General features: G+C 44.4%; 8 protein-coding genes across 11 annotated transcripts; 6 read left to right on the top strand and 2 right to left on the bottom strand.

Moving 5' to 3' along the window:
• Positions 1-20296: 20296 nt before the first annotated feature.
• On the top strand, positions 20297-72955 carry OTUD7B (OTU deubiquitinase 7B). 4 transcript variants are annotated; one of them, XM_054575184.1, is made up of 13 exons: positions 26822-27404; positions 49246-49301; positions 50941-51090; positions 54791-54979; positions 57150-57377; positions 59274-59375; positions 60124-60251; positions 64505-64617; positions 66263-66390; positions 66691-66840; positions 67437-67551; positions 68533-68617; positions 69495-72955. In XM_054575184.1, the coding sequence occupies exons 3-13, from the start codon at positions 51006-51008 to the stop codon at positions 70701-70703; spliced, it is 2532 nt and encodes an 843-aa protein (XP_054431159.1). In that variant the 5' UTR covers positions 26822-27404; positions 49246-49301; positions 50941-51005; the 3' UTR covers positions 70704-72955. The 4 variants fall into 4 exon arrangements, with proteins under 4 accessions (XP_054431143.1, XP_054431169.1, XP_054431149.1 ...); XM_054575168.1 differs by lacking the exons at positions 26822-27404; positions 49246-49301 and adding an exon at positions 20297-20593; XM_054575194.1 differs by lacking the exons at positions 26822-27404; positions 49246-49301 and adding an exon at positions 20297-21033 and having other exon boundaries at positions 57284-57377.
• Positions 72956-76935: 3980 nt separating this feature from the next.
• On the top strand, positions 76936-84481 carry MTMR11 (myotubularin related protein 11). The gene is made up of 18 exons (XM_054574952.1): positions 76936-77001; positions 77377-77452; positions 77881-78002; positions 78230-78290; positions 78457-78599; positions 79050-79128; positions 79248-79383; positions 79632-79719; positions 79879-79967; positions 80052-80176; positions 80603-80669; positions 80908-80978; positions 81515-81681; positions 81983-82156; positions 82654-82836; positions 83263-83556; positions 83894-84073; positions 84322-84481. Exons 1-17 carry the CDS (start codon positions 76936-76938, stop codon positions 84029-84031), a joined length of 2079 nt encoding a protein of 692 aa, XP_054430927.1. The 3' UTR covers positions 84032-84073; positions 84322-84481.
• A 900-nt stretch (positions 84482-85381) lies between these two features.
• Positions 85382-89682, top strand: SF3B4 (splicing factor 3b subunit 4). The gene is made up of 6 exons (XM_054574943.1): positions 85382-85451; positions 85891-86019; positions 86329-86871; positions 87193-87399; positions 88956-89129; positions 89308-89682. The coding sequence occupies exons 1-6, from the start codon at positions 85418-85420 to the stop codon at positions 89493-89495; spliced, it is 1275 nt and encodes a 424-aa protein (XP_054430918.1). The 5' UTR covers positions 85382-85417; the 3' UTR covers positions 89496-89682.
• An 8167-nt stretch (positions 89683-97849) lies between these two features.
• Positions 97850-111535, top strand: SV2A (synaptic vesicle glycoprotein 2A). The gene is made up of 13 exons (XM_054575118.1): positions 97850-97957; positions 101479-102430; positions 103666-103846; positions 104655-104806; positions 104920-105053; positions 105681-105770; positions 106006-106116; positions 106301-106389; positions 107026-107190; positions 107397-107530; positions 108335-108541; positions 109153-109312; positions 109723-111535. Exons 2-13 carry the CDS (start codon positions 101809-101811, stop codon positions 109904-109906), a joined length of 2229 nt encoding a protein of 742 aa, XP_054431093.1. The 5' UTR covers positions 97850-97957; positions 101479-101808; the 3' UTR covers positions 109907-111535.
• Positions 111536-113986: 2451 nt separating this feature from the next.
• BOLA1 (bolA family member 1) lies at positions 113987-115368 on the bottom strand. The gene is made up of 2 exons (XM_054575131.1): positions 115259-115368; positions 113987-114909 (listed from the first exon to the last, which is right to left on the bottom strand). Exon 2 carries the CDS (start codon positions 114904-114906, stop codon positions 114493-114495), a length of 414 nt encoding a protein of 137 aa, XP_054431106.1. The 5' UTR covers positions 114907-114909; positions 115259-115368; the 3' UTR covers positions 113987-114492.
• A 4900-nt stretch (positions 115369-120268) lies between these two features.
• Positions 120269-120880, top strand: LOC129071799 (histone H2A type 2-B). Its single transcript, XM_054575142.1, has one exon. The coding sequence runs from the start codon at positions 120350-120352 to the stop codon at positions 120740-120742; it is 393 nt and encodes a 130-aa protein (XP_054431117.1). The 5' UTR covers positions 120269-120349; the 3' UTR covers positions 120743-120880.
• On the bottom strand, positions 120818-121347 carry LOC129071805 (histone H2A type 2-C). The gene has a single exon (XM_054575156.1). The coding sequence runs from the start codon at positions 121295-121297 to the stop codon at positions 120908-120910; it is 390 nt and encodes a 129-aa protein (XP_054431131.1). The 5' UTR covers positions 121298-121347; the 3' UTR covers positions 120818-120907.
• A 247-nt stretch (positions 121348-121594) lies between these two features.
• LOC129071783 (histone H2B type 2-E) lies at positions 121595-124113 on the top strand. The gene has a single exon (XM_054575103.1). The coding sequence runs from the start codon at positions 121627-121629 to the stop codon at positions 122005-122007; it is 381 nt and encodes a 126-aa protein (XP_054431078.1). The 5' UTR covers positions 121595-121626; the 3' UTR covers positions 122008-124113.
• Positions 124114-127484: the final 3371 nt, after the last annotated feature.

Raw genomic sequence — 127484 nt, 5'->3', positions numbered from 1 at the left:
CCACCTGAAGGCATTAAAATTCAAATTATAAAACAACACTGTACTGCTGACAAAAGGCAAAGTATAAAGTTTGCCCAGATTCACCAGCTTGAAACACTTGCTGTTAAAGAATATGAAAATGTGGAAAAATATTCATGGTATATTTCTAAGTGTAAGAAAATTATAGGTAAAGGATGATTCCAATAATTTTTTAAAGATATGTGTTTATAGATGTATCCCTTTCCTGTCAGTTGGTCTGACTTATTTTGCCAAAACAATAATAGCAAACACATGGACCTTAGTATGTGCCAGTGATTGTTTTAAATATCGTACAAATGTTAACTCATTTAGTCCTCAATAACAGATACTAACAATATCCCTATTTTACAGATGATAAAGCCAAAGCACAGAGAGGTTAGGCAGTTTGCCCAAGGTCACACAATTAGAAAGAAGTAGAGGTGGGATTCAAGTTTAACAGTAGTGTCTGGGCTCTTAACTGCCATGCTCTGTTAAAACCAAAAAATTGTGACTTGTTTGCGATTTTGTGTGTGTGTGTGTGTGTGTGTGTGTGTGTGTGTTTTATTTTCTTTATTTTTTGTGGTTAATTTTTTTCTATAATACAACTGTATTTTATAACCAGAAAAAGCACAATGTTTCATTAACAGTGCACATTTATTATTACCTGGGCATGTGCTCCTTTTGGCTCTTCAATTACTGTTCTCTATTAATGAAAATGAGTTTGTCTGATTTGCTGGCTGAAACTTAGGCCCCAAGGAAATAAAAAAATAGGACAGGTACATTTTAGGGAGGAGGAAGGGAGAGCAGATCAGTAGCAGCCTCTGAGGGACGGCAGCGGGGCGTTGGGCCAGAAACAGCAGACCAGGTTAATGAGGGTGTCAGGCAGGCGGCTGTCGCTGGAGAGGAGTTTTGTTTGGGACCGGCCTCATGTCTCATCTAAAATATGGCGCTACACTGCTCTTTCATAACACTTAAATTTTTCTTTCACTTATTTCACAAATATTCATTAGGTTCCTCCTTGCTAGGCACAATTAAACATACAATGAAAAATCATATAAGGAGACTGTAACTTAGTGAGGGGGATAGGGAGTATTAGAATATGATCTTTGCCGGTAAAAAGATATGCTACGTACCTTGTGAGGTCAAAGTAGGAGAGCTTTGTTACTTTTTTCCAGCCGTAGTGAGATATAATTGACATACAAGGTTGTGTAAGTTTAAGGTTTTTAAGGTGATGATTTGATACGTGTGTATGTTACAAAATGTTTACCATGATAAGGTTAATTAACACCTCATCACCTCACATAATTTCCTGTGTGTGAGTGTGCGTGTGTGTGTGCGTGGTGAGAACATTTAAGGTCTACTCTTTTAGCAACCTTCAAGTACATAATACAGCTTTGTTAACTATAGCCACCATGCTGTACATTAGATCCCCAGGGAGAGCTTCATTTATCCAAAATGTTTGACCCTTGGCAGGTGTTCAGTACTTGTTCCAGGTATTAGACAGCAGCAAACGATGAGACACAGTTCCTGCTCTTTGTAAGCTTACCTTCCAACACTGAAAATGGAGAAATAATTATAACAAAGCCTGGCATAAAGGCAGAGAAAAGAAAGAAAATGTTCCAGTTTAGTTTATAAACTGGCAAAGCCAGGATACCAAAATGACGCAAATTAACACTAGAAAGAATATTACAGGGCATTCTTACTTATGAACATAAGTGCAAAATCTTACATATCAGCAAATAAAATCAGCAGTGTAATAAAAGAATAACCCATCGTGATAAAGTAAGATTTATTCCAGGGTTACAGAATGATTTAATATTAGAAAGTCTATGACTATAATTCACTGGATTAATATACTAAAGGGAGAAAGATTATGCCAATAGATGGATAAAAAGGATTTAATAAAATTCAGCATTCATTCCTGAATGAATAATAAAATACTTTGCAAACAAGGGATAGAGAGAAAATTTCTTAATTTGACAGAGTTCTTAAAGTATAAATGGAAATTGTAGCTAATGATGCAACTTGAAAAGAATTTCCCAGAAAGAGAATTCATTACTACTATTCAACATATATTGCAAGTCAATCGAATGCATTAATGTGAGAATAGCCCTGGCTGGTGTGGTTCAGTGGACTGAGTGCCGACCTGCAAACCAAAGGATCGCTGGTTCGATTCCCAGTATAGGGCACATGCTTGGGTTGCAAGCCAGGTCCCCAGTGAGGGGGTGCGCGAGATGCAACCACACATTAACATTTCTCTCCCTTTCTTTCTCTCTTCCTTCTCCTCTCTTAAAATAAATAAGTAAAATCTTTAAAATAACCTGAGAACAATGTGAAGTGTATGGGCTGGAAGAAGAAAACTGTCTGTATTTAGAGATGACATGCTGATCTACATAGAAAAGAAAATAAATGGGCAAACTATTGAAATCAATCAGAACAGGCTGGAAAGATCAAATACAAAACTAACAGGTGTTTCTCTAGACCAGTAGCAATCACTTTGAAAATGAAATAGGAAAAAAAGTTTCTTTTACACCAGAAATAAAAATATGATATAATATGATATTATTTGTTTATTTATTTAGCAGGGAGGGGAGAGAGAGAGGGAGAGAAACATCGATGTGAGGGAGAAACATCGACTGAACCTGCACCCTAGGCATGTGCCCTGACCAGCAATCAAACCAGCAACCTCTTGTTTTGTGGGACAATGCCCAACCAACTGAACCACACCGGTCAGGGCTATTTACATAAAATCAAAATATAAAAGTATATTTATATAAAAATTTAAATACATACATATAATTTTGATGACAAATTATAGAAGCCTAAATGGAATGAACTGAAGCAAGAGTATAGAAAGGGCAGGGGTACAATTGGTCTCACAGGCAACCGGCTCCAAGAGCTTGGATATTATCCAGAATCTCCTCACTTCCTCCCTTCACTTCTCACCTCTGCTTCTCTCTGTGTGTTGGCTTTAATCTTTTAAGTTGCCATCACCATATTTCAGTGATGGCCTAAGTAGCCCTGAGCTTATATCCTTATGACTCATAACCTGTAAAGAATCCAGTTAAAAAATCCCAGTGAGGGGCTCTGATAGGTCAAATTTGGGTTTTGTGCCATTTTTGCTCTCATCACTGAGGTCAAGGTGGATGGGGATGTTATGTTTGAAACAACCTGTATCAGGAGCTCACCTCTGTGACCAGGGCAGTGGAATACTGTTATTGGCAAGTCCCTTCAAAATCACATGGTTGCAGTAGGAGAGAAATATTTCTCCCAAAAAGATAAGTACAGTTACAGTCAGACAAAAATAACACATATTCATTGTATGGCTTATGACACATATTACTAGTTTTCTCTAATATTCCTCTGACCTTCCTCCTTAGTAATCTCTCATTTTAACTTGGTAAGTGGCCACCCAGAAGAGATAACACACTTATGAGCTTTCTTTGCAGCTAGATGTGGTTATGTAACAAAGTTCTGGCCGTTGATTTAAGCAGAGATGTTGTGTGCAACTTTTAGGAAATGTTCTAAAAGAGAGAACATGTCCTTCTTCCTTCCTTCCTCCCCCCTTTGGAGAACACTGGAAGGTCCTCGCTCAAGGCCACTCTTGCTCCGCAGTTCTCCACAGCCCTTCGCAGCCTACAACCAGACTCTCCCAGATCTGCTTCCCTACACTCTTTTGTTCCAAGTAGGAGCATAGCCTTGATGCTTCTCTTCTTCATGTAGTTCTTATGGAGGCTTTCATGTTCTTATAAGACTTTACTTCCTGGCCACAATCATTGGTATAAGGCTGAACACTTGACCCAAATACAGTATTTCCTCATCCATACTAGACAAAATTCATTAGTCTGATGTTAGGCACCTGACCCAATATGGTCCAATCAGAGCTCTCCCTGAAGATGTTTTAATTTGGGCAGAGAAAGCTGCTGTGGGTCATCTCTGGTGGTGAGCACTATGAGATGTGAGGCTCTGGAGTTGTTATTTCATCTTGTGTGAAAGGAGCCAGTCTGTATTGGGGGAGAATAAAGCTCAGATGTAGAAAGAAGCCATGATGAAGACTGTAGAGAATCCTGGAAACATCTGAGTCCTTGGTTTCAGGCAGTCCTTCGTAAGGTCAATCATAAGTTCTACCTTTTGTAACTCAGCTCAGATCAGGTTACGGTGTTTTAGTTTTACATAACATCATAACCTGACCTGAGCTGAGTTATTGAGAGGATTATATGATAACACCATCACCAATCCTATAGCTTTATGTACCTGGCAAATAGTATACTCTAAATGGGTAGTTGCAATTATTGCTGTTTACAGAGATATTTGTTCTCAAATGTCTATATTTATGTCTTTACAATTCTTGTCATATAATGTCATTCAAGCTAAATTCCTAAAAGCTCAAGAATAATTTTTCTAACTTTTGTGAAGAATGTGGAAAACAGCATACAGATCACTGACTTTAACGTTCTTTGGTGTCCTCAAGCCATCTGTTCTTAGGCTTTATAACCTTGAACTCAAATCCCTTATCCTCTTTATTGTTGCCTTCCTATGTAAGCTCATATCCCCTCATAAGCCTGTGGGGTCCGTCATTCCCCAGAGTGCAGAAGCCATAATCAGGGACAGGCACCTGCCAGAAAAACAGTTACCCTCAGCCGTTATCTCAGCCCTGGTCTCATCCTTAACAACAAAGATGAAAATGGCTCTATTAAGGGGATTTATAGTTTGGAATCTAAAATAGATCACAGGCACTTAAAAAAGCTAAACAAGGACTAGATTTAACTTGTGGAAAGAAATATTATTCCATTGTCTCGTGCAGCTAAATGTTTGAAAAGAACTTTTGTTAATATGCTAAGCAATGGTGCTCTGTTGAGAAATAGTTGCCTTACATGTCCCTGTGCGCTGACCACGAAGTGATGTATCAGAGCGAGGAAGGAAATAGTATGCTTTCGGCTAAAGCAGTTAAATTCTGTCATTAACCACTAACACGTGTAGAAGGAAGCAGGAAGTGTTGATGTCACCTAGTCAGGTTACTATACCTTTTTGTGTTTAAAGTCAGTACTTCCTGATTCTACTTTCAGAACATTTACCAGGTGAGAGGAGTTTCCTTGTCTTTTCTAGCACCTGGTTCCCCACTGCCAGCTACCATTTAATTGTGATAAATACCTAGCCGTAACGATGGCGAACGATAAAACCTTACGGGGTGCTAATGTTCTTAGCTGTGGCCATTGCTTCCGCTGCCGACGCTACTGATGATAATGTTCTGGTCTTTCAGTGAAAAGACTCTTCATACCCTTTAGTAATAAGGCACTTTGACATTTTTTCCCTCTTTCTTGGGTTCTTAAAAATATATACCATTGCACATAACAATGATTTCAGTGAGACATTAGAGACTTGAATAAAACTGAAGGTAAGTGGAGTGTGACTCCTGACTTGCCCAGATAAAAGACTCCCATCTGTTGTTAGTGGTTTGCAGAGCCTGTTTTAGAGATATGGTGATAAGGTGTTATTATATGGCCTGTGGTGTCTCTTTACCCCCACAGGTCTGCTGTCTGCACTTCCAGTGAGCTCCCAGGTGATGTCCTGCTGCTGGTCTGAGAACCACGTGAAGTGCGCGCTCTGCTCACGGGAGCCTGTGTAGATGTGGCTCTTCCAGACCACCCCAGTTGCAAAGGGCTGGAGTTGCTCCCTCAGCCAGATCAGCTGCTCCAGGCCCAGGCATATGATTCCACAGTGTTCGTCACTGGTGAAAACTGTGGGACTAACTCTGACTCATCAGTACATCGCTTTCATTCTGAATTCCAGACTCTGGGGCTGGAGAGCAGAATAATGAGAGAGGAGGGGAAGGGGAGAGGTTAGGGAAGGAGGGGGCTGGATATCTTCATTTTAGAATAAGAAACTGTTATTTCTAAATGACTGGGCAAGATGGTGTATTTGGTAGCAAGAGAAACTCTAGAGTAACCACTACGTCTGAAATATTAGTAATTTTAAATGTCCACATTCACACCTTCTTCTCCCTTCTGCCTCTCTTCAGGAAAGCTGCTGAATTTGCTGGCAATATGCATATTGTAATAAATCTTATATATTGTTATATATTGTAATAAATATTTTGCCTAATTAATAAATTGATTCCACCGTCTGAAAGGTATTCATTGAGCACTGGCGTCTGGCTTCCACTGAGCTTGCGCTGCCATGTCTTCTGTCACTAAACCTGACTTGGGCTTAGCCCCTGTTTGCGTGTCCCATAACAGGGAGCTCTGGGACTCAGCCCGCTTCCTTCTGTGGCACCATACACTTTCACTCTGTACCTTCCTTAATCGTTGTACTTGAGTTTACTGAGTTTCTGATCTCTGACTTCATCTCCTATTTTTTGGCTCTGAATTTGCCACGTAGACTTGATGACAAGATTTTGCTTTTCTAGATTAATAGTTAACCCCTGCCACGCCTCCCCAAGTATAGTTTTACACTCACCCTCTGGCTTCATTCTCTCCCAGCTGCCGTGAGTAGATACCTTACTTAAGTCCTCCCAGCCTTGAGAACCTTGCCCAAGCCTGGCCTGTCTTCCTCCTCGCCCCCACTGGAAAAAAGTCAGACACCAAAAGCCTTAACAATACACTATGGTTTTTTTTTTTTTTTTTTTTAAATCCTCACCTGAGGATGTGTTTAGTGAATTAAGAGAGAGAGAAGAGTAGGTGGGGAGGGAAACATTGATGTGAGAAAGAAACATCTATCAGTTACCTCCTATATGCACCCCAATTGGGAATTGAGCCCACAACCTATGTATGTATTCTGACTGGGAATCGGACCTGCAATCTTTTGGTGCATGTGATGACGATGCGCCAACTAACAGCCACTGGGCCAGGGCAACAATACACTATTTAATATAGCAAAATGGAATCTGTTTCCTACTAAAGTACATGACCCAAAGGGGGAAAAAATCTGGGTCAGTTAAAAAATGTGTTAGTTTTTCTTTTCCTTTTGAGGGGAAGGAATATGAGTCAATTTGTTTGCTATTGAATAAACTATCTGTAAAATCATGTACTGAAAAATTATATTACTTTTATTTTATTAGAAGAATAGCTAATGGAAATGGGAGGGAGACTGAAGCCAATCCAAGAAGAGGTAGAAGGGGCAGCCCTAGCAGGGACCAGCACAGTAAGGCAGCCCAGAGGCTCGGGTCGCACGCTCGTTTGGAACTAAGAATTCAACAAGTGCCAATAATTATTTTGTTATGAAAGTGTTATTTTTAGACACATATAATTATTTGATGGAGTCTATTTGGCTTTAGAGAAAAACTTCCAAGTATGTTACCAGCTGCAAATAAAAATCTAGGTTTGTAGTTAAGGCTTTTAATCAATAGCAGAGAAGCATATTTTCCCTTAAATACACAGTTCTCTAGTCCCAAGCACTTTTTATTTTAAATAGACCCAAGCCTAACATTTATTAGGCTTAGAGCAAGAGTACAAATAAAGACCCATATACCATCTGTCTAAATAAGTAAAAGTTATACGTAAAGCTAACACGTTGTTAGATAAAGTATATTTTATCCATCTACCTTGACAAGTATATTTTTAAAACAACTTGGAAGGCCAGGTTCAAATTTAGAATTACTGGACTCCTGGGTTGTGGCCTGGAATGTGGCTGTGTGAGGCGAGCTGGCTCATGGGCCGCCGTGTTTGTCCTTAGGAATCTGGAACCTGTGAAGACGCCCTCATGGGCCCTGAAAGTGGGCTCAGAACATTGGGCTGAGAATTCCCGATTCCCAGGAACCCAGAGGGTGCTCTAGAAGGGGGTGGGGGTGGCGGTTCCAGGCTCCAGAGGGGTGACCTCCTGCTCCTATAGTCTCCTCATCCCTTGGGGAGAGATATGGCTAGAGGAACGTCAGACTGGTGCCTCTGCAAGAAGAGAGGTCCCTTGCTGGGCCTGAAAGTGGTATAATTTGTCACTCTCTACAATCCCTACTCTACTATTAATCCTCTGTTCTCTTTTGCCTCTTGCCTATGTCTTCCCTCAGAGCACACAGAGGCTACCTTTTGTTCTGCTCAGTTTTACTAAATAGGACACAAGGATGGTGTCTTCCATTATTTCTCTCTTTGATTCCTATTTCCTCTACTAATTATCTGGGACCTTTTTCATTAGCAAAGGCTGCCCCTGGGCGGCCGGTCAGCAAAGAAAGAGCATGGGTGGCACCAAGTCTGGGGAAGAAACATGATGTTTCATTTTCCCTGAGGAGAAGGCCTTTGGAAGGCTCTCCGGTTGTGGTCCATTCTGCCCCTCGCGGAAGAGGGAAGGGCCACGGTGCCCGCAGCTGGGATGGAGGGACTCAGCTTGTCGGCCACAGCCGGGGGAGAGAAAACACAAGATGGACCAGACCGCTGAGCAGATCATTTTAAAAGAAAGGAGAATGAAAAATGAAGGTCAACACTCTCATCACATAAGTATTTATTTAGTGCTGAGCACCACACGGGCCCCTGTAGGACTCACAGGGAAAGGGAATAAAAAGGGGAATACCTACCTCTCACCAAACTGTAACCCACGTTTCTGTGAGGGTACCAGCGAGGGTCAAACAAAACCGCTTGAAGGCCACTCTCCTGTGCAGTAAGAGCCCCGCAGCCACTCCAGGGATTATGGGGGTGGGGGTGGGCCTCGCGCTTCTCCTTGTTGTTGGCTGGTTCAGCGGATGGGTCATTTCACCAACTCCGGCGTGCTGTTGCTGTTTTGTACCACATCGCCCCACGACCTGAAACGACCGCTTTCATTTTCCCCAGGAAACACTTCTCACACAGGATATTTGTGTGTGTGTGAGGCTTGCTGAAGGTCCAGAGGCAATGGAGAGGTTTTATAGTGCCGCGTTGCTTGGGCCTTTCTCTTCCTTTAACGATACCTCATTTTCCTGACCCCGCTTCTGTAAGGCTCTCCTTTTATTATTTTATTTTTTTCTTATTGTATTATAGCCAAGGACTCATTAATATGTCCTGCTAAAATATGGATCATCCGTTTCAGTTCCCCTCCGGAGCCTCAGAAGAACCAACAGAGGCTTCTGAGGGCCACCATTCCCTTCTTCCCATTCTGTGAGAGGGAGGCGGCCCTGTGAAGAATCTTTTTTCTTTGTTGTACGAATTACATTAACTCCTTTAAAAGGCAGCAGTTAAGGCCATTTGGTTTAAAATATATATATATATATATATATATATTTATTTATTTAGAGAGAGGGGAAGGAAGAGAGAAAGAGAGGGAGAGAAACATTGATGTGTGAAAGATACATCGATTGGTTGCCTCTCTCACGCCCCCAACCGGGAACCTGGCATGTAACCCAGGCATGTGCCCTGATGGGGAATTGAACCAGTGACCTTTCAGTTTGTGGCATGATGCCCATCCCACTGAATCACACCAGTCTGGGCTAGTCAGTTTGGGTTTTAAATGACAATATTTTCCTTCTCAGTTTACGCAATGATCCCAATGCAATCTGTGAGATTTCTGAATTCTTTCAGTTCCTCAGAGATGTATAGTGCCACTCGCATTGAAAATAATAATACTTATTATTATAAGTATATTATAATATAATAATATAGCATAGCATATTATATATTATAAATAACATAACACTTATATTTGATTTAATGTTATATTATTTATAATAATATTATTATGTTCGCAGTAGATAGATTTCTCTTCAAGGACAGTTGAAGGCTTTTGAGCAGGGGATGGTGGGACCAGACCTTAGTTTCAGGCAGGGCATGACATGTTGCAGGAGAAGAGAGAGGTTCCAGGAGAGAGACCAGTTGCACAGTTATTGTATTTTACAGTTGTTCAGGTCAGAGCTAATGAGCTAGGATTGTGGCAGTGAGAATTAGAAAGAAATAGATATAATGATTCAGCATAGAGGTATTGACAATGCATTCAGACATGAAAAACAATCACTCAGGTGTAAGCAGGCACACTAGTGACAACCTGAGTCTATGGCGTAATCTGACTGGATGTGTTTGGCAGGTGGTGAATGTGCCCCACAGGAACAGGCCAGAGCAACACTGACTCAACACCTACTGTCCTGTGCTTCAGGGTTGAAGAGTAACCACTATGCTCCCTTTCTGAGTGTTAGATGCTGTTCGCTACATAATGGCCTATAAGCACTATTTATCTAGAGGAGGGGAGGGGGAAACTAAAGATCAAAAGGAGTGTTGTAGGAAGCAGGAAATCGATGACAGAAGGTACTGTATGGGCAGTAAGAACCAGCCCTTTCAGTTTCTTCCAGGAATAAATGTTGGTAGTCAAAGACCACATTGTGCTTTTATAGTCTGCTCCATCTTCCATCTTTTTTCCTGGGTAAGGTGAAGGACATGTGTCAAGCCCAGAAGTATTTGGACTTCTAATGCCTAAGTGTTGTTCATGAGAGCTTCTCAAGGGCAATGACTGGATCTTTGCATGCCTTGCACAGGGTGGGTGCTTAAAAATATCAACAGAATTCATTGAATTGTATCAATTCCCATTTTGTTGAGCTTTTGTTGCTCCTGTTGAGGATACAGACAGGAAGCAGGCTGTCTGGTGCTATATCCAGTATCATTTACTGCCATGTAAGAGCCCAGCTGCCACTTATGCGTGATTTCTGGTCCAGGTGAGGAGAAGAAGGGCACCCACCCCCAGGGGTGGGGCAGGGGCTAGCCCACTTACAAACTGTTGCAGGGCAGCGTCCCTGATTAGCGTTTGTGACATTCTTCCACCACTTCCCATTATTCAGGACCCCAGTTTTCCTTCCTCTCTCTTCCCATAGTCAAGGCTTTCTTTTTAAATGTCCCCCAGGTCTTACAGTTTTCCCCTGGGGGCTCCCAGAACTCTACTCATCCATGGAGGCCTCCCCAGTTCTCGGTCTTCTACCGACTTCTTCTGACCTCAGGATTCCATCTCTTCTTGAACTAGAAAGGTTACCTAACACATTAGGGTAAATGTAGCCTAAGATAACTAAGTAGTAGTAACACTTTTCAATTCTAGCTTTTTTCCCAGCTGAAAAAAAAAACCCCAAAACCCCTGCCATCCATTTACCTCTCTCTGAGGAGTTGATACGATCTGCAGGCTTGTCCACAGACCATAAGCCACAGGGGAACAACCCCAAGCTGCTTAGATCACTAACTTGGAAAGCAATAGTCAGAGGGCACATAACTGAGAGAGATTCTACTATATAGTCACTCAACTCCAGAGCTCTCTAATGCAGGAAAAGAACTCTGGGGTTGGCCAAAAAGTTCATTTAGCTTTTTCCATGCCGTGGCTCTGGTGGTGCTTAATTGTCTTCAACTTCATTCAAAACAATTTTGTCAGATTGTATCGTGACAACTTTCATATCAGCATGCATTTAAAAAAAATCAGAATTGATGAATCTCTGTGCGGCCATTTAAATATGGAAGATGGAAGAAAATACGCAACATTTTCGGTGTATTATGCTTGATTATTTCAAGAAAGGTAAAAACGCAACTGAAATGCAAAAAAGATTTGTGCAGTATATGGAGAAGGTGCTGTGACTGATAGAATGTGTCAAAAGTGGTTTGCGAGATTTCTTGGTACTGTTATTGAGAACTATTAAAGAATTATTGGCCAAATAATTCTGTGCTATCGGGCTGTCTTATGCATTGGAAGGTGTTTAGCAGCACCCCAGCCTCTACCTACTCGAAGCCAATAGCGGGAGATAGCTGACACACTAAAAATATCTAAGTCAATAAAGCTACTGGTGAAAATGAAAAAAAAAAGGGTCTTTTATTTTATGGAAAGAAGTAAACAGACTTTTTGGCCAACCCAATACAATTTAGTGTGCAGTACCTATAGAGCTCAACATGGGCCATTAGTCACATAAGAAGGCGGAGTTTGGGGCAGTCTCACATCTTCTATCGCCTGAATGCTGTGTTGGTTTCCAGTAGCCTGAATTTGGCCCGCTTCCCAGTGCTGACCTAGTCAGAGGACAGAGTGACTCAGTCACTCCATTGCCCTGGCCTCTCCTCATTGTCATTGTCATAGGCAGTGTGTTGGCAGTCTAATTATTTACTTGTCCTCCGAACCTGAGGTTGTGTCACCTGTAAGGTGGAGATGAAGCTGACCTACCTGGCTGGCATTCCAATCAGGTAAGGTAGCGCTTGCTCTCTTCAAAGCCTCAGGACCCAGCTTTTCTTTGCTTCCTACCTGTTGCTAGGCCTCTGCTGGCCTTAGAAATCCATTCTTACATCCTCAGGGGATTTGTCAGAACCGGAGTAGGAACACACCCAATCTTGCCAAGAGTCCTTTAGTTAATGTCCTAACACAGCTCTCCTGGGGACCAGCCCTCGCCATAATTGAGAGCTGTTAAGTTCTTATAATAAAGTACCTCCAGTGATCTTTTGCGCTTATAGGCCCAGAGGCAGGGATTTTCTGTTTAGGAGCTCCCCTAGTGCCTCATCCTGGGAACCCTTTTCCAGGCACAGGAACATAAATGGTGTCCCTGAACCCTTCTTTCTTGCTGTCCTATTACTCCTAGATTTTTTCATTAATTGATTAAATAGTTGACTTAAGAGCAAATCCTTGAGAAAACTAACAATTTCAAGGTAATTGTTAGGTTCCAATTGATTGAAAAAGACATTTATAGTTTAGGATTTTATAAGAAGCCTTTAAAAGGTGATAATATGGGCTGGACCTTGAGCTCTAGGGAGTAAACTTACAGACAGAGGAGAGGGAGAGTTGGATGGGCAGGTGGTATGCTCTTACTGGCTTTCTAGTGCTGGTTGGACATCTCTTCTCAATTCGGTGTTCAGTGACATTATGTTAATAGCATGAAATTGTCAGGGGGTAAGAATATTTACACCATGGAAATTGGTAAATGCTAGAAATCCAGGCTTTTTCCTCCTGGAGAGCTGGTTGTTAATATTTACCAGCACATCACCGGTGGTAAAGGAAGTAGAACACAAGTGTAGAGATAGAAATTAGCAAGCCATATTCTGGAGTTAGGACTAGACTGGGGTCAGGCCGTATAGGATTTTATCAGGTAGACTAAGGCATTTTGACTTTATCCTACAGGTATTGAGAAGTTCTTGATGGCTTTATTTTAGTTGAGATGCTTTTGAGTATAAGTAATAGAAAAACTAAAGTCAAAATGGCTTAAATGATAAGAAAGATGTTTTGTTGCATATAACAAGAATTTCAACCAACTATACAGAGATATATGCATTTTAATGTTTGGTGCATTTTCTACCAGTCTTTTTTAAAATAAATATTACAACTATTTCATAGCTGAGGTCATATTGCATATATGGTACTATATTTTGCTCTTTCATTTTAACATGAGTATTTCCCCCACGGCATTAAAACTCTTTGAAAAATTGAAAACATTTTGGGTTGTCAGCATAACTAAACATGTTTTCTTGGTGTGACAAATGTAAATGTATCTTTGTAATTGATTTGATTTAGTGTGCTTTGCTTCAATAAAAGTTCAGTATTACAATGAAAAAGAAAGAAGAACTTCCAGGAGGACCGCTCAAGTTTGGCTAATACAGCAGTTCACTCAAAATGCAGGCTCTTTTTATCTTTTTGCTCTGCCATTCTTACTATGTCAGCTTGTCCTCCAACAGAAGAGAACGATTTCTTACTTCTCTTTGTCTTTTTGTAAGAGCAAGGAAGTCCAGATTTCCTCCAGTCTCACATTGGTCAGTACTTGATCACATGCCTAAACCAAGCACTGGCAAGGGGAATGGAGCCCTGCAATTGGGTTACATTCATCAGCGTTTCACATATCCCTACCACTCACCCCAACTCCTCTACTGAGTCCATCTCCTCTGAAGCCCAAGGTCAAGTACAGAATGATGACTACTTGAATATGATTAGGGATCTGTAAGCAAGAAGGAAGAAGGGGGATGGGCATTGCTTAAGTGACCAATATGCTGCTACAAGGTTTTGAAAAAAAACTATCAAAGAAATATTTTAGGGAGCATAATCCAGCAGTGATGTGCAAGCAGATAGAAGGCCTGGTAACAGAGACCCAGTTTTACTGTTATAAGAGTCTAGATGTGACTCTGTTATAAGACAGATACGTGCTATCAAAGCATAGTTCTCAACTGCCAAGTCATTCATTCATGCATTTGCTCAGTATTTATTTAATGAATGACTGCCATGGGTCAGGTACTGTGCTAGGTACTATAGATAAAATGGTGAACTTATTTCATAGAGATTCACAATCAAACAGATGGAGCAAAAATCAATAAAATAGTCCTCAAGTAAATGTAAATTTAGTTAACTGTTATGAAGAAACCCAAGATATTTGTTTTCTTTTTTTTTAAATCCTCACCCAAAGACATTTTTTCATTGCTTTTTAGAGAGAGCAGAAGGGAGACAGAAAGGGAGAGAAAGAAACATCGACATGAAAGAGAGGATTTGATTGGCTGCCTCCTGTACTCACCTGGACCCGGGATCGAACGCACCCCGGACGGGGTTGGGAGAGGCCAAACCCATAACCTAGCTATGTGCCCTCACTGGGAATCGAACCTGCAACCTTTCAGTTATGGGATGATGCTTCAACTAGCTGAGTCACACCAGCCTGGGCTGTTTTCTGTTTTTTAAATTGAGGTAAAATAAAATTCACACAATGAAATGTACAGATCTTAAGTATACAACTTGAAGTACACATGTAATAGCTATCCTACCAAGATACAGAACATTTCAATCACCCTGGAAAGTTTCCTTGTGCTCCCTTTGTATTCAATCCTCACCTGCCCCCAATAGGCAACCATAGTTTGAGTTCTATCATTAAGATGGTTTTTGTCTATTCTCGGATTTTATATTAATGGCTTCTTTTTCTCAACAAGATGATTTTGAGACGTATCTATGTTGTGTTTAAAGGGAGTTCATTTTTAAAATTTGTATTCCATTGTTTGATTAATGTATTTTTCTATATTTCTGTTGATAGACATTTGAGATTTTCCAGTTTTGGCCTATTATGAATACAGCTGTTATGAAAATTCATATATATGCTTTTTGTGGATGTATCTTTTCATTTCTATTGGGTAAATACCTAGGAGAGAAATTGCTGAGTTATAGATTAGGAATATGTTTAGCTTTGTAATAATCACAGATGTTAGAACTAATAAATAAATTCAGTAAAGTTGTGAGATAAAAACATCAATATGCAAAGATCTGTTGAATTGTTTCTATACACTAACAAAAAACTATTAGAAAGATAAATTAAGAAAATAATCCCACTAACGATTGCATCATAAAGAATAAAATACTTAGGCATAAACTTAACCAAGGAGGTGAAAGGCCTGTACACTGAAAACTATGACATTAATAAATGAAATTGAAGAAGACACAAATAAATGAAAAAAATTACATACTTATGGATTAGAAGAATTAATATTGTTAAAATGTATACACTAGCCAAAGCAATCTATAGATTTAATACAATCCCTATCAAAATCCTGATGATATTTTTTTATAGAAATAGAATAAACAACCATAAAATTTGTATGGAATCACAAAAGATGCCAAATAGCCAAAGAAATCTCAAGAAATAGGAACAAAACTGGAGGCATCATGCTCCTTGATTCAAACTATATTGCAAAGCTATAGTAATCAAAACAGCATGGAATTGGCACACAGACACATAGATCAATGGAACAGAACAGAGAGACCAGAAATAAGTCCATGATTAAATTGTCAATTAACCTATGACTAAGAAAGGAAGAATATACAATGGTGAAGGGACATTTCTTCAATAAATTGTATTGGGAAAACTGGATGGCCACATGAAGAAAAGTAAAACTATGCTACTATCTTACACCATGAACAAAAATTAACTCAAAATGGATTGAAGACTTTAGTGTAAGACCTGCAAAATAAAACTCCAAGAAGAAAATGGAGGCGGTAAACTCCTTGATATCAGTCTCGGCAATGATTTTTTGGATCTTATTCCAAAAGCAAAGGCAACAAAAGGAAAAAAAAAAAGCGAGTGAGACTGCATCAAACTAAAAGGCTCCTGCACAGCAGAGGGAATTGTCAACAAAATGAAAAGGCAACCTGCTGAGTAGGAGAAAATATTTCCAAATCGTATGTCTGATAAAGGGTCAATATCCAAAGTATATAAATAATTCACTTAACTCAATAGCCAAAAACCCCAAACAATCTGATTTAAAAATGGGTAGAGGACCTGAATAAATATTTTTCCAAAGGAGACATAGATGGCCAACAGGCACATGAAAGGATGCTCAACATCACTAATCACCAGGGAAATGCAAATCAAAACCACAATGAGATATCACCTCACATCTGTTAGAATGGCTATCACTAAAAAGACAAGAAATACATGTGTTGGTGAGGATTTGGAGAAAAGGGAACCTTCGTGCACTGCTGGTAGAGAGGTAAATCGGTGCAGCTACAATGGAAAACAGTATGGAGGTTCCTAAAAAAATTAAAAATAGAACTACTATATGATCCAGAAATTCCACTTCTGAGTATTTATCTGATAGAAATGAAAATACTAATTTAAAAAGGTATGTACCCCATGTTCATTGCAGCATGATTTACAATAGCCAAGATATGGAAATAACCCAAGCAATGGACGATTAGATAAAGAAGATATATATGTAAAATAAAATATTTCTCAGCTATTAAAAAGAATGGAATTTTGCCATTTGTGACAACATAAATAGACCTAGAGGGTATTATGCTAAGTGAAACAAATTAGAGTAAGACAAATACTGTACCTCACTTATACAAAAGGGGACCCCCAAAAAACCAGAATTATCTTCTGGAGGGCAGGCCTATTGTACAGGCTTCCCCAGCTAGGTGAGTGTTCTACGAACCCATCTGTATCAGTGTACCAGCTGATGGTGTCGTCAGAAGCAGCATTCAGCTTCAGTGAATTTTTTTTGAAGACTCAACACATTTGCCCATTGCATGATGGACAATTTAGTAGCACACCTCCCCACACTGCATTGAGTGTTCAGCAGTTTTTGACCAAAAATGGCAAGACCCCTGTGCTCCTCCCTCCCTATTCCTGAGATCTTCCCCTGAGTGACTTTTATTTTTTTTTGTTAGCCTACATGAAAAAAGTCCTCAAAGGGGAATGTTTTGCCGATGTGGAAGAGGTGAAACAAAAAACAGCAGAAGCACTAAAAGGCATCAAAATCGGAGTTCAAAAACTGTTTTGAGCAGTGGAAAAAAAAATGTCTCAGTAGGTGCATTGCATCAAATGGAGGGTACTTTGAAGGTGACTGAGGTTTAAACAAGAATAAATACACAATTTTTTTTATAAATAAATTCTGGGTTTTTTGGGGGGTCTCTCCTTGTATGTGGAATCTAAAAAGCAAAACAAACAAATAAAAGCAAAACAAACAAAAAAGGTCATTCATATGGAGAACAGATTAGTGGTTTCCAGAGGAGGGGGTGAAGTGGGGGTGCGAAGTGGGTGAAGGGTGTCAAAAGGTACAAATTTACAGTTACAAGTAAGTCATGGGGATACAATGTACAATATTACTATAGTTAATAATACTGTATTAAATATTTGCAAGTTGCTAAAAGAGTAAATCTTAAAAGTTCCCATCAGAGGAATAAACATTTTTGTAACTATGGTGATAGATGGTAACTAGACTTATGATCATTTCACAGTGTATACAAATATTGAATCACTATGTTGTACACCTGAAACAAATACAATGTTAATGTGTCAATTATACCTCAATAAAAAAAGAGTCATAGATATTTTAAAAAAAAATAGAGATTGATGGTCCTCAGTCCCAAGAATTTTGAGTTAGTGAGTCTGAGGTTCCTAGGCACATACAGCATGTAGTTTCTGAAACCACTGGTCTAAATTATAGTGGTGCTAGCGGAAAGGAAGTTATTTTGGTTTGGTTTTCTTTTCCACCACAAAAACATATAAATGCAAACAATTGCTGGGCTTTTTTTTTTTTTTTCCTGGTTAGGTGCAAAAATAGCTGTCTCTGAACATTTCCCCCATTCTGTCCATTAGCCTCCGTGTTGAAATAATCTCTCCTTTTAGTTTCTCTCGTGAAATGAAAAGCTGTTTTTTCTGTTCTTGCTTGAAGTGAAAGCTCAGGAAGCCCCTTGCTGCAGCTCTTAGAATTGCTAAAGTGAGTAAACAAAAGCAGGCCTTCTGGGTGGAAAGGAACTTTGTACTGAATGGCAGCTATGGCCCTGAGTACACTGATAGAATTTTCTCTTTAGCTTTTACTTTCTTTCTTCACTGTTCTTCTACCTGGCAGGGGGGAAAAAAATCATCTGTGTTCTGGCTGCCAAGGATGACATCACAGCTCTTCTGAGCATTTAGCATAGTAACAACCTGAATGGCTGCATGTCGCTGCAGAAGTCCCCAGTTTCTCGGCAGAAAAATGGACACAGGAATAGGAAGGGAGTCACTTAATGGATTAAGGACTGGCTGAGCTGGGACCAAAACCCAGGTGGCCTGGCTCCCAGCCTGGCTGACCACACTGCTACCCACACAGCCTGGGCTGACCCCAAACAAGCAGTCCATTGAGCAATTTGCACAAACAACAATGAGTGATGGATGGTCAGAGCAAGAAATAGGCACAAAGCAACTGCAACCCCATCACTTCCTGGCCCCTAAATTTCCAGGCAAGCCTGTAAAGTGTGGTTACTTAAATGAGTTTGACCAGCAAGTTGGCCCAGCTTTCATATTGGGAAACTTTTTGTGGTCACTGCCAAAAGTAAAAGTCTGCCTTGTACCTGAAGGTGGAGAATGCCTTTGAACTCCATACATGGCCCTAATAAGTCTGCGGTAGTTAAGACTAGAAATATACAGTTAACAGATAGGCATAAACTGGTTCCTGGGAGGGCCTTGCTGAAACAAGGCAGCTTTAGCTTTTTGAGGCTCCTCATCTCTGGATCTGTCCTCCTACCTCGGACTTATCTAGCAAGGGGTGGATGTGATCAATCGAGTTCAATTAGAATAAACTTAAATGACCAGGTCTCATCATACTCCCCTCCTCAAATTTACCACTGAACTGTAGCCAAAATTTGTAGTCCCCACATGCTGCAGCCCAGGCTTTGGTATGGCCCTAGGCCCGGGCCTAAATCTTCCACTGTAAACCCAGGGTATCCCCAAGAGATACAGCTATCTAGGAAGTTTCCTGTTTCAGGTGTCGATTTTCTAGCCTTGAGCTGGATAATTCTAAGATGTCAATGCTCCACATGTTTACAAACTGAGGACTTCAGAAAGTATTGAAGGGGCAGAAAAGCTGACTGTAATATTTGTTTTTAAATAGAAAAGGCACAAATTAGACAATAAGCATTTTGAATATGCAGACCAGGTGCCACAATGTTAGGAATCTGAATGAAAGATTTCCTTGGTCAGATGATAGTGGGGACTGGCCCCATTTTGTGTTTGTCATTAACAGGTATTTATTAAATGGCACTTTTTACTTGAAATAGTCCACATTCTTCTAATATTTATTTATTTATTCATTCAACAAATATGGAAGGTCTGCTATGTGCCACGCAAGCTTATGTTCTCATAGCCATAGTTCATTGTAACTCACATAGTACATATGTGAATTCTGCCTTATATAATATAGTTTTAAGTATTTTACTTAAGTGTAAGATCCTTGATGGCTGAAATTATGTCTTGTTCATTTTTGTGTCCCCAATATCAGTGAGCAGAATGCCTTGCACAGAGGAGGGACTCAATAAGTATTTGTTGAATTGAATTATGTGCTAATGCTGTTAAAAGACATTACCAAAGAAAGTTCCATGTAACTTTGATTGAGCTAACAGTCTAAGGCAGACCTGTCAATAACGTATCATCATTATGCAAGTTAAGAAGTATTGGGTGCTTATAGAGAAGGGCATGTTTACTTGATGAGTGAAGAAAGGAGACTGCATAGCTGAGTGGAGACTGTTCTGTAAGAAGCGTTGTTAATTTTCCTCTGGTCAGTCTAGAATGATAGAGTCTTCTCATTCTAGACTCTAACTAGAATTTCAGTCTTCGCATTCTAGAGTATTTTCATTCCTCTCAACTTTCTATAACTACTACCCTGCTTCTTTCGGTTTCTCCCCAAAGTGCTATAGCCAACTGAGTGTACCTCAAAGTCTCAAAAGTTTATCCTGACCCCGTCCAGCTCGGATTCAAGAACTCTCCAAGCGAGGGGCTTTAAGAACCGGGGCCAAGAAAACACCAGGTCACGCGGAGGGCAAGCGCCAAACCGGCCACGGCCAGGGGGAGCGGCGCTAAAGGCGGGGCTGCTACGGGGCGGGGCGGGGCGGGGCGGCAGGAGGCCCGGGGGCGGCTTGGGTGTCACCACCAACCCACTCCGGCCGGAAACTGGCGCTTGTTTCCGGCCGGACGGCCGAAAACCACCGATCCTGAACCAGCCGCCGGAGTCGGAGCTGCGACCGGGTGTGGAGTAGGCAAAAAGCCACTGGGGGAGACCAGTCCGGAACAGTCCCGTCTGGCTCCAGTTCCTGATCCTGTGCGGAGCAACAGTCGCGGTCGCAGGCTTCGCCACCGCCTCCGCCTCCATCGTCGTCGGGGGAGGGGCCGGCCGGACCCCGGGGTCACAGCAGAGGAATGAGGAGAGGCGGCCGGGCCCCGCGCTCCGCCCCGGCCTAGGGCCTTGCCCCGGGAGCCGCGAGGGTAAAGGAGCCCCCAGTCCTGTCACCCTCCCCCGTCTGCTCCCGCTCCTTCAGACTCCCAAACTCTGACCCTCTGATCTCCACTGTCCTCCTCCTATTTTCTGATTATATTTCACCTGGTGCCATCGTTTCTCGGCACCCTCTCCTCGCCCTGACTGTTCCTCTTTTCGTCCCAACCTTTTCCCTGTTACTCCTCCTTCACCTGCGTCCCGCGTTGCCTGCCTCCCTCCGTCGTTCCTGGCCTCCGAAGTGTGCTGGGCAGTTTGGACGGTCCCCCCGCCTTGTCAGCTAGACTTTCGGGGAGGGATGGTGGAGTTTTAAGGGTTTTGGGAGTGTAGGGTACTACCCCCCACGGGAGCATAAAGTTCATTGTAAAGTCTCAATATAAGAACGAAGTGAGAAGATAACAAGCTTGTTCTCTCTGTCGATAGCCAAACTGAGGTGCGTCCAGTAATGGAGGAAGGGAGCGGAAAAAGTGTGTGTTTGAGTGTGTGCAGGAGAGAAGGAGCGTCTAGGGCGGGCGTATGAACTTTAGAAAAAAGCAAAGTTGCCATGAGCCGATGGAAACTTTAGAAGCTGATGATGAGTAAGCCGGGGGCTGCGTGATCTCACTCCTCTTCTCATAATTACTAGGTTAACGGTGTGGCTCCGGTCGGGATGGAATTGGATTTGTTTACTGGGCCGGCGTATTTTTAGCTTGTCGGCTCACTAGGACCAGCGAGCGCTGTGCGTCTCTCCCTCCCTCCCTCCCTCCCTCCCTCCCTCCCTCCCTCCCTCTCCCTCCCTCCTCTCTCTCCCTCTCTCTCCTCTCTCTCTCTCTCTCTCTCTCTCTCTCTCTCTCTCTCTCGCCCTCTCTTGTCCCTCTCTGTCTAGGTAGTTTGTCTAACGTAGGTGGCTCCTCTGGGCACAATACAGATATATTAAGTTGAAAGCCGACTGGTGAAATTTTATGTAAGAAATTCTCTCCAGATTCTTAGGCAGTTTTCATGAATGCAAAAGGAAGAATTAGCGGGACTTTGACTCTTAGTTTACTTATCTTTTTATAAGTACGTATTTAAAACGCCTTTTAGAAAATCAGAAGCCGGTAATTTTTCAAATCTTTGTCTTCTCATCTTGTATGTTTAGATTTTGAGGAGGCTGGATCCCTTTGACTTTCAGAACCTATTTCTGATGTAGGAAAGGATAGAGTGGACCAAAGAAGTGGTGGTAAGGCTAGTCCAGAAGGGTCGATAATCCTGAATATTCTTCTATATTCTATAACTTTAAAAATTTCCTCCCTAGTATATACGATTGCATTCCTGATGGGGTGGGGAAGACTGCAGGGACTTAAGGCAGGTGGCTAGAGACAATCAGACTTGTAATTAAACATTTGCTCTGCATAATTTACAAATGAATACATTATAGGCAAACAATTACACTCTTTGTCCTCATTGTTTTTTGAGCAGTTCTTTTAAAGTTTAGTAATCATCCTGCTGGGCTAGTCTATATTTTGAAGGCTGAACCGAACTGTAAAATAAATGAAGTTGATGTTGCTCATCTGGAGTCTGAATACGGTCTGTTACAATTTTATGTTACAATTTCCACTAACTACCTTGTGTGCCCCAGAGCACCTCCCTGAGTAAGTGGCCAGTTACTATGTACTTAGGGATTGTAAGTGAATACAAATATTAGCTCATGCTAGGAATAATTGAGAAGGTAAATATGCTGGAAAGGTATTCCAAAACCGAAATATGTTATTTAAAAATGTTTTCCATTTTGGGTCATCAGCATCTTTCTGCTGATAATTATCCGTTAATATGAATAATTTAGAGTTGAACAGATATCCACCTTGGACATTCTGTGTTCAAGCAGGAAGGAAAGATAGAAAGAAGTTAGTTCTGAAACTACTGCTAATTTTTTTGGTGTTGCCTGATTTGACTTATCCCTTTCATTTAATGCCAAATGCTCCTTTGTGAGGGGGTGGGGGGAAGTAAACCTTTGCCAAAGGAAGAGTTGTCTGCTGACTTGTATAAGGCAGGCTGGCCAGTAATAGATACTAATAGTTAGTTGGACTTGGTAGAGTTTTGTCACCAATGACTTGGAAATTTTCCTGAACCTTTATTTCCTTAATCTCTTTCTTTTGGGACACCTATTGAAAAAAAATTTTTTTTAATTTGGAGGGTAAAATCTGATTTTTAGAAATCACATGCACCCTCTCAGAGTTTGCTGATGAGCAATCATTCTTTCAGTTTCTGAGTTGGTTAGTGTCAATATTAGTGATACCTGGTAAATACAATTTATATCTGTATTTAGCAATTTTCCCTAGTTGAACTACATATATTCCATGGGGATGAGGTGTGATTGGAGGGGGTGAGTATACCGGGACCTGGGATTAAGTATAGAGCAACCCAAAATCCCACTGCTATTCCCACTTCTCAGAAGGCTTTGTGTGAGATTCAGTATATATAACCTACTAAGTTCAGATGGAATAACTCAGTATTAAAAATAAGTTTTCACATTGTTACTGGGGCACTGAATAACACTTGCTAAAAGTTTTAGAGCGCCTAAACGTCTCAAGCATGCTAAGGATGCTGGCAGGGGACGTTGTAAGGGAGCACCCCTTCTTACTGTAAACATTCGTCCCATCAAGGGAAGAATCCCAGAATCATGCTCTGAAATGTGACTTCAGCAGTATCTTTCCTGTGGGAACGTGGGAGCAGTGGAATCTCAACACACCCTGATAAATTTAGATAATCAAAATCTGTGTGACTGAAATATGACGTAGATGCAGGGCAGTTTTATTGTGAATGCCTGAGCTCAGGTGAGTTTTTAATATGATAGAAGAAGGGAGTCGCTGCTTTTTTTTTTTTTTTTTTTTTAAAGTAAGAAGTCCTTGCTAAATAACAGTTGAATACTCCTGTGGATAAAGCAGTCTCCAAGCCCCAGTGACAGGCTGTGAGACGATATAAAAGGTATAAAGACAGGTGTTTTTGCCCTTGGGATGGGGTGGAGTTGGGGAAGGTGGTATATAGTAAATGGGAGGGCAGACTATTATGAGCTTTAACATACAGGAAACAACATAGAAACAAAACCAAATTTAATGTGCTACAAATACAGTATGTAAAGTCTAGTAAACTTGAAGGAACAAAGAATAAGATGAGTTAGGGAATATTTCTGAATCAGTAAAATTTGAAATGGACTTGGGAGGCAACGGATTAGAGTCTTAAAGAGGCATGGGCTATAGAGTTCGATGAAACTTGGTTGAGGTCTTGATTAAGGTTTATACTGTGTGACCTTGGGCAATTCTCCATCCTTATTTCTAAAATATATGTAATCATTCAAGTAAGTGTCAGAAATAAAAGAAAAGATATTCCAGGCAGAAAGTATAGAATGTACACTGTGCCCTGATGATATGAATGACTAAGCTGTGTTGGGAGAATAAGTGAGAGTGATTGAGAAAATGTGGGCTGGTCAGGTCATGGGTAGAGCAAGCAAGAGGGTGGAGGGGACTCAGTAGCCCGACTCTGTTGTGTGTTGATGGAAGGGTCAATAGAGTCATTGTAGGTCCTTGAACAAAGGATGGATTTAATAAGAAGTATTGAGCCTTCTGGTCCAGGAACTCAGGGACAAGGAGTCAGGCAGGCACCAGTACATTGTGACTTTTCTGCTTCTCTTCTGGACCATCCTGGTTTAAAGGGATCAGCCAGAAGACATAAGAACCCTTGTACAAGTTTTTGTATTCACACACCTTACCCACTATGCTGAGTTCTGCTTGTGCCTGTTTAACATTGTACTGACCTGTGGGGAAGTCTCAAGACTATGGTTGGATTCTTCTCAATAGCTTATAGTATGGGCTATATCATGTTTTAAGTACCTTTAACTTTCTCTGCTATTGTAGGGAGTACTAGTATAAGTATTTCAGAACTTCATAAAGAAATTTCTTGGCTTGATTGCATTATTATTACTACTTTTTAATCCTCACCCAAGGGCATGCTTACTGATTTGAGAGAAAGGGGAAGGGGGGGAGAGAAAGGGAGAGAAACATTGATGCAAGAGAAACATCGAAAGGTTGCATCTTGCACATACCCGGACTAGGAATCAGACTCCTGTGACCTTTTGGTTTTGGTTTACAGGATGACGCTCCAACCAACTGAGCCATACTGGCCAGGGTGAAATGCATTATTTTTAACATCAGATTAATTTTTGTGTTTTAGGGATCATACTGATGTTGAAGTGAATTTGCATTTCTAAGCCTATATTACCTGACAGTGAAGAGAGTAAACTGATGGCTAAGAACAGTCAATATTGGATAAAAGATTTTGTCTCAGAAATCCATAAAATGATAAATCCATTTGTGGATAATCAAGACTAGACTGTGTATGTTAATGAAGAACAATTGCCTTTCAAAATCTGTGTGGGTCCAATGTGGCTGCTCAGGTTGTCTTCCTTTTGCTCCAGAGCAATTAGTAGGTGATGATACCTGTGTCACAGACAGAATGAGTTTCCATTCACAGTGTTTGGAGGAATCTTACTGTGGTCTGCTGCATTGTTGAAGGGTATGTTTTGTTTTGTTTTTTTATTTTTTTGTTTTTTTTGTTTTGCATTATTGAAGATTAAGGTGGCTTTTTCAGAAGACTTGGGTTTTGTAGAGCCTCTTCCAGATGTCAGCTCCACTGAAAATCTGTCAGATTTTTTCTTCTGGAGTAAACATGTTTGAAAATATGGCCAATTAAAAAAAAAAAAAAGGAAAGGAAGAAAGAATGGCCCTGACTGGCAGGGCTCAGTTGGTGGGTGTCGTCCCACAGGGCAAAGGGTCACCAGTTTGATTCCCTGCTGGTCACATGCCTGGGTTTTGGGTTTGGTTGGGGGCATGTAGGGGAGGCAGTCAATAGATGTTTCTCTTGTTGATGTTTCTCTCCCTCTCTTTTTCCCTCCCTTTTCTTCTCTCTTAAAAAAATAAGTAAATTTTTTTTAAAGGAATGAGAAGTATTTGCATTTAAGAATAAACAAACAAAAAAATCACACAGCTGTTCTTTCTTTCAGTGGACTTGCTTTCCTCCATTCTTGCCTACCCCTCCCCCCACCCCACCTTCTCATCATCATTACCAAACTATGTGCTTGTGATGTCACAAGCACAGGATTATCATTCACCTCTTGAGTCAGGAGGTTGTAGTATCTCTCAGCTGGAAATCAGAGGTGGAAGTTCAGGAATCTTAATTTATACAGTGTAGTTCAGGATTATTTTTAACTGTTTATTTCCTCGAAGAAATAGTTTTGGATAGGATAAATTACTAAACTCTTATTTTTAGTGACCTCTGAGTTTAATTCTATGCTAAGTGCTGTGGAGGATTAGGTAAAATGACAATTTTGTGCCCTTGAAGAGCTTACAGTCCACTTGAGAGTAAGGAGAATAGGAAGGAGTGAATACCTATTGAGCCTTTATTTTGCCACACAAATTTGAAAATGTGGAAGTGTATTATCGATTGCATAGTATAAACTTCATACCTTAGGTATTTTGGAATACGAGTGCTCAGTTGTGAATGACATCACAGACGAATTATAACTGATTCCAGACCTTAAAAAAATAAATAAAATTATATTAGGTACAAGAGATGAAGGAAATAACACACCCCCCAAAAATTATTTCATTTTGGAGCTGAGAGGGATCAAGTAGAAACCTGGAATAGGAATGTGCTTGGGATCCTCTCGGGGCCGTGCGGAGGCGGAGTAGCAACGAATTGCAGTGAAACAAAGGTGGGTAGGTTGGTTTGGAGCTATGTTTATAAGGGGCCTTAAAAGCCAGGCTTCTGAGTTTAGACTTTAAATGATAGAAAATTGTGAGCCACTGTGGCTTTTTGATTGGGGTGGTAATACGGTGATAGTAGGGAACAAGGTTGACTTGGAGGGAAGGGAGATTGGCACCTGAGGTGTGTGAGGTGATGCCCTGGAGTTGTGTGGAGAGTGGAGTAATGAAAGAGTGAAGGAGATATTGTGAGGGAAAATTGAAATCATGAGGACTGAATGTGGAAGATGAAGGAGAGTGATCAGTCAAGTATGACAGACATTTTCAGCCTGGGTTTCTGAGACATTGACTGAAATGAAGTTAGGAAGGTTTCGTCACTTTTTTAGAGGAATCTGATAAGTTCAGTTGGAGGCGTGTTGGATTTTAAGTGGTACTGAAACGTCCAAGTGAAAGCTGTTCCAGCCCTTACAGATGTGCTGAGAGCTGGCTTGGGGGTGGGGTTGCTGTGTTGCAGGTGTGGCTCTGCAGTTCTTCTGCGCGGGTGTGGTAGCTGAAGCCAAGGGAATGAATAAGCTCTCTGAAGACTGGAGTTTAGGGAAAGGACAGGAGGCCACAGATGGTGGTGCTGATAAACACTAACTGTTCTCTCTCCAGGCCATCCAAATGGATTCCTCCTCTTTCTTTCCTGTTTTCTGTTTCTCTACTCCCTGTTCCCTCAACTCTCTTTTGAATGAGTGTCATCTTGTAAGCACTGTCTTAGGCACCTAGGAAACATGCGTCAGACAAGGTCTTTACCTACAAGGAGCTCATGGGTCTAGTGGAAGGAGACAAATGTGTAAATATCTGGATGGAATGAAGGGTCATAGATGCTGCACTAAAAGTATGTAGGGGGGAAGACGGGCCTAAAGGTCAGTTCTCCTTTGGGTGTGCAGAAGTTGAAAAGTGCCTCCCAGAGGAGACGACATTTGAGCTGAGTCTCGCAAGACGAGTTAAGGATATATTACATTCGACGGGGAGAAGTGCGCTACAGGCTGAGAAAACAGCATGAGCAAAGCTTAAGGGAACCAACCGAACAGCCAGGCTTCTTCAGGTAACTTTTAAATAATTCTCACGGCTGGAGGACAGGGTTGGAGGGCAGAGATGAGGCTGGGCAAGTGGGGACGGCTGATCATAGACAGCGTTATGTTGTGCTTAAGAAAATGATGAGCCACATTGGGTGACAAAGGAAATTTCACGTACTGGAAAGATTATTTTGTTAGTGGTGTCCAGGGTGGATTGGAGACGAACAAAATGAAGGCTTTTTAAATAACTTTATTATGCTTAACAGTAACACATTGTGTTCATGTTTATAGAATCATGGAATCAGAGCTAGAGGCCTGTGCTGCTTTCTTAGTCTCCCTTGTTCACTTCCAAGTGGAATGCCTGAAATTTACTCAGGATCGCAGAAGTAGTTTAGTAATAGCTTGGTCTGGAATTCAGTCTTCACTGCCTGAAAGGTGGTAGGTGACTAATAAATGTTAGGTCACTTCTCTAATTCCCTCACGAGTCCCATTCTAGTGTTTGTTACATTCTGCCACACTGCATTGTGCCAGAAGATAGAGGGATTTCTGTCATTCCATTCCGTTGTCCGTTTTACCAGTCCAGAGTGAACAGTGGTATTTTCCCAGGTCTGACTGAGGAAGAGCTGCCCTGAGAGCACCTGGAAAATAGGGGCTTTTGACCTTGGGCAGTGGGCGCCCTGGAGTGAGGAGGATGTTAGGGTTATTCAGCTGGTGCAGATGTAGAAGAATGTCAAGGTACTTGTTTCACTGAGTGTGCATATGTATTTACATCTCTCCTGCTAAGTTCCCTTCAAATTGTTTTCTTTTAAACTTAGTTTTCAGTTGTGCCAATGAAACTTGGGTACAAGAAATAAATTGGGCAGTGACAAAAAATATACTTACCTAAAAAGACAAGATATGTTATTATATTTGGATTTTAAAGCTTTCCTCTATTTTTAATTTCATTGGATTTTTGCGAAGGAAATTGTTGGGTTTAAAGTGCTAAACAAGTTTGGGTTTTGTGTTTTAGTCATTTTTGCTGGAGAAGAGCCTAAGAACAGGATAGAGGACACGTTAAAGGTCCTTAGATTCCCCTGGGGAAGATTGGATCACAAGGGGATGTGGAAGGATGGGTACCTTCCATTGATATGTTTTTCTCAAAACTTAACTGAGTTGTGATTTCTTCACTCTTTTCTCTGGGCTCTGTTCACATCTTCAGAGAAGGGCCTTGATTTGGAAACTGTCCACTTTGGTAGAGCTGCCAATTCTTAATTCTTTCTCAAGTGGGCAAGGGTACATTTTGTTTTTGTTTGTGAGTGTTGGGGGGAGGGGAGGAGAGATAGGCACAGAATGGCTGCTCACAGTGAGTCTTTGTCTGAGTTCCTGTGTAACTGGAAGTTTCCTTGGCTGTATTTTTGGGGGATGCCTTGGTTACACCAGCATTCATGTTATGTGGGAAGGTGGTTCTCACCCCGTCTCAGATACCGGATTTAGGATGGCAAGAACAACTTTCTCCCTGTCCATATTTGTCAGCCCCACCCCACTCTGTTCTAGGTGACTTTTGTGCACACCGAACTAATCAGGCATTCTCTTAAAGTTTAAGGGAACCATCTTGCTCCTGACGATTATTTTTATGTTAATGACTTCACTATTCCAGCCACCTGGCGCTTTCTTAATTTAAAAATTTTGGATAATGAGATATTTTAAATACTATTTAGAAAAGAACAAGGAAAAATCCGTAACACAGTTTTGAGCCAACAACCCAAATTTAATGGACAGTAATATTTTGTCATATTTGTTTTAAATGTCTTGCTCACTTTCAGATATAAAATGGTAGATATATCTGAAGCCCTACCCTACATTCTTTCCCTCTTCCTCTTTCTCAGGAAATGACTGCTGGTATGATTTAGTATGTATCATTCCATTTCATGTTATATATCCTTCTTTCCTGTTCTTTTAAAGCATATCATATATACACAAACAACATATAGCTTTGTTTTGAAATCTTCCTTAAAGAGAATCATACGTATGTATGCTTTTGCATCTTTTTCTCCCTACATTGTTTTTCACATATGTCTACTTGTAGATCTAGTTCATTTGATCACCTAATCTTTAAGCCTGTTTCCGTCATTGCCCTCCCCACTTGCTCTGTTAAAAAACCCTACCCATTTACCCCTGCTGGTGTGGCTCAGTGGACTGAGCATTGACCTGAGAACAGAAGGTCTCTGGTTCGATTTCCAGTCGGGGCACATGCCTGGGTTGCAGGCCAGGTCCCCAGTTCGGGGGCGAAGTGAGAGGCAACTGCTCAGTATTTCTCTTGAATGTTGCTGTTTCTCTCCCTGTCATTCTTCCTCCTTTCCCCTCTCTAAACAAACAAACAAAAAAGCCCTACCCATCAGAGTCCCAGTTAAACTATATCTTTCATGAAAATTTTCCTATTTTTTTTTCCCTCTAACAGGATATGATCTTTTCCACTTCTGAATTCTCCTGTCATTTTATTGGTACTTGTGTGGTGGTAGTTATATATCGTTGTATTTTAATTTACATATGCCCTTTGCATGCCTCTTCTGTAAGCCCTGGAAAGCAGATAAATGGTTTCTTTTATCCTTGTATCTCTCCTGTAGCTTGCCACAATAACTTACACAATAAATAGGCATTTAGTACCCATTAGCAACTAAATGGTTAATTACTAAATAAAAAAATAAAGACTAAATTGTTTGCTATCGTGAATTGTTAGTTTAATTATGAGCTTTATAGTGGCCCCCTTGAAAACTAAAGCTTTAAAAGAAACTTTCATCCTGAAAATTATGTAAAAATGCACACAAATGGTGAGAGCGGTCAAGACTAACTTCCCGTAGATGAAAGCGAACATTCCCGGAGTCGTGAAATGGAATTGATCGCTGATCTCATCCCGGTGAGGAAACTCCGGGGAATTGCTCCTGATGGCCGACCGGCAGTGAGCCTCCATGGCCAGCCTCATTTTACTTGCTATCAAATTCTGCTATTGTCATCAAGGTCTTGAACACTTTCACTGGAGATGGGATATTGGTGTTGAGAAAAAGCAGCCTATCTGTTCACTTGGTGAACACTGCCGAGAACCAGGAATTCTTTGGCCCCTAAAGAAGAAAGCCTATTATACACACACATATATACTATTACTATGTACATATATTTTTGACACTTTTTTTTTTTAACAAGACTAGATTGTAACTCAGCAGAATATTTTAATGCCATTAATTCTGGAATTTATAGTCCCAAAATAACATTATTTTGGCCTCCCAGCAGCTCTTTTCTCCACCCAGGAAGAAATTATTAAGTGGAACTATATGAAATTACAACTTTGTAGGAAAAGCAGTCAAATATTGGCAATTTTGTATGGCTAAAACTTAGTACATCAGTCCTCTGATTTCCTCTTGGGGTTCTGAGGAACATCATGAACCTTTTTAAAATGGATAATCCCAAATCCATTTGTAATTCTAAATGCATTTCTGAAATTTAATTTGCAACCAACTTTCTTTTGTGGTTATGTGTAGCTCAAATTTTTGATAAAAACATTTCAGTATATTTGGGAAGGTTTTAGGGTGATGTGTGAGGGTCGTAGGCCAGGCCAGGCTCTGGGAAAGAAGCCTGAGATGTAAGCTTGCTGTCAATAGCAACATAGAATAGATTGAGTTGGCTTTAATAGGTTTACAGTTCCTTCGAGTAAATGACTCTCCCACCCCCTTTCCGGCTACCCCCGAGCCTCCTGTCTAGTCTTGGTAAGGGAGGTGTGGTGATGGCAAAAACCATACCAGAGAAAACTGCGTGGCCCTTGATTTTCTACAGGCAGAGGGCAAGAGCCCCAGCTCCGGGCACCAGTCTCTTTCCTTGTAGTTCCCCAAGGGGTCGGAGTCGGAGTCGGAGTCGGGGAAGGGGCAAGGAAGCAGAGTCGACAGCAGGAGGTAGCAAATATCATAGAGTAGGATTAAAGAAAGGAAAGGAAAGAGGGATAGGTATAAACATTTAAAGAGGTTCTTTGTCCTCTCATTCTTTAAAACCTGGCGTAGAATTCTTTATAAACCTTGTACCTGGACTGTATCAAAGTTGTATTAAGGCTGCATACTACTTGGAAAACCAAATTACAGAATTTGGCTTTGAGGATACAGCTTTTTGTGTTTATTTGTGTTATGAAATTCTTTGAAAAGTCATGGTCATTTAAAATGAGTTGGTCATCCTAGTGCCTTTTGAGTCATTAATAACTGACGTGAAAGGAAAGAAGAAAATTCCTTTGAGGTTTTTGTATTAGTCAGTTTTGATACTTATATGAAGATAATCCCATGTGAGGAATCAAGGCAAGACAGTGGGGAAATATAATGCTGCTAACAAAAATATTTTAGACAGCAGGTTCTCATCTGTTTTAAAAATTGATCTGCTCTTGTGAGTTCCTTTGCGAGCTTTTGCTTTTGTCTTCTTTGAGCCAGGACCTCACCTGGCTGAGTGACAGACTATTCATTTTCTGAAATTTTCTCTCAGTGTTAAGACAAGACTACCTGACGTGAAGGATACTTGGGTCTCTGTTGTTTACTGACCAGGGATAGAGACTTCCCGTACCTCTCAGAATTCTGAAAATAAAATTTGAGATGTAGACCTGAGATATGCTGCATCCTAGCTTCTTTGAATGCCTAAAATAAATTCCTAGCTATTTTGGCATAAGGCGACATCTCATTTTAACAACATTAAATGCCTTCTCTCTCACATTACCTTTGTAATATACAGGCTAATTATAGAAATTAAGATTTTTTTAAAAAAATCACCTATGTAAACTTCTCTTGATGTTTGCTGCCAGGTTGAGACTGTAAATTCCTTTCTACTGAACACCTGCTGTGTACTGGAATATAAACAAGATGCTGTAAGGAGATATTAAGGAAGTGTTACCCAGTAAATAAAGAGTAAGAGAATTGGCCCCTTGGGAATTTATATCCTGGATTAAATGGAACATAGTTATATATACATAAATACAATTATAGAAAACAGATGTGAGAAATAAATACAGGCTGTTAGTAGTATGTATACCATCATATAGCATTCTTAGAACCGAATGGAAATTTACATGTTGTCATAATTTTCTAGGTGAGGAAAATGAGGCCCAGAATATTTATTTGTTTGTTTATTATCCTCACCTGAGGACATGCATACTGATTTCAGAAAGAGGGGAAGGGAGCAGGGGAGAGAGGGAGAGAAACATCAATCAGTTACTCCTCGCTTGGGACCAGGGACCAAGTCCACAACCTGGGTATGTGCCCTGACCAGGAATCATATCCGCAACCTTTCCGCTTACAGGATGATGCTCCAACCAACTGAGTCACACCGTCCGGGGCGGGGGGCCCAGAGAACTTAAATGATTTATTCAAGGTAGTAGTTATCATCAACATTTTATTGGATATCTGCCTTCTGAAAAGTTAGGCCTCAGATATAGAAAGAGTTACAGTTATAAAGAACTTAATAATTAGTTATGAGGACTTAAATATTTGTATAAAAAGACAAATAGGAGCCCTGGCCAGGTGGCTCAGTTGGTTGCAGCATCATCCTGTCTACCAGAAGTTTGAAGGTTTGATTCCTGATCAGAGCACGTACCTGGGTTGGGGTTCAATACCTAGTTGGGGCATGTATGGGAGGCAACCAATCAATGTTTCTCTTGCGTTAGTATTTCCCTCTCTCCCCCTTCCCTTCTCCCTCTCTCTAAATATCAATAAACATATCCTCTGGTGAGGATTAAAAAAAAGATAAATAGTAATACTAAGTCTTGGGTAGTAAGTGTCAAGTGAGGAGTACAGTTACATTGAGTTATAGGGGAGTCAGAGGGAGTAGGTAGGGAACAGTTTTCCTTTGAGGGTAGTCTCGGCCTGAGAGAAGATAGAGCAAGTGTGGCCGGGGAGCTGCGAGCTGAGCCCACCTCAGCCTGGGGGCAGCTTGTGGCACAGTGTTTCGCCTAGTGGAGCAGGGAGAGGGCCTTAAATCCCAGGCAGAGAAGTTTATCCTTACAGTGAAAAATCCACCAGCAGGGGATTTTATGTGTAAAGTAGTACTTTAGGAAAATCGACTCAGCCACGTATGTAGTATACGGTGGAGGAAGGGAGACCTGTTGCAGGGCTGTTGTATTAGCCCTGGGGAAAGCGTCTCTGCCTGGGGGGCGGTGATGGAGAAACCGGAGAAACGGGAGGATTTGAGTGATCTGAAGGAAAATAAATAGAATTTGGTAACTTTTTCTGGGAAAGGGATAGATAAGAGCAATATATATGTGCTTAATCTGGGTTATAGCAGTAAGGGGGACTGGGCTTGTTTGGTTTCTGAAACCTTTGACGAGCACTGAATCTAGTGCCATATTTTCAGTTAATATTGAACACAGGGTTTAAACAGCTGGTTTAAGTAGTAGAGCTTGGTTTAGAGTCCATTCTTTTGACTGTCCTTCAGTGTTCTTTCTACTATATCAAATTGCTTTGGAGGTGGGTTTAGTGGTTAAAAAGACAGAGCAGATGCCTGGGAAGTGAAATGGGAAGTCGGAGACCACATTATGATGAGGTTTAACCACAAGCAGTTTCAGTTCTGCATAGGTTTTCCTCATATTTAGACACTAAATACGTAAAACTTATGTCTGTCAGGCTCCGAATGCAGTGGTGACTCTGGTTTCTTAGAGCTATCTTCTTCTGAGATTCAGTTCTTCAGAGTCAGGGAAAAAGATCCTTGAAGTTGTAGAGGACCTTCTCTGAACTGGAATTTTGAAGTTCACATAGGCCTTCCCCTATATGTAGATGGGTTGCTTTAGTTACAAACTGTCAGTGAAGCAGCCTCAAAGGCCCCATTAGTCTTTTTCGGAATAAAGGGACGAGAAGCATTTTGGACCCAAATCTTTCCCACTTATTTACCTTGTCAGCAGTTAAGAGCAATTTACTTACACAGATCTTATTACCTGAAAAGGCCAGTAAATACTGTGGATCAATAGAGAATTTTTGCTAATGGGAAGTTTTTGGAGAATTGAATAGCCTTCTAAAAAATCCTTTATATTTGGTTTTTTAAAATGTAGACAGGTATATTTAAGATGCAACTCATTCTCCTCTTCCCTTCCCCTTTCCTTCCTTTCAACATCTGAAGACTCAAAATAGCATTTTCTGGATCAACTAACTTTATTATGTAGGTACTTTAAGGGTCTGGCTGGCACTGTTATTTAATTTCATCTGCCACGATTAAATATTCCTGGGCTTTATGACTGGGTCCGGAGTGGTGCATGACTTCCCATGCTTGGCTTCTGGAATTCTTATCCCATCTTCATCCTTGCCGTGACTTATCTGTTATAACTTCTGACCTGTCTGGGGATTTCAGAGAAGAAGACTTTATTATTTAATATGAAGACCCTACTCTGAGTTATATTAAGTGCTTTATATATTACCTCGTTTAACACATACAATAATTCTGTAAGATAGTTACTTTTAAACCCTTTTACAGGTTAATTCATCCAACGTATTTATTACTGTGTTATGAAATACTTATTAATATATCCAAAATAGTTAAGAACTGTTTAAGGTACCGAGGATACCACAGTGAATATGAGATGAGGTTCCTGCTACGGCGCAGGGAAGTTAAATAAGCTGCCCAAGTTCACAGAGCAAGAAGGTAACAGCTGCCATTTAGATAGAAATCTGATGTATTCCAAAGGGAATGTCTGCGACCATTATCACATTATTCTGCCATTCACATGTATTACAGGCTCTCTGTGACTATATAAAAAAACCAAGTGATAAAAATAGGTGGGACCCCCAATATTTCTTTGTTGAAAGGTTCTTGATGAACCCAAGAAAGGAATCTACCTTAGTGCTGACAGGCACACCTGCCCAATAAGGCTCTTCCTCTCTTCCCCTCCCCTGTTCCCGCTGCCTCTTCACCCACTCGTACCTGGGTATAAACTGGACAGTGTGACCTGCTTTGGCACTTGCATGTGTTTGCGCTTTGAGGACTGGGAGGGTTTTGTTTGTTTCGTTGGCTTCCTGAATGTTCCTTGCCCACTTGCAAGTTCTTTCTTGTAGTACAATGGTGAGTAATGTTGTTAACATTGTAATGTGGTCATGCCAGTTGGAATTTTTTTTCTTTCTCCCCCACTTTCTCTCTGATGAACCTTGGGTCAAATCTGCCTCCTGCAATGCACTCAAATAGGGAAGGCTTTCTGTAGTCAGAGGACTAGGAAATGGTTTCAAGGTTGGGAAGACTGTTTAAATCCAATGTCTTCTGCCCAGCAGAAATTCAGTTTTGCTGGCATTCCAGGTTTGTTCTTTAACCAGTGTCGTCCAAGAGAACACTGTTGTAGATCATGGCCATTATCACAGTGTGCTGTATCTGGGGTGGATAGTGTTTATTCTGGAGTTAGGAGCTTAAAAATAGACACAAGGATTTTTGTGTGTGTGTGAAAGAGCATTATTGCCTAGTAGAAAGCATTAAAAAAATATTTTGTTCTGTGAGAGTAAGGAGCTGAGTTCTAGCAGGAATTGAGTTCCAGTTGAGTTCTAGGGATCAAGTTTCAAGTGTTAGAACTATTTAGTATTGGGGATCCAGTCAGTTTAGTTTTGGCATTTCAGGAGTTACTTGGGCATGGCTCATGAGGTTAATGAGATGATTTATGTGGCTGTGTCTAAACTGGTGCTTGGTACTTTTATTGGTGCACAGTAAATGTTAAATTTTAAAAAGGTACTTGAATGCTAAGTGTCAGTTTGTCTTTCTTGGGCAGGTTCCCCACTGTTGAGTATTTCCACTTCAGAATAATATTTACTGGGCCTTAAACTGTGAGTAAATCATTCGGGAAAAGGGGTTGGGGTAACAAAGTTTTATAGTGTCAGATTCTTGCTGAGACTATGGTCTTAACATTTACAAATTGAATCCATTAGGCCTAACATTTAAGGAGACATTTAAGGGGAAAATTTTGGTTTTGCTTTGCTACAGTCAGTCCTCTGCATTTGATAGAAATAACTTGACCCTTTGGTAGGATTGAAAATGCTTATATTTCAATTGCAGTTAAACTGGGTTTAATTTTTGGTGTTTGAGATAGTTGCCTATGATGTTGCCTCTTATCCCCTCTCCATTTTTTTTTTCCCCATGAATGGGGTAATATATTTAAAAGTATTTTGTGAACTGCAAAGCTTGCAGTTGCTATCACCACCACTACCAATAATAATATTAGAACTATTAATGGAATAGGACTCATGAGGATTGGTTTCCTGGATTAATTTCAAGAAGATCAAGTCAGAGGAAAATGGGATATTTGCCAAATGACTTGTGCACTAATTGATGCCTTTGTACATTCTGGAAGGCAGGAGGAAAAGTAGAGGCTGTCACCCTGAAAACCTGGCTTGGTGCCAGCCATGTCATTGTGAAGGGTTGCCTATACTGATGGTGGCAAGAAAGTGTAACAGAGTTTGTCAAAGGTTTAACCTTAGAGGCTAAGGTACATGCTCCCAGAAGCCCCGATCTACATTGGAAACAACTTGTCTCAGTTTGTTGGTAAGTTAACCACATTCCTATAATATGGATCTTGCAATAAATAACAAAAAAATGCATCAGGACAGTATCTGCCTGGCCTTTCTAAGTAGTAAGATTAAGGAAACAGTACCTTTGACCCAAATATTTGGTTAGGTGTTATCGTCAAAGCCTTTACAATCAACTTCTGATAATTGGCATTCTTGGAGAAGAATATGCGATTTCAATAATTCAAAAGAGCAAGTTGTTTAGTAAATTTTGAAAATACCTCTTTCTAAAATTTTCTCTCTCTCCTTTTTTTTTCTTCCTGTCTCTGGTGCCTGGCACTCGGTAACTCTTTGTTGAATAAAGGAAGTTAGCCGATACCTATCTTGGGGTTTTCTCTGGAACCAGCCCGTTAGATGAACTTATAGAAAGCTGGGAAGATGACTTATTGGTCGATGTGTCCCCTTCACTTAGCAGACTGCCCGGCACACAGTAGGTCCTTACTAAGTGCCTGCTGAGTGACTGAGTCAGGAAGTGAAGGTTTTCCGGAGGGGAACATGGCCGGGACCTGGGTGCTGCTGCACTGATGCTGGCCCTTCCTACAAGGAGGAAGGAACATAGCTTTCCTACCAAGAAACATAAATAAATGTGGATGTGAGGAAGGTGATTGCTTGGATGCTTCTAGTCATTTTACCCTTTTGGGCAAGAAGTAATTTGTCAAAAGTTTGTGTTTTATTTCTTAATTTTTATGTATGTTTTATCCTGTTCTAATTTAGTCATTGCTGTGTTTTCTTGATAGCGTATGACAAGTATATTATAGCTTCAGACTATCAATGGAAAAGAAAAAGAAAAATCTATCTCTGTGTCACACATAATTTTATCCTAACCTCTTGCTACAATGCTTCAGGGTTGCAGTGCTAGAACAGTATTTTCAAATCCATTTTATATCTTTATAGGTGATAAGCAAAACAAAAATGATGATTTGTTTTTTAGCATGCCTTCATGATTTTTTTTTTTAATAGATGATTGTCCTTTCTTCATATGGTTTGGTTAAGTGATTAAATTTCCTAAATATTCATCTTTTTCTTAGAAGTAAGAGGCTGAGCTGCTTGGCAGGAGGAAAGGAAGTTTTCATAGATAAATCCACAAAGTGGATCACATAGAGAATTGAACATCAATTCAAGATTGAATCTGTGAAGTCAGGTCAGGATTGCTAGAATGGGAGTCAACGGATTTATGTCCTATACACAGTTTTATCACTAGTTAGCTCTGTGACTATGGGCAAGTTACTTAATCTTACGTGGTTCTCAGTGTTGTCATCTATAACTTGAGGGTTGGAAGTTGAAATGATCTTTTATGTCCTCCTTCTAAAATCCATAATTCTAAAGTGCTTAAACAAGGAAAATAGACTGACCTTGCTGCCAGGCTTATTCCACATAAGACCCAAATGTGAAGTGTGTAAATTATGTAAGTAATGGAAGTGTATAGTCTGTATTCCCAGGCAGAATGAAGTTGTCAGATTGTGTTATATGCTCGTAACTAATTTTATATGCGTAAATATAACAGGCATGGTTGCTTTGAAAAGAAACATTACCACCACAAAAGACAAACCTGTACAAATAAATGAAAGAGCCCCCCATAACACTCAGGATAGAGTACTAACTGGGTTAGAGTTTCTGCTTCTTAACTCCAACCTGGAAATAGAAATATACAAGTGTTGGTGGGGTTGGCAGAGGGCAGGGAGGATGGTAGTGGCTAGTAGAGAGTGTGGATGAACATGGGTGGTATTTTTAAAAGCAAAATATTAAAGAATTCTTTAGCCTGTGAGGTTTGCATGACTAGACTGATTTGATTTTGCTTTACATCCCAGAAGAACTGATACGAACCCTGTATTCAGATTTAGAGAACTTAGGTCCAAGCTCCTTGTTTTCTGGGTATCATTTAAGCTTTATAAGCTTCTCTGTGTATAGGGGTTTTCTATCAGAAAAGAAGGGATTAAAAGTCTCAAAGAGTATTTAATTTTGAAAATTTTTATTAAATGAAGACATATTTGTTCAAATGCTTTAAAAACAAATTTACAGCAGACTAGAAACTATTCTCTTGGTGGACAGCTGTACAAATATATTTGTTCATATAAACCTTGATTATACTTTTCTGTGGGCTGAATGATGACATTTGAAACCAGTAAATAAATCACAAACTATTTTAGGTATAGATTAGCTCTCAGTTATCTACAGAAATGGACTAGCATGAATAATTTAGAAACAAATATTTGTTAGGTATCTATGATGTACCAAGCAGTTTGTTAGGCCTGTTCAAAATTTTTTAAAGTGTAAATAAAAGGTTCCAAGTTCAAGGATCTTAATTCTATCTAGAATGTATCTTCTTCTCCAGCCCGGTAAGCTTTTACATATCCTAAAGACTCACTTTGAGAAACTTCCCTAACCCGTCCAGATAAACTGGTTGCTCCTTACACCTGTTTCTACCCCATTGGGCACTAATAACATGCTTAGATTTCTCTCTCCAGACTAGAGTGCCTTGGAGGTAGAATTGCGGCTTCACACTTCATTTGTATCCCCAGGCCCTAGGGCAGCACGTGGTACAGGGTGGATGCAGTTTGGCCAATTTTGAATGAATGACTGATAGTCAAGTTGGAGAGATAAGATGTGAGTATCAGGAAGGCCAACTAATACTACAAGGCACTTTATGATACCAGCAAGTACCAGTGAATGATTTACATACTGGCCATAGGAGTTCCAGTGAGGTTTAGTTAGATATGACAAGGAAAGATATAACTATGGAACTTGCAGATGGAGAATTAAAAATAATAATAGTAATGAGTATCTTTTTTGAACTGAATTATATAATTTTATAAAAGGCAAGTTTTAAATTGTTTGAGGCTTTAAAAAATTAGTAGTTATATGCTGAAGGAAGTCAATTTACTAGAAGAAATTTACAAAGTGATTTTATTTTCTATGCATAAATAATTGCAGATAGTACAGTAACTGGATTTTTTTTTCTTTTTTCCCAGTCAACAGAAGGGAAACTTTATTGAGGTCCCAGGGCCAAGGGGTTCAGGCAAGGGACTGCCCTGCTGGTTGTGGAGGTAGCGGAGGGGCCTTATTTAACCTTTTCCTTGGGTTAAGGAGAGGTTGTTGGTCTGGCCACATTTTCTTGCTACATTTGACAGCGCAGGAGTGCAGGTGGGCATAACACTCACTACAAAGCATCTTGTCACAGTTGTACTTCTGGGCAAGCTAGCAGAGGAGGGCTCGATGATGCCACCCCGCTGACGGAGCGCCAAGTGCAGGGTGGACTCTTTCCGAATATTGTAGTCTTTGAGAGGACGGCCATCCTCCAGCTGTGTGCCCGCAACAGTGATGCTGCTGGTCAGGCAGGATGTCCTCCTTGCCTTGGATTTTAGCTTTGACATTCTCAGTGGTGTCACTGGCCTCGACCTTGAGAGCGGTGGTCAGTAGGGGTCTCACAGATATCTGCATCTCTGCTGCCACGGCCTCCTTGGAGGGAGGGAGCAAATTGGAATGTTCGTCTTCCTGCCACCCTCCTCCCACTTGAGTGGAAGTTCTATAACTGATAGTCAAATGCCCTGGAATGAGGATTCAGAAGCGGGAGAGAAGGTTGATAGCTACTGAATGTTTAAGGGTTGATTCTAGAGAATCAGTATGTTTTGCTAGTGGAGTAGCTTCTGTTGATTTGTAGTATTTATTTTTTTTCTCTCATGTCAAAAGTTCAGTAATCAGAATCCTGAAGGCTCAAGTAGAACTTTTGTTTTTACAGGCTATTCTTTTAAAAGTTGAATTTATTGAGAACCAAACTTTGAACTATTCTTGGCCCTATCTGAGAGGAAAAACAAAAAATTCATTGTGTGTAACAAATAGACATATTGGTCTGGATCTAAAAAAATAAACATTAACATGATTGCTGTTTCTATTCAAGTTACTGTTGTTGTGCCAGTATTATAATAACAGACCTTCTCTATGACTCCCTCTGCCCTCTTTTTTCCAAAGGTCAACTTCCATTGTACAAGCTTTCCAAATTATTAAATTTCCCAAATAACTGTAATCTAAGGAGCCCTTTATCAGTAGCACTGAAAAGACAAATGCTAGTTCATGCGGAGTTCTCTGGGAACTTCTCCACGATCTTTATATTAGTATTTGGCTATTAATGGAACTTGTCTCTTAGAGATTTGTTTTGCTGTTTGTAGACCTGATTTAAAAAACAAGCAAACAAAAACTAGAAACCCTTGGAAAAAATAGTTAAATCTTGCTCTTACAGAGACACGTAACAGTGATAGTAGTGAAGCCATGGGGTCCGCTCTTGAGTCCTTGCTGGTATGTGTCCATAGTGGCACATGGTAAGCTAATACATTGTTTGGGGATTGGTAAATTATATGATTGGGTTGAGTTTTTTTCCCCTGAAGTTTGATTTAGGGGGAGAAAATAGAAGACATCTCCCTGAGTGTATACTGTAGTGGAGGTAGAAAATGTCTCAATATTGTCCATGGTGAGTAGGAGGAGATGTGAACATTTCTTTTGAACAATCCAAAAAATAGATGCCATGTATAAGATTAAGAGAGTATTATAAAACCATTGAATCTGGAATGAGTAGAGTAGTGAGGGGTAAAGGTGGGGAAGTAGGACTGGGAGATTGACATTAGAATTTCAGTAAATCTGTGTGAAATTACTGTTCCTGGGGATTTGGGGATTAATGAGCTATTTAGCTGTGTCTGTGCATCTAGGAGAGGACAGATGTCTTTCTCTTGCTGTTATTTATGGGAGGCCTTCTGGCAGAAGGTACAACTAAGAGATCTCCTTTACAACATTTCTCTTTGTTTTTTCAATTATTTATTTATTTTTCAAATACATTTGTCTCCATTTTCCTGCCACCACCCCCACCTCCCACCCTCAACCCTTCCCCACTTCGGCTTTGTCCATGGGTCCTTTATACATGTTTCTTGACTTGACCCTTCCCTTTCTTTTCGCTGTTGCCGCTCTCCCTCCCCTCTTGTTTCTGTTGGTTTGTTTTTTTCTTTCAGTGTTGCTGGTTTTATTTTTCTTGCTTGTTTGTTTTGTTGATTAGGTTCCACTTATAGGTGAGATCAACAACGTTTTTCTTGAAGGCTCAAATTGCTGAAAGACACTGGAATGGGGAATGATAGAGACTGGGTGCTGTGTGTGTTAAGCCTGTGCCTTGGAAACAGTTGTAGGACTAGAGGGTTTGTTTGGGAGGCATAGAGGGAGCTTTTGAAGCAAAGATAGAGGGGCTGCGTTGGGTACCAGTAGAGTGAAGCAGAGTGTGTGAGAGAGAGTTAGGTAGAATGAAGGCAACTGACATTTTTTTGAGGATTTGCTGTGTGCTGTGCACTGTCCCAAAGGCTTTACGTATCTTAAGTCATTGAATCCTAACAAGAAGTCTGAAATACAGACATTTTCCCCATTTTATACATGAAGAAATTGAAGCACAGAGTAGCTATGTTACGTACCCATGATTGCACAGCCCTTAGTAGTAGATTGGGGATTTAGATTTGTCTAAACTCAGAGCCAATTCTCTTTCTCAGCGTGAGTTGAAAGGAGTTGAAGCAGTGAGGGCGGCCTTCCATGAGGGTGGACTGCCGGTGCTTTCTCAGTCTAGCTCCCTGGACTGCGTGCAGTACCGTGCGAGACTGGTCTTGGGAGTCAGGCTGGGCTCATGAAAATCCTGGTCCTACCACTTTTGCCTCTGTAGCCTTGGGTAGCCTAACCTTCCTGAGCTCTAGTGTCTTCATCCATGATGTGGGGTTAACAGGACAGACAGACCTCTTAGAGTTGTTTGGAAGTTTAAATAAAATAATGTCTGAAGCTTTAACACGTATTCTTTTTTTTCTTTTAGACTCATTATCCTTAGGTTGTAACATTTAGTGATACATAGGTCTCTTTAAGTATGGAATTTGGTCATATATCCTTGTTCTAAAAAGACTGTACTTTGCTTCTTTCACTTGGAAGGACCTATATTAACTAAAAACAATTTGCCAAGATAGTCTTTTGTCTCCCCCTCCCACCTAATGAAGAATTGTGTGAAATTTCTAAGGGTTTTTGTCCCTCGTCTTTTTCCCTGTCTGGATGCCTCTGGACTGACATCATAGACATGGAGGAGTCTCTGACCTTTGAAAATTCTTCCCAGCCTTGAATGATGTGGTTTTTCAGTGAGTTTTGGGCGGAGTTGGAGCGGGCTCAGACACAGCTGTAATGCATCAGTGGAACCAGGAGAGTGGGCATAGTGGGAGAATGCGGACGCTTTGGGGGATATTGTAGATAAGAGAATGTAGGGTCAGTAGTTTCTCAGGCACTTTAACATAGCTTTATTATTTACAATCGGTATTTAATTTGGGGTCATTTTTCTCTGATACTAAATAGTTGGGCACTCGGAGCATGCAGACTGGTTTTAATGTTAGTCTGAGTTAAATAATGTTTAGGAAGAGAAATTATTGCAAATAAGATCATATGACAGTCTTAAGCAAAATGTCTGTGAGATGAGCCACTGTTTTAGACTTACCTGCTTACAACATTGATTACCTAATTATCAGCAAATACCACGTGTGTGTGTGTGTGTGTGTAGTAGAGAATTAGTACATATAAAATTCAGTTCATCTGAACAAAAATTGAATACCTAGTAGGTACTTGGATGCCAAGGGATACAGGATGAACAAACACAAGATTCCTGCCCTCACACTGCTCATGGTATAGTGGGGAGACAGACATGTAAATAAACACAAACACTGTGCAGTGTGGTAAATAATATGATGGAGGTAGAATACCAGCTGTAGCACCGAGGAGGGAGTGGGCAGTTTAACTTGGGAGGCCAAAGAAGGTTTTGCAAATGAGGTATTACTCAAGTTAGTCTTAAAAAAGAGATAAGAATTCATGTAGCTAGACTAGGATATCATTCCAGGCAGAGGGAACAGTATGTGCTAAGGAACTGAAATTTGAAGCACATAGTGCACTCGGGGAACTACAGTACGAGGTGAATGATGGGAAGTAAACAAGGCTGGAGAGAGAGGTAGGGCCAGCAGATCATGAAGGACCTTATTTATCGTGTATAGGAATTTGGATCTTAAACTTGAGTCAGTGGGGATCCATTGAAGCATTTGGAGTAGTGGAATATAATGCTCTTATATTTATATTTTAGACTGATCAGTCTCCACAAGCAACTGCTGTGAATAATGACTGGACAGAGGAAGAGGGAGAAATAGCAAATGGAAACTATTTCTTGGGAGTCAGATTATGAAAACCTGAGAGAGAATAAAAGAGATGTAGCAAGTGGAAGGTGCCAAATGGATTTAAAAAATTCTAAAGGTAAAATAGTAAAACTTATTAAAAGACTATTTGTGAGTTAGGATAAGGCAAGAGAGAAGTCCAGGTGGCTCCCAGGCTTGTGATTTGGGTGAGGGGTGATGATACCATCTGCTGGAATAGGCCTTCTACAAGAGAATAGTTTAAAAGGGTGGGGGACAGAGATGAGAGAAAGAGCTTCTGTTTTTATTTGCTGATTGTGACGAGCATGTGGGATTCCCAGGTGAGCTGTAGGGGGTTTGGGGCTTTACTCCAAATACATTTAGAGTCGTCAGCGTTTGGCTACTTGGGGGCATGTATGAAGCTTCTCATGGTGATGATGTAAAGTGAGAAGATGGAAGGCCTGAAGTTAAAACTGTGGGTGTACTCACTGCCTTTGGTGACGGCGCAGGAAGAGGAGCCCACAAAGGTGACCAAGATGCAGAGCCAGAGAGGCAGGAAGAGTGGTCAGTAAGTATCAGATGCTACAAAGAGATCACCTTTGATAAGCAGTACAGAGGACTATGATGCTCTTATCTAGGTCAGGTCCATTCTCTCAGTTTTTATTTATTTTTCTGTTATAGTTGACATACAGTATTATATTAGTTTTAGGTGTACGACGACATAGTGATTAGACACATACATATCTTATGAATTGATCACCCCAATAAGTTTAGTACCCATTTGGCATCATACATAGTTATTATAATATGATTGATTATTTATGCTTACTTTATATCCCTGTGACTATTTTTACAACACACAATTTGTACTTAATCCTTTTCACCTTATTTTACCTGTCTTCTAACCCCTTTTCTGTCTGGTGACCATCAGTTTGTTCTCTGTACATGTGAGTTTGTTTCTGCTTTGTTTGTTTGTATATTTTGTTTTTTTTATATTCCACATTTAAGTGAATTCATATGGTATTCATCTTTCTCTGGCTTATTTCACTTAGCTTGATATCTTATAGGCCTATTCATATAGTGGCAAATGGCAAGATTTCCTTTTTTATGGCCAGGTAGTAGTCCATTTTGTGTGTGTGTGTGTGTGTGTGTGTGTGTGAGACCACATCTTCTTTATCCATTCATCTATTGATGGACAATTGGTTGCTTTGGTAGCTTAGCTATTGTAAATAATGTTACAATGACCATAGAGTGCGTATATCTTTTCAAATTAATGTTTCGGATTTTGAGGGGTAAATATTGAGGAGTGGAAGTGCTGGGTCATATGGCAGTCCTATTTTGAATTTTTCGAGTAACTCTCATTCTCTTTAGCTGGAATTCTATTTTGGTAGGTTGAGGACTGAATATAAGGTGAGAAAATAGCATCGGTATTTATTTTGGTGAGATCTGCAGGGAAGAGGAGGCTAGCCGCCAGCCATCAGGGAGGGGCAGGGGAGGAAACCTGAAAGAACTCTCTTGCTTTGTTTCATCATTTTTTTTGCTGTGAAGTTGGAGGCAGGGTCATCTGTCAAGAGTAAGAGAGGTGATAAGTAAGAGGCTCAAGGAGAACGATGAAGGTACGGGATGGTACAGAGAAGTTTGATTGAGGTACCAAAGTCAGTCAAAAGACAACAGTGTTTCATTGACGGGAATGAGACTGAATACCATTCACTTGTAGTTGTACTGCTTTGCAAGGTTATGTGAGCTTGTCTTGCTCAATGGCCCCATTCAGTTGCAGAGAAGTTGAATATGGGATCTGTCTACATTGGGCAGATGAAATAGTAGGATAAGGATCTAGAAAAGTATGTGATCAATCATTGGATTCACATTCAGTTAGGCAAAAAGGGACAAAGTGTTATCTATTCATTTTTTTCAGTGTTCACTGCTATTATACCTAGTCTAGCTCACCATCATCTCCTTTGTGATAATATTCCAATAACTTTTTCCTAAATCCACTTGTGCTCCCTCCATACTATTTTTCTCACTGCAAGTAAGATATTTGAAATAATCAAGTCTAATTATGTCCTGCTTCTGCTTATAACCCTTCAATGGCTTCTCATTACTTTTAGGATAAAATCTCAATCTTTAAAAAAAAAAATTTTTTTAAATTATTGATTTTTAAAGAGAGGATGGGAGCGAGAGACTGAGAGAAAGAAAGAGTAAAAGAAGCATCGATTTGTTGTTCCACGTATTTATGCATTTACTGGTTGATTCTTGTATGTGCCCGGGGACCAGGGCCAGGGCTTACATCTCCGTCTTTAACAGGGCCCGAGAGGCCCTCTCTCCCTCCTCACTTTGCACCGTTCTTATCTCTGTTCCTTCCTGCCACAGGATGTTCATACTTGTTTCTTCTGCTCAGGCATTCTTTCTCAGTTTGTTTCTCGGGTTCCTACTCATTTTTCTATTCTTTGATGTAATATTGATTCCTTGGGAAAGCTTTTCTTGTCTCCCTATAGAGAGACCACTCCTCCCGTCAACACTTCTTTAGTAAATTATAATTATGAAATTTTCTGGTTTTCTTTTTCTATATCGGAAGCTTTGTGAGGATAGAGATTGTTTGTAGTTCAGTGTTGTGTTCCTAATCCTGACCATAATGCCTAATATATAGTAGGCACTCCATAAATTTTTTTGTCGAATTAACGAATGAGTTGGCTAAGAAATTGGATGGTCTGAGATGAAGAAGTCTTGAGGTGAAGGAGCAGGCTTAGTAGTGGGGAGAAGAAAAGCTGGAAGGAGATGAGGCTGTCGCCAGAATAAGATGCTGGGAGTTGAAGATTTAGAGGCAGGAAGAGTTTCAGGAGATGGCAGGATCCAGGACCAAGTTGTTGGAGTAGAGATGGAGGTCTTTGCATTTGATGGGATTATGAAACTCTTAAGTCAGAAATGTTAGATGGATTGTTTAGGTGGGTGTTGTAGTTGCTGAGAAAAATGGTAGGATTTGTAATGAGGGAAATACAAGGTGGGGTCAAAGTCTGTAATAAATATGAGAGATAGGTACAGCCCTTTCATGTTGGTGAATGAATTAAAATCAGTGTGGTTCTGGGATTGGTAAAGCCCTAGTCCTTTGGGGGGCAGTGTGGTAGAGAGTGTATGTTCAGACTTCCAGCCAACACCGTGACTTTTCAAGCCTTGTTTCTGTATCTGTAAACTGGGAATGATAAGCCTGCTGCAGGTTTGTCATTAGTGAATAAGGAGTGTTCTTGAACATGCTTAATGTTAACTTGTTTTTTATTCTCGATTGTTGGCATCAGTTCAGGAGGGCACAGAAGTAAAAGTAGGGATGAGAGGCAAAATTAGCAGCAGAAGTGAATTTGGAAGAAGGTACCTGATTTCATTCATTCCACATGCTGAATTTATACTATAGAGTCAGCATAAGCAGTTACGAATGAATACAGGGTAAAAGCAAGATCTGTAGGGAAGGATTTTGTAAGGTAAAGGCTACTGGCTGGCCCATAACATTGCAGTGTTGATCCACAACAAATTTTATGTAAAAAAATGATTAATCATTTCCATGACAGTTTCATCTTCTTGGGAGTAGACTTTATTGTTCTGGGGAACAGAATAAGGACCATTATGTGAAAATTAGAGGTGGGGGACAGCTGGTGATTTAATTTAGAAAAGCATTTTCTAACAATCAAACCTAACAATAAAATGGACATCCTGGCAAAAGAATGAGTTCTCTGTCAAAGCTTGTATTCATGTGGAGACTGGATGATTGATCTGTCAGATCTAATAGAAGCCTTCTTGCATGGGAAAGACATTGGATTAAATAATTGCTGAAGCTGAAGTGTCTTCCAATTGGAAGATTGGAGGATTTTGACTCCGATTGAGATTTGTTTAAATACCATTCAGTCAACAACTATTTGAGTGCTTCTTTGGTTTCATTGGAAAGTTTGAAAGCCAGTATTTTGTTTTCTTTGTTTCCTTCCTTTGTGCTGAGACAGAGCCAAGGACTGTGAGTCTTCGTCATTGCCTTGGATATTCCCTTTTGGAATTTGAGAAGCTCAAGCCAGGTGTTGGTGGTGATGTAACAAAAGCAGCTGTCCTCACCTGTTGGGTGGGGTCCGGGTGGAGTCCACGGCGTGCACCTGGAGACAGCAAATATAAGAAGGTGCTGCCAAAAAGTATGGTGGTGTGTTTTTTGTTTTGTTTTGTTTTGTTTTTTTATTAAGGGAGAGCAGAAGGGAGGGAGAGAGGGAGGGAAACATTGATGTGAGAGAGAAACATCACTTGGTTGCCTTTCCTGCGTGCCCCGACTGGATACCAAACCTGCAACCCAGGCATGTGTCTGACCTGGTTCAAATCCTAGACCTTTTGGTTTGAGGGACGACACCCAGCCAGCTGAGCCACACTGGCCAGGGTAGTGCTTTGAATTTTTGAGCAAGTCGTTCTAAATAATGTTGGACCTCTAAATTATTTTTTAGAAATATTTTTGAAAAGAATGGCCTACTATGTTGGCGGATGAGATCTGTGATGCCTAACAATGTTGATGGTTTTCGTTGGCTTCTCTCTCTCAGAAGCCTAAGTCCGGCTGGGAAATTGCCTACATGCCTGTGGCTTAAGTAACTCTTTTTTTCTCCTACCAAGCACTTCTTTGCTGATTGCTATTTGTGTGCTTATTGTATATTTCCCACATTCTTTCAGAAGGTGATTCAAGTGGCTTTTTCTAAGTTCCTTTGCTTGCTTGCTTGCTTGCTTTTTCTTTCTTTCTTTCTTTTTTTCTTTCTTTCTTTTTTTAGAAATTTGAAGTGCATTTTTAAGTCTGCTCTTGGTTCAGGATTATTAATTCATTTGTTATTTGGGCTGCTACCATGTCCTGTGACAGAAGACAGTGACTGAACATGGGCCCAGAAAAGGGATTCTTGTCTTCTTTAGGGGAAGGAGAGGCCACTCATTCATCTATGAATTCTGAAGGAATTTAATTCTTAAGTTTTGAATGTAAGGAACTAATTTATAACATTTTGAATTTTAGGTATCTTAGGCCAAAAGTTCTTTATAAATTGGTAGCCTTTTCTGACAGTTGTGTTATTGAAATGGAACTAAATTAGACCTTGATTATATGTAGACAAAAAGAGACTATATGGACCACAGTTTATGAGGCTGTAGTAAACTGAAGTTCAGTTTTTAAATCTGGAAAGGACCCTACAAGTCATTGAATCCAAGTCTAGGATACACAAGAGGCAACTGAAACACTGTGAGTAATTTGACAAGAGTCACCCAGCTAATACATACAGGTGTAGATAAAATCATATGATATGAGGATGGTGGAGTAGTGACAGTACAGTTGATGTCTTTTTAGAAAGGGGAGAGGTTCTAACACTTCAAGATATGGACTGGGACCAGGGAAGCCTTTAGAAACAGAGGAGTGATGTGAAGTATGAAGTACCCTAGAATTTCTCATCTGCTAAATTAAGCCTCAAGTTGATTGGTTTGGTGATGGCCGATGTGGAGACTCACTTATTTATTCCTCAAGTGTTGATTGATGGCCTGCAGTACTGTAGATGCTATACTTGATGCTGAGGCAACAAATACGAGTAAAACATGTCCCTGCACTCAAGGATCTCTTGTAGTACTGGAACGGTACAAGAGAATACTTTATTTTGCCATCTCTCTCTCTCTTATAAAAGTTCAATTTTATTGACTTAGTGATCTCTACTGGGTTTATAACCCACAAATGATTGCCTTAATATTTCTAAGGCATGCAGAAAATCAGGATCTGATCACATCACTAAACAAGCTGGGTCCGGGGTTGAAGAGACTGTCCCCTGAGCCACCCATTACCTTTGAGAATCCTACTTTTGCCTTCCCCAAAAGGCAGGGGATTGGTGGATTTAGTAGGGCAGGTGTGTGTGTACCTGGTGACTTTATGAACAAGTCCTCTTCTCCAGAGAACTCTAAACAACCTGTCTGATATGGCAGAATTTAGCTACAGATTGTTCTTCACTCCATTATTGCTTCCTCAGCTGGGACTGCTAACTTCAGAGGAATGTGCATTGGTGCCAGGCTGTCAGTCAGGGACAGAGATTCTGCCAAAGTCAAGTCTGAAAGAAGAGATCTTTTTCAGGTGAACTTATTTGGCAGTCATGTGGAGTTAGTGGACAAAGATTGACTTCTGTTACGAACCTTTGGGATATTCATTCTACTTTGCATAATAGTTTGTGGTTTTTATTTTTAGTTGTTCAGATTTTATTTACCGATTATTTTGCTCTTCCCATTTCCTAGCTAGCATCAGAAGAGTGGTCAGCTGTCAGTTATTTAGTGTATAGTATTCAATCATTCTTTCATTCATTCTCTCATTCATTCTCTCAGCAAATATATACTGAGGGCCAGTGTGCCAAGCACTGTGCCAAGCGGTACATGCTGGGGACACATTAGTGAACTGGACACACAAGCGCTTTGCTTTCTTGAAAGAAACGTATTAGAGGAGGAGACTAGATAGTAACTAATTACAGTGATTCTAGATTATATTAAAGTGCCAGGGAGGAAATGAACAAGGTGCTATGTTAGAGAATAACGCGGGTGGGAGTTCTTCAGGGTGGTCGTCTGGGTTAGTTTGGATAAGCCAACTGAAGGGTAGAAATGTAACACTCTAGAAAGGTTTGGGAAAAGCATTATTCGGAATGGTATTATGGTTTTGTGGTTAATGTAGTAGTTAAAAAATTAATATGAATGAGGAATTAGGAAACTAAATGTTACTCATCATAATAAATTCAACTGAAATTTAATGAGCTAGGATGGTTCGTTTCGCCATTTGGTTAGGAAGCTGCTGAAACCGGGCTATAATCATTTCATTCCACTGTCATTTGAGTCTTACATGTTTATTTCTTCTTCAGGTGGAGGCCTGAATTTTGATCGATGACCTCCCTACATCCGCTGCCTCAAAGTACTTAATGATCACATGACCCTGGACATGGATGCTGTCCTGTCGGACTTTGTTCGTTCCACAGGAGCCGAGCCGGGGCTGGCCCGAGACCTCCTGGAAGGTAGGAGGGAAGTCATTGGGGGAGAATTAGAAGAAAGAAAAGTATTTATTAAGATGATTTGGAACATTTAAGGTGGTCAGAAAGACATTTTGTGTATGGTAGGTCTTACGTTTAAGCTACTTCTAATAATCTGTGTATGACCCACCGTAATTTTAAAATGCAAAATCATCCTTTCGCCTTGAGTTTTTTTAGGATAGCTTTTAATACAAGTAACATTTAATATTAGCTCACTACTTTAAACAGTCAAACCTCGGTTCTCGAATGTCTTGGTTCTCAAACAGTTTGGTTCTCAACCAAGTTGTTCATGGAAAAAAAGTCTCAGTTTTCTAACCAAACCTCAGGTCTCAATTCTCTACCCAGCAGTCCTTCATGCTGATACCTGTATGATTGGTCAAATGTCTCAGGCAACAAAGGAGATTGACAAAGGAGAAACAAATTGCTCCTTGAACAGTTTTCTAGAATGAGTTAAGCTCGAGAACCAAAGTTCCACTGTAAATGGCTTTTAGAGTTTCATATTTGGGATCGTTCATGGTTTTCTTTCTTTCCTTTCCTTTTTTATATGGGTAATTCTATGTAGAGTGAAATAATTTAATGTTTTCATTTTGCTTTTTTGTTTACTTATGTCTGTATATACATGTAAGTGTGACTGTTCTAGATTTAAGGTCCTTCAGGCGTGGAATCATGCAGTGTGGAATTCTTTGGAGTCATTACTAATAGATGCTTATTGATGATGAAAATATATAATGATACAAATAGATAAGCCCATAAGGAAAGGGGCAAGTTTGTAGTATAAATGGGTAATTTTTTAGATTATGAGCCCTTCGAAAGGTGTGACCATTTGACATTTGCTTAGCTACCCATGAATAGAGCCTTAGTTTGGAAATGGAAGGTCAAGGTTTAAGTTTCTAGTATTACGATTTTAAAACTGAGATTCAGAGAGGTTAAGTAGGATTTAAACCTAGACCATCTTGTTTCAGAGTCTGGCTCTTAGTAATTATATTACTGATTAATGCTTGCATGTTCTCTCTCTCACACACACACATGCTCTGAAAGAAATGCTATGAAAGTGTAAGAGAGAAACCAAAGTTAGCTGGAGAATGCAGAAAGGCCTTCCTGAAGAAGTGACATTTCAGCTGAACCCAGAAGGATGTGTAGGAGTAGCAAGACAAAGGAATGTGGAAGAGAATGCTTGCTTATGCAGAAGACGTAGCTTATACAAGGACCCTAAGGTGAAAGAGAGTTTGGCATATTAGAAAAACTAATAGAGAACTGGTATGAGAACGGTAGGAAACTTGCCAGACAGGCAGGAAACAGCAAGGGGTGGGGGGCGCTTTGTAAAGCACGATAAAGAGCTTACATTTTTTTTTTTTTTCAGTGGGAAGCTGGTGAAGGATTTTAACCAAAGGAATGACATGATTGGATTTGAGTTTTTAACTGTGTAGTTGAAGGATATGGAATGGATTGGAAAGTGGCCAGAGAAGAAGTGGTGAAATCAGTTAAGAATATTGCAGTAGCTTAGGTGGGGACGATGGGGACTCGGACTGTAGTGGTAGCAGTAGACTGAGAAGTGGAGGATTGAAGATATAATTTAGAAGCGGGATCAAAAGGCCTGATTGTCATTTTATCTCTGTCTCTTCCTTTCTTTTACTTTTTCCTTTAAACGTTAACTCTGGTTGTAATATAAAGAAAAAATTAGGGGGGGAAAAAGAATAAATTAGGGAGAGGACAGATTAGGAGTAGAGAGACTAGAGAGCCCCTCCCAAAGGCCAAAGACCAGGTGAAGGTTATGAGGACTTGAATTAGGAAAGTGACAGTAGAAATGGACAAGAAAGGAGAGATCTGAGAGCTGTGTAAGGGGCACAGACAACCCTGAGGACTGACTGGGTAAGGAGGGGCGAAGGGGGATGGGGTCTGAGGACTGGCGAGGAGCAGGAGAGGATGGGCATTTCTGGTCTTGCGGGGACTGTGGTGCCACGGCTGGCTGAGGTAACATGGAAGGGAGAAAAGCAGCAAGTTGTGGGAGGGAAGATGCCGGGCATTTAGTTGGGGCGCGTTGGTTGTTTAGGAGGACCTGATTTTAAGGAGTTTAGCAGAGACTCGGAAGTGTAGATCCAGTGCTCAAGACAGATTTCATTCGTTCATTCGTTCGTTCGTTCATTCATTCAGGACAGGCGTTCTCCAGTCTTCAAAGAATATTTATTGAGTACCTACTATGTGCCAGGTTCTACATACTTGAACAAAACAAACAAAAATCTCTGCCCTTATCATGGGAAAGATAGTCAATAAACAATAAACAGGATAACCAAGTAAATCGTATTATAAAGTGTTATGGAAAATAGGAGGGAGAATGACGAGGTTGTGATTTTTTAGTGGGTAGTCAGGGTAGGCCTTATAAAGAATGTGTCATTTGAGCCAAGTACCTGAAGGGGATGAGGAGTTACCAGTGTCGATATATTGGGGAAAGAACAGTGAGAATAGTGGAAAGGCCGTAGGTGGGAACAGCCTTGTAGCATGTTCTAGGAATAGCAAAGAGGCCAGTATGACTGAAGTTGAGTGAGCAGAGGAAGTTGGAACAGATGATGAATGGTAATTGTTCAGAAGTAAATTCAGCAGACATGGATGATTAATACAGCTTTACTGCAGAATTATAATAATAACAAGAAACAGAACAGCAACATTATTGTGTACATAGATAGTGCTTTCTGTGTACCAAGCACTGTTCTAGTGCTTTCAATTCACTTAATCTTCATAACAACCCAATATGATATTGTCTCCACATTCATAGCCAGGGAAGTTGAAGTACAGAAAAAAAAGGCTAGAAAAGTAAACCAGGTCATAGGAAACCTTGAATGTCACACCGAAGAGCCTAGGCTTTATTCCATAGACAGTGGTAAGGCAGTAAAGACTTTGGTTAGGACATTGAAATGATCAGAACTGTACTTTAGAAAGAGTAATCTCATGTAATTCTTTAGAGTGGATTGGAGGTGGGACACTAGGTGATAGAATCGCATTAAGGCGGTAGCAGATGGAATGGAACAGGGGGAAGTGGAAACAGTTGTGCAGCACATTATTTACTGTATAATTTGGCTGGAGAAAGCAACAGAAAAATCTATATGGAAAATCTGTCTTTAGGGTCTTCAGTAGAGCAGCGATTCTTAAATTTGGAGAGGTTAATTCCCTTTGATAATCTAACAACAGCTAGTTGCTCTTTCTTAAGAAAAATGCACATAACTATAACTTTGTATACAATTTCAGATGGCATAGGACATCCTAGAGGACATCTAGGTAAATAACCCTCTGGATCTCAGAATTAGGAGACCTACTCTTGATTCCTGCTGGGCGCTGGTGTAAACTAGCTGTGACTTTGGGCAAGTCACCCTATTTCATTAAGCTTCATATCCTTTATATGTAAAATGAGGTTTCTAGGTCTCTTAAGGGCCCGTTCAGTACAGAGAGACAAAGTTTCTGTGCTCCTGGAGCTTAGTTAGGAAGTAGACACGTAAATAAAGAAATTGTGATATGTCAGATAGAAGTGTTATGAAGAAAATTAAAGCCGGGTAAGGAGAGGAGAGCAATTGAAGTGTGCATGAGTATATGCCTGCTGACGTTGATAGGACGGTTAGAGTGGTCATGGAGTGCTTTTCCTCAGTTTCCCTATACTCCGAGTGCTCGATTCACTTTTTGCTGTGTCTCCTGACAGGAAAGAATTGGGATGTGAGTGCCGCCCTCAGTGATTTTGAACAGCTCCGTCAGGTCCATGCTGGGAACCTGCCCCAGCCCTTTAGCGAAGGCAGCGGTGCCTCCAGGACCCCTGAAAAAGGGTTTTCTGACAGAGAGTCCACTCGCCCTCCCCGACCCCCGCTACAGCGGCAGGATGACATCGTTCAAGGTACCTGAGAACTGAGGGGTATTTCTGTGTACGGAGTAGAAAGGAAGGGCGAGGACTGTTAAGTGGAGTCAGGGAGTTTAGTGATCCTTTTCAGGTGATTCCATTCTGCCCCGTGTCCCCAGCCAGACTGGTCAGAGGTGGCCTCAGGCTGTCCGGGTGTTGGACCCCCTCACTGTCACTCTGCATCTTGAGTGTTATCCTGTATACATGCCTTCTTCAGGTACTGTGAAAAAATAGAGGAAGGAAGATGCAATCATTGAGATAAGGCACACATGAAGATAGAATGTAAAGGGTTACTACCATCTACTTCTTCGGAGGCCATTCTGCTAATACTGTCACTGTCTACCAAAATTTAAAAATGCATATATCTCCTAACTCAGCAATTTCATTTATAGGATTTTATCATATGTGTTTGTGTACATGTGCATATATCTATCCTTTAAATATATACATAAATAGGCACATGTAAAACTTGAAAGTTAAAGCTTAAAAACAACTTTTTTTAAAAGGTTTTCTTTACTTATTTTTAGAGAGAGGGGAAGGGAACGAGAAGGAGAGGGAGGGAAACATCGATGTGCAAGAGGAACATCGATTGGTTGCCTCTGCATGCCCCCAACTGGGGACCTGGCCCACAACCCAAGCATATGCCATAACTGGGAATCGAACTGGCAACCTTTTGGTTCACTGGCTGACACTCAGTCCACTGAGCCATACCAGCCAGGGCTGAAAACAACTTTTCATGTCCGTTAATAGAGGAGTGGTTAAATAAATTGTAAAAATCCATATTGTGGAATATTCTGCAGCCATTAGAAAGAATTAGGTGGAACTGGATGTGCTGTTTTGGAAAAATCTCTAGAATCTATTGAGAAGGGTAAGATACAGTATATAGTTTGCTCCTGTTTAAGTTTTAGAAATGATTTTAAAAACTATAAATGCTTCTATGTGCATAAAAAAATTCTACAAGGTTATAAAAGGTTGCGTCTGGGGAAGGAATCAGGAATTTTGAATGAGAGGGAGATATCTTTCCTTCTCATCAAACACTTTGTATCTTTTGATAGTATTTTGATTTTTCACATTGGGCATGTGGTCCTTTTCAAATACTTAAAAAGAGTTTAAAAAAATAACATCACTAGCCCTGAACCACGTGGCTCAGTTAGTGTAGTGTTGTCCCACAGAGTGAAAGGTCCCCAGTTTGATTCCTGATCAGGACACATGCGTGGGTTGCAGGTTCAGTCCCCAAATGGGGTGCGTATGAAAGGCATCTGATCAGTGTTTCTCTCTCACATTGATATTTCTCTTCCTCTCTTTCTCCCTCCCTTCCCTGCTCTCTAAAAATAAATAAATAAAATCTTTAAAAAGAAAAAAAATATCACTATAAAATAACTTTTTAAAAGAAAAATAGCCTTAAACACGTCTCGACTTTGTGCATCATCTGTGGCAAGTATTGGGTTAAGAACTGCTACCCAATACACTTTTTAGCTCTTTTGATAATCTTTATGTAATCCAAACCATGCAAATGAATTGTAATACTACACTGAGCAAGTTATGATCACAGTGGAATATCTGCTGGGGAATTTTAAGTGCTGTGTATTCAAAATAAATAATTTGAGGCACTGTCTACATTACTTGTCTTCCTCTGTGGCATGTTAAGTAAGAATTTGTACCTATACATTTCTGGTAAATGTATCAAGGAAAGCTATAGTTAATAATGTAGATAAATGTTATTGATGGTAGGTAAGGAAGTTCCTGAGTGTGTAAGATTTTTTATTAATTTTCTGTATTGGAAATCCTTTTCTATATTCTCCAAGACTGTGAAAATTATTGGAGATATTATTTGAGTCAGTCTAGCCAAATGCAACCCCATTTTCCTTACTCCCTTTTCCTCCCACCAAGCAGTGACCAAGTTGCCAAATGAATGGGTCCCTGTTACGTTGGGAAATGAAAATAGAGGAAGTTCAGGAAAATTCCCAAAATGGTAGAAAAAGGAATGTATATTTGGTGCTAATGTGAGTGCACAAAAATACTACTTTCTGTATTTCTCTAGTTGTATTTGTTCTGAGAAAGAGGGTTGTGGCATTTGGTAGCCTGTGAGACTCATGGTTTTTCCCTGAGTGGAAAGTTCTCTGAGTGAGCTGTGTATATTCTAAGGTGACTCCATTTCTCATTGCAGAAAAACGCCTGTCTAGGGGCATCTCCCACGCCAGCTCCAGCATTGTTTCCCTGGCCCGGTCCCATGTCTCCTCCAATGGTGGGGGTGGGGGGAGCAATGAGCACCCCCTGGAAATGCCCATCTGTGCCTTCCAGCTTCCAGATCTCACTGTGTACAATGAAGACTTCCGCAGCTTCATAGAGAGAGACCTCATTGAACAGTCCATGCTGGTTGCCTTGGAACAGGCAGGTCAGTGAGTGCTGCTTTTTCCATGTTCTCCCCTCTGCCCTCTACCTGTAGGCAGCCACACAGTGGGGCGGGGCTTCACCAGTAGCCTCCAGTCTAAATGTGGGATCTGATTGCAGTCCAAGTCAGCAGTCAGTTGGGTAAACATTTACTGGGCTAGCTACTTCTTCAGGTTAAAGGAAGGACACGAGGTAGACAGTGTCCTCTGGAAATTTCCTGTTTGATGGAAGGGAAACCGGATATACACATGAAAGGCCTAGGAATCAATACCTAAAATTCAATACAGGAAAAAAATACAAATGAATTATAATTGGTTCTGGGACATCCTTGTGAACACAAAGAACTAGTGCTGTAGACAGTGCACAGTGGTGATTAATCTGAGAGTCATGTTTATTTATATAAACTTTACCGTGTGCATTGATTTATATATATTTTTAAAGTTAGCAAGTTACCTGGTGAGATTATAGGCCAGTTATTCTTTCTGTAGACTCTTTAGTGATTCAAGAAAACTTAAGCATCATTCAAAAAACTTTCCTCATGTAAATAATAGATTGGCAGTTGTGGGGTGACTCTATAGAATTGAGACTCGTTGTCTTGGGTGTTTTATGTACTTGGTCTTATTGTTCATGTCTTGAAAGTCCTACTATATGAGGTCTGTTTGGAAAAAGTCCAGCCATTGTTAATATAACTAGAACAGTTTGTGCAACATCAATGTAACCTGGCAGCCAGGGAGAGTGGACTGGAATGCACGTGCATGAATAGTGATGGCTTCACTGTATTAGTGGGGGCAGCAGATGCTCTTCAGTGAGTGTGTGTACTGTGTGTGGCTGTTGCATTCAAAATGACTGATGAGTAGAGCGACAGATCTGCATCAGATTTTGTGTTAAGCTCGAACATTCCTCCGTGGAAACTATTCGGATGATTCAGAAGGCTGCAGCTATGGGCAACTGGTGATTGGCAGCTTCATCATGACAGTGCGCCCACACATGTGTCATGTCTTGTGCAGTTTCTTTGTGAAACATCAAATAATCCAGGTGACTCAGCACCCCTATGACCTGTGACTTCTGGCTTTTCCCAAAACTAAAATCACCTTTGAAAGAAGATTTTAGACCATCAGTGAGATTCAGGAAAATACAGTGGGGCAGCTGATGGTGATTGGGAGAACTGTGTGAGGTCCCAAAGTGCCTACTTTGAAGGGGACTCAGGTGCCATTGTCCAATGTACAATGTTTTTTGTATATTGTATTTTCTTCAATAAATGTCTCTGTTTTCATATTATGTGGCTGGATACCTTCTGGACATATCTCATACATTCTGACATGCTGTCATACACAGATGATACTTGTATGACATTTTGAACATATACTTGGGGTTCCTTTTTTTTTTTTTTTTTACTGATGATGGATTTGTGCTGAGCTCAGTTGCTACAGTATTTACTTAATCTCCTGACCAGAGTGAAGGACTCAGACCAGGTAGCCAATACAGAATTCAACCTCTGATCTTGGCCTCATCATCTAACCCAGGGTTGCTCAGTCTTAGCGCTGTTGACATTTAGGACCAGATAGTTTTTTCTTTTGTGAGCTGTCTTGTGCTTTATATTGTGTTTAGCAGGGTCCCTGGCCTCTACCCATGAGATTCCAGTAGGACCCCCTTATCATCTGTGACAACCATATTTCCAGACATGGCCAAATGTCCCCACTTACGAACCACTGATCTAACCAGTTGTGTTCACCAGATTCTGATCAATTAGGTATAAGTGAAGAAGATATAAAAAGTAATAGCATGATGATTTTGTTCTGGAAGGCTTTCTGGAGGAGGCAAATTTGGGGTCTGTGTTGAGAATAGGGAAGTGGGAAGTGCTTTGTGGGTAATCTGCTCTTCTTTTTTCCCGTGTCTGTAGGGCGTTTGAACTGGTGGGTGAGTGTGGATCCCACTTGTCAGAGGCTGCTTCCTTTAGCAACTACTGGAGATGGGAACTGCCTTTTGCACGCAGCCTCTCTTGGTGAGTCTTGAAGATGGCCCTTCGGTCCCTCGTAGAAAGGAATCAGAGTTAAATGTCATGTGCAGGACTTGTTCCCACCAGCCTTGATGTGTGTGTGTTGGTGCAGGAGGAGATGGAAGAGAGCCCTACCCTTGTTTTTCAGTCTCATTCAGAAATCTCTTGTAGGACACAGACTTACCGTGGGTCCTACTCTGAGGGTTGACCCTCAGAAGTAGTGAGCAGCAGAAAACAAGCAATATAGCTCTGTGTGTATATGTAATTCTACTTAGTATTTTACTCTTTGGGTATATATAAAAAGACATGTCTTCATCAGTCCTTTGTGAGACTTGTTAACTTTTAATTATAAAGGTTGTTTATAATTTAATATATTATTTGCCTTAGCTTTAAAAAAGTCCACATTTTCCAACTATCCCTCAATATTTGATGCTGATTGTCATGTGCCAGAGCTGTCTGTTCTGCTGCTACCCATTTAGTTTGTTAGACTTGTATCATGCATAGGGGCTTCCTGTCAGTAGTTTGCAGGAAGGAGGTGGTGTATCCTCCACTTTCAAGTCTACAAAGTTTCTGAATGTCCAGAGTAGGAACATCTTTTCTTTCTTGATTAAGTACCTATCCCCTAAGTCACAGAATGGTTTCTTTGAACTTGGGCTTCAGCCTGATTTCCTTCATGCCAGGGTCTGTGTATCATAATTAATAAGCGGAGTTGAGTGACAGTAAGGTGTCTTACCGTTATGTTTTCTTGCCACAGGGATGTGGGGTTTCCACGATCGGGACTTGATGCTGCGGAAAGCTTTGTATGCACTGATGGAAAAAGGAGCCGAGAAGGAAGCGTTAAAACGACGCTGGAGGTGGCAGCAAACACAGCAGAACAAAGAGGTGAGGGAACTTGGATGGGAGTACCTTGCTTCCCAGAATTACCCAGGGGTAATGCTCAGTGCCTGCCAGTAAGAAGTGTCTCCTGGTGCTTAGGGGCTTGGGTCCTCCTGTAATCCTGGGAAATTGTAGAATATGCAGATAATGCCATAGGGTAAATGTTTTCTGATCTAGTGTTGAGTACTGGTGTGGGGAAGCTGAGACCTATAGAAGAGGTGTATCTAACGGCTTTTCACCTGATAGGGGCTCAGTAGGTCCTTAGTGGTAATCTTTTGCAAGATGAGATATGACAAATCCATAGGATTTTTGTATTGTTTTGATTTTATTGCTCAAAATAAGACCAGTTTTTTAAGGACTTGTGTTTTTGACCCATGTAGAAATAGAAATGTTTAAAAATATTTTTGGCCATCTATACCATTTATTTTTTTAATTAGTTTGTTTAAAAAATTTAAAAGTATGCCTGTTACATTGAATTTGAATGGTACTTCTTAGGGGTTTAGCAAATGTTGAAGCTGCTTTTGTATATGGAAGTAAAAATGGACTGTTTGTACTCTCCATGCACATAGCAGGGGTTGGGCAAACTATGGCCTGTGAGCCAAGTCCCATCAACTGTTGTTGTAAAAAAAAAAAAAAAAAAAATGTTTTATTGGAATACAGCCCCACCCATTTATTTACATGTATATGTTTATGTCAGTGCTTTCCTGCTACAGCAGCAGAATAGAGCAGTTGGGTATGACCTACGAAGACCAAAAGATTTACTATCTGATTCTTCATAGAAAAAGCTTACCCACCACTTCCCTTTAATACTGACATTAACATTTATATAAACACAGTGGGTCTCCCTACTTCCTTCTCCCCTCGTTCTGTCTTCTGTGTTTATCTCCTGCTCTTTGGGTATATCTGTTTTTTGCCATGCATGTATATATAGCTGGGTGTTTCTGGAATTAATGTGAGAGTATCTCTTCAGAGACCTACCCTCTTTTCATCTTCTTTATGTTCTTCTTTTATTGTATCGTAACTGACAATATATAGAACTAAGAGACTTTTTGGTTTTAGTCAGAATTTTATGTCCTGACACCTTAAAATATGTAAGTAGAATGTGTTCTTTTTCAAAAACAAAAGAACCCATTGTTAACCTAGGATGATAGTAAGATCAGCATTCTATCTTTGATCAGCAATCTGCCCCAGAAGAAGATTCCTCAGGAAAATAAATGCACAGGGCGAGGCCAAGTAAATGGCAGGTTCTGTCGCCTGAGCTGGAGCCAGCCCAGAGTTTGCCTTCTTCACACCAACCCTGAACCTGCACCTTGTGTTTCATCCTTTGGGAGACAAGGAAAGGCCAAACCAGAACATGCTGCTTATTAAGAGAAGTGACAGCAGCAGTCAGAGAACAGGGTGCCCAATTCCAGCTTTTAAGTTAGTGTAGTTACAAAGGTGGTGTTAGATTACGAGAGTACTTAGCGAGGAGGACCAGTGAAAATACATGCATGGAGAATAGTCACTATCAAAGGAGCAATCTCCTTTTGCTGGGCACATTGAAAGTTCCATACTGGAAATATAGCCTGGAATAAAATAATTTTTTTAGCGTCTTGAGCACCTTTTGGCATCTCTAGGCCACACTGGAAGAAGAATACTTGTCTTGGGTCATATGTTAAATACACAAACACTAACAAAAACTGATGAACAAAAAAAGGTTTTAAGTAAATTTACAATTTTGTGTTGGGCCGCATTCATAGCTGTCCTGGGCCCCATGCAGCCTATGTGCTGCAGGTCAGATACCTCTGGATCACTGTTTTATCTCAGACCATTCAGACCTTGGGAGTGGGGTTGGAGGAAGAGTGGCCATGGGCTGGGGAGCTTCTGTTAGCCAAGACCAAACACCGAACAAAATGGTTTCTATTTCTCAGACCTCCTTTTTTTGTGTTGAAATTGGTGGTAAAACCCAGTAAGAACATTTTTAGGCTAGAAGGGTACGCCACCTAGTGGCTGTGTGTATAAGAATAGCAAGCAGAAATGTGAAAGGAAGAGGGAGGGAGATGTGTATCAGTGACTATATATATATATGTATATATACACATATACACATACACATACATACATACATACATATACACTGATACACATACATATTTATACACATACATACATCAGTGGCCATATATATGTATATATATCAGAGTGACCAGAGCACCCCATATATAACCTGTGCATTGTTCTTATTTTCAATTGAAAAAAAATGTGATATCATTTTATAGACTAAAGATAGCTTTGTCATTTTTAAAATTAAAGTGGAATGTGCTCACAGTAGCTCTTTAAATCCTGTTAAGTTTGTTCCTCATGACCCTCATGTTTCCACTGTGATTCGTTTTATTTTGTCAGTGTGTGTTTAAGCAGTACAAACTCATTTTAAGACTAATGTAAGTCAAATACAATAAGGTAGACTGGTCTTCCAAATCATCATATACATCCTAAAGCTAATATGATATTCTTAAATTGTTCGTACCACTTTTGCTCCTTTGAGAAAAATTATAGTTTCACTCAGCATATGCATTTATTGATTACAGAACACATAGTAGGCACTAGGTGTTTTGCATGAGACTTGGTCCAGGCCCTTAGAAGTAGCAGTAGGAGATGGGCATGGAAATACATAATTAAAACCACTCTCCCATGATAGACGTCTGTGCAGCAGTTGAGGAGGGAGAGCACAAAGGATGCAGTGGTTGATCTACCAGCAACATTTATGAAAGGCTTTCTGGAGGAGTGATACTTGCGCTCTCTCCTGACAGCTGAGGAAGTCTTCCTGGTGGGTAGAGGGAGTGCACTGCTCCAGGCAGAAGGAGCAGCTTAGACAAAAGCCCAGAAGTATTAAACAACATGGCACATTGAAAGAACTACAGCGAATTAAAGGAGATATTTGATTAGAGAGGTGGGTAGGGGCCAGGAAGTAGACTTTGTATGCTATGCTTAAGGAGTTTGAACTATATCTAATATGTAACGGTAATTCTTAAAGGAATTTATAGAAGGGAGCAAACATCATCAGGTTTTAACTCTTTTAAAAAAAATCTTTCTGGTGGCATTGTAGATAATGGATCAGTAGAATATATGACTGGAAGTAGTAAAACCAGTTTTAAGGGTCTGTTGCAGTAGTTCATGCTTAATGATTGTTGACTAAAGGGATCTGGGTGTGGGTAGGTAAAAGGAGAGGAGTCTTTAATAACTCCCTGGCTTCTGGCTTTGGTGTCTGAGTGCTACTTAGTGCTATTCACTAAGGTAGGAATATAGAATGAAGAGTGGGTTTGGAAGAGGTAGGAGTTCAGTTTTGAATGTATAGAGTTCGGGGTAGTTGTGGGCAGGTGGCAGTCTTCAGCAGGCCACTGAGTGTGAATATAGGAATTATTCACTATTTGTAGAGCCTTGAGCTAAGCACTGGGGTGGGGGAGGTGGCAGGAAAGGGGATATATAGACCCTTGGATAAAAAAACAAGGTATAGATTAGAACAATGCAAAATTCTCAAAAGATTCAGAGTAAAGCAGTTGGAGTCAATTGATGAGGCTTCCTAGGAAAGAATTAATAAGCAGGGGCTGGAGTGAAAGGGAGGACTCAGTTGGCAGAGTGGGGTAGAGGGATCGCCCCCTAGGCAGGAACATAGCCTTAATGATAATCTTCCTGGTCTCCTGCAGCTGGAGAGGGAGACGTTAGAGTCCTGAGCATATAGGTGGCAGTAGATGAGACTGAGGCAGTCGGGGAGGAGATAACCCAGAGTAAGCAAGGCTGAAATCATTGACACAGCAACAGCATTTCTGAGGTAGCAGAGTTCACAGCGGTAGGAGAAAGTAACATTGTGGAAGCTAAAGGAGGAGGGCGTTTAAAGAGGAGATCAAGTGCCGCAAGAATGCTGAGAAAGATGAGAACCAGAGTCTGCTGAATTTGGCAGTTAGCAGGTCACTGTCCTTTGCCCAGAATTGGTTGGTGAAGTAGTCTGTGGGGCATGAAGGGCGTAGGCTGGAGGGCAGAAACAGAAGCTGGATTGCAATGGGTTGGGAAGAATGGAAGGAAAAGAAATGTGACAGAGATCATAGACTATTTTTTCATGGATCTTGGCTTTCAAAGGGAGAAGAGGTTTGACTTTGTAGTAAAAAATATAGGCCACATGCTAAGAGAATAGGGAGTGGGGTAATGTGAGCCCGTTGGAATGGCGTTTGCCTCTTGAATCTAGCCTCTAATTGCTTGATATCCAATGCCTGTCTTTCACACAGTCAGGGCTGGTATACACAGAGGATGAATGGCAGAAGGAATGGAATGAGCTGATCAAGCTTGCCTCAAGTGAGCCCCGCATGCATCTAGGTACCAATGGAGCCAACTGTGGTGGGTACGTATGGCTAAGTGGGGAGCAGGAAATAACGTTAACCGAATCCTCAGAGTCTAAAGTGCTCTGCGCTAAAAGGATGTTAGGAGGAAGGAGAGGAGCCTGGCACGGGCACAGAAATGCATGACAACATGGTATGTTCTGGGAACTTCTGGGTCATTCAGTATTGCTGGGATATAGAGTAAGAGGTGTGGAATGATAGATGAGGCTGGGCAACCCAGACTGCGTGTGCCACGCTAAGGTTTCTCTGTACCATGCTAAGGACTTAAAGTTGTGTCCTATCTGGACTTTGTGAAACTGCAGGACAGGTGACCCAATTTCTTCAATAACTAAATCACAAGGAAAATAATAGGAGGAAGGGAATGTAAGTTTAAAGACAGTTAAAAGACATAGCAACCAGTTGAAATGTATGGACATGTGTAAGACAGCTAAGGAAATGTGAAGAATGTCTACATGTTTGATTATTGTTAACTCTTTAAAGTGTGATATTAATGGCATTGTGAGTATTTTTAAAAGAGTTCTTTATGTTTTGGAGATAGAAATTGAAATATTTATGGATGAAATGCTACATCTAGGATTTACTTCAGAATAATTGGGTGTGGTGGGGGTGGTGGCTGGTAGGGAAATAGACCAAGGTGTGCGTAAAATGAGATGGACCACGTGTTTATAATTGTTGAGGCTGGGTGATGGATACAGAGAGTTTAGTATAATATTCTTTCTAGTTTTGAATAGATGTAAATTTTTGAAATTTTCTATAAGAAAAAACTAAAAATTATAACCAATTAAAAATTTTGTGTGCATAACAATAATCTGGGAAAATTGTTTAAAGTACAGATTTCAGGACCTGCACCCTTGAGTTGGACTGGGTAAAGCCCAGAACTCTGCATTTGTAGCAAGCACCAAATGTTGAATAACAGTGCTTTAAGGGGGTGGAAGGTCACTGAGTTGTGAGTAGGCAAGCGACAGGAGCAAATCCATGTATTTAAACACACTGAAGGCAGAGTGGATGATGAAGTGGAGGGGAGACTAGTGGCAGCTGTAGTGATCCCAGAAAGAGAGAGCCGTGGGTGTGACCCGAGTGGCGGATTGCAGATAAGCGGGAGGAGGCAGACACAGGAGACACTTATGGGGAGGAATTGGCAAAGCCAGGTGATTAACTGGAGTTGAGAGATAAAGAACAGTAAGCATTTCACAGACTTCTGATTAGGCTACTAGGTAGGTAGGAGTCTGTTCTCCAAGTACAGGAACAGGGGAGGAGGACTTTTTGTTTTTGTTTTTATTGGACAGACTGTGATGTGTGGGTGGTTGTGGTAGGTGAAGTCAGCAGGATAAGGCTACTCAGTTGTGTATTTAGCTCCTTTACAAACAGAATTGGGGAAGGTTGTTGAACAAGATGAATGTTAAGAGAGGAATTGCCTGCATATTCCTGCTACTACTTTAACCATAGAGCCTTCAAATCCCTTTTCTTGCATTTCCACGCCTGTGAGACTGAAGTAGAAACGGCCGTGGCAGCTTACAGTAGTCAGCTGTGTCCGCAGCAGCCTTGGGGGTAGAAAACCAGGCAAGGACGTTCCTCTTTTTCCTCTTTGCAGAATTGGTCTTCAGGGGTCTTTTGTTTTCTTCCCTCTCCCTCCTTCTGCAACCCTAGAGTGGAGAGTTCTGAGGAGCCTGTATATGAGAGTCTAGAAGAATTCCACGTCTTTGTCCTTGCCCATGTGCTTAGGAGGCCCATAGTCGTTGTGGCGGACACCATGCTGAGGGACTCCGGGGGAGAAGGTGAGTCAGTCAGCGCTCACTGCACCCTGAGCACCCACTGTTTGCGGAGTCTTGGGCTCAGCACTGGGAGGAGCGCTGGAAGGAGGGTGTATAGACCCTTCGGGAGAACACAAGGTGTAAATTAGAACAGCACAAAATTGTCCAGAGATTCAAGTTGGGGTTAACCGATGAGGCTTTTTAAGAAACAATTCTTAAGCAGGGTTGGAAGGAAAGGGGGGACTCAGTTGGTAGAGTGGGGCAGAGAGATTGCCCATTAGGCAAGAACATAGCCTTAATGATAATCTTTGTGGTTTCCTGCAGCATTTGCTCCCATTCCCTTTGGGGGCATCTATCTGCCCTTGGAGGTCCCAGCCAGCCAGTGTCACCGCTCCCCTCTGGTGCTTGCCTACGATCAGGCCCACTTTTCTGCACTTGTGTCCATGGAGCAGAAGGAGAATGGCAAGGAACAAGGTGCCAGATGTCATGTCTGTGTCTCGGGCGTGTTGTGATTTGCTTTATTTCATGGGGAAAAACTGAAGTGCGAGAGAACGTAGGAGGAAAGAATTAAATGATGTGCATGCCGAGGCAGTGCCTATTGATACTATTCTACAGTACTAAACTATAAGATATGCCAGGGTTTAAAATTAAAAAAAAAAAAAAAATGGTTTGGGGAAAACCACAGTGGCCTATATTCCCTGCTCTCTGTTCTGAAGTAAAGAGCTTACATATTAAGGCCATAGAACCTTCCAGGTGATGCTCTGCTGTATTTGTCTTACTGACTTTCAATTCCCTGAATCCACATTAACTGGCAAGAATATCATGGGTGTTCGTTGACTGGTGGGGGGTCATGGAGATTAGTGGCCTAAATTGTATGCTGGGAAGTAAGAGAAAACCAGCCTGTAAGTTTTTAATGCTGGGATAATTCGCATGTAAGACCCGAGAAGTGACTAGTTCTCACGACATACCTGTGGTACGAGTGAGCCTTTTTCAGTGAAGTCAGTGTGCGTTCACTCGCCTGCTTCTCCCTTTGAAGAGACTACTTGATGACGTATTTTTCCCTCTCCCAGCTGTGATCCCACTTACAGATTCAGAACATAAGCTGCTGCCCCTGCACTTTGCTGTGGACCCTGGAAAGAGCTGGGAATGGGGCAAAGATGACAGTGACAATGTCCGATTGGCCAGGTGAGGCAGGCCTAGCCATTCCATGTGCTTCATAAGTGCGATCTCACACATTCAGCGTCGTCTCCTGGGGACTTTGCCTCAGCTCAGAGGCAAGCCAGTCACATCCTAGCTCCCGTGTCTTCGGGAAGATGCACAGGTGGAAGGAGGGGTGGCTGCCAGGACTCCTGCAGCACGCACCTGCTTTTTCTCCCTGTGAAAGATGGGACTCCTGGGCGCTCAGCTTGTTCTTTCCTTACAGTAGAGAGTGTTCTTACACTCATACCTCCCAGAATCCCCAAAGCAGGGATCAGAAAATCAGGGTGCTCAGTTCACAGTTGTCCCAGATCAAGTGAGAGGGGTTTTAAATAGCTGACCAAAATAATTTGCTCTGGATTTTTGCCTTTCTGGAATTTAAACAGCAGGAAACATTGACCCCCAGCCCTTGCCCTGCCTCCCAAAAGCTGGTTTAGGCTTCCTGCTTCCCACCGCAGCACCCTGTGAGGCGGGTATGAACGTAAACGGTCCTCTTTATCTCTAACCCAGAGCCGCCTCCTTCAGGCTCCTGAAACTGAGACCCAGACGAGAGGGTTTGATTGAAAAACCCAGCGTTTATAACTTTTTAAGTAAATTCTCACCTAACTTTCAAAAGCTCCTTCTAAATAATATTTATAACGGTGATAACAATGGCCACTATTTAGTAAGAATTTCCTGTTTATTAGACACTGTGCTGTGTGCCCTCTCTAAGTGCTATTTTAATCTTCATAACAAACCTACAGGATGTATTATTATCTGTACCCATTACTGACTCCGTCTGAGTTTCAGAAAGGCTGAAGTGACTTGCTCAAGGTCATCAAGCTTAGGAACTGGTGGAGCTATAGTGCAAACCTAACCCTGAGTCCTAAGCCATGTGGCCCTCATCCACCCTCCCTCCCAAATGACAACACTGCTTTGCTTTTTAAAGGTCACAGTACATTTCTAATTCCCTTTTTCTCCTTTTTTCAGTGTAATTCTGTCCCTAGAGGTCAAATTGCATCTGTTGCACAGCTACATGAATGTGAAGTGGATCCCGGTGTCCTCGGATGCACAGGTGAGGATGTCATTGCACCCTTGTCGGTCCTCATTGTTAGTGATGGAGAACAAGGAGATCTGGTGCTTCTCTCCTTCTGAGTCTCTCCTGAGTGGTGGCTTATGATTCAAGATTAGCAATAACTGGACAATGTCAGATAAGTTTCCAAAGTCCTTTTCTCCTGCCTTTCTACCCATTAGTGCCCCATTTCACTTCAGCCAAGCTCTGCTTTCTGATACGAAAACAATTTCTTCAAGAAAATTTTTCTTGACTTTTTGGTGAACTTGAGGTCGTCATTACTTTGTCTCGAGCTGTCTATACATAGGCCTCTGTGTTGGCACCAGAGGAGACAGAACAGCTTCAGGAGCCCCCGATCAGTAGGTTCTGAGGACGCCATTAGTTTGCATAGAACAGGAACTAAGGCAAGGAAGGGCAAATTGATGGACTCCCATGCTGATGTCTTAACAGTTGAGGGGCTCCGTTGCTGAGGGATTGGAGTGGTTTGGTTGAGGTTAGTCAAGACTTAATCCTGAGTGTGATTTTGGGAAGAATTTGGCTTAGAGAAATTTATAATGAAAGAAGTCATTGCAGTGGGCGAGACAGAAGCTGAATGTTAGATACATCTTTCCCTTGTCCACGGGAGAGTGACTGGAGCTGAGGAAGGACGGTGCCCTCGTGGGTGGCCCTTCTCTGTCAGGACAGCAGCCCTTCCCTGAAAATACTCAGTCACTCCAAGGATGGATTCCTAGGGGCATTACCACCCTCTTCCACGTGGCTAATGGCTATAGCAATGGCTACAGAGAGCCTTATGAGCCAGATGGTGATCTAGGGGTCCCTGGGGACCTCCCCCAACTCAGCCCAGTGGGATAACGGACAACCCTGTTTTTGTCTCTTCCAGGCTCCCCTGGCCCAACCTGAGTCTCCTACGGCCTCAGCTGGAGATGAGCCCCGGTCCACTCCTGAGTCTGGGGAATCAGACAAGGAGTCGGTTGGCAGCAGTTCTACCAGCAATGAGGGCAGCAAGCGGAAAGAGAAGTCAAAACGAGATCGGGAGAAGGACAAGAAGAGGGCCGATTCAGTGGCTAACAAACTGGGCAGCTTTGGCAAAACCTTGGGCAGCAAGCTCAAGAAGAACATGGGAGGCCTGATGCACAGCAAAGGCTCCAAGCCTGGAGGGATGGGGACAGGGTCTGGGGTGAGCAGTGGCACTGAGACACTGGAGAAGAAAAAGAAAAATTCGCTGAAGAGCTGGAAGGGTGGCAAAGAGGAGGCCGCGGGGGATGGGCCTGTGTCCGAGAAGCCCACGGTGGAGGCCGTGGGTAATGGAGGAAGCAAGTATAGCCAGGAGGTGATGCAGAGCCTGAGCATCATGAGGATTGCAATGCAAGGGGAGGGGAAGTTCATTTTTGTTGGAACCCTGAAGATGGGTCACCGTCACCAGTATCAGGAGGAGATGATCCAGCGCTACCTTTCTGATGCTGAGGAGAGATTCCTGGCAGAGCAGAAACAGAAGGAGGCAGAGAGGAAGATCATGAATGGAGGGGTGGGGAGTGGGCCTCCTCCGGCCAAAAAACAAGAGCCAGATGGCGGGGAGGAGCTGCTGACAGCCCCCCAGACAGAGTCCAAGGCGATGTCGTTCTCTACTGGCTACCCTGGGGGCTATACAATCCCTCGGCCTTCTGGGGGTGGAGTTCACTGCCAGGAACCCCGGAGGCAGTTGGCAGGGGGTCCGTGTGGGGGGGCCCTTCCACCGTATGCCACCTTCCCTAGACAGTGCCCTCCTGGGCGACCCTACCCCCACCAGGACAGCAGCCTTTCTCTGGAGCCAGGCAGTCACTCCAAGGATGGAGTTCACAGGGGCGCATTGTTACCACCCCACTTCCGCGTGGCTGATTCCTACAGCAACGGCTACCGAGAGCCCCCTGAGCCAGATGGATGGGCTGGAGGGCCCAGGGGGCTTCCCCCAACCCAGACCAAATGCAAACAACCGAACTGCAGCTTCTATGGACACCCCGAGACAAACAACTTCTGCTCCTGCTGTTACAGGGAAGAACTGAGGAGGAGAGAACGGGAACCGGGTGGGGAGCTACTGGTGCACAGGTTCTGAGGCGGGGACCTTGGAGGGCAAGGGGGCTAAACAAAGAAAGTTCAGCTCAGCTAATTGGCTCATCAGGACCCAGCCCCCCATGTTGATGGGGCAACTGCAGTGATACTCATGGGAGCCTGGCTGGAAACTTCAGTGCGTGTGCTGGAGGGCTGCTGGGCCCGCAGGAGCGGGTGGGGCTGGACAGCACCTCCGGGGCTGTGCTCGTCCTTTGCAGCCCTTGACTTGATGGGACTGAAGAGGTACAAGGGGGAAAGGTGGTGATTCTGTCTCCCAGCCCCGTGGGTCCATCCCAGGACCTGAGGGACCTCAGGCAGCTTTGGTGTGTGGGGGTTGGGAAGTAGCAGACGTCTGGGAAAGGAACAGGCAAAGGTGGTCCTCAGTCAATAAAGGGAAAACACAGACCAAAGTTCTTTCAGGTTGGAAAAAAGCACATGGTGGTGGAGTTGGGGGTGTGGAGAGAAACTGGGAAATTAGACAAATTTGCTATTGACTTGAATTAAGATGAAAATTAAGGTTGGATCAAGTCTCCTGAAGGATCTGGAAAGACAAGGCAGTCGTGTGCTTATGGGTGCCCATTAGGAGGGAGTTTAAGTCGGTTTATTGAGATGGGAAAGGGAAGAACTTAAAAGGGGAATCCTTTTCCTCTTAAGTTTTATTTCCTTCTAAACACCCTCTGTCATCTGTTCTAGATCAAGAGGAGATTGCCGATTGCCCCCTCTTCTCCTTGTCCTTTTCGAGGGCTGAGCTCAGCTAAGTTAAGAAGGTTGTGTGGTTTTTTTTTAAAAAGACTTTTCATTTTATTTTATAAAAAGAAAGTTCCCTCTGGGGAAGGGAAGAGAGTGATGAGAAGAGCAGCTGTGTGTGTTGAATTTTCTCCAGGTGAATTGGTGCGGAGATGACCTTTTTTTAACTACTTAGCAATAACCACATACTGGGGGTTGAGCACGCCTTGGGACGGGTGGGAGGAGGGCAGACCTTTGGCCAGACTGTTTCAAACCAAATCAAAAACTTAAGTAGAGCACTACCATCCTCTGCTGCTGCATTTCTGTAGAAAGCAACTTATTTTTTGACTTTTTTTAAAGGAAAACAAGACCCCAGCAAGCAAAAACTTTTAAAAATAATTCCCCCCCCCCTATTTAAGTGATTCTTTGTCCTTCCTCTCTACTTTTAGAGAATGAACTTAACACCCTGGCTTTTTTGTTAAGCCATAGCTGACCTTAATCTGTGGTTAGTTTATTAAAATAATAAAAAAAATACTTTGTAAGAAGAGATATTTTTGATAATAGGACTGATGTTGAAACATGGGGTAGGGGTTGGGGCAATTTATAAAAAGGTAGAGAAGTCTGTTTTAGTGAACTATAACCACAGATCACAGATTGCTCCCAATGAGCGGATCTGCCTTTGGATTTCCCCCCTTCCCTGACCCAACTGTTTTCCCCAGGGGGTGGGAGTGGACCTGTGGACACGGTGGGGGGAGCTCCTTTGCATTTTGCACAAAGCACAAGTCTGGACAGCCTACGCTCTGGCCAGCATCATTTTTAAGAGCTTTAAACCAGAGGACCTATCCTGGGCCAATTTTCCTTTCTTTTTTCCCCTGGGGGAAAAAAAATAAACTATGCAATTGTATACACTCCTGGGTACATACAAAGACGGGGAGTAAGTGTACTTAAGTGTCCAGGTGTTAACCGGGGCTATTTTTCTGTATTTGGAGGTATGTACTCATAGCCCACCCCGTGGAATGTAATCCTCACATTTGATCTAAGGCGGATACAGGCTGTGGGGGTGTGGTGGGGGGACCCCTGTTTGCCATATGTTGCTTCTGCCCAATCAGTAAAATGGTCATCTTGCTCCCCCCTTGGTAACAAAGCCACCAAGACACTCCTTTTTATTGGAACTGCTCACATTTTAGAAAGGTTCCTCCTCAACAAACTTGAAAGTCACTTATTTTCCAAATCTGATAGTCTGTTGATTTAATCATTTCCTATGCCTGGGAATTCTTAAGCTTGTATTTGATAATAGACTGGTTTTAAGGAAGCAATGAAGTCAAAGTAGTCAGGTTCCAAAGGCAGGTGTGTGTGTATGCTGGGCAGCGCTGGGATTAGGTGACGAGCACTCCTCTCAGGTACAAAGCTCAAGAGGGTACCGAAAAAACGCAGCAATCAAGATAATGTTTTAATGTAATATTTTTAAAAATTAATGCAAAAAACCGCATAATGAACAAAACATCAAAATCTTAAAGATAGGATTCAACAGGATTAGGATTAAGGTAAGGGCAGTGAGGCTGAGTTGAGCAAGTGTGGGGTTGAATCCTGTCTGTATTTAAAATTGTGATACTTTGTTCACTGTGGTTTTTTCACATTAGTTTTGATTTTCAGAAGATACTGCATTAAGATAGTATCTTGGTTACTGGGTTTTGGGCACCATTTAAATTTTGTGCTCCAAATGAGTGCCTTCCTCACCTCACCCTGTTTCCGGGGTTAGAACAACACTAGTGAGACCACCACTTCTTGGGCTTCCATCCCCTGATCTGCACCCAAACAACAGGTGGCTCGAACTCACACCTCGAATTTACACAGCTCACCTAGCTTTCTCATAGGCACCCATCTATACCACAGGGTTCTGGCCTGGACCAAGAAGCATGGAAACAGACCAGGGGTTCCCCCAGAGAATAGGACAGGAAAGTGTTAGATTCTCCACTGGACTGCTGTGTTTGGATTTGCTCTGTTAGTTCTAGATAATACTTTTGTTTTTAAAAACAGGACAGATGAACAAAAATGGAAACGTTGTGTCATGTTTGGTTTTTGTTTTGATTTATAAATTAACCAATCCCAATTTCTTCTGACTTCTTTTTTCAAATAAAGATGGAAATTCTGGGCGGCAGCCTAGGGGCAAGTATGGTAAAATACGGCTTTATTTAGGCCCTATAGCTTTTTATTAAGAAATAAATTAATATTTTTCTTAATTTGAGAAGGCAACTATTTATTCAGGCATTCAAAAAGCTCTCCACTCTAGGGAGGCGGGACCCTGATTCAATGGATGTTTTTCTATAGGGATGACTAAGGTTTGTTTTGCTTTATTCTTTGAAGAGCGTTGTGTGGGATGGGGGTGGTGGGTGAGGAAATAGTGCCTGGGAAATGAAGTTGGGTTGGTGTGTGGTATTTTGGGAAGGTGAGGGGGTGGAAGAGGCAAGCCCATGCAACTGCTGTGCTGGGAGAGGGCAAGAGCGGTACACGGTGTGCACGCAGCATGAGCAAAACTGCTAGTTATGGAGGGGTCCATGGGCGGAAGGGGGAGGCAGACCCTGCAGCCCAGCTGAGGGGAGATGCTGTCTCTCAGGCTTAAATAAGTGCACTTAGTTCCTTTAATCCAGGGCATTGGGGCACCTACTGAGGTTTTTATTGGAGAGGGGAGATTTTCCCCTTTTTGATTTAAGACTGCTACTCCCTCATTCACCCCAGTCCTGATGGAACAAGTATTCTGCAAGCCTCCAAAATCCTCCTTTTATGCTGGTTTTGTTGAAGGTTACAAGATTTAAAAGTTTTTCCCTCATACATACTGGATTCTGTCATCAAAATAAAAGATTATATATATATATATTTTTTTTTTATTAAGATTCAATCTCTGTAGAGTGGGGATGGTGTTAAGCACAGCGCTGTATGGCCTGGAGGGAAGCACCCTCCCTCTTCTGTTGGCCCAGTTTCTTAGGCAAAACTAAAGCTCACAGACCAATAAAACAAAAATGAGCAATGACTTCGTGTTGTGTATTTGGGAGGTGATGCTGAGTGACTTCAGAGAACCTGACTTTCACCACTGTTGAACCTTTCTGGACAACCACAGGTCCAAGGTTCCAGTCACGCTTTTCCTTTCCCCGTAAAGGAGCTTGAGATGATTGTCCCCGAGCTACCCAGACACATAGCCACAGGTGAGAAGGTGGAATTAGAAGCCCCTTCCTGGCCTGGAATCATCTGCACTTCAGATTTTTTTAGTGTCCTGTTCCCTCCAGGCCCTTCAGCTGTAGATCAGTGAGTCACGCAGGCACTCTGTCTCTCACTTTGTAGATACCCAGTCTGCAAGTCGCAGGTGGTTTTGTCCCATGTACTTAAGTTGATTAACAAAGTATTATTAAGTCTCCCATGTAGATGCTTTCCATGGCACCTCGTCACTGGCCTCACGGGTAAAGGCCGGTAGGAACGGAAGCTGGCTGACTAGCAGAGTGGACAGGAGTGGGGGTGGGGAGGACTTTGGCCTTTTTCTGGGCTTATAAGGATCTGTGACTCATCTTCTGAGTCACTCAGCTCCTCCAGCTGCCCCTCCCTGCAGCCTTCACTCTTGGCACAAATCTGCAACCAGATCAGGATTCTGAAAATGGAAAAATCTGATACAGCCCCTTGCCTTTCCACCGGCCCTGTCATCCACTGAGCCTCCACTGGGTGCGTGTGGGAGCGGGTCCTGCCGTTACCTCTCAGCTGCTGCCCCCACGGCATTCCTGTTTGGGTACTAATCCATTTTTTTTTTTTTTTTTGCCTCTGACTTTTCCCCCAATCTCCTGATGTTTTACTCTGTATTCCTCTGCTGTTCCTTACCTCAAAGTATTTACAGAATGAGGCTCTTGAATGAAGGGTGGTGGGAAGACGAAAGTGGACAGTGAAATTTTAAATTTGTGGTACACACCTCTTCTACTGCGGCAGACCTTGGGGAGTATTTTCTTCCTCAGAAACCGAGGCCCGTAGAAGGCAGGTGGGGTTGGCAGTGCTTAGTAGCTATTAGGACCTCGAGAATCAGGAGAATCAGGCTCATGGGCCAGCCACCTTTTTGTAGCAGGTGTGTGCTCTTTGTTCCAGATTGACTCCCTGTCTCACAATATGTATTTTCACTATTTCCACAGTTGCAGCCCAAACAGGGAACTTTTAAAGCTGAGGCCGGAAGGGTGTGTGTGCTGGGGGTTGGAGGGAATAAAGTGACACTTTGGAAAACTGGGGCCCCACCTAAGGATTGCTGCCTCTGTACAGACTCAAAATCAATAAAACAGCAGCTCGTTAACTCTTTGTATTTTATTTCCTGCCTTTTTCATATCTAAATATAGATTTTGCCTTGCTTTCCTCCCCCAGGCCCCTTCCCCTGCAGTTCCTTTACTTCTCTCCTGGTGCCCTCCCCCCACCATTGCTTCTTGGGCTGCAAGGGGGAGGGAGGAGGAATGGGACTGTTCAACAGCAGAGGTTTCCAGCCCTCAGCTTTCAGAGTCCTGAGCGTGAATTATTAATTTGGAGATCTGGTGTCTGGGTTGGAGGGAGGAGTCGTATACCTGGAGTGGGCTCCGGTTTCTAGTTGGTCGGCGGGGGCTGGAGCGGGGTGTGTGTGTGATGGGTTAAGCGGTGGCATCTTTTCCTTGGGCCTTCCACCCCCACCCCAGAACTTGTGCATAAACAGACTCTTAACTTGGGTCTGCCTCCTGGAGAGATGTTAGTTTCTCACTTTTCCACTGCACCCTGCACACAAGGTATGTTTCATGCTCTCTGGAGAAGGATGTACACAGACACTAACTGGACCCCCTCCCCAGCTCTTGGGTCTCCCCAGGCAAAACTCCTCTGAGGTCTAATTTCCATTTACTGCTCAACCCCTTTTGTAAGGTCTGTCAGCGGAGGCTGTATGGAGGCCTGAACTGCTTTTGCGTCCCTCCCACTTCCTCCACCGCCCGCCCCTTTTGAGATATTAAAAAACCAAGCTTCCCGGGAAAGCCACTCGGGATAGTCTTAGAGAAGTGGCCTGAATTATTCCGATTTAATACTCGGTATCGCTGCTCCCCTCAAACAGTCTCCAATATTCATGAACCGGAAGAGCAGGGAGCAGGGTAAAAATTTGAATCTGGGCTATTTCTTTCCCCAGTTTTCCAGTTTTTTTCCTAGCCTTTCCCAGGCTCCTCCACTTCCTCTCTACTTTCCCCAAATGGTGTGTGTATTCCTTTAAGGGGCTGGGCATCTCCCCCCGTCTCCGGAGTCGACTGAAGTTTCCGAGGAGCCTCCTCTAGCTGGGCTGGACACACCTTTCAAAGACCCCAAATCGTGCTCCGTGCACCTCAAACGCTCCTTTTCCCTGAGCGTCCCCCAACCCCGCCCCTGACTTCCCTCCTCTCAACCGCCAGATCCAGCCTCTCCCCAAGGGGCTTGAGCATCCTCGAGGTTTCCCACCCTTAACTGCTCCTTCTCCGGCTCCTTCTCCGGATGGAGCGGGAGAAATGTGGTGGGGGGGCCGGGGCCAGAGTTTCAACATCGCCCCCCAGAAGGAGGAGCCAGAGATGGGGGTAAGAAGAGGAAAGCGGGTTTGGGGGAAGGGGTTGTCAGCAAGAGCTGTGAGTGGGGATGATGCAGAGATTAAAAAAAAAAAAGAAAAGAAAAGGATCTAGAGCTGGAGGAGGGTGTGTCTCATAGCAACTCGCTGATGGAGCTTGGTCTGTCCTTTTCAGTCTCAAGTTCAGCGTCTCATTATCCATTAACCAGCCCCTCCCTCCCTTTCCTCTGCCAACCCTGGTCCTGAGCACCCCACGGCCACTAATCTCAGTTTCCCCTGAGAGTCTGAGTGTAGGACTCCAAAGGTGGCTGCTCAGGTATTCCCAGACCCCAGGGCTGCAGAGAGCTGGGGAGTAACCCTGCACCCTTCGCAGCCCCCTGGACCAAAGTCTGTCCAGGGGAGTGGGATGCCGGAGCCCGGGAGCCCTCAGCTCGGCAGTTGCCTGGCCTCTGGATGCCTCCCAGGTAATGATGCTCTTCCAGTACTTCTGATCTTCAGAAGCACTTTCCAGTTTCATCCTACTCCAACCTCGTTCCATATCTTCACTAAAGATACCTTTGTATTCCTCTCCTGGCTCAAAGTGTCTCTTCTGTCTGAGGCTTATTCTCTTGACTCTGTCCAGCTGGCTGGGAGCTCTGACCTTCGTGGTCCCTCTGTTTTCTTGATGTTGTTACCCCTTTCCTCAATTATTTATTCAATAAATATTTGAGTGCCTACTACGTGCCAGGCACTGTTCTAGGCTGTTGAGTAAAAGATTACAAATTCTCTCCTTCTAAAGCTTTCATCCTTAGGAGTTAGAGGAGGGTCTTAATGGTCCCTCTGAGATCTCAGGTGAGTGGGTATGTATGCATGTGCGACACTGGGAGTGGTTATAACCTGGCTTCCCCTGCAGGGGAGCAGATCCTAGCATGGGCCCCAGGGGTGCGGAAGGGGCTGGAACCGGAATTGCCTGGAACCCTGATCTGCACCAACTTGAGGGTCACCTTCCAGCCCTGTGGATGGCAGCGGAGTCAGGTGAGATGGTTAAGCCCGGGGAAAGGACAGCTAGCAGGAAATGGGCAGGGGAGTCCAGAAGGATTAGACACACATCACAGGAAGTGAGATAATGAGAGTTATTCTTAAAGGCTCCCTTTTGAATGTATCAGGGATAGTCAGTGGGATCTCTCTCTAGGAAGGTGAGGGGCTGCTGAGTTGGGATGTGAAATTCCAGATGGCTTTAGCATGTCATGTGCTTCCTCTAGGAGACTCCCCTAAGCAGTGACTATGATTTTGCCCTGGTCAACATTGGGCGATTAGAGGCTGGTAAGTGGGGTTTGGGTGAAGGGGCTCCCTGGGAGTGTTGGGTCAGCTCCTTGGTCCTTTCTCTATTCTCTGAAGGCAGCCAGGGATGCAGTGGGATGGGCAGGAAGAGTTCCTCCTAGAGGGGCCCTGATCCGTGGCTACACTGCTCTCTAATTCTTGACCTCAGTGAGCAGCCTGTCCCGAGTTCAACTCCACCGCCCAGGGTCCCTGCTTAAATTCATCCCTGAGGAGATCCTGATTCATGGCCAAGACTTCCGGCTGCTCAGAGTTGGTTTTGAGACTGGAGGACTAGAGCCTCAGGCTTTTCAGGTAAGAGGCTCCCACCCCAAGGACCCCTCCTTCCCTGAGAACCTTGGGACCCTTGCCCTGGCACTTCCCAGTACTCCCTTATTTCCCAGGATCCCTCTTATCAGTCTCTCTGCTGCTTTCCTCAAGGGGTGGCTAAAAGGCTGGGATAAATGATAGTACAAGGAGGTAAAGGGCCTGAGTTGTAGGCCACCTATGCCGATTATCAGGCAATTGACTGTGGGCAAGTGTCTTCTTTGAAAAACAGGGAGGGTTGGAGAATATTATTCCTAATTCCTTCCCGAATGAACACTGTGATTCTGTGGTTCTAAATGTATTTTCCCCAACCCAGCTCCCTTTGTTAGGGACTGTCTCGGCTGTTCTTTATTAGTGGCAAAGACAATGAAGCAGTACGCCAAGGTTCCTTCCGTTCGCTTCGGTCTGAACCAGGATGGGACGTCCTTTCCTCCACAGGTGACCAAGGCCATTGTTCAAGCCAGAGCTCAGAGCAGCCAAGCCCAACAGTACGCAGGGATAACCCGGAGCAGGGCTGGTGAGTGAGAGTGCTCTGGGGTAAGGAAGGGCAGAGGGCCTGAAAAAGCAGGCCGGCTGAAGACAGAAGAGCTGAGAAGCTGCCTCTTTCTCTTCCCCTCTGCCTCACTCCTGCCCTAGGCCAGAGTTCTGGCTCCAGAAAACCACCTGTTCCCCTCCTCGAGACATCAGAAGAGTGGGAGACTGAGAGGAAAAAGCAGGGAGCCAGCGGCTGGAGGGTCAGTCTCATCAATGAGAGATTCGACGTAGCCACCAGGTGACCCCCTAGTCCACCTCGACCCCTGCAGCCTCCCAATCTTCCCACGGGTCCCAGACTCTCTGAAGCTCACTCCACACTGCACACTCTAGCCTCCTAGGACACCCACAAAACCATCCCCCTTACCTTCCAGATCTCTAAACCAGAGATTACTTGGAATGATCCCCCCCTAAGCAGCTTCCTTGTAATCACAGCTTTGCATTATGTGGTCACTGAGCCCAGATGTGACATAACTCTCAATTTCACAGCCTCTCCCGTTACTTCTGGGTGCCTATCCGAACTCTGGACAGTGAGGTCAGGAGAGCCTTTGGCCACTTTCACCAGGGCCGTGGACCGGTCAGTGTGAGGGGCAGGACAATGGGTGGGGATTAGAGGGTGATGGGAGGTCAGGGGTCATGGTGGAGGGAGGGGATCCCTGTGAGGTCAGTGCAGTGGCAAGGGTAGGGTGGGGCTAGGAGCTTCTCCCGCAACAATCCCCCTCTCGCCCACCTGAAGCGCCTGTCCTGGCACCACCCTGGGGGCAGTGATCTCCTCCGCTGTGGAGGCTTCTACATGGCCAGTGACCCTAACAAAGAGGACATCAGGTAAGGGACGTTTGATGAGAAGAACCAAAGGTTAGATGCTCAGGACAGACTCCTTCCCTTACTTTCTGACTTGCTCCCCTCCAGAGCAGTGGAGTCCATGCTCCAGGCTGGGCATTCTGATGTTGTCCTGGTAGACACTATGGATGAGCTGCCTAGTCTTGCAGATGTCCAACTTGCCCACCTGAGGCTGAGGGCCCTCTGCTTGCCTGGTGAGAATACCCTTTGACCCCTAGGTCTGCTGACCCTAACTTGGTTTGCCATTTGCCTGTGATAGATGAGTAACACTTCAGCGCAGTGACTCTTACTCTCCCATCTCCTACATACTGATTTCCTGTCTTCCAGACCCCAATGTATTGTTTTTTTTTTTAAACAGCTTTATTGAGAGATAATTTACATGCCATAAAATTCATCCTTCACCCATCTTAAGTGTACAATTCCCTGAGTTTATAATTTTGTACAAACATCACCACAATTTAACTTTAGAAACCTTATGGCCATTTAAAGGTACTTTTCATTCCTACCCCCAGCCCAAGGCGACCACTGCCTGACTTACTCTTAACACTTCAGGCTGTAGTCCCTGAATTCGAATCCCAGGTTCTAATCTCTTTGCCTTTCTGACCCCTCTACTCTGTCAGATTCACCAGTGGCCGAGGATAAATGGCTCTCAGCCCTGGAAGGAACACGATGGTTGGACTATGTCAGGTACTCCCCTCTTTTCCTAGCCGTAACTTACAATTCAACCCTCCCAAACATCTGTTAACTTGGGCTCCTAAGTGGCCTTCCATGAACTCTTCTCCTTGGTTTCCCAAGACTTACTTGCTGCCTCTCAGAAGGAGGAGGGGCAGGATTTTGGAGTTGGCCTCTGTTCTATCCCTTGACCCATCACTCCCCTCCTCCAGGCTTATCATTCTTCCCTCCTCTTCCTCACCTGCCCCTCCAGGTCTTGTCTTCGAAAGGCCAGTGACATCTCAGTCTTAGTGACATCTAGAGTTCGCTCTGTAGTACTTCAAGGTGAGTTTCTTGGGTCAACTCACTCCACTACCTGGCTTTTTCTTTTACCCACCTGCCTGGATCCTGCTCAGGGAGGGAGACCTACAAGGCTTCCTTGTCCCCTTCTAGTGCCGACATCCTTCTCTCCCTTTCCTAGGAACTACCCATGAGCTCTAACTTATCCCCAAGGGCTACCTCTGCCTCCCCACCACAGCTTGTGCTCCCTTGCAGAAGGGTTCTCCAGCCTCTGTTCCCATCCTTCCCCCAGTGGATGGGAATTGGGGTTGGGATGGGAAGGACAATGTGGAAGCTGGTTTCAGATTTAAGTGCTGCCCTCTACATGTGAGGCTGGGTATTTCTATCCAAGTGGAGTTTATGAAGTGAATCATTCAAGGTCTTTGTTTTCTCTTCACTTCTATGTGCCCTTTCTACCCTGCCTACCCCAAACTTTTCCCCTCTATACCTCTCACTTCTTGCTATGTTTCCTTTTCTCACTCTCTTCTGCCCTAGTTTCTTGGCCTCTCCTTCTTTGTCCCTTGTCCCTCTTTATCACCCAGAGCGCGGTGATCGTGATTTCAATGGCCTCCTCTCTTCACTCGTCCAGCTGCTTTCAGCCCCTGAAGCCCGAACACTGCTTGGCTTCCAATCGCTAGTGCAGCGAGAGTGGGTGGCAGCTGGACATCCCTTCCTGACCCGACTTGGGGGAACTGGGGTCAGTGAAAAGGTGAGAGAATATTTTGGGAGGGTATCGGGGTGGGGAGCAGTGTTACTAAAGAAGTAAGAGGATCCTAAAATGATCTAGTATAATCCAGTGGAGGTGAGTCAGGTCCTAAGGGTCCTGAGGTTAGGCTGAGTTTGAAGGGAGACCCAGATGTGTGAGGGACCACACTCCCTACTTTGCTCAATTCAGATTTCTATGTCCTGATCTTCTCCGTGGCCCCTGTTCCCTGTGTCCCCTTCATTTTGTCATCCTCCCCCTTGAGGTTCCCATAGTCCCTCCAACCTCTCAATTTCCCTCTCCTCAGGCCCCAGTGTTTCTCCTCTTCCTTGACTGCGTCTGGCAGCTCCTCCAGCAGTTTCCTGCTGAGTTTGAATTCTCGGAGTTTTTCCTTCTTGCTCTTCATGACAGTGTCAGAGTTCCTGACACCCTTACATTCTTGAGAGACACTCCCTGGGAGCGTGGAAAACAAAATGGACAGGTTAGTGGCTTCCATTTTTTGACTTGTCTTCCACAATGTTGTTCCCTCCCCTCCCCTCAATTGAGAAGTACTTTCTGGAGTTTAGTCTTTTTTTTTTTTTTTTTTTAATTTTGGAGAGAAGGGAGGGAGGGAGAAAGAGAGGGAGAGAAACATTGATGTACGATGTGCAAGAGATACATCGAATGGAGACCTGGCCTGCAACCCAGGCAAGTGCCTTGACTGGAAATCGAACCGGTGACCTTTCGGTTCGCAGACTGGCAATCAATCCATTGAGCCATACCAGCCAGTGCTGAAGTTTAGTCTTGATTTATAAAAGTGACGTCTGTGGGTAGGAAAGGGGGAGGCTGGTGCTCTCAGGACTGGATTTATACCCTACATTTGATTCCTGAAGTAAGAGATGAGTGTTTCACAATTTCTCTCTAGACCTGCAAGAAGGATTATGCATTTTTTGCTTTTGTTTGTTTAACCATTCTTTTTTCTTGTTTTCCTCTGTCTAGTTCAACTCCTATACACAAGTCTATACCCCAGGATACTCCCAACTCCCCACTGGGAACTCCGTTGACCCACAGCTGTCTGTCTGGGACTGGGATTTACGCTACAGCAATGAACAGATTCTACAATTCCATAATCCTGGCTATGACCCAAAATACTGCCCAGATTCCTGGCTCCCTAGACAGCAGGTAAGGTGTCTAAACTCCCTTGACTTTCTCACAGGCTCACCCTAATAGATGGGGAGAAGGTGAAAGATACAGTTTATGAGTTCCCCAGGGAAAACTACCCTGCTCCCCTTCTGTAGCTCTCACTCATTATCCCTGACTGTCCCCAGGGAGGCAGAAATCCTAGAATAGCAGAGGGCATCCTTTGGGTCCTCCTCATCTTGTCTGATGCACACATTTTACAAGTTTCCCTACAATCAACTTTAATCAGTCCTGAGGTCTACTCTGAAGCCCAATGAAGAGGAAAGTTTGAGTTCTCAGTGGGATGCTGGTAGTTCCATCACTTAGTGCAGTGAGTGGGTGGGTAGCTGGATAGTCCTTCCCGACACAATTTGGGAAAACTGGGCCATCTGGTTTCTATGTCACCAGTTGATTTTCTTTTCCCCTCAGCCAAGCTTCATGGTTCCTAGGCCCCCCAGTTCTGTATGGCTCTTCTCTAGAGGGGCCTTGACTCCCCTGAACCAGCTCTGTCCTTGGCGGGACAGTCCCTCCCTGCTGGCAGTCCCTTCTCGTTGGCTCCCTCGACCTGCTATTTCTTCGGAAAGTCTGGCTGATCAGGAGTGGGGGCTCCCCTCACATTGGGGAGCTTGCCCTTTACCCTCGGGGCTGCTGCTGCCTGGATATTTGGGACCCCAGATCAGGCTCTGGAGACGCTGCTACCTAAGGGGAAGGCCTGAGGTCCAGGTGAGAACGGGAGACAGGGATTGGGAATGGGAGAAAGGTTCGACTGCTGAACCAGATGTTCTTAGGAGAGAAACCAGATGTTTCTGATTTCTCTGGAAAGGCAAGAGGCTGGGGAAATTGGGAAGTGAAGGTACCATTCAAGTTGGTATCAAAGTGGATACATTTGGGAGTGTTGGGTGGGTGGGAGAAACTTTGTAGCTCAGATCAAGTGGAACCCAGGATATAGTTGGAGGGAGAATGGGGATTAAAAACACCAGAAGTAGTGAACAGATTTGAAAAGCAGAGAGCTGGAGCGGCAGTAATACTCTTCCTCTGCCTCTCTTTACTTCCTTCCCAGATGGGCCTCTCAGCTCCCACAATAACTGGCCTCCAGGATGAGCTAGCCCACCTTCAGGAGTTATTACGGAAATGGACACCAAGAATATCTCCTGAGGATCACTCTGAGAAAAGGGATCCAAATTCCAAATCCCGCTGAAATTGCTGGCTTTGCCATGGGCAAGGAAATAGGTGGTCTGGGGTAAGGGAGAGTTCTGTCTAGTCCTTTCCACTTTCCTTATCTGGTCTTGCTGCCTCAGCTTCCACATCCCAGCCCCTGAAACAAGGTCCTTGTCTCCAGTTTCCATTGCAGATGGTGGTGCTAACCTCCAACTTTTGCTCTGTCCCGTTTGGTTCCTCAAGGTTTTATATATACATATTTAGTCTCTTGTGCTTTGAAGAATTAAGAAACAAAAACAATCCAGAATATGATCACCTCTTTTTTTTCAGAGCAATTCCATCCCTTTTGGATATCCAGCTGTTAATTGCAAGATCAGTCCCAACAGGATGGCCTTACAAACCTCATTTTCACCTCCTCTTACTGCTTCTTTAATTCCAATTTCTACTTCTTCCCTTATAGCTTCCTATGGGTATGGAGTAGATATGGGAGACACCCTGTCTCCACATCCAATTGTATATTTTTGTAGTGAGATTTCTATTTAAGGGGTTCATTAAAGCACAGTATTTATACATGTTGCTGGCATTGTTTCTTGTGTCTGAATAAAAGATCCGAGGTGAGAGGGGCTGGTGTGACCGAGCGGATGGCACTCACGTTACTGGCAAGGAAATGAGGGGATGGGCCACGTGAAGGTCTGCACAATGCACATGCAATTTGGAGAAGGGGCTCTCGTTTCCTTGCCTCCCGTTTAGGGGCAGATGGGGCAGAAGCATACCAAGAAAATGGTTACTGGGGCCGGGCCAGGAATGATCTGGAGCTTGAGGCCTCTGGACTTCAATGTCAACCATCTCTCGGCTTCGGTCACCCTCAGTCTCCCCCTACCCCGCTATGCTGTAACCACGAGGCCAGCTGAGACGTCACTTAAGCTCCGGCACTCTGCAATCCCTCCCTTGCAGGTGACGAAACACTAACTCAAGCCCAGGCCGGGGCTGCCGAACGGGGTGAAGGGAGTGCCTCCGCGCCCCAAGGCAGCCGAGTCCTTGGGTTAGGAGGTTCCTCGCACGCTCTTCTCCGGGAAACAAAATATATGAAAAGTGAAGCTTTGTTCCTTAGCTTCCAAATTTACACTTTGAAAGCAGCGTGATCTTGTAGCGTCACACACGGCCGTGAGCAGTTCGGGGCGTTTCCGTTCCACCTTCTTCGCCCTGAGCCCTCCCAGCAACACCCTAGGGAACGACCAGGCACGGGACCGGTCCACCCAGCCGCAACACGTCTCAGCAGCTCCTGAAATGGCCGCGGCCGCTTCCGGCTCCGCCTACTGCCGCTGTCCGCCCCCGCCCCCGCGTCTGCCTTCGCTCCGGAAGTGGAAATAGTGACTGAGGTCGGGGGGCGGAGTTGCTGCCCGGAGACGGCGGGAGCTCCTTCGCCATGGCGGCCGGGCCGATCTCTGAGCGGAACCAGGGTGATTGGAGGGAACGAGTCAGGAATGGGTCCAGGGGGGCTGGGAGACCTCCACTATGGCCACCAGTGTTTTCTTGGGCACGGGAGACGGAGCCAACCCGGAGGGCGTAATACCAGCCCCCGTGCCTGCTGGGGGCCAGGTGGCCGGGTTCAGGCTAAGGCCTGTAGGTGTGATGCTTTGTCCAATCTTCTGCTTTTCCACTCAAAAACAATTTCACGAGGAGAACTTGCAGCAGAACTCTAGGAATTAAGAAGACTCTCTAGTTCCCGTAAAGGAGGTGTAAGGGCTTAATCTAACGTCGTCTTTTTTTTTTTTTTTTTTTTGATCCTATATTCTGTCTCCACCCCCAATTACCCTCCTGGGTTTCATCTTCATGTTCCTGTCACTTCTATTCCTGTCATACTCATCCCTACCCTAATCTCCTGCTCCCACCATCCAGATGCCACAGTGTACGTGGGAGGCCTGGACGAGAAGGTGAGCGAACCTCTGCTGTGGGAGCTATTTCTCCAGGCCGGGCCAGTAGTTAACACCCACATGCCAAAGGATAGAGTCACTGGCCAGCACCAAGGTGAGTACGTGGCAAGAGGTGCATTTATGTTCTGAAGGGGACAGACAGCACCTGGAGGACCCCAGCACTATTCGCAACTGTTTTGCAATAAGCAACCTACACATTTAGTTCTCTTAAGTGTATACATTCGATCTTAGCCAAAAGGCTGAGAAGCGATTCCTTGTCTGAAGTCTAACTCATAGTTTGTTTCTGGAACCGTTCTCAGTTGAAGTGAGGTTATTATTTCGTTGTGCTTTTGAAGGAGAATGAGTTATATACCCTGTTTTGAATCACTTTGCTTATTTAACCTTCTCTCTTCCACTTCTCCAGGCTATGGCTTTGTGGAATTCTTGAGTGAGGAAGATGCTGACTATGCCATTAAGATCATGAACATGATCAAACTCTACGGGAAGCCAATTCGCGTGAACAAGGCATCAGCTCACAACAAAAACCTGGATGTGGGAGCCAACATTTTCATTGGGAACCTGGACCCAGAGATTGATGAGAAGTTGCTTTATGATACTTTCAGTGCCTTTGGGGTCATCTTACAAACCCCTAAGATTATGCGGGACCCTGACACAGGCAACTCCAAAGGTTATGCCTTTATTAATTTTGCTTCGTTTGATGCTTCGGATGCGGCGATTGAGGCGATGAATGGGCAGTACCTCTGTAACCGCCCTATCACTGTGTCCTATGCCTTCAAGAAGGACTCCAAGGGTGAGCGCCATGGCTCAGCAGCCGAACGACTCCTGGCAGCCCAGAACCCACTCTCCCAGGCCGATCGCCCTCATCAGCTGTTCGCAGATGCACCTCCTCCGCCCTCTGCCCCCAATCCTGTGGTCTCATCATTGGGGTCTGGGCTTCCTCCACCAGGTAAAGCTTTTGACTTAAAATATGTTTGTTTTGGGTTTGTGGGGGATAGGGCAGGAAGAAGAAAAAAGAACCAACAAAGGAGGACATCGAGTCATTGGGTGATGGGAAGGGGTTGAAGGATGAGGTTGCGGTGGGGAGGAAAGTTGCTGAGTTTCTTCAGAAGGTTGAAATTGTTTGTGTTGGCTTACATTGCTTTTGACTCTTAGAGAACTGGGAGGGGGAGAAAAGAGCTTATGCTGCCTCGAGAGGCCTTATTGGAATAGGCTCTTTGAAGACATTCTCTTCTCTCTATCATTAACTCTTCTTCCATTTCCTCTATAGGCATGCCTCCTCCTGGCTCCTTCCCACCCCCGGTGCCGCCTCCTGGAGCCCTTCCACCTGGGATACCCCCAGCCATGCCCCCGCCACCGATGCCTCCTGGGGCTGGAGGACATGGGCCCCCTTCAGCAGGAACCCCAGGGGCTGGACATCCTGCACATGGACACTCACATCCTCACCCGTTTCCACCGGGTGGGATGCCCCATCCAGGTGGGTATTCTTTGTTGAGAAGGGGAGAGAAGAGCGTGGAAGAGGAGCTCTGTCACCGCTTGTGCTGCTCCCCTTTTCCCATTGACCAGATCGTTCCAGAGCTGTCCTTTCCTTCACACGTTCTTCTATGGGAAGAAACACAAAATACTTTACTCTCTTTACTTTAACAACTACCGTCTTGTCTCCATTTATTAAGTTTTTCCAAAGGATTAACTATCCCTGATGGTTTTTGTTACCTTGACTTTTACTTCTGTTGTGTCCTCTGACTTTCATCCCAAAGCTGTGATGTAATTGCCAAGTCTAGGGGGCATTTCTTGTTCTGGTTTGATCTTTGTTCTTACTTAATCAAAACTAGCCATGTCCTTTTTTATTTTTTTAATTCTTACTGAATTCATTGGGATGACATCGGGTCATAAAATTATATAGGTTTCAAGGGTACAGTTCTGTGATACGTCCCATTACCATTTAACCCTCCTTTACCCTCTTCTATTCCTCTTTCCTTCCTCCATTCCCCTTTCCTTCTGATAATCACCATATTGTTGGCTGTGTCTGTGAGTTGGCCACGTCTTTTTGTTTGAAAATCTTATCTCTTGGTTTTTCTGGCACATCCCTTTATCTTTCTGTCGCCTCATTCTCAGCCACCTTAATGGGCTCCTTTTTCTCTGCTTGTGCTTGCATAGTTCCAGTATTTGCATTGTAGTGCCTCTTACATCTGTAGCTCTGATTCATAGTTATTAACATTTTAGACCCTTAATCTTACTGCTGAATGGACAGCTCCACTTTTCTATTCCCCTTCAGCTCTGTTTTTCCTCTAGCATTCTTTGTTTTCAGGCGCTTAATTCGGAAACCTGGGAGCTATGTTTGACTCTTCTGTATCAGCCCGCTCTTGATTCCAAGTCATATTAATATCTTTGGTGTCAGTCCCCTAGTTCAGGTTTTTATGTCTTCATTATTTTACATCTAATTTACGTAGGAACTTCCTGACTCACACTTTGACTCCAGTTTTCTCTTTGATCCACTTTCACAGGGTAATTTTTCTAAAACACAGATGTTTGTACACCTTTGCTCAAAATTCCCTTTGTCTACAGAGTAAATCCCAAACTGGTTACTGTAGCAGCCTAGGCTTTTCATGATCTGGCCCCTGATTACCAAGTTATGGTTTTCCTGGAACATACTGTGCTGCTTGACATACCTATGATTCTAGTCTTTTCTGCCTTTGATGCTTTATTTCCACTCTGTCCACCTGAAAAATTCTTACTCATCCTCTAAAAATAGATCTTTGCTCAGACAGTAACTCTGCTACCTTCCCAAATCCTATCAACAGATTAAGTCACTCCATTAAATACTTCTGTAGCACTATTGCAGTGCCTAAGTCATGGAAGGAGCAGGTGAAGTGAGTGAGGAATTTTTTGGTAGTTGGTTAGTTTATACTGTTAGAATGGGATCAGGAATAAGGGTACTCTTTACCAGACTTATTTCCTCATACCCTTCCTGATGTTACTTCTTTATCTATTTTGTTTCTTTCCCTTTTCCTATGTGTCCATCTGTTCTCACAGGGATGTCTCAGATGCAGCTGGCCCACCATGGCCCTCATGGCTTAGGACACCCTCATGCTGGGCCCCCAGGATCTGGGGGGCAGCCACCACCCCGACCACCACCTGGAATGCCTCATCCCGGACCCCCTCCAATGGGCATGCCGCCCCGAGGGCCTCCGTTCGGATCTCCCATGGGTGAGTAGGCTCAGCCACCTCCCTCGTCCCCCTGTGTTCATGTGGCTTGCTTTGTCATTCCCTCTTCCCCCCACTTTTTTTTTCTCACTGTCTCCCTGTCTGTCCTCTCCCTACAGTCTCTCAACATCAACTATTTCCTATTTCTTGCTTTTACTAACTTCTCTTTCTCTTCCTACAGGTCACCCAGGTCCTATGCCTCCCCATGGTATGCGTGGACCTCCTCCTCTGATGCCCCCTCATGGGTACACTGGCCCTCCACGACCCCCACCCTATGGCTACCAGAGGGGGCCCCTCCCTCCACCCAGACCCACTCCTCGGCCTCCAGTTCCGCCACGTGGTCCACTTCGAGGTCCTCTCCCTCAGTAACTTCTCATTCTCTTTCCTCTTGTTATACCTCTCCAATATCTTTTCAGTTCCTTGGACCAGTCAGAATTGCTGTAGCTTCCTGGGGTTAAGGCCCTGATCCCTTAGGCCTTTTTTTTTTAAGTGTAATTTTCTTTCCACAGGAGGGTTTTTTTTCCCCCTGTGTTCGTCCTAAGTGTTTTGCAAATGCACAGAGAAAATAAAACTAAACTCATTGTTTATTCCTTGTAGTGTTTTTCCTTGGCAAAGTAACTTCTCTTTTTCTGTAAGAAGAAATGTGTGTATATTGGGAGAAGAATGGTATGTAGAAATGAGGGTGTTCTGCATTTTAAAGACTTATTCTGTGACGGGCTGCTGCAGTTGCTGGATCTGTCACAGAGAGTGTTTCCTTATATCAAGCTTACACAGTTAGTCCTAAGATGGAGACTTAGTATCAATGGCATAGGGTTATTGTAAGTATTAGGTGAGAACAGAAGTCAAGTTCCTGGAGATATGCTGGTGAAACTATGAAGTAACATGCACAGAGCTATTCATTGTAGTATCATTTGTAGCAACTAGATTGGAAGCAACTCCTATCCAGCAGTAAGGGACAGGTTGAATACACTGCATAATGGAGTACTGAGCTGCAGTAGAAAGTAATGAGGAAGACACCTCATACTGTTGGGAAGAGATCTGCAGGATAGTTTAAGAAATTAACATGCACAACAATGTATATACATAGTGTGGCACCTTACCTTTCTATGGGGTGGTGCGTAATACATATATTTGTTTAGGAAATGTAAGGCTAAGTCTAAAACTAGAAACTGATACAACTGGTGGGGGGCGGCGGGAGACGTGGAGGAAAGATAGATTTCTCAGCATACTACCTGTGTTGATGTGTTTTTCTGTGGATCCATATACACGTCTTACAAAACTGCAAAACAAGTGGGCATCGGGACTGGAGGAACTCAGGAATCCTCTGCTGTGTTCTGTTCTTTACCACCAGACACCTTGGATAAGGGATTTGTATCTTCCTATTTTTTCTCATTCTTAGTGCTTCAAACCTGATTTACATTATATTTGAATCTGTGCTCAAAGACTTTAGTAAATACATTAAATCCAATGGCCTTTTATTTCTGTTCTTTGTCGTATTTAATCCAGTTACATCACCCACTTCTTGAAGCTTTTTTCTGACTTAGGTAACCATGAACTTTCCTAAACTCTAGGCAAGGAAACGTGAGCCTGGTTCTCTTGTTCTCTTGCATCATCCTCTGCCATGTAACATTGTAACGGCACCTCCAGGGACTGCTGGGGTGGCTGCGGATGCAAAGGTGCGCGAGGCCGTTCTCCCCAGTCATTAACGAGCGTGTAGGCAGACATAATTTTTTATTACGAAACAACGTTTTGAGAGCACAAGGAAGGCTAAGAAAAAACTTCCTGGAAAAAAAAAGTGATTGTTGAACATAAATTAAAGAAAAAGTAGATGTTTCCCAGGCCAAGGTGAAGGGGAAGCTCATTCCAGGCCTCTGGGAGATTTCTGAGCAGGAGAGACTGATAAACAGCACGGTGTGGAACACAGTAAAGCTCTTTGGTGTTGAGGGCAGGAGGACGTCAGAGCCCGTTCGGGAACTCCCACAGATCTGTGCGTCTCGGCCCTTTTTCGCGTCATGGATGGAGCCATTCAAAACAGCATTCTGAGGGCAAGGGAGGTGGCTGCTTCAGGCTGCAGGCAGTTGGCTCCGGGATTCTAGCTGTTTCAGGCTCTGCCTAGTGGCCCAAAGTGCTGAGGGAATGAACATCTGAGCACGTTGCCAAAACACATTGGTCAGGAAGCTGTCATCCGCGGTGGGAAGCCACAGTAGGGATTTAAGCCAGGGAGTGAGCCACTCGTGTTTCAGAGCCCTGGTAGCAGTGCAGAGCAGATTTAGAAGAGGAAGACTGGGTCCCACAGGAGGGTGATAGCAGGAGCTGGGACGAAGATGAAGGAATGCATTGGGGAGTATTTAAAAGGCAAAATAGTAGGACTTGCCGTTAGATTGGATATAGTTAATGAAGGGGAGGGTGGAATCAAGGGTGAGAATAGGCAGGATGTGAGGATAAATTTGGGGGGCAGGATGGAAATGGTGACATTGAGTTTGGGACAGGGTGACTGAGGTGGGTTGTGAGACATGCAGGTGGAGTCATTGAATGTCCAGCCGTGTATGTGTAAAGCTTGGGGCAGATTAGACATGATATTTCATACCATGAGTGGCTAAGGATGCCAGGCTTCTATATTATAATCGGATTAACTGACCTCTTAATTTTAAACGGGGCTCTACTAAAAAGCTGCTTTGATGTGGTCCTGAGCTGAGGTCGCAGGAGCACTTAGAACCTGGCAGAGCCAGCAGCTGGCCCCTGGCCCCAGGCGGTAGAAGGCTTTGTCTCAGCCTATGTCCCTTCTGCCTCCCTGTCTGTCAAATGAATTGACTTACCCTAGATGAGGACTTCAGCTGTTACCTGTATACTGATGATTCTCCAATCTCTAGCTTGTTCTTTCACATAAGCTCCTGGGTGGTATTTTTGGCTGTTGCTGATTTCATGCTGATGAAGTCACAGCATCAGAGTAAGTCAGTACCTACCTCTCTGACCACTGCTATCTCAGGCCGTCATTCTCAGAATCGCTGAGCTTTCACTCATTGAATACTGATTTTTGAGCACCTCATCCAGTCATTAAGTTTGACACCCCCAAACTCTCTATCTCTCCATCCTCTGACTCTTTCGGGCTCTGGTGCTCAGCGATTCTCTGAATAGTTAGTATTGCTTGTCCAGTTAGGTACTTTATTATTCAGGTTTTTGTTCACTAAACCAGGGTTTCTCAACCTTTTTTATTATTGCCCTCCAAGGGGGTATTTTTTCCTAATTGCCCTCCCCCATGTGTACAATTTTAATGTCACAGATATGCTGTATATCAGCTTCTATACTATGGCCCTGTGGAGGGACACAAACCATTATAATGTCTAAAATTCCCACCCCTTCCTGGACGAATGTTTGATTCTTTGGGGAGTGATATCACCCCCATTGAGAATGCATGCTCTAGCTCATGGGTTTTTAATGTTTTGTGGGTCAGAGACAGTCCTTTGAGAATAAGGCAAAAACTATGGCCCCTACCCAAGAAGGATACATATATGCACAAATATCCAATATCCTGAAGCAAAGATTCCAGAAGGCTCATGGATCCCTATCTAAGTATCCCTGCATTAAACCGAATCCCTTAAGGATCCTAAGTGATCTTACTCTATTAATTTGTATCTCGCAAGCATGTTGAAAGGTGCCTGGCATATGCAATAATTTTAAAAATAATAGCGGCTAATACTGAACTGTTACTCTGTGCTGAATGAACCAAGGCTGTTACAGGGCTTAGAACGTTCATTTGGTATGGGTACTGTACAAAGTGCTTTACGTTCATTGTCTCAGTTAATTCTCACAGCAACACCCCAAGGTAGGTTCTGTTATTACCTCCATTTATTTTTATTTTTTAAATCCTCATATGGAGTACATTTATTGATTTTAGAAAGAGGGAGAGGGGGAGAGAGAGAGAGAAAAAAAAAAAAGAAGGGTGAGAGAAAAAAAGGAGTTGCCTCCTGTACACGCCCCAACTGGGAATTGAACCCACAGCCTCGGTTTGCGTCCTGACCTGGGATGGAACCTGCAACCACCAACCAAATGAACCACTGGGCCAGGGCCTGTTATTACTGCCATTTTAATATCAAGAAACTGGTATCAAGTTACTTGACCAAGGTTGCATGCCAAGATGTGGTGGATTCAATAATTGAGCCAACAGCTGTCTGGATTCCAGAGCCAATTGCTTAATCACATTATACTGTGTTATATTTACTGAATAAATACTTGTTGGAAGAATGGATGTTTCGCTTTTGCTGTTGGCTTTCTGTATGGGGTATCCCCTCTCTAACTGGATGAGAAACTCCTAGAGTGTGGAATTTTGGTGTTGCACTTGTTAGCATCTCTCCTTGGAACTTTATGGTATCTTAGAGGTGCTCTCATTGACCTTCTTTTCTCTTTCTTTACCTTTGCATCCTGACAATCTCATGTGCGTGGAGCCGGGTGGGTAGAAGCAGTGATAGAATGCAGACGGGTGGCTGGTGTGGAAGAGTTGCCAGTTTGATGGGTAAGCGGGGAAAGAAGCTGCCCCAGGAAGCAGTGTAAGGACGTGGTTAAAAAACCTGGAAAAGCAAGGAGAAGCCAGAGAGACTCACTTACTGTTTGAATCTACTGATGTGAAACTAGAAAAAGACTAAGCAACGGTGACAGGGAGGAGATCAGTGGCTGCCAAAGATGGGAGACTGATTTCCAGAGGGGCATGAGGGGACATTTGGGGACAAAAGAAATGTTCTTTCTCTTAATGAAGGGGGTGCTTACATGGCATACTCACTCGTTAAAACTCAGAGCTATACACTTAAAATGGATGAATTGAAAAAGAATAAGAGCTCTGGATCTATATCGCCCAAATCCTTCGGCCATCTCTGAGTTGTGTGATTATATCAAGCTACTTAACCAATCAGTGTGTCAATCTCCTCATCTGTAAACGCTGATCATCTCATAGAATTAATGGGGCGGTGGGACGAGTTAATATAAAGTGGTCAGAAAAGCATCCAAGTCAGGTAAATGCTCTAACGATGTTAATCATCATTACTTATATACCTACTTATTACCTCCTGGGCCAAGTCCCAATAGGCAATAATTAATTTTTATTCTTTCAAACAGAATTTCTTTACCTAGTAGTTCAACACTGATAGTGGGAGTAAGAAGAGATTTATTTAATGCACTGAAGTTAATATTTAACTTACTTGGAATAATGCTTCATTAAGTGTTTACATAATGGATACTGGGTATATAGCCGTGAATACACCAGTTAAGGTCCTTGGTCCCTTAGAACTGACAATCTAAGTAGGAGAAGACAAAAAATAAAAACATAAAAATGATTTTAGATAGGGATATATTATAAGAAAAAAAATAAGGCACAGTGATAGGCTAGTGACTGGGAAGTGGGGAGGGATGTAGTAAGTTCTTTCAGATAGGTTGGTCAGAGGGGGTGACTTTTGATAGAGAGCTGAATGACAAGGCAAAGACCTGGGAGAAGGCAGCTCCAGACAGCAGGTCCCCCAGCACCAACCTCCGCTCATGGGTATGTGCCGGGCATGTTTGAGGCACAGCAGCAAGACCACTGAGGCTGAAGTGCAGTTGAAACCTGGCAGAGAGCTGAGGAAGCGGTTGTGGAGGCGGCCAGATCATGCAGGGCCTTTCAGGCCTTGGTTAGACGTTTGGATTTAACTCATAGTATTATGGGAAGGCATTGGGGGGATCTGAAGAAAGGAAAGTGATAAGATCTCATTAAAACTTAAAAAAAATTATGATATATACAGAAAAACAAATATCTTCAGTGGATTTTCACATATGTATTCACCCTTATAACCACCATCCAGATCAGGATGTAGCACTTCAGAGCCCAGAAGGGTCCCTGATGCCCCTGCACAGTCAATTTCTACTTCCTGAAGGTAACTACTGTTTTCTCTATCACTGTAGATTAATTTGCTTTTTCTTGATTATATAAATGTAGTCATATAGTATGCACTTTTTTTTGGTCTGGCTTCTTTTGTTCATTATTTATTTGTGCGATCTCTTTATGCTATTGCATATATTAGTTCATTCTTTCCAAAAAATCTTACATAGCACATTCCCTTATATCAACCCACCACTATTTGTTTACCCAAATTTAACCATTTTCTGGTTGATAGTTGAAGTTTTTGAATATTACAAATAAAGCTGCTATGAAAATACTTGTACTCTGTCTTTGTGGGACATAGGCACTCATTTCTTTGCTGGATCAGTTCAGATTTGTTTCCAGAGGATCAGCTGACTGCTGGGAATAAGTTTTAGGGGAGCAAGACCGGAAGCAGGGAAACCAGTTAGGAGGCTGTTGCATAGCTAAGGAGAGATGATGGTGGCTTAGACCATGGAGGCAGGGATGGAGCTGGTGAGATGTGGTAGAATATATTTTGAAGATAGGGCTGACAAGATCTGCTGATGTAGAGATGAGGGGAAAAAGGGAACACCTTAGTGAAGAGACGATCCACGATGACCTCAGTCAGAAGTTTGTTTATGGATCTGTTAAGTTTGAGAAGCTTAATAGAGATCCATGTGGTGATGTTGGATTGACAGATGGTGATTTTGAGTTTGGTCTTGGGGGAAAGGTCTGGCCTGGAGATATAAATGTGGGAATCATTGGCATATAGTCAGCATTAAAGTTGTGGGACTGCCTGAAGTTGCCAAGGAGAAGAGAGTGTGTGGAAGGGGGAAGGGCCCTGGACTGAGTTCCTAGGAACTCTAATGTCAATGGGCCCAGCCAAGGGGTCTGTGACGGAGCAGCTGGTGAGGTTGGTGAGGTGCGTGAGGCCATGGTAGCTGGGAAAATCCATCAAGTCTTTCCTCAGAACTTTAAAAGAAAAACATAAACTTTCTCTTTAGGAGCGCCAGATTTTAATTTTAGCAAGTAATGGATAGTGTAGCATCTTCAAAGTCACCTTAAAGAGAAGAAATGGCTCCCTGCCAGCAGGACTTGGCTATAACCTAATTGAAAATATTAACATATTTAAAGAAAGAATGTGTCAACCTTGAAGAGGGGTTAGCAGTGAAAGCCTACAAAAGGGAGAGCCCATGACACCCACATGGGCACAGCTGTTCCAAATATCATTCTGGACAGAGTGCTTTAGCCAGCAGAGTAGTCTAGGGACACTGGCCAGGCTGTTCATAACATAGAGATGGTGGTGGAAATTGTAGCCAAGAAGAGTTTTCTGGACCCATTGGCACGGCTCCTTACTAGAGATGGCCAGATGCCATTAAAGATACAAATACTCCTGTTCAAGTTATATCATTGTGCATTTATACATGGATAGTATGATTCTGCTTAGGCTTAAGGGAGAAAATGGCCTGGACACACAGACCTGAGTTTTCATTCTGTCTGAGTGTCAGTTCAATTTCTCATGGTAAATTAAAAAATATATATTTTGGCTTTATATTTCAGTAAATTGTAAACTTTTTGGCATGTTGAATATTTCCAAGATACAGCTTTGGAGTCCTTGAAACGCAGGTCCACATCCCTGTCAGAGGTTAAGTTCAACACCACAAATGCCACCTGAGGTCTCCTGGGATACAGCCAGCCCCTCCTCTCCATCTCCCAGCACTGTCCGATCTGAAAGGGGTCAATGCAGCTCACCCACACCTCCCATTTTCCAGATGAGAAAACTGAGTTTCAGAGAGGCTGAGAGCTTGACCAAAAGCCAATAGCTTGTGAAAAGTGAGAACGCATATCAGAGTCCCTCGCCAGTGCTCTGTCTAGAATATCCTGCAGCCTTACCTGGGATAGACAGACACACTCAACATGTACACCCCAAAACCACTAGATAGCCCCTCACCCCTGGAGCAAGATGGTCACCGAGTCTTGGATCTTTGAACCCAGATTATTGATACAGGGACAAAGGAAGGAAGAAAGAAAACTGAAACCAATCCAATGCACTCTTCCCTGCCCTGGAAACAGAAGTGGGCATGTGTGTGTGTGCCCGCGCGAAAAGAAAGTGGAGGAGAGCAGCGAGGGAGTACCGTTTTGAGTCACTGGAGCACATGAATAGGAGGGGGCATGTCCAGTTGGTCAGGCCTATAAAACCCAGCTTCCCCGGTACTCACCTCTGCTGCCAACAACTGAATGGAGGATGGGGAGGTCTGCATGTAACTAAATAATCTGGACTGTTTCTGGGAGGAGATGGCAGGGATCCAGGGGCCTCCGCCTCTGGCAGCTCAGGGTGGAAGCCACACCTTGTTATTCCTGCTTTCTCTAAAATAGCCAGGTTATTGGTACAGGTCCTGCTTTCTCCGAGAGCCAGGCTATTGGCGTCTGAGCACTCCGCGTTTGGGAGAGGGCTGTGGGAAGGGGTTTTGCGTGGGAGCAGCGGAGGAGGGGAAGGGAGGCACTCTGAAGGCACGAGAGCCCCTAAAATATGTGGGTCCTGCCATTCTGGAATTGGGGAGCTAAGGAGGGGCCTGCCTCAGTCACCACCTGCAGTTCTCTCTTCCCACTTGTCTCCCTGAGAGCGCGCTGCCTTTCCTCTGTTTCTTTCATCTTTCACTGGGAAGAGGCTGGGAAGGGCTGGGCGGCGTGTCACCTCCAGCTGTCCCTCTGACATCCCCCCCAGCCCTTCACCGTTTCTCCCTGGCGCCCCAGTCCCTCCCCATCCCTTTTCCTTCCGCCCCCACCCCCGACAATGGTCTCTCCCGAAGCTCCGCGGCCTGGGGTGGGGGGTGGAGGCGGGGCGGAGCGCGCGGGCGGGGGCAGGTCTGCATTGCCGCTGCCCGGACGGAGCAGTCGCCGCTGCCGCTAGCGCCGCGGCCGGGACCCCTGCCCTCGCTGGGGCTCCCCGCCCGAGGGACCAGTCCAGGTGAGCCCCTCCCTCAGTCCCGCAGCGCACCCCGCCCGGCAGCAGCGCCCTCGCCTTGCAGCCATTTTACCCTCCGAGGCTTTGCCGGTGGGTCGCGCGGCCGCCCCCGCTTTGAGAGTGGGGGATAGGTAGTGGCTTGAATGGACATTTATTTCAGCTGACGTGCTGATTTAAAGAAATATACATATAGATGGAGGCGGGTTGTGTTTCTCTACTCCCTTCCTCAGATGCTGACGGGGGGCGAGGGGGGGCTTGTTAGGCAGAATAGGTTTCCCTCCAACTCCAAGCCCCTCCTCACCTTGGCGACCCCCGCCCCCGCCCCCCCCCCACTCCCTGTCCAGCCCAATGATCGATGACCTTGGCTGGTGCCAGAGAGCGGATGCTGCCCCGTCTGCCTGCCTGGCCCGGGGAGGGGGTAGGGGAGGAAGGGCAGGTGAAGGAGGCCGGGGAGGGGGTGCGGGATGAGGATGCTGGGCGGGCACAGGCGCTGAGCCTCCGGGCCGGGGGCGCGGAGGCGCATCCCGAGGTGGTTGCTCCGGGGCGGGGGACGGGGCGGTGGGTGCTGATGGGCACTGGACCGACAGCAGCAGGACCAAGGTGATGTGGGGCGCTGAGAATCGGTTTGGTCCATTCTCGGGGCTCGTCCCTTACAGCGGAGCCGGAGCCGAGGCGGGTGGGGGCGGGGGTCGCTGCCGGCGCCGGCGGGGACGGGCTGTGTGCCCGCGGTGTGTCGAGGTCTCTTCCCTTCTTCTCTGCCTTCCGTATTCCAGCGCGTGGATTCTCAGCGGACACCCCCCCGCCCCCCGCCCCAGAACTGTGGATGTCCCATCTCCCTGGGCAGGATGTAGGGAGGGGAGGTGCAGCGCTGGCTGCCCTGGGGTTGGGGCTGAGGCTCAGCTGCCCGGCTGAGGCGGGAGCGGTGCTCTAGCACCTCCTCCTCATGGCAACCCGCCCCCCCCCTCCCCCATGTTTTGGTAAAAGACTGCTTCTTAATGACCTTGTCACCTAGGGTGGGCTTGGGAATCCGGGTGGTTCCCAAAACCAGGTGCCTTAATTAGAGGGTAGTCTTCTGGATCCCTCTTCTCTCGGGATGAGTGAGTTGCCCCGAACTGCAGCATTTGCTCAGGAGTCCCGTCCCCTGCTCTTCTGCTGAGAATCTTTTGGGCACATTTGCTTGGTCAGGTGAAGCCAGCCAACCTTAAAGGGCTGTGTAACCCCGAATCTTGACTCCTTTTAGCCTCCACCTCTCCAAGTCTTGTCTCTTTCCCACAGGCTTAGCCACCTTGTGCTGCTTTTGGGGCTAAAAATAGCATCACTTTCTCACCAGCTCAAAGAATTTGTCTTCTTCCTCTCCCTCCTGACCTCCTGGGCTTGTTGGCCCTGGGGGAGCTGGCTGTTGAGCCATCTTACCGCGCTGTGGCTCTGGGGGCCTTGTCTACCCTACATGTGCCCTCAGGTGTAAACAGTGCTGACAAACATTGCGAAGGCTCCTGGTGGGTCCATCTGCCTCCTGCAGGGTTTTGTGGGGGGAGATTCTGGCCCAGGAAAGAAAGGAGGGAAGTGAATTGCCATGCAGTGAGGGGATTCCAGGGTTTCCTTTCGTGGGGGATGCTTTGGGCCCTGCTCCACAGGAAAGGGTGACATAGGGGTCACTGGTTCTGGTCATCGTGGTCCACTGCTCACATCTGTGCTGAGCGGGTCAGGCACTGCTTGCCGGTGCTTCTCTCTAAACCACATAGTATTACTTACCCCGTTCTCCCAGGGCTTGTGTGTGTGTACGTGTGTGTGACATTTAATGAAGGCAAAAGGAGGCAGGATATTTTAGGGGAATGATTTCTGATGAGAATCTAGTTCCTCTGCTTTTATGAAGGAAGTGGGGGTTCTCCTATGTCTCCCTCTGGAGGATGTCTTTTCTGGGGGAGAGGCTCGAGGCCCCCTTCCTTCTACACCAGCCTCCTACGCAATGCGGTATTTGTGGACTCTTTTTCCCTAGACTCCTGGAGGAGGAGCAGAAAGGATTAAGGGGGATTAGAAAGGGAGGCCCTGGAAGGATGAGGTGTGATTGTGACTATAGACTTTAGACCCCCCACGTTGAAAGTGTCTGTTTGATCAGCCCTCTCCATCCCCATCCCAGTGAGAGGGGGCCCACGTGTGATACCAGGAAGAAAGGTGGCAGCCTCGGTCATTATTTTCCTTAGCGTCTGATCTGGCCTCTTCTCCATGGCCTCAGGTTCCAGCTCTCCTGAGTATTTTTTCGAGTCTTCCCTTCTTTGTCTGGCTGGAGACAATGTGGGTGCCGCTGCTGGAAGTAGTTTGAACACAGAGGTCTTGGGACTGCTTTGTTTTGGAAGGATACCAGACAACAGCCCCCAAGTATGGCCCTCTGGTTTTCCCTGGCTGTTTCCCGCTTCGTTCATTTTTCAATCTAATAGGAAGAGAACTAGTATGTATAGAATATCTCCTGTGAGATTAAATTCTCACACGGACTTGGGGAAGTAGAGATGATTATTATCTCCTGTGTAAATATAAGGACACTGAGGCTCCGGGAAGTTAAGTAACCCGCCCAAACTTGGTTAGTGAGTAACCGTGAGCAGCAGAGCTGGCTTTCAGCTCAGGTCACGTAACTGTCTGTACTTTGCGCTGAAGTAGCTTCCTGTGTGCCTGTTTCCCTGTCTGCTGCTCACCCTGCGAGAACCCAGAAGTGGCTTTTCCTGGGGTCTTATAAGGGAGTAGAGGGCATCTCACTATATCATTACCACCACAAAGTAACAATTAATATTTATCCATCCCTTTTTATGTGCCTTTTTATGGTAAGGAGCTTATATGCATTATGTTGCTTAATCCTTGTTTTCTCCTTCTTAAGGAAGAGGAAACTGAGGCTCAGATGTTCAGAGATTTGCCCGTGGTCACTTAGCTAGAAAGTGCTGAAGCAGGAAGTCAAACCCAAGTCTGTCCGACTCTGGAAGCTGAGCTTTTACTCATGGGGCTATGTTGGGAGAAGCCCGCTCCTTGGGAGGTGTATAAACACGGCAGCTGAGGGGAGGACTTTGAAAGCTCTACCTTCAGATGCCGTCAGTGGACTGAAGGCAACAGGTTGGACGACTTGGTCCTCCTACTACACATTCTCCCCAAGCCCGGCCCTCAGGAAGAAACCCAGGCCAGACTAGAGTAGGGTGTTCTGGTTCCTCAGATTTCCTGTTTTGTGGGCTGGTGGTAAAGGAAGGGGTCCGATCGTGATGTGGGGCTGAGGGAGGGTCAGGAGAAGACCTCTGTAGGTGACTGTGACTCAGAAACAAATCCCATGGATCTAGCCTCCAAGGTCAAAGTAACGGGGTTTGTACTGAACGACCTGCAGTTGGCCCCAATAGTCATCCCTTTTTACCGAGTGCGGGCTTGAAGGAAGGACACCGTCTCAGACTACGTGGTGCAGGTGGGGCTCTGGGTCGACAGGAGCTCTGAACTGGCCTGCTTTACCCTCTTAGGCCTTGCAACCTCTTTTTTCTCCCTCTTATTGTTTCTAGATCTCCAGAGGTGCCTGGAAGAGAAGCAGGCGGCTTTCCCTGAGTTATCCTGGCTCCCCAGCTTAGCCCCCACAAGTGGGCTCCCCCTCCCCTTCCCATCCCCCTCCTCCCCCTCTCCCTTCCCTGTGCACCCAACTGAACTGGGTGTAGGCAGAACCTCCCCTTCCTCCTTTCTTCTAGAAACTTAGTGGCCAGGCCCTGTTTTCTCCTATTCTGTGCCCAAAGATACTTGAACACACTTCAGCTAAGTAACTGGGAGAAGGGGCTTTGTGACTCCACGAGTCCTTGATCAAAAGCTGAATAAGGAGCAGGGAGTGGGGGAGACCCGTCATGGAAGAGGGCTTCAGAGACCGGGCAGCTTTCATCCGCGGGGCCAAAGACATTGCCAAGGAAGTCAAGAAGCACGCAGCCAAGAAGGTGGTGAAGGGCCTGGACAGAGTCCAGGACGAATACTCCCGCAGATCCTACTCCCGCTTTGAGGAGGAGGATGATGACGATGACTTCCCCGCCCCCGCTGATGGCTATTACCGTGGGGAAGGGGCCCAGGACGAGGAGGAAGGTGGCGCATCCAGTGATGCCACTGAGGGCCACGATGAGGATGACGAGATCTACGAGGGCGAATATCAGGGCATCCCCCGGGCAGAGTCCGGGGGCAAAGGGGAGCGGATGGCCGATGGGGCGCCCCTGGCTGGAGTGAGGGGAGGCTTGGGCGATGGGGAGGGTCCCCCTGGGGGTCGGGGGGAAGCACAGCGGCAGAAAGAACGGGAAGAGCTGGCCCAGCAGTATGAAGCCATCCTCCGGGAGTGTGGCCACGGCCGCTTCCAGTGGACACTGTACTTCGTGCTGGGACTGGCGCTGATGGCTGATGGTGTTGAGGTCTTTGTGGTGGGCTTCGTGCTGCCCAGCGCTGAGAAAGACATGTGCCTGTCTGACTCCAACAAAGGCATGCTGGGTAAGACACATGGAGTGGGGGTGGGGCACACCAGCCCCGTTCCACCCCAAACACTCCATGCTCCTGAGAACTCCCATCCTCACTGCTGGGCTCCCTAGGCCCCTGCTCTCAGAATGTCTCCAGAGGGCTCAGGGTTCCTCTGCACTCCCCCTCGCACCCACTCTCCTCTTAGGCTTGAGTCACAGTGAGGCTGTTTGTGCAAGAGGGGCCTGGGGAAGGACAGTGGGGCTGGGCCTGGGGCCGGTGGTTGGGTGGTGGTCCGCTTAGCTAGTTCTGCAGGGGGTGGCCATGGTGGGTGGGACCCCATTTCATGTTTCTTCAGAGCCTCCCCGCTTGTTAAGCTGCTCCCTCTTCCTAATGGAGGGGACAAGCAGTCAGCATTGCATGGGAAGGGTCAGTTTGGGTGGTGGAGGCAGGGGAAGAATCCTAGGCCTCCCTCCAGCCAGAGAAGCCCTTGTTCAGCCTTGGGGCTCAGGGGCAGCGAGTGGTCTCTGATGGTCCTTCCTGGTGGGGACCCGGAAGGAGGAAACTCCTAGACTCAGGAAGGATCTCGATCTTCCTCTGCCACCAAGTTGTCATGAGATCTGGGGTAGGTCCCTTTTCCCTGGGGCTTGGCTTAGGCCTGGGTAAAATGTAGTTTGGAGTAGATGATTTTTAAGGTCAATTCCAACCCTGAATTTATGAAGGAAGTAAAAAACAGGAAAATTTTAGGACCAGAAGTATTTGAACTTCGAGGAGTAAAGGGTGGATTTAGTGGGGAGGACCTCCTGGCAGGAGTAAAGGGCTGGAGCTCTTTTATCAGGGACCGGGAGAGACTCCTGCTATTTTGAGGGCCTCAAGACAGGGAGGATGGAGGGGACCCTGGGTGGGTCTGGGAGTCTAGGCAGGTCCATTCCTCATTCCAGGCAGGCCAGAGGTGGGGGTGTTGTGTGTGTGTAACAGCAAGAGAGAAGAGAGTGCGCAAGAGAGATCGGGAGGGAGAGAAAGGGGAATTCTGGGGTTCTCGTGTCTTTATTCCTGCCTTTGAACCGCTGCTCTGCAGAGATGGCCTTCCATCTTTACTTCCATAGTTCACCTTCTCTCACCTGCTCTCGTCTCTGGGTAGACTTAGCTTCTCAAAGTCCTTCAGGCCCTTAATCCCTTCTGTTGCACTTTCAGATCAGTTAATGTCCAGCGAGTGGGGGAATGAAGTGGGTCTGCTCATACTCCTCCTGTCTCTGTCTCCCTCCTTCCAGGCCTCATCGTCTACCTGGGCATGATGGTGGGAGCCTTCCTCTGGGGCGGGCTGGCTGATCGGCTGGGTCGGAGACAGTGTCTGCTCATCTCGCTCTCAGTCAACAGTGTCTTCGCCTTTTTCTCATCTTTTGTCCAGGGTTATGGCACTTTCCTCTTTTGCCGCCTCCTTTCTGGGGTTGGGTGAGTGTCTACCTCCTCGGCCCCCGGAGGGCAGGCCTGTGCTGTGGTCGCTGTTGTAAGTCCAGGGCCCAGCAGAGTGCCAGGCCCGCCAGATGCACTCTATGTATGCGTTGAATGGGGGAATTCCTTTCTCCTCCCGCCATCCTCAGGCCAGCTTCTCCCTGCCCAGGACCCGTCTACTGCCTGCCCAGCATGCCTGCCATGTCTGGGCCACTCCTGAGCCCTCCACCCTACCCTTGAGTTCCACTCTGAGCCTGACTCCAGGAAGATGCCTAGTGGGTCTCATCCTCACCCTTGAGCCCCTATGGACCCTTGAGTTACTCCCTTCCTGGAATCTACATATTTCCTGCAATTGACCAGCTGAACTCTGAGGCCTTGACTCGTCCCACTCCTGCGCTCTGCCTGCATGCACGCTCCCCGTGTCTCTCAGCTCTTCCCTGGCCTGCTTTCCCACGCACCTGCCCTCAGGCTCTTTGCCCATCTGATTTTTTTTGTGTGTGGGGGGGGGAGGGGAAGGGGGCAACTTTCCTTTTTTTTCTGTAATTATCTTCCCTCCCTTCCAACTCTAGTATCTCCAAGATTCAACATTTGTCCCTTCCCTTTCCCTGAGACCTGCTGCTTTGTTCTCAGGGTCCTGAGGATGGGTGCTTGATGGCTGGTGGTGAGGGAGCTTGTAGGATACTAGGGGAAAGGAGGAGTGTTTTAGAAAGGTCTGGACAATGAAAGGGACTCGGGGGTCCAGGGCACTGGGGCAGGAGATCAGGGATGTGGCTGTTTTCTAAGGCTGAATTCTCCCAATGCCCTCCAGGATTGGAGGGTCCATCCCCATTGTCTTCTCCTATTTCTCGGAGTTTCTGGCCCAGGAGAAACGCGGGGAGCATTTGAGCTGGCTCTGCATGTTTTGGATGATCGGTGGCGTGTACGCAGCTGCTATGGCCTGGGCCATCATCCCGCACTACGGTGAGCAGCCCGCGGGGAGTGCGCCCCAGACTGTCTCCCCTTCTCCTGTGTTCCCTATGATGGGAACCCCCAGCCAATGGCCTGTCTGCTGACTCTACGGCTGTTCCTGCCAGGATGGAGCTTTCAGATGGGGTCCGCTTACCAGTTTCACAGCTGGAGGGTCTTTGTCCTCGTCTGTGCCTTTCCTTCTGTGTTCGCCATCGGGGCTCTGACCACACAGCCTGAGAGTCCCCGCTTCTTCCTGGAGGTGACTGGGTTGGGGCTGGGCTGGGGTGGCACAGCAGGGGCTCCTGTGTTCAGACACCACTGTGGGTTTGGTTTGAACCTATTGAGCTGCCTTTCTTCCTCACAGGGTTCATACTCTGTTGTACTTTAGCTTATTTCCTTTGTATGGAATATATTTCTAGAAGGTTTCTGTGGGTAAAGAAATCAGGGGGTCGTTTCAACCATGGGTGGCTTAAAATTTTACAGGCACTGACTTTACAGCTCCAGAGAAATCTCTCCTGCCTCCCCCTGCACTCCCCTCCAGCTCCATCTTGGTCCAGCAGGGTTTGGATGCTGCCCCCTCCAAACTGACTACATGCTTGCCCGTCATCATCATTTGCCTTGTTTTGTTTTCTTTTTCCATTGTACCAAGGGACCCCTAGGACCTATGCTTATATTGGTCTCCTGGACCCTCCCCTCCCCTGCCCAAGTCTGATTATATCTTGCTTGGGGCTCTTTTGGAGCAGGTGATGGATGTGCCCATAGGTCAGGGGTTGGGGGTGGGACCTTTTTTGTGTTCTATGACTCCAGAAGCCAGGCTGGAAGGAGGACCTCTATGACCAGGGTCAGGGAGAGGCTAACCTGGATGTGGGGGTTCTGTCGGCTCTAGAACGGGAAGCACGATGAGGCCTGGATGGTGCTGAAGCAAGTTCATGACACCAACATGCGAGCCAAGGGACATCCTGAGCGAGTCTTCTCAGTAAGCCACGGTCCTCCCCCCCGTCCTCCAAGCCACTGCATCCCAACACCCACCTGGCGCCTCTCTGTGTACCCCTCCTTCCTAGGCACCTCTGATCACACTCTCCATCAATGGCATGTCTTAGGGTACCCTTCTCACCCCTTCCCCCCATTTTGCTACTGCAGGAGAAAATGAGGTACCTGGAAGGGGTGGGAAATACAAACTAGGTGATGCTCACCCCTTCTCTTAACCCCAGGTAACCCACATTAAGACGATTCATCAGGAGGATGAGTTGATTGAGATCCAGTCAGACACAGGGACCTGGTACCAGCGCTGGGGGGTCCGGGCATTGAGCCTGGGGGGGCAGGTAATGGGGGATTGGATGGTTGAGAGAAGGGAGTGGGAGAGATGGAGAGGGGGGCAAGGCTTGAGCCTGTGCGGCGGGGGGGGGTGATGGATAAACTGAAGGGAGGTAGCAGGGTAGGAGTTGGGCATGTACAGGTGTTAGAAGTTACTGCGGTCACTGTCTGACTTTGTTCTATTCTGTCTAGGTTTGGGGGAATTTTCTCTCCTGTTTTGGTCCAGAATATCGACGCATCACTTTGATGATGATGGGTGTGTGGTTCACCATGTCGTTCAGGTGAGAAGGTGGGTGGGGTGGGTGGTGTGCAGCGGATGTGATAGTGTATGGCTCGGGAGAGAAGTGGCAGCAGTGGCGATGAAGGGGGTGAATGATGGGGAGAGGTGCTGTTCAGATCCCACCTGACCTTCCACCATGCTCCTCTACTCCATTCATTCATCCAGCAAACCTGTCTTACAGGCTGAGCAGTATTAAGTGTCTGCTCTGTGCCCGGTGCTGTGCTGGGCTGAAACGGATGTGGCCCCAGTCCTCATGGAGTTTACAGTGTGGCAGGGGCTAGGCACACTAGCACAGAGCAGTGTGACGAGTGCCACCCAGAGGGAAGCGCGGAGTGTCCTGGGTGCACAGGAGGGGGCTGTCCAGGCCAGATCTGAGTCCTGAGGGATGAATGGGAGGTCAGCTGAGGGTGGGTTGGGGAGGCTGTTTTAGGCAGAGGGAAGAGCAAATGCCTGGAAGATAAAGAGTATGATGGAGGTTTAGAAGAACCACAGCAATTGGTGAAGGGAGGGGTGGAGAGAGGTGAGCCTGGGGAGGTGAGCAAGGTCCTGACATGGGTGCTCCTCGATTTCCCCCTCATTCTGGACTGCCCGGTTCCGATCCTGAGCCCTGTCTCTTCCATCGCCCTTGACTCCTCAGCTACTATGGCCTGACCGTCTGGTTTCCCGACATGATCCGCCATCTCCAGGCGGTGGACTACGCAGCCCGCACCAAAGTGTTCCCTGGGGAGCGTGTAGAGCATGTGACCTTTAACTTCACCCTGGAGAATCAGATCCACCGAGGGGGACAGTACTTCAATGACAAGTATGTGGGGACCTTCACACTGTGCTCTTCCCCTGTCCCTTCTACGCCTTGTTTCTTTTACGAGCCTGGAAGTTTTGGGACAGGTGTTTGGGGCCAAGACATATGGTTTCTCCTCAATGTCGCAGCTTCCCGTTCCTTCCCTAAGGGAACGAGCCTTGTTGGGAGGTGGGGATGAGGGAGCGCCTCTCACCTGCCTGGTCTTCTAGGTTCATTGGGCTGCGTCTGAAGTCAGTGATCTTTGAGGATTCCCTGTTTGAGGAGTGTTATTTTGAGGATGTCACATCCAGCAACACATTTTTCCGCAACTGCACGTTCATCAACACTGTGTTCTATAACACTGGTAAGGCGGAGTGGCTGGTGGCTCTCAGACCAAGGGGTCGGGTGGACCTTGAGGAGGGGTCCCGAGCTCAGGGTTTTCAAGCTGAGCTCTCTGGAGCATTGGAAGAAAGTGATATGAGACCTACTAGCTACCACTAATTCCAGAATTCTAATGGAAACAACATTTTCCTGTGACAGTGAGAATATCTGACAAAAAAATCAAGTTCCTTTGCCTTTGCCCAGAATTAAAATAACTCAGTGTGGTAGTACTACTGCACTTTTGAAGAGGGCAAAAATCATTCAAAACAGTGTTCTTGGGAAAAAGAAAGTAAAAGTGATATTTGGTGGGGAAAAGGTTGGGAATCATTGCATTAATCCATTTCTTTCACAGTGATTCTTAAAGTATATGTACATGAAATGCTGGAACTGTTAGGTCGGGGTTCCCACCTCTAAATGGAGTACTGGGTGAGCTTTTCCTACCTTGCAAGAAAAAATAATGGGTAGGACTTTTCATGATGTTAAATATTTTTCTCAGTAATTTTCCCTAAAGCTGGTATTGCTACTGCTAATAGTCAGCAGGGTGGACAAAAAGAATGAACAAGAAGCAGATTATTGATAAGAAAACTTGGAAACAGATAGTCACACTGTTTCATTTGAGAGCATAAGGACATTTTCTGCTGTGAAGATTTCTATTTCCTGTGGTGATGTTACTTGATGCTTTGCAATGAGTGCTGTCCCCACAAAGGCAGAGCCCTGAGCCATGAGCAGTAGCAGCCTCCCTCTCTCCTTTGACGTGACTGCCTGCCTGTCTTGACCCTCACCCCAGACCTGTTTGAGTACAAGTTTGTGAACAGCCGTCTGGTGAACAGCACATTCCTGCACAACAAGGAGGGCTGCCAGTTAGATGTGACAGGGACGGGGGAAGGCGCCTACATGGTGTACTTTGTCAGCTTCTTGGGGACGCTGGCTGTGCTTCCTGGAAATATCGTGTCTGCCCTGCTCATGGACAAGATTGGCAGGCTCCGAATGCTTGGTAAGGGGGAGCGGCTGGGGGGTGGAGTCAGAGGGTGCTGGTGGGAGGGGAGGCTGTAAATAGGCTTCTCGCCTCAGTCTGTGGAAGAGCTTCACCAGAGAAGCTTCTCTGTCTCATGCCTTCTGCACACGGGTGGCCGCAGGATGGGGTAGGGCCTAGCCTGGGAGCTGTTCTGATAGGTAAAGGAGGCAGTTGGATAGATAGCAAGCGGTTCAGGACACAGGCTTGGAGGTTATAGGTTTTCAGTTTCAGCTCCACCACCTACCTTGGGCAAGTTCCTTAACTTCCATGAGCCCAGTTATCTCATGTAGAAAATGGGCGAGATGGTAAAACCTGCCTCATAGGATGACATATTTGATCAGTGCACGTGATGTACGTAAAGCATTGAGTTGCTTGGCCAATAGCTGGCATTGAAGAAGTGGTTGGTACTGATGTGAATGAGAAGAAACTATAAGGGAGGCTGGGGATGAGTGAAGAGCCTCCCTATTGGGTACCTCGGAAAAAGAGCCTCATCCCAGGCTGCCCTCAACGCCAGCTGATGGGACAGGGTGGGCGGTGAAGGGGTTCTACTACCGCCAGACTCACACTGCCCTCCCCTCTCCCGGTTCCAGCTGGCTCCAGCGTGATGTCCTGTGTCTCCTGCTTCTTCCTGTCTTTTGGGAACAGCGAGTCAGCCATGATTGCTCTGCTCTGCCTTTTTGGGGGGGTCAGCATTGCATCCTGGAATGCGCTGGACGTGTTGACTGTGGAACTCTACCCCTCGGACAAGAGGTACTTGGAGTGTGGTGGGGGCGGGGCAGCAGTGGGAGGGCCTCAAGGGCGGGGGAGAAGCCGGGTGAGGAAGCGGGGCTGAATGGGAAAAGCATCTTTAGGGCTAAAAGGATACACATTCCCATTGAGTTTTTCCTCTAAGAGCTGGTTAGCTTTTATATTCATTCCTTGAAGTCTTAACTTCAACCTCATTTTTGGTCTCTCTGCCCCTTGCCTCCCAATTCATCTCTGTTCCCTGATGTGCCTCTCTCACCTCTCTGACCTCTGTCCCTCCCTCCCTCTTGGGCACTGCCTGCCATCTTGCCTCTACTTCCCCATACCCGCCTTCCCCCCGCAAACCCTCCCACCCTCCCCCTTTGTCTTTCTCCCTGCCCTGCCCATCTGTGCTGCACTGGGGAACCCCCGAGCAGGACCACAGCCTTCGGCTTCCTGAATGCCCTGTGCAAGCTGGCGGCGGTGCTGGGGATCAGCATCTTCACATCCTTTGTGGGGATCACCAAGGCCGCCCCCATCCTCTTTGCCTCTGCTGCCCTGGCCCTTGGGAGCTCTCTGGCCCTGAAGCTGCCTGAGACGCGGGGGCAGGTGCTGCAGTGAGGGGGTCTCTGCGGCTGCGGGGCTGGCAGGCACACTGTGAGACCAACGGCTTCTTCCCTCCTCCGCCCTCCCACCCTGGCCCCTAGAGCCCTCCCTCCCCGTGCCCCTGTGTTTGGTGTCTTAGCCTCGTGTGCGTGTGCGTGCATGTGTGTGACTCCGTGGGCAAGGACTCCAGGGAAGGCTCCTTCATCCCAGTTTTGGGATGCAGCTCTTCTCCCCACCCTTGACTTTGCACAAGAGAAGGCTTGGCCCCACCCTTCTCCCCCAGTGTTAGTAAGGGGGGCCTTTGCTCTTCTTGGCTCCAGGGGCTTCAGAACAGGCTTCCTGCCTTCCCCCTCATTCCCTCTGCCTAGGCCCTGGGGAAATCATGGGCATGTGGTTATGCTGGGGGCTGGAGCTTGCTGTAGACCATGGACCAAAAGAACTTGAACTTGGAGTGGGAAGGGCCTCCAGTGCTCTCTTGCACCTCATGTTGGATGCTGGGGGAGTAGCAATAAACCTCAGCCCCCTAGCCTCCACTTCCCTCTCAGTTTAGGCTATAAGCAAGAAGCCTGAATTTTATGAAATGAGCTTTCTGATTCTTATTTATTTATATATTAAGTTCTGAGGCAGCTCATCAGGACTGTGTGTGTGTGACTGCGCGTGAACACTTACGTATGTGTGTGTGTGCCATGGGGTGGGGTGTCACTATACTGTCCTAAAATACAAGCCAAGGGTAATTTCAACGGACACACATACAACCCTGCCTCCCATAGTACCTCCTCTCATCTCGCTTCTGTGCCAGCCCCGGGTGGGAGGAGCCCTAGGCCAGGCTGGGATTAGAGTACTGCACTCTAGGGAGATCTGAGGGCACCTTCCCGCCTCTCAAGCGCAGGCCTCCTCTGGAGTGAGAGGCTCCACCCGCTACAGCACAGAAAGTAACAGCACAGCTGCCCTCCCACCCGCAACCTGCCCCCTCGCAGGCAGGGGAGCCGGGGAGGGAAAGAAACCAGGTATATGGTCAAACCAGCAGATCCAAAAGCACAAGGCGCTGGGGCAAGGGCAGGAAGCAGGGCCCTCCCAGCAGCTCATTGGAAGCAGAGAGGTTGGGCAGTAAGCCAGGGGCCCCCAGTGCAGGCACCAGAGCCTCAGTTTTTCCACCTCACCTTTTCCACACAACAGCCCTGTAGGTTAAACTGCCCTCTGCCCACTCTCCTCCATGTGGCTGCTCTTCGGTGCACCCCTCCCCACCACTGTAGCTGTGATGTGTTGTAGTTTTTAGCTGTTTGTAAAATGTTAAGTTAAAAGGAAAAAAGTGAAAACAACAAAAAAAGAAAATCCAAATTCACCCTCCTCATGCTGCGTCTGGCACCCCCACCTCCTATGGGCACTCCCCCCGTTTTGTAACACTGAACCAGGTAGTGACTGTTTAACTCTTTGGTGTCTGTGCTCAAAGGACTGCCTTCTCCAGTGCCCAGTGTATGTGTGTGCCCACCCCTCACCCTTGACGTGCCGGACGCAGCCCTATCTCCTGCACCCCTGGAGGGCCCTATCCATCTCCCTTGCTTTCCTGGAGAACCCTAAACCCAATCTGTTGATGTGAAAAATGAAATGAAAAATATTGATGAAAAATAGAAACAACCAATCCTTAAATCCAAAATGGCTATGTTTGCTTCTTTGCCTCTCTCTCCACTTACACACCCCCAACTCTGTCCTGCCTGCTGGAAGGAAAGATGGTGAGATGGAAAAACCACCCCTTTCTCTCCCAACCGAAAGCCAGAACAACATGAGGCGTTACAATGAGGTGTCCTCAACTGGCTTCTCCATTCTGACCTTCCTATTTCTCCAGATGGAGGGCCCTCTGTCTCCCAGATTTGAAGACTTGGGGTATCTCCTGCAACTCAATAGTGAAAAAAAACATACAGATAGCCAACAGGTATATGAAAAATGCTCAACATAACTAATAATCAGGGAAATGCAAATCAAAACCACAAGATACTACGTCACAACTGTTGGATGGCTATTACCAAAAAAACCCCCAAAGACAAAAAAAATGTTGGCAAAGATGTGGAGAAAATGAAATTCTTGTACATTTTTGTGGGAATGCAAAATGGTGCAGCTGCTATGAAAAGAATTATGGAGGTTCCTAAAAAAATTAAAACTAGAACTACCATATAATCCAGCAGTCCTACTTCTCGGTACTGAATGAAAAGAACTGAAATCAGGATCTCGGAGCACTATTTACAACAGCTTATATGTGGAAACAAGCTAAATGTCCACTGACAGATGAATGGATAAAGAAAATGTGGTACATACCTATAATGGAATACTATTATGTTTAAAAGAAGGGAAATTTTGGTGGTTCGATTCCCAGTCAGGACACATGCCTGGGTTGTGGGCCAGGTCCCCAGGTAGGGGGCGCAGGAGAGGCAACCACACATTGATGTTTCCCTCTCTTTCTCCTCCCCCCCGCCCCGTGTCTAAAAATAAAATCTTTTAAAAAATAAAAAAAAGGGAAATTATACATGTAACATGAACCACAAGGATATTATGCCAAGTCAAGCAAGCCACAGAAAGACAAATACTGCATGATAACACTTATGTGAGTTATCTAAAATAGTCAAATTCATATAATCAAATAATGGAATGGTGGTTGCCAGAGGCTGGGGGAAGGGAATGGGAGTTACTAATCAACAGCCATAAAGTTTCAGTCAACATGATGAATAAGCTCCAGAGATCTGCTGTACGGACACTGTTCCTATAGTCAGTGATAATGTATGGTTCATTTGTTAGGAAGGTATCCCATTTGAAGTATTCTTACAATAGAATAAAATCTACAAAAATAAATTTTAAAATATTTAAACACCTCAGAAGTGAACACAAGAACTTGGAGTATTGCTTCTTGAGGACAGAACCAATTTTCTCTAGATACTGTATCTTTTATTATTATTAATCTTCACCTGAGGACATGTTTGGATTTTAGAGAGTGGATGTATGAGACAGAGAGAAACTTTGACATGAGAAACACTGATCAGTTACCTCCTGTGTGTACCCCGAGTGGGAATCACACCCACAACCTACATTATGTACCCTGACCAGGAATCAAACCTGCAAACTTTTTGGTGTATGGAATGATGCTCCAACCAGCTGTGCCACCAGGCCAGGGCAAAATCCTCTTCTCCCACCCTCCAAATTACATGTTATTTATTTATATATTTTTTTACATTTAATATTATTTTGTATTAGTCTCAGATGTATGGCATAATGGTTAGACACCTTATACTTTACAGTGTTCCCCTGACATTTCCAGTACTTTTGTCTATACAGATTCTGCCTCCCTTTCTTGTGGAATCAGAATCCTGTTTTTGGAAGAGAGGGGACCTAGAATCTACAGTTTAAGCAAGCTCCCTTGGCAATTCTTATCTGTGGGGAAATCTGAAAACCACTGCCTGGGGGTTACCCTAGGTTCCCCTCTCTCTAGTCGATCTCTGTTCTAGTTAAGACATTTTCTGATTTTTTATAGTAGCTCTCAAATCAACTCCTTCCTTTCCATTACCACAGCTGATTTCTACGTCGTTTCCTCTTTTTGTCTTGGCTGATCAGTGTCTTCAATCTCCTATGCGAACCCACTTAAACATATCAATGCCAGATCAATCTGCCCCACAATTCTCTATAGCATGTTCTTCCTCAAAACTCAATGACTCCCTTAACCAGATGCAGTCTAAACTCTTCAGCCATAAACGGTTAAGATACATATTAATCAAACTTTTTCCCTTGGTATCTAAATTCTATTTCCACATTGAGATAATCAGAAATTAGCTTATATACACATTACTTAAGCACTCAGAAATATGACTTATCATTTGGAAGGCTCCATCTCCCATAGCCATTTCTCCATTTTCTAGATTCATTTCCCAGGTTATCACCTTTTCACTGCCTTAGTATTTCCTCTCCCCCAACGATTTTTCTTACAAATGCAAATCCTTTGGGAAATGGATAGGCTGTTAGACACATTCCGTCAGTATGAAACTCAAATGTGTCCATATCCCCTGTCTTGTCCAGTCAGTCACTGCCCAGTCTAGTTTCCATGCCTTTGTGGGGGCTCTTCCCCTCGCCTGCTACATCCTTCCTTTCTGGTTTAATTCTGTTCTTTCCTTTGAAGATCCAACTAAGTCACTTCCCCATGATGCCCTCCCTAATTAACCTAGGCTACAGGTGTTTTTCTTCTCTCAAGAGCATCTGTAGCACTGATTCGACATGCCATTAATAACACAGCAACACACTTCATATGATAATTTCTCTTTAATATACAGGATTATTTCTAACTCATCAGATCTGGTGGCTTCTTGGTCACAATTTAGCTTCAAAACAACTAGGCAGCTTTTCCTGAATAGTCCAAGGCAAAAGCAGTAGTGATTCTAGTCTTTTTTGGGGTTATCTTTGATCTGAAATGAATTGTTATTTCCAGAGAATAATGTTTGTGCCAGTTGAACGGGACTCTAGCGGTCCTCATCCCTTACAAGTATTGGACTGTACTAAAGGGACGGCCCCAGTAGTTCACTCTCACCCAATCCACTGGGCTTCTCTGGTCCTTGTTCTCATGGGGTTCAGGAGGTTCCTCGAGTTTTCTTGCTTCCACCCAGGCAGGGGGGGCTCGCGTCCAGTTGAGGGTTCTCCCTCCATTGCGCAGGGGTCCGCGCCTGTATGGCCAGCGCGTGGACCGGCCCAGCTAGCTCCTCGGACAGAGCAGCGTGGACCAGCCGGTGCCGCTGCAGAGGGCTCAGTCCCTCGAAGCGAGAGCTCACCACCGCCACGCGGAAATGCGTCTCACTGCCCGGTGGGACCGCGTGGCCGCCGCTCTCGTTATGGAGCTCCAAAACTTCGGGGTTCAGGGCCTGCTCCAACTTCGAGCGAATGGCGGCTTCGACGGGACCTATGGTCCCGGATCCCGAGGTGCCCCGGGACAAGCAGATGCGGCCGGCCATGGAGAGCAGACGCCTGACCAGCTGCCCACTCAGCATCGGCTACCGTAAAGACAAGGGCCAGCACAGTGAGTGTCAGGGCTCCCTTCCGGTGAGAGCCGAGTCCTCCACCCACCCACCCTCACTGCCACCGACCAACTTCCACAGTCCTCAGCAGCAGGACAAGCGGCCTCGAGGCCTGACACCGAGACCCCGCCCTTTTCCTCTGTGTGACGTCGGGGAATTTGGCCGCTGCCCGCAGCGGGAGGATTACCGAAGGCCCGCGCGCAAGGCCCGCGCTAATAAGGGGATTAACAAGGAATGGGACGGAGGTTGCAAAAGCAGCTATATGCAACTCCGGGCTTTCGGGTGGACTAGCATCCCCTCCGATCCCAGGCCGGGCCCTTTCTACCTTCGGCTCAGCCTTGGCTACAACAGTCTCGGAACAGTCTCGGAACTGGGACAAGACGCCAGTCGTTGTAGGCGAAATGCAGTCCTCGCGTCCTGAGTGAGGCACGCTGGGAAACGGAGTCCTCGCTACGCTATTGTAGACTGCGCAGGCGCTAGGTGATGCCCCGAGGGCTCACGGGAATTGTAGTCTGATTCTTCCGGCTCGTGAGATTGTTGGAGGTGAGGTAGCAAAGGAATGCAACTCACCTCCGCAAAACAAAACAAAACAAAACAAAACAACAAAACAAAACAAAACAGAAACAACAAACAAAACCAGGTAATCCCTGCGCAATTGGGATTGGGGTTTTTCGATATATTTTACTTCCCACCATGCAGCCCAACTCCTTTATTTTACATGTAAGAAAATGGAAGTCCGTTCCATCTATTGAGCACATAATTACTGTGTGTCAGACCAGTTCGACAGGCTGGATAATAAAGAAGACACTGTTCTCAAGGAATTTACAGAAGACTGGAGAAGATGGACAAGTGAGCGGACAATTGCTAAGTGCTATGATGGGACTGAGAACAGTGTGCCAAGAAGGCATGTCACTCAGACTTAGAGGCACAGAGAACATTTTGAACGACTAGAACTAACCATGTAGAAATAGAGATCTAGGCATAAAGAGATCTAGGCAGAGGGAATGTATTCACTGCATTCTAGGTGTTGTGGCATACGTGGGTGTTCAATAAGATGAACTAATGTATGAATAGAGAGGGCTGACATCATTATTGTTCTTATTGCAAAAATAAATGAAAACTTTGCAAGTAAGGGGTAAGCTCTTTAGGGTAACCTGTAGTCTTTTTTTCTAATAAAAAAATAACCATAAAAGTATTTATTATTTTAGTGAAGGTTTGTCATGGCCAGATTAAGGCTTTTAGAGGCTTTTAAGTGCCTAGAGATTATGATGGCCCCCTCATGCATAATTAAAATAAAACAAACAATAGTAAGCACTAATCTGTAACATGAGGATTGGGATGTCTGACAAAATACTCATTCTTCCCATACCCCATGATTACTTCAATGTTTGCTTATTAGAAAAAATTAATTTGTGTTTATTGACATATAATTTTCACATGAGAAATTTATAAATCTTAAGTGTGCAGCTTAATTTTACACATATCAAGATACAGAAAATGTCTAGCACCTTTGAAGGCTCTGGGAAGTCAATACACCTTGTCATAGTATCATTATCCTAACCTTTCTCACCATAGAGTAATTTTGTCTATTTTTGAAGTCAATACCCCCTGTCGTAGTATCATTATCTTAACCTTTCTCACCATAGATTAATATTGCTTATTTTTGAACTTCACATAAATAGAATCACATAGTATGAATTCATTTGTGTTGTCTTCTTTTGCTCAACATTTTCTGTTAGATTCATCCATGTGCATCGCAGAAATTTCTTCATTTTCATTGTTGTGTAGCATTGTAGTTACATGAATATACCACATCCTTGTACATGCTTTTTATTGGATGCAAATATTCATTTCTGTTTGGGGTACTTCTCGGAGTGGAATTGCTGGGTCATAGGATAAATCCAATATTTGTTTATTTATTTATTTTAAAAGATTTTATTTATTTATTTTTTCACAGGGGAAGGGAGGGAGAAAGAGAGGGAGAGACACATCAATGTGTATGGTTGCCTCTCACGCGCCTTCAACTGGGGACCTGGCCTGCAACCTAGGCCGTGCCCTGACTGATAATAGAAGTGGCGACCCTTGTAGCGACAAGTGGCTTCTTGGCCGCTGCCCGCAGCGGGAGGATTACCTTGTGGCGACCCTTGTAGCGACCCTTGTAGACTGTGGCTACAGGTGTATGCCACAACACCTAGTGGATTGAGACTAGGGCTCAATCCACTGAGCCACACTAGGTAGCCCCGTGCCAAAAACATTCAACTACCCTATTAAGAGTCAGGTAGAGGGAATTAAGGACTCCTGATTCAAAGATGAAGAAGATATGGTCTCTCCCTTGAGGTGGTCACAAAAAGTAAATGAGACCAAGGTCAAAGTACAGTACAGGGCGGTGCTGTCACCAGGATGTGAACAAAGAAATGTGGGTACATTGAGGCTGTGTGTGTGGAACAGAGGAGGCCTCAGGGAGGAAGAGGTGATATCTGGGTTGAAATTGGAAAGATGAGGAGGATTTTGCAGGTCAGGAAGAGGGTGAAGTATTCTAGCTGGAGGCAACTGTGTGTGCAATGGTGGGGTGCTGTGGAAAGGCCTTCCTCATCCCCTGAATGGTGAGCAGCTCAATATGGAGGAGGCTGGGATGGTGTTGGGGAGAGGTGGAGAGAAAGGGGAAGGAAGAGAACTATGGTTGAGTGGTGGGATGTAGCTAGAGTGTAAAATAAATGTTTGATCAACTAGATTGCTTGGGAAGGAGCTCAGTTGCCTTTAGTTAAAAATCCCAGAGGTGTTACAGAAATAAGATCCAGCCTCTTTGTTTGTGATGGTGTACTATTTTTATAAATGGCCTGCTCTGTTTTATTTTTTAATAGCCTTTATAAGGATGTTGGGAAAGGACCTCTGAGGAGCAATAGATAGTAATTGAGTCTGGGATGATGTGAAGGATATTGGCCTATGTAGACCTATCTGCTAAGGTTTTATAGTTGGATGGAGTCTAAGGCATTGTCTAATTATCTCTCTCTCTCACAGAGGAGGAAAGCAATGCCGTGTAGGTTAAATGAATTCATTAAGCCCAATGTCTAGTTAGTGAAGCAGTATGAATGAAGTGGTAAAAAGCAATCCTTGACGCAGACAGACCTGGGTTCTAATCTTGTCTTAGTAAGTGGCTGTGTGACTTATAGCAAATCCTTTAACTCCTTATCTGTGAAACACGCAATTACATTTACTTCCTAGGTAGCCCCAGTAGCCCCCAGCATAGGATTTTTCACATAATAAGAGTTCAGTATAATCTCTTTTCCTTTTAGTCTCCCTATAAGCACAGGGTCACTGTAATAGAAGTGAAAGAATACATCAGAGCTCAGAGAGAGGGAAGTCAGCTGGCCTCTCAAGCATGGCTGTTCTGGGTGTCAGAGTTTTGGTAGGGTCCCCGCTATCTGGGTTCAGACTCTGTATTCCTGAAAACTTTACACTATCAGAACTTCTAGAGTTGATTGACTTCTTGATATAGAATAATCAGAGAGTTGTTAATTGAGCACAGAATCTGAGCTAAGAGAATTGGATAGTGTTTAGAAATAGTTCACAAGACTGTGAGAAAAGGCTGATGCTTTCACAACTAGGGACCCTCCTATAACAGCCCAGACCTTTGTGTCTAGCAGACACGTATATTCACTGTTGGAAAAACATAACACATTTCTACTGTAATTGCCCTTTTTAGACTGTAAGTGGACCATATTTTCCTATTAACACAGGCATCTTCTGAAATGACATAATTGATTGGGTTAGAATGATCTTCAGTTATATTCTACTATTGAGGAAACACCCCCCCCCATCACTTTTGATTGGATTTGGGTGTTTCACAAATCTATACCAGCATTCTTACTAGAGGTAATCTCTTCAGGTAGCTGGTATTAACTAATTTAACTTCCAGAGTTCAGAATTCCTCCATTTTCTAGAGGCATCTAATTACATTTCTTTGTACTAGTCTGTATTCTGTATGTCCATAGCCTGTTAGGTAGCATGCACTGTATAAAAAGGTGAGGATAAAATAGAACATCAGGAAAGGACTCAAGGAATAGAATTTGTCTATTCTCTGTAGCATTCTGCCTCATGTTCTTATGGGATACTCAGGAAAGGGTGAAAATGGTTTGTAGGATGTAGAACTCCCAGGGATGGGAAGCTAAAGAGGAAGAAACAGAACTTTCAGGAATGATTTCTATGAAAGGCAGGTGGAGGATTAGGAACCTGCAAACAAATCTTCAGGGTCTGTTGCTGATCTAAGAGAGGATGAAGAAGCATTCATAAGGGGTGTGGAGGAAAAGACTAAAGAGACGTTAAAGAAATAACCGGATATGCTGTTAGATGCAGGGAGCAGATTCTGGCTTAGGGACCTGCAAGATTGTTGTTGCAATTCAGGAAAACAGAACAAAGGAAGGAGGGTGCGTATTGTTTGAATAAATTCGCGTTTGTTTAGGTCGAGTAGTTGGAAGAACGGGTTGAAATAATCAGTGAGCATTTTGGTGTAAGGCTCTGAGTTTCTGCAACAAGTTTGGATGTTACTTTGCTGAAAGCATGGAAGTGGGTAAGACTCTTAGGGAAGAATGAGCAATGGAAGGGATCAGGAGGGAGGCAGAGCTCGGATGGACACGCGGATTTAGGGATGGGCAGAGGAATAGGAGCTGGATACGGAAAGTCGGAGGACATTTTCAAAGCCAAGGGAGCAAGTTTGAAGGCGGTATCTGACGCCTCCTGGAGGCCAAGAGGAGGCAGACCAATTTATTGCAGCCCTTAGTCACTCTGGATTCCGCGGAGAGGAGGCGGCTTGGGATGGGGCAAGGCACACCAAAGATAATGACTAAATAGAACGTAGAAAGGAAGTTGCCTTAGTAGCATATATTCTTTAGGGGAGTTTGGCAGGGTTGAGACAGAAACCTCAGGACTTGGAGGGCAATTTAGGACTCAAGGAGATAATCGGCCTCATAATCCCATACCCCTGAGTGGGAGTAAATGCGTCTGCTGGAGACCCTCTGCAGTCCTTTTGGGTCCTTCTTGGGATTTCCCTTCCAGCTCTAAGCGGAAAAAACAAAAAACAAAACAACCCCCCCCCCCCAAACTGGAAAAATGCCACTTGGAAAGGAAAAGCAACAAAACGTCTTGTTTGAACCTCTCTTTAAAAATCCTGGCATGCAAATAAAGGGCTTTAATATAGGTCCCAGCAATTGGTAGGTAGTTAACGGAATCCGTCATTTCCTGGTATTGCCGGATGCAAACGAAAAATATGCTTTCTGCTTTCCCACTGGCTGTTGGATAGCCAATCAAACTACCTCTCTTCACCCCCTCCCTGTAGCTCTTATAAATTACATCAAATTGGTTATTCTTGACACATCTTTCCCATGGTAAAACAAGCTGTCACTGCTCTACTTTAGCCGTGATGTCAGCACGCGGAAAGCAGGGGGGCAAAGCTCGCGCCAAGGCCAAGTCGCGCTCGTCCCGCGCCGGCCTCCAGTTCCCGGTGGGCCGAGTGCACCGGCTCCTGCGCAAAGGCAACTACGCCGAGCGGGTGGGGGCCGGCGCGCCCGTCTACATGGCGGCCGTGCTGGAGTACCTGACCGCCGAGATCCTGGAGCTGGCGGGTAACGCCGCCCGAGACAACAAGAAGACGCGCATCATTCCTCGCCACTTGCAACTAGCCGTGAGGAATGACGAAGAGCTCAACAAGTTACTTGGGGGTGTTACTATTGCCCAGGGCGGTGTCTTGCCCAATATCCAGGCTGTCTTGTTGCCCAAGAAAACGGAGAGTCATAAGCCTGGCAAGAACAAGTGATTGGGCTTGAAACACCACTCCCACCCCAAAGGCTCTTTTAAGAGCCACCAAAGTATCAAATGAAGGGCTGATAACAAAATAGCACCTTAGCTCTTTTTTTTTGCTGCTTGAAAGGTTGGGTGGCTCTAAAAAGAGCCTTTGGTCTTTGGTTCAGTTTGTCAACACTTATTTACTTTTGGCCTTGTGGCTTTCGGTTTTCTTTGGTAACAGAACGGCCTGGATGTTAGGCAAAACGCCACCCTGGGCGATGGTGACTTTGCCCAGAAGCTTGTTAAGCTCCTCATCGTTGCGGATGGCCAGCTGGAGATGACGAGGGATGATGCGCGTCTTCTTGTTGTCTCGGGCGGCGTTACCCGCCAGCTCCAGGATCTCGGCGGTCAGGTATTCCAGCACGGCCGCCATGTAGACGGGCGCGCCAGCCCCCACCCGCTCGGCGTAGTTGCCTTTGCGCAGGAGCCGGTGCACTCGGCCCACCGGGAACTGGAGGCCAGCGCGGGACGAGCGCGACTTGGCCTTGGCGCGAGCTTTGCCCCCTTGCTTCCCGCGACCAGACATGACTGAGAATAACACTACGCTTCTTAAAACTGAAAACCTTGCAGCCAAACAAGACTGAAAGATCAGCAATTAGAAAGCCTTTATAAGCTTTCCTAGGGGTGGGGTCAGAAACGCGTTTTTCATTGGTCCTAAATTGGCTTCAGAAATGACCAATAAGGTCAAGAATCGGTGTTGTCACGTAGCTATTACTGGAAACGCAATGTTTCTACTTGCACCAATGGAAACGAAATGTTGCTGGAGCCCTAATTTGCATACGGTGGTTATAAAAGGATCAGGCCCGCCTATCATCTTAGTCCTATTCTTGGCTAACCAGTGTGTAGTGTTCTGCAATGCCGGAGCCGGCAAAATCCGCTCCCGCGCCCAAGAAGGGTTCAAAAAAGGCGGTCACCAAAGCTCAGAAGAAAGATGGCAAGAAGCGCAAGCGTAGTCGCAAAGAGAGCTATTCCATCTATGTGTACAAGGTGCTCAAGCAAGTGCACCCTGACACTGGCATCTCGTCTAAGGCCATGGGCATCATGAACTCCTTTGTCAACGACATCTTCGAGCGCATCGCCGGGGAAGCGTCCCGCCTGGCGCATTACAACAAGCGCTCGACCATCACCTCCCGGGAGATTCAGACGGCCGTGCGCCTGCTGCTGCCCGGGGAATTGGCCAAGCACGCCGTGTCCGAGGGCACCAAGGCGGTCACCAAGTACACCAGCTCCAAATGAGTCCGTTACTGGGAGGAGGCGTTCCTACGAGTCGCTGGCTGCTTGACTCCAAAGGCTCTTTTCAGAGCCACCCCCGTAATCAACAGAAAGAGCTGTGCACTAATTTTCCTTCTCGTCTAGTAAGTTATTTTAGCTGAAGGTCACGGGATACGGTAGACGTGGCTTCTTTAAGCCTTTGACTTGACGTTTCTGGAGCACGATTGGCTTTGCTCTCTCAACCCAGGGCGCGTCTTTAACCCCTTTCTGTACGTTTGCTTCCCTGCATGAGTTATAAATTACGTTACGAACGGCTCCTCCCGCTCTCCGTCCTTGAGATTGTGGTGTCTTGATTTTTTTATTGGGTATGTCTCATTGGTATTTTAAAACGAAATGATTTCAGCCCTCTTCATTTAAGGAAGAACTCCAGCACGTAACAGCCCAGATCCTGCGAACACTGCGTCACAGACCTGAAGAATTTTCTGGAGAGTTTGATAGCTGCTTCGGTGCCGCTCAGTATTAATGCTCTGCCGTGTGGTCTTTTGGAGACACCAGCGACTCTGGGCACTTTGGGCACTCTGCGCTACCGGGTTCCACCCTCTCCCTGATTAGACTCCAGTGATACTCAACGTCATGAGCCGTTACGAAATTAATAAATGCTGGTTTTCAGTGCTCACTTTGGGGCTTTGAAATCCCTGTTGTTTCTCATTCCTGTGGATAATTTTTGCATTTAATTTTTTTCAAATTCTCTGGACTCCAGCTACTTCAAGGCACCAGCCATTTAGGCTCGGGCTCTAAGTCACGTCTTAGACTTTAAAGACCTACACTCAGGAATTTGGGCATCTCCTTCCTGTCCTGGTCCCTCACGATTTTATCTTCCTAGCAGCTGTCAGAAATCGGATCGGTTTATTTTGCTTTTGTAGTTTTTATTTTGTTACAGTTTTTATCAAGCCCTTAACAGACTTTGCTAGTCTGGTTTTGCCTTATATTGTCACTGTTAAACTAAGTGCCTGGCACATAGCGGACACTTAAACACTTAGTATTTGTTGAATTTTCTTATCGCACCCCTTAATCACTTCCATGGATGGATTGGTGCGGTTCATTTCCATTAGATATATGTGAAAACATGATGAAAATGGAAATGTTTTAGGAGCTCCTTCCCCTAAGTCTGTCCATGGTCACTTCAGAGCAACAGCTAGGGGGAGGAGACCCCTGTTAAGATTCTTTTTTGCCCCAGAGAGGAGGTGGCAATGATAGGTCTTCTCTGTTATGTTTCTCAGTTTAGTGTCTTGCATTTTCATTATATTGAGAGCATTCATTGCTGGAAAGACCCTTTCCCTTTTTTGAAGCGCCCCCTGACCCCCACCCCCGCCCCGCCCCAACCAGTACTCTGTTCCACATGGAGATGAAGTTTTAATTTGCATTTACCAGTCTCATTTGCTTTTCAGGAAACCATGTAAGACAGACCTTGTAAGGTAGGCAAGGTCAATAGCCCTTTTATAAATGAGGTTGAGCACTGGCCATGCAGCTAACTGTCCACCATTGTACTCTCAGATGTGAGGACAACTGCATTTTAGTTTTATTTTGTTGAACTTTTCCGTCTAAGCCTTGATTTTGCTGGTAAAGACACTGATGATCAAATCAGTTACTCAACTCTGCTTTTGACTAAAGGGTTCTGGAATCTATTGCAGGGGTTTCACGAGTCAAAATGGACACCGGACATTATCGTGGACTTAATAAATATTATGTTTCATTATGTGTTTCATTATGTGTAGATGGTATTGTTAATAAAATTACCAGTTAACTTAAAATTCCTTTATCTGGAATATATTTAAAAATACATTTTAAATTATTTTATAAGACATCAGCCATACTTCTAGCTAAGAGGAGCACTGAGGCCTGTCATAAGGACTTTGTTAATGCTTAGTAATTGGAAAATACATGACAACAAATAAGAAGCATTATAAACAAGATAGAAGAAATAAAGTCCTTATGAAATTTTAGCTAACACCCACAGAGCACTTACTATGTGCCAGGCAATGTTCTAGATCCTCTACGCACATGGACTCGTTAAATCGTCACAAGAACCTCATGAAGTAGTTACCATTATTATCTACCATTTTATAGATGAGGAGACTGAGGCTTCTCCTCAGAAACCCTTCAGAGAATAAACTGTTAGTTAAGTGTTTAAGAGCCCTGAGAAAGTAAGGTAACTTAAAACCTGGGCCTCCCTCTGGATTTGGGGGAGGGTGGGACTATCTATGGTTTAAAATTAAAATCTAAAAAAATGTCACCTGCTTTATTCTCTTCAGGAAACACCCTGAATATATATCTATGGTGTTGGTGGTAGTGGTGGAGGCTTTGAGGATGGGATTGGGGGCCTCTGGTTCTCCATCCCAGAGGCCATAGCTCAGTTCAGTTTAGTTTGTCCTGCAGTGGTAGGACTCATCAGATGGAATCCCTGTGCTATCATTAGAGAACCTTAGTTGCTGGTAATGGGCTCCTCCTGGGCATGCTGTTTACTAGGAAGGAAGTTACAGAGTGAGGAAGAGGGTAGAAGTGATAGAGCTTAGTATTTTAACTTCAGAGGGCTGGTGATTAGTAATGGTGAGACAATAAGAGGTTCCTAAGGAACCTCTTTGAGCACTTCTTTGTCTTGCGCAAATATTTGTATACGTTTGCTCATGTTGGGGTTAATAACAATAATTTTTATAATAATTGCTTCTACTTGTTAAGCACCTATTTTCAAGTTGTTACTGTTATTTTGCTTTCTATTTTTGGGTTCTGTGTCCTTTTTAGAGCACCTATTTACCTGGTCTTCTGCCAAGCGTGTTACATGCATTGCCTAAGTTAATCTTTATAACCACTGTTCAAGACTGGTTCCATTATTATAATCCTTAATTTATACAAAAAGGAAAATGAGTCTTGGGGAAGTTAAATAACCTGTCCAGGATCATTTGGGGAGTCATGGAACTGCAATCGAATGCATTCTTTGAAAAAGCTTGATATTCAAGGCCCTCAATAATCTGCCTCTTTTAAAAAAATTTTTCTGCTCAAATTAAAATGGTCTATTCATCTTCTCCTAAACCTCTTTGTTCTTTCCCTGGTCTGGACTGAACTGCCTCTTCCTAGCTTGGTCAGAGGTTTCTTTAAGCCAAGGCTATATCTTCCAGCTCAAATGACACTTTATAACATTCTCTGCCATACCCATCTGTACTTCAAAACAACAATAACTTCTTACTGAGGTATAGTTGGCATTCAATAAACTACAACATGTTTAAAGTACAATTTGCTACGTTTTGACATATATTTGTCTATGAAAACATCTCTGCAATCAAAATAATGACCATATCCATCAGTACCCCCTTCCCCAGAGTTTCCTAACCTTCTATCATAATTCTCCCCACCTGCCCCCTTCACCAATGTCCTCCTTTGCTCCATTCCCTGTCCTCTGGCAAACACTGGTTTGCTTTATCTAATTATAGTTTGCATTTTCTAGAATTTTATGTAAATGGAATTATACACTGTATATAATTTGTATGTGGCTTCTTTCACTCAGCATAATTATTTTGAGATTCATTCATATTGTTGCACCTATCAGTTCATTTGTATTGCTGAGTAGTATTCTATTGTGTGGCTACTCCCATTGTTAATCCATTCACTTGCTCATGGCTAGTTGGGTTGTTTCCAGTCCTTCCTCCACTTTTTAATGCTCTCCAAGTGTGTCATGGTGGTTCCAGAGATGGACATGATAAACCTCTGCCCTCAACTGGGAAGGAACTCAGATGGGGGATTAAACATATACACAAATGCTTTTCTACTCAAGTGGGAGAAAGCGTTAGGGTTTCACGTCTGTTTTCTTAGATTCAAAACTTCTCTAATTCAATGATTTTCAACTGGGGTGTCACGAGAATTTTTAAACCATGCAATATGTGATTATTTAGTCAGGAGCACTGACCTCTTTTTCCCTTAGATTGTCAAATAAGAAAAGGACAATGGCCAACACAACAGTTGTGAATGAGTCAAAATTATACCAATTTTTTTGGTCAGATCTGCAAAAAATGTATTTTTTTTGGTGTGCTGCAGAATTTTAGTAGTTTGTATGTACCATAAGATGAAAAAGGTTGAAAAATCACGGCTCTAATCCATTCCATCCTGCTTCCAGAATAATCTAAAGCATAGATCCTACCCATCTGCTTACAAGCCTCCAGTGGCCTGCCTCAGTTGGGCCTTCACAAGAAAATAGGAAGAGAAAAATAAAAAAAAATCCGTAAAACTTTATCAGTAATGCTTATACCATATGGTTTCAAAATGTTGTCTGGGGAGCTCTGCGCCTTTAAGAAGGGGACTAAAGAGTTCACATGATGGCTAATAAGTCTGGCACGGGAAGTAAACCTGAGAGGCAGCTGTGCTTAGGTTTCAGAGACTGACCCTTAATGGAGAGATTGTCCCTGTGACTAGGCAGACTAAGTTTAATCATTCATTTAATATAGGTGATTGAAAATCTAGAATATTTATTATGTATTAAGATGTATAAGAAAGGCTCTCTAGGGCCATTCATCTTCTTTGAGTCTTAAGCATTGTTAGGTATATCATTATTTTATTCTTTTATTCAGTAATCACTGAGTATCTGCTGGACACCAGCAATCTACTAGGCAGTGAGGATATAAGGGTAAACAGAATTGTGTGACTTCTGCCTTCTTGGCCTCTTAGTGGCTAGCCTTGAAGATGGATATTACACCAGTGACTACGATAAAGTGTGACCAAGTGTTAAGGTGGGAGAGAGTGTAACTTAACATTGGTGCTGATAATGAAGGCCTTCCTGAGGAAGAGACCATTAGGATGAGACCTGAAGAGGCTGGGAAGGAAGAACATGCCAGGCAGTGGATGACATGGGCAAGGGCTTGAAGGAGTGTGAAAAGCAGCAAGCTCAGGGAGACAGGAGGAACTGCAAGAAGTCTAGAGTGTGTCCTTTTGAGTGAGGATTCAGAGACTAGGGTTTTTGGGTCCCTCAGCCTATCCTGACCACTTAGGCCTTTCGGGATGCTGATCTACAGACATGAAGAGAACTAATGGCCCACCCTGAAGGAACTCAGAATCTAGAGGGGAATTGTAAAGATAAATTAATCCTGGAGGAACTGCTAAAACAGAGTGCACACTTATTAGAACCTGATGAAAATGCCATCTGTTGGTCTGGGAAGGAGCAGCAGGGGTGCAGGTGGTGGTGGGCCACGCGAGGATGCTTCACAGGCTGAGCTCTGCAGACTAACCAATAGGCCTGCGCACTAGGGGAATAGACCCGGAAGGAAGAAGGGTTTGCCAAGTCGTAGGAGTAGCAGGGAATTTAAGAGGTTGGGCAGCACAGAACAAACTTGTGCAGCGGGAGGAATAACTAATGAACACCCAATTAAAAACCAGGGAAGATTTATAATTTAGGAATTGTAAGGCAGTTTACCTTTATATTTTGTCTTATTTTCTGGATAGCTAATTATAGAATACAG

The sequence above is a fragment of the Pteronotus mesoamericanus genome, unplaced genomic scaffold, assembly GCF_021234165.1.
Source record: "Pteronotus mesoamericanus isolate MK-2021 breed Mesoamerican mustached bat unplaced genomic scaffold, CSHL_Meso_final contig_1108, whole genome shotgun sequence".
Classification (NCBI taxonomy): domain Eukaryota; kingdom Metazoa; phylum Chordata; class Mammalia; order Chiroptera; family Mormoopidae; genus Pteronotus; species Pteronotus mesoamericanus.
This window is presented reverse-complemented; position numbering and strand designations above follow the sequence as displayed.

What these genes read in the sequence shown, in the direction of transcription:
- OTUD7B (XM_054575168.1), top strand. Translation starts at nt 51,006, where the DNA reads ATGACCCTGGACATGGATGCTGTCCTGTCGGACTTTGTTCGTTCCACA. An exon ending in GGCCCGAGACCTCCTGGAAG is followed by an intron (nt 51,091 to 54,790) that starts GTAGGAGGGAAG and finishes GTCTCCTGACAG; the next exon opens with GAAAGAATTGGGATGTGAGT. An exon ending in GCAGGATGACATCGTTCAAG is followed by an intron (nt 54,980 to 57,149) that starts GTACCTGAGAAC and finishes TTCTCATTGCAG; the next exon opens with AAAAACGCCTGTCTAGGGGC.
- MTMR11 (XM_054574952.1), top strand. Translation starts at nt 76,936, where the DNA reads ATGTGGTGGGGGGGCCGGGGCCAGAGTTTCAACATCGCCCCCCAGAAG. An exon ending in GTGGAAAACAAAATGGACAG is followed by an intron (nt 82,157 to 82,653) that starts GTTAGTGGCTTC and finishes TCCTCTGTCTAG; the next exon opens with TTCAACTCCTATACACAAGT. An exon ending in CCTGGCTCCCTAGACAGCAG is followed by an intron (nt 82,837 to 83,262) that starts GTAAGGTGTCTA and finishes TTTTCCCCTCAG; the next exon opens with CCAAGCTTCATGGTTCCTAG.
- SF3B4 (XM_054574943.1), top strand. Translation starts at nt 85,418, where the DNA reads ATGGCGGCCGGGCCGATCTCTGAGCGGAACCAGG. An exon ending in GATCTCTGAGCGGAACCAGG is followed by an intron (nt 85,452 to 85,890) that starts GTGATTGGAGGG and finishes CCCACCATCCAG; the next exon opens with ATGCCACAGTGTACGTGGGA. An exon ending in TCCGTTCGGATCTCCCATGG is followed by an intron (nt 89,130 to 89,307) that starts GTGAGTAGGCTC and finishes CTCTTCCTACAG; the next exon opens with GTCACCCAGGTCCTATGCCT.
- SV2A (XM_054575118.1), top strand. Translation starts at nt 101,809, where the DNA reads ATGGAAGAGGGCTTCAGAGACCGGGCAGCTTTCATCCGCGGGGCCAAA. An exon ending in CGCCTCCTTTCTGGGGTTGG is followed by an intron (nt 103,847 to 104,654) that starts GTGAGTGTCTAC and finishes AATGCCCTCCAG; the next exon opens with GATTGGAGGGTCCATCCCCA. An exon ending in TGGCAGGCTCCGAATGCTTG is followed by an intron (nt 108,542 to 109,152) that starts GTAAGGGGGAGC and finishes TCCCGGTTCCAG; the next exon opens with CTGGCTCCAGCGTGATGTCC.
- BOLA1 (XM_054575131.1), bottom strand. Translation starts at nt 114,906, where the DNA reads ATGCTGAGTGGGCAGCTGGTCAGGCGTCTGCTCTCCATGGCCGGCCGC.
- LOC129071799 (XM_054575142.1), top strand. Translation starts at nt 120,350, where the DNA reads ATGTCAGCACGCGGAAAGCAGGGGGGCAAAGCTCGCGCCAAGGCCAAG.
- LOC129071805 (XM_054575156.1), bottom strand. Translation starts at nt 121,297, where the DNA reads ATGTCTGGTCGCGGGAAGCAAGGGGGCAAAGCTCGCGCCAAGGCCAAG.
- LOC129071783 (XM_054575103.1), top strand. Translation starts at nt 121,627, where the DNA reads ATGCCGGAGCCGGCAAAATCCGCTCCCGCGCCCAAGAAGGGTTCAAAA.